Source organism: Saccopteryx bilineata, chromosome 2 (assembly GCF_036850765.1).
Source record: "Saccopteryx bilineata isolate mSacBil1 chromosome 2, mSacBil1_pri_phased_curated, whole genome shotgun sequence".
Taxonomy (NCBI): domain Eukaryota; kingdom Metazoa; phylum Chordata; class Mammalia; order Chiroptera; family Emballonuridae; genus Saccopteryx; species Saccopteryx bilineata.
The window spans coordinates 366255824-366398500 of NC_089491.1; the positions used below are offsets into that span (position 1 = coordinate 366255824).

At 45.5% G+C, this 142677-nt stretch overlaps 3 protein-coding genes across 12 annotated transcripts; 2 read left to right on the plus strand and 1 right to left on the minus strand.

Annotated features, from left to right (window-relative positions):
* The first annotated feature begins 233 nt into the window (after positions 1 to 233).
* RHBDL3 (rhomboid like 3) lies at positions 234 to 60740 on the plus strand. 6 transcript variants are annotated; one of them, XM_066263323.1, is made up of 9 exons: positions 234 to 664; positions 2249 to 2272; positions 21767 to 21925; positions 28716 to 28940; positions 32924 to 33072; positions 35876 to 35988; positions 41933 to 42033; positions 51883 to 51943; positions 55862 to 60740. In XM_066263323.1, exons 1-9 carry the CDS (start codon positions 554 to 556, stop codon positions 56131 to 56133), a joined length of 1215 nt encoding a protein of 404 aa, XP_066119420.1. In that variant the 5' UTR covers positions 234 to 553; the 3' UTR covers positions 56134 to 60740. The 6 variants fall into 6 exon arrangements, with proteins under 6 accessions (XP_066119420.1, XP_066119421.1, XP_066119423.1 ...); XM_066263324.1 differs by lacking the exon at positions 2249 to 2272; XM_066263326.1 differs by lacking the exon at positions 41933 to 42033 and having other exon boundaries at positions 55862 to 56137.
* A 2638-nt stretch (positions 60741 to 63378) lies between these two features.
* Positions 63379 to 77055, minus strand: C2H17orf75 (chromosome 2 C17orf75 homolog). The gene is made up of 10 exons (XM_066263313.1): positions 76574 to 77055; positions 75844 to 75924; positions 73326 to 73451; positions 72317 to 72460; positions 72006 to 72063; positions 70829 to 70948; positions 69356 to 69420; positions 69074 to 69210; positions 66937 to 67040; positions 63379 to 65472 (listed from the first exon to the last, which is right to left on the minus strand). The coding sequence occupies exons 1-10, from the start codon at positions 76711 to 76713 to the stop codon at positions 65257 to 65259; spliced, it is 1191 nt and encodes a 396-aa protein (XP_066119410.1). The 5' UTR covers positions 76714 to 77055; the 3' UTR covers positions 63379 to 65256.
* Positions 77056 to 90805: 13750 nt separating this feature from the next.
* Positions 90806 to 124218, plus strand: ZNF207 (zinc finger protein 207). 5 transcript variants are annotated; one of them, XR_010729523.1, is made up of 13 exons: positions 90806 to 90987; positions 92284 to 92410; positions 101928 to 102066; positions 102775 to 102942; positions 103069 to 103144; positions 103638 to 103685; positions 104638 to 104708; positions 108842 to 108999; positions 110097 to 110189; positions 111165 to 111407; positions 112861 to 113020; positions 113164 to 116418; positions 120717 to 124218. XR_010729523.1 is itself a non-coding variant. In XM_066263314.1 (12 exons), exons 1-12 carry the CDS (start codon positions 90947 to 90949, stop codon positions 113322 to 113324), a joined length of 1485 nt encoding a protein of 494 aa, XP_066119411.1. In that variant the 5' UTR covers positions 90806 to 90946; the 3' UTR covers positions 113325 to 124218. The 5 variants fall into 5 exon arrangements, 3 of the variants coding, with proteins under 3 accessions (XP_066119411.1, XP_066119412.1, XP_066119413.1); XR_010729524.1 differs by having other exon boundaries at positions 120720 to 124218; XM_066263314.1 differs by having other exon boundaries at positions 113164 to 124218.
* The last annotated feature ends 18459 nt before the right edge of the window (positions 124219 to 142677 follow it).

Sequence of the window (142677 nt, forward strand, 5' to 3'; positions counted from 1 at the left end):
ACAGCGCAGCCCCATCCTCGCCTCGGGAGGTGCAGTCACTTGCTTGCCAACCCCGCCGCAGCCCTCCGCCCTCCCCGGGCCGCGGCGCTCTGACCGATTTGGCCCGGGTGGCGGCGGCCGAGGGTGGGGGGCGGGGGCGGAGGACCGCGGTGCCCCTGAGCAGCCCCGCCCCCGCCTGCGCACCGCCCGCGAGGAGTCCGTGGGGAGGAGGAGACTCGGGCGCAGAGCGGGGGCCGCGGGAAGCGGGAAGGGAGCGTGGGGAGGCGCTGGGCTGGTGCCGGCCCAAGGGCGCCCTTGCTTCGGAGCCGAGGGTGGGGGCCGAGACGGAGGTCGGCTGGCCGCAAGCACGGAGAAGTTTGGCGGCCGGGAGGCGGGCGTCCCGGGGTCGCGAGGCGGCGGCGCGGGGGCCGAGGCCATGGGGGCGGGGGCGGGCGCGGAGGCGGCGCGGCGCGCACTGAGTCTCCCGAGCGGCACGGCCGCCGCGGCGCAAAGTTAGCCTGGCGCCCCGGGACGAACCCCGCAGCCGCTGGCCGCCCCTGGATCCCACTTCGGCATGGGCGAGCACCCCAGCCCGGGCCCCGCAGTGGCCGCCTGCGCCGAGGCGGAGCGCATCGAGGAGCTGGAACCCGAGGCCGACGAGCAGCAGCCAGTGGCGTCGGAGGACGTGAGTGCCCCTCCCCCGCCCGGGCAAACTTTCTGGGGGGTACTAGGAGGAGCGCTGCCCCAGACTTGCCTCTGTGGGGCAACTTGGAGGTTTCAAGGTGACGCGGGAGCGCCCGGGATTGGCCGGGTCCCCGCGGGCGGGAGGGGCGGAAGGACCGGTCTCCCCGAAACGCGTGAGCGCCACCCCCTCTCGGGCTCCCGCGGCTTCCCGGCGGGACTTAGCCCCCGCCGCTGTGCTGGGGACCCATCGGCCGCCGGAGCCCCTTCCCCTCCGCTGGTGCAGTGCCCGGGACACGGCGTTTTCCCGCAGAGGCGCCCGCGTCACAGCAGTGACTCCCCTCCCCTCCTGTTGGCGACCTGCGGGTTCTCCGAGCCCCGAGAAGGGGCGGGCGCCGCCGAGTCCCCGGAACCCGCACCGCTGACGGGTCTGACGACCTTTTTCTTCGCTCTCGGATTAGCTCCTGCCAGGCACCTGCCCTGTCGCGACAGTGATTGAAATTCAAGCTGTCCCTTGTTCCAGAACCAGGCGGGAGGAGGGAGAGGAGTGCTGGGAGCGGTTTTGTTCTCAGAAAGGGGCTCCGGAGTCCCAGACCGCGTCGGTGCCAGCGACGGCCCCCTGGCGATGATGAGGAGGGGCTGCCCCAGAAGGCTTCCCTGCCATCTGCTGCTCAGTCTCCCCCCACCCCCCACCCCGCCCGTTGGGTCCTGGAAGTCATCTGCGTAGCCGGCACTGAGGAGTCCTGGGAACTGGAGTTTCTTAAGCTTCTTGCTCCCGAGGTTAACCTGCACGTAGAGGTGGAAAACTGGACTGACTCTCCCCCCTGCCCCTTAGCTCTCTCATGTTGGGGATACAGAAGTGAAGTCAGCGCCTCCCCCTTCAACCTGCCAGACCTAACAAACCTAAGCCGAAAGCCTGAATGTGCCTTGGGGGGAGCGTAACATCTCCCCTCCCTTTGGCCCTCATAGTTAAACCTCTTACTTTGCTTCTGGCCCCAAAAAACCGTGGTAGAACCTCATGTCCTCACCACTTAAACTCCGCCTTGGAAGAGACTGGGTGGGTATCAGCACTTTGCAGGGGGGGCCCCCTTCTTCCCAAACTGCATGCAAAATGTTAGTGCTTGTGCAGGGGTGAGTTTTCCTGCACAAGGGGTCTCTGGCCCCCAGCAGGTTGAGACCTCTGCAGCGAGACTGATGGAATGGCATCTGGGTGTGCATTCCCTGGCCTGGGAGTAGAAGTGGGTGGATATACGCTTTAGTCATTAGCAGTTATTAGAGGCCCTTGGACAGAGTTGGATGCCTTTATTTAGTCATTGTTGAGAATCACCCTTGTTCTGCTCATCCCTCTGCCTGCCTGTCTTGAAAAGAGGGAGACTTCCCCCACCTGAGTTCCCTCCCTTTGGTCAGTACTTACTCATCTAGGGAGCTCTTTTCAGGATTTCCCTGATCTCGTGGTGGGCCCCTGAATGTGGGGGAGCAGTGGGGAGGCTATGTCAGAAATATTAAGGGTGTACAGAAGCCCTGGTGATAAGTGTGTGTTTCTTTCTCTCCTCTTCCTCCTCTCCTGCACGGTCTCCCTCTCTGCCAGCACTGGAAAGTCCTGTTTGATCAGGTATGTGAGCAGTTAAAGCCCCTCCTCTTCCTTCCAGCCCTCCCCCAAATCGGTCTCCCTGCTCTAAACTCCTGAGGTGGTGACGTGGGGATGGGGAGTGTGGCTTAGTGCATCTCTGAGACTGAAGACACTCCTCTACTTTGCTCTCCAGGTTTCGGGACGAGGCAGTGGGCACCCCTGAGACATCCTCCCATCCCTCCTCCTCTAAACTCCGCTTCATCAGAGCAGGGTTTATACTATGTAGAGTCTGAGATGGTCTCTACCTGCCTGGGGTTGCAATTGGGCCTGGAAAGGTGGGGGAAAGGCTTAGGTTAACATCCCCTCTGTTTCTCCACTCCCACCATCACAGATCTGTGGCCGTCAATGAAGTCAAACCTCTGCCATCCTTGGAGGGTGACTCACATATGGTTCTTTTGAAAGCTGACTTTAATTTTCTGGCAGGAATGGAGGGAGGGGTATAGGGAAAATAGTCTGTGATTATTTGTACTGCCTGGAGTCTAGGTGTGGGTAATGGAATGGAGTTGCGGCCGTCGACTTTGGAATCTGGAGATGGACATTTGACTTTCTTTTTTTTTTTTTTTTTTTTTTTTTCATTTTTCTGAAGCTGGAAACAGGGAGAGACAGTCAGACAGACTCCCGCATGCGCCCGACCGGGATCCACCCGGCACGCCCACCAGGGGCGACGCTCTGCCCACCAGGGGGCGATGCTCTGCCCATCCTGGGCGTCGCCATGTTGTGACCAGAGCCACTCTAGCGCTTGAGGCAGAGGCCACAGAGCCATGCCCAGCGCCCCGGGCCATCTTTGCTCCAATGGAGCCTTGGCTGCGGGAGGGGAAGAGAGAGACAGAGAGGAAAGCGTGGCGGAGGAGTGGAGAAGCAAATGGGCGCTTCTCCTGTGTGCCCTGGCCGGGAATCGAACCCGGGTCCTCCGCACGCTAGGCCGACGCTCTACCGCTGAGCCAACCGGCCAGGGCTGGACATTTGACTTTCATCCAGGAACTTGGTTCTCTTTGCTTGGTACTTGTGTTGAGTGCTGTTGTGTATTTCCTTCTGCCTCTTCCACAGTGCAGAAGGAAAAGGGGCAATAGGTGTCCCAGTGTGGGGGAATAGTGAACACTGTGATCCTGGGGTGACCATGATTGTGCCCAGAAGTCTGTACAGTTTTAAGAGACCAGTCTGATTGGGCCAGAGGGACTATGTTTTGTTGGGGAGGGAGATAAAGCTAAAATGTAGGTTGGACTAGATCATATCCTGTTGTAGATAGGTGAAGCCAATGGAACCTTTTTTTTTTTTAACAGGGTGGTTATGGGATACGGGGCATGCTTTGGGAAGATTCTCTCTGATAGTGGGGTGGAGGTGGAATGAACTGCAGCAATGAGAGCCACTAGGTAGAAGCCGCTGCAGAATATGGACACAGGCATCTTGGAAGATGACAGTAAGAATGGAAAGGAAGAGGAACGTGGCAATGGGAGGATTAGGACATCCTACTAGACTGAATAGAGGAGGTGAACCACATATATAACTTTGAGATTCTGATTCTAGGAGGGAAAGGAAAAGTCAGGGTTGGGGTGGAGTGGGGTTTGGCAAAAATGACAACTTTGGTTTTGGACCACAGGGGGTCCTCGGGTTATGACACAGTTTATTCCTACAGCAGTGACGTAAACCCAAATTTTGGTGTAAATCAAAACATACCCTAACCTAAGTCATTTACCTATCCTAACACAGTTGTAAAATCATAATCTAGATAGAACATAAAAATGCAACTAAGCCACAGATAAAGGAAAAGGACATAAATATACTGTACTGTACACTGTACAGTAGTGACAGAAAAAATGACAAAAGATGAGTGTGAAAAAATTTTTTCTTACCTTTATTTCTTTGGTTGGCTTGCACACTGGAAGGGGCATTGTAAGGTGGGAGAGAGTGACCTACTGGGAGAAGGAAGCTGGGGAGGCAGGAGAACCTGCAGAAGGTGCTGGAGATACGGGGTCAGGTGAATCAGGATTGCCTAAGGAACATGCAGGAGACGCTGGAGATGATTCTACCTGTACTACAGGTGTTTCATCTCAAGAAGCAGCTGATGTAGAGGGCACAGGATCTATTGCAGGCCTCTCTACTTTCTTAAAGAATTGTTCCAGGCTAGTCTGGAAGGTTCATGACTTCTTTCCCAAAATCTGCCTATAGCATTGCAAGGCATTCATAACAGCTCTGCAGACCTTACTGAATCTGTCATCCCTGGGGTCCTCAGCCTGAAATTTTGCCAGCCCTTCCTCTACCATAGGAAAACCTTCTGCCAAACCCTTGGTAGTAAATCTCTTGGGTTCTGGGGTTTCTATCTCTTCCTCTTTAGTCAGCTGCTTCTCCAGCTGAATGAGGTCCTCAGCAGACAGCTCCTCTCCATGTGATGCCAGTAGCTCTGTGACATCATCGTGATGGCCTTCCTCTTTGAAGCACTTCCATCTGAAGACTCTCATTTAGGAGCCATGATAAGGGCCAAAAAGTTGCCAAACAAAGCAACACAAACAGAACGATTGTGCTTTTCATAGTCTAAAATGTTGTCGGTAAGCGTACTGGAGGACTCCAACTCCCTCATATGCCATGTAACTGCGTAGTCTTCCGCAGCGCAACCAAACTAGTTTGCTCACATAGTCCGTAAGTACGACACTAATGGCGTAAGCCAAAACATGTCTCAATTTTTTTAAGCTTTTATGGGAGTGAGCATCGTAAACTCAATACATCATATGTTGAGACTGTTGTAACCCAAGGACCCCTGGTATTTCAATTTAAGGAGCTGGCTAAATGCAGGTGACCAAGTGGGACCAAAGACATGGAATTGCAGCTTGAAACACGTGGCAGGCCTGTGCTGGGGATGTGGGGTGTTGTCCATGCTAACATGAGGCCTGGCTGTGGTCTGGGAGCATCCAGTAGCTCCTGTTCCCAGGGGGGTAGCACATCTCTCCCTCTGATCCTAAGTGCCACTCACTGTCCCTACAGCTCCTAAGAGTACAGCAGCTGCTGGCCGGATGCCCTGCGACAGGAGGGAGCCACTTGCTGCCACTGATACCGGACCAGCAAGCTGCCAGCCCTCACACGTCTTGTCAGATTTAGAATCAGAACCTAGAACACAGTGTATCTTTCTGTTTTTCTCTGTCTGTGTCTTTTTCATTTGATTAATTTCCTTTGCTAGTTAGTCCCCGGGGGTGTGTTTACATTTTAAAACAAACTATTTGGGTGAATGGAGGAGAACTCGGTAGGAAGGATTTGGAACTGGAGGGAGCAGAGAGAATGTGTAGTACCTAATACCAGTGGGTGGTCTATGCAGTTCAGTTTCTGCCCCTGGAGGGAGGTCCTGGGTGTCACAGAGACCATCCCCCTGCTTCTGGGAAGGCCCACCCAGAAACCGTGCTGGATGGGCAAAATTAATTCTAGGACAGAAACTCCTACTCTGGGTGAACAATTTCTTTTCTAATAAGTTCTGCCTGTCTGCTCCCCATCCCTCGTGGCATTAGAAGCCCGTTTGTGTCCTCCTCTTTCCTGTCCACACTTTATGTTGAAGGGGCAGGGCTTGACCTCTGGCAGATAGCCAGTCCCTCTGTGTTCGTCTCCTTGCTTTGTGGGGCCAGCCCCGGACCATTTCCCTGATAGGGCTAAATGAAGAGTAGGTATGAAACTTCACAAATGGGCAGACTTCAGAAGGATTCCAAGTTATCCAAAGAGCTGGTGTTTCATCCTTTCTGGGCCTGCTTAAAGGTGGTGAACCTGGTGCACTTAGGAAAGGACAGTTGGCTGGGGACTGTGCAGGCAGCCTCCCTACCAGCTTGTAGATAGCCCTGGCGGGTCAAACTGTGGTGAATGGGGTCGGTGCAGCTGCAAGCTGATGGGGCCCTGAAATTCATTTCCCACAGGTCAGTGAGATGGGAGGCTGGCCCATGTCGGTCCTCCATCCCTCCTGGATTAAGGGGATACCAGTGGTCAGCAGGTTTCAAACTGAGATCTACTGGAACTTTCCCCAGGTGTTAGGGATGGAATTGGACCGGTTCCTCCATGCTGTCTAGTTCTTTGGCACATAGAATAGCGTTGACCCAGCATGAAGCTAATTGGACCTCAAAGGCTGGAAGCCATGACTTTGGCCTTTTAGTCTTATGTGGCCACCCCTCAACTAAATGGCCAGGGTGCCTTTTGTGGAAGTTGGAGATGAAGGAAACAGGTGACCACAGTCCTGTTCATCCTACTGGCCCCCCTGGCACTTTGGGCATTTGTCTGACTTGCTCAAGCAGGCATGTAGCATGCCACCCATCCTCAACCTTTCCTTCGTCTTCCCCATAGATCCCAGTAGTTTCAGCAGTCAGGGAACTGGACGATCATCACTGCCCACCCCATGTCCCATGTCTTTGTTTCCTATTTTAACTTCTGTTTGAAGGAATTGTCTTTTCATAACCTTGGGATCTTTTTGAGTGGGGAGGATGGGAGGATTTCAAATGGTTTCTGTTTTATTTTAAAACTTTTTTATCGAGTTTATTGGGGTAACGTTGGTTAATAAAATTATATAGGTTTCAGGTGTACACATTTATAATATCTCATCTGTATGTTGAATTGTGTGTTTACCACCCAAGTCAAGTCTCCTTCTGTCATCATTTATCATTTCTATACCCTCGTCTACCCCCCCCCCTTTCCTCAGGTCATCACCACACTGTTCTCTGTCTGTGACTTACTTTACTTCTTTTTGTTTAATCCCTTCACCTTTTCCACCCAGCCCACAACCCACCTCCCTCTGACGCCTGTCAGTCTGTTTGCTATGAGTCAGTTTCTATTTGTTTGTTAGTTTATTTTGTTCATTAAATTCCACAAATGAGTGAACTCATGTGGTACTTGTCTTTCTCTGACTGGTTTACTTGATGTAGCATATTGCTCTCCAGTTCCATCCATGCTGTCACAAGTGGTGAGATTTCCTTTTTTATAACTGATGAGTATTTCATTGTATAAATGTAGCACAGCCTTTTTATCCACTCATTTACTGATGGACACTTGGACTGCTTCCAAATCTTGGCAATTGTAAATAATGCTGTGATGAACATAGAAGTACATATATTCTTTCAAATTGGTATTTTGGGTTTCTTAGAATATATTCCCAGAGTGGAATTGCTGGATCATAAGGCAGTTCAGTTCCACTTTTAATTTTTTGAGGAATCCCCATACTGTTTTCCACAGTGGCTGCACCAGTCTGCATTCCCACCAGCAGTGCAGGAGGGTTCCCTTCTCTTCACATTCTCACCAACACTTGTTTGTTGATTTATTGATGATAGCCATTCTGGTAGGTATGAGGTGATATCTCACTGTGGTTTTTAAATTTTTTTATTTATTAATTATTCCTAGTGAGCAAGAGAGAGGGACAGACAGAAAGGGAGAGAGATTAGAAGCATCAATTCTTCGTTGCAGCACTTTAGTTGTTCATTGATTGCTTTCTCATATATGCCTTGACCGGGGGGCTCCAACAGACCGAGTGACCCCTTGCTCAAGCCAGCGACCATGGGGTTTTATGTCTGTGATCCCACACGCAAGCCAGTGAGCCTGTGCTCAAACCAGATGAGCCCATGCTCAAGCTAGAAACCTTGGGGTTTTGAACCTGGGTCATCAGCGTCCCAGGCTGATGCTCTATCCACTGCTCCACCGCCTGGTCAGGCTTGTGGTTTTAATTTGCATTTCTCTGATAATTAATGATGTTGAATATCTTTTCATATGTCTGTTGGCCATCTGTATGTCCTCTTTGGAAAAGTGTCTATTTAGGTCTTTGCCTGTTTTTTGTGTTTTTTTTTTTCTTTTTTGAGAAAAAGAGAGAGAGAGAGAGATAGGGACAGACTGGAAGGGAACAGGATGAGAAGCATCCGTTTTTCGTTATGGCACTTTAGTTGTTCATTGATTCCTTTCTCATATGTGCCTTGACTGGGAGGCTACAGCAGAGCAAGTGACCCCTTGCTCAAGCCAGTGACTTTTTGGGCTCAAGCCAGTGACCTTTTGGGCTCAAGCCAGTGACCTTTTGGCTCAAGCCAGTGACCATGGGGTCATGTCTGTGACCCCACACTCAAGCTGACAAACCCACACTGAAACCGGATGAGCCCACATTCAACTGGTGAGGTCTTCACCTATTTTTTAATTGGATTGTTTGGTTGGTTGGTTGGTTGGTTCAGTTTTATAGGTTCTTTATAAATTTTAATATTAACTCCTTGTCAGCTGTATCATTGGCAAATATTTTCTTCTATTCAGTGGGTTGTCTTTTCATTTTGTTGATGATTTCCTTTGCTGTGCCAAAACTTTTAGTTTGCTATAGTTCCATTTGTTTATTTTTTCTTTTGTTTTCCTTATCTTTAGTATATTAACGGTTGTCCTAAATACTAGTTTTTAAAGTTACCATAAATATTAATCTGTTGTTATAACATCAAGGCAAAAAATGTCGTATTTTTCTGTAGTTGAATCTGTTGGGCTTTTCCCTCATGATTCCTTCAGTCGCTTTGGGCCTGAGACAGTTTTCCTCCCTTTTCAGATTTTGTAAATATATTCTTCTGTTTCCTACTACTTTTCCTATGATTTAGGGAAAAATCAAATCATCTAACCCTTTACTCTATCCGAATCATTTTTTATTTTTTTATGTATTGATTTTAGCAAGTGAGGAGAGAAGAGAGAGAAAGAGGGGGAAGTGGGAACAGTGGTCTGTTCTTGTATGTGCCATCCCACGGAATTGAACCAGCAGCCTCTGCACTTCAGGACAATGCTCCCCAACCTTTTCTGGGCCACGGACTGGTTTAATGTCAGAAAATATTTTCACGGACCGGCCTTTAAGGTGGGCCAGATAAAAGTATCACGTGACCGAGACAAGCGTCAAGAGTGAGTCTTAGACGGATGTAACAGGGAATCTGGCCATTTTTAAAAAATAAAACATCGTTCAGACTTAAATATAAATAAAATGGAAAAAATGTAAGTTATTCTTTCTCTGTGGACCGGTACTGGGGGTTGGGGACCACTGCTCTAACCAACGGAGCTATCCAGCCAAGGTCTTTTTTTTTTTTTTTTTTTTTTTTTTTAAATTTTATCTATTGATTTTACAGAGAGAGGAGGGAAGAGAACAAGAAGTAGCAAGTCATAGTTGCTTCACTTTAGTTGTTCATTGATTGCTTGTTGTATGTGCCTTGACCGGGCAAGCCCAGGGTTTTGAACTGGCAACCTCAGCATTCCAAGTCAATGCTTTATCCACTGCACCACCACAGGTCAGGCCCAGCCAAGGTCTTTATCGAAATCTTATTTCTGTCCAGTAACAACAGCATCACTTACTAAGAAACGCATCCTTTATACATTCTTTGAGAAATGTTATCATTTGGTACCTATTTTTGTGTATACTTTAGGTTGCTATTCTGTTCCACTGATATTTATACTTCTGTTCAGGTAATGTACCTTTTAGTTATAGCTTTGTATTGGTTTTGTAGCTTTCCTGCAATCTCCTCTTTGCAAGGTTTAGCATGGATAGTCTCACTCTAGTCCCTTCCTGAACTCCAGGGAGGTGCCCTTAAGGATCCAAGGTTAAATAGCTGGTCAGTGGCAGATGTGGGACTGAAGCCCAGTGAACCCGTAAAGGGCTTCTGGGGTTGGAAAATCACTTCCTGGTTCACCCTTAAAAATGCCTTCAAGATCTGCGAATGTTTAATGAACAAAAGGATTTGGAGCAGAGTTCTATTAATTCTCACAGCACAATTACTTTCAAGCTTGAACAAGCAAGAGGGAGAAGGGAGAATTGAAAGTGACTTGCCTGTGTCTCCCTTTTTCCCTTCCCATGGGGAGCATATATTTCCCAGACCCCCAACTTTGCTGGTCTCCCAGAAGGAAAACGAAGAAGTCCTGATTATCCCACTAAAATTATAACTGTGTAATGACCAGAGTGCGGTGCTGCTTAGATGGGCTGCTCAGGACAGGACTCTGGATTTGGAGTCAGGGGGACCTGGGTTCAGGCCTTACTGAATTTGTGATGGGGGGAAGCAGTTAGCTCTCTAAGTCTCAATTTCCTTCTCTTTAAAACGGAGGCGATCATCTTTGACTACAGGGGCAAAGGGGCAACGGTGGGAATTAAAAGGAAGCAGAATAAGTAGTGGTCATGTGACAACTGTCTCTTGACTGGGACTCAGAATTTGCTGGGAAGAAGCACAGGACCGCTTCTGAGATCCAGGTCCTCCCAGGAAAGGTGGTGGCCTCTCTAAACCAGCTCCTTCCCAGTCCAGGCTCCTGGAAAGAGATCCTTTTTTTTTTTTTGGTGACAAAGACAGAGAGACAGGGGCCAACAGGCAGGAAGGGAGAGAGATGAGAAGCATCAGTTCTTTGTAGGAACACCTTAGTTGTTCATTGATTGCTTTCTCATATGTGCCTTGACTGGGGGGGGGGGTTGGTTACAGCAGAGTGAGGGACCCCTTGCTCAAGCCAGTGAAGTCTGGCTTCAAGCCAGTGACCTTGGGCTCAAGCCAGCGACCATAGGGTCATGTCTTTGATTCTATGCACAAGCCAGCGATCCTGCGCTTAAGCTGGTGAGCCTGTGCTCAAGCTGGTGACCTCGGGATTTCGAACTTGGGTCCTCTGCACTCCAGTCCAATGCTCTGTCCACTGCGCCCATCACCTGGTCAGGCAAGAGAGCAACTTCTGAGCCCAGAGGATTTTCCTGCTTGCTTTCCCCAGTGTCCCCCCTGCCAAACCCCTTTTCCTCCAGCCTGGGGTCTCCCCTTGGCCTAACCCTGAAGCCCACCTCATTTGCTGCCCTTCTGCAGCTGGGGATTCTGTTTGCTGAAAGGTTCATGTGAGATTGCTGAATGGATTAGTGAGGAGCCACAGAAAACGCCGGTCCCAGAGACAGGGACATTGGCGGCAGTCCCCTTGAACACACAGTTAACTTGTAGAGAGGGGTTCACAGAGAGGGGTTGACTGGAGCCCTCACTTGGACTTTGTACCCCCAACCCCTTATCAGGGCCCTTAGGCTTTGGACTTTTCTCCCCCACAAAGCCAGCTTCCCTGCCCCTGCCCCCTGGACCCTGTCACTCATGCTAAATTAACGCTTTTATTCCTGACCGCTCACAGAATGCATTTGATAGCGGTTGAGCAGTGGGGCTAAGGGATCTGAGATCTTAAGCTGCCTGGCTGCCTGCCCGCCCGGCTGCCCGCCCGCCCGTCCGACACAGCCCAGGGACACGGATGTTCAAACAAACAGGTCACGCCACAGCCCCTCACGAGTTGTCTTGGGTTCAGATCTCTGTGTCAGGAGCAGACCCTGGCCATCGGGCTGCCTCGCTCATGACGGCCCCTCTAGGGCTGCTGCCGCCTTGTTACCAAGGATCATTAGAAGGTGGGCAGAAGCATCTTGTCTAGTTCGCTCATGGGTGCTCTCTGGCCTGTGTTCCCCCACCAGACCTTGTAGACTTCCCTGCATTTACTTGGCACTGAGTGACTAAGGCAGTGGAGAGGACACCTATCTGGCTCAAGTCCCAGCTTACCTCTGAGCTGCATAACAATGGGCAAGCCCAGTAACCTCTTCAAAACTCAGTTTCAGTTTTCTCATCTGTAAGTGCTTAGAGTAGTGCACTTCCGCCAGGGTTGCTTTGAGGCCTAAGGAGGTAGTACGGGTGTCACACTTGGCAAAGTAGGTAGTGAGTACGTGGTAAGTATGGTTGTTATCATGTTACTGAAATTTAAAATTAATTGATTTCGAAATAACCTCTGACATGTAATAGTTCTAGGTCTCAAATTAGTGTCCAGATCCCCAGTCTGGGGATCTTTCCACCTTATCGAGTGGACTTCTTCAGGACAAGAGCTGATAACCATATGCCCCTGAACCTTCCAGAGAGAAGGGAGAAGCTTTAGGACAAAGGCTACTCGGGGGATTGTTGATGCCCAAGTGTTTCCTCACCGCTCGCTACTCACCACTCACCGGCTTGTCCACCTGCAGGCAGAGTGAAGGGTCAGAAGGCCAGACTCGGGGCAGCTGCTGCAACATGGAGATGTGTCAGCGTGCATCTTGAGTTGTGAGCCCCTGGTAGAACCCCCCCCCCTTTACATGCCTCCCCACCAGCTTCTTTTGAAGCCAGGTCAAGTTTGCCTCTGAAAATATTTCTTTGCGAGCACAAACACTGACTGTCCGCGAAGGTCCTGGTATCTCTCTATAGCCCTGTAGGCGAGTGCTGCTCTCCCCTTCACAGAGGAGGAAATTGAGGTCCGTGGGACCGGGCTTGCCCAGAGACACGAAGCAAATGAGGACCTTTTGGGGGGTGTTTGTGCACAGGGCCTCTGGGTGAGGCCTGAAACAGGGCAGTGCCACAGGAGCAGGAGAAGTTTGGTGACCCTTTGTTCTGCCCACTCTGCTCCTGATCAGAGGTCTACTCCCACCTCCTCGCGGGATTCTCTCAGCGCTCTCTCTTTTCTGGGGGACCTGAGGGGCCTGTTGGTGGCAGAAGGAGGAAGTGGGTTTGGGCTAAAGGAGAAGGAATGGGGGAGATGTAAGATCTCTCTTGCTGCTCAGACCAACTCGCAGCTCTTCCTGCCTGCTGCTCCCCTGGGACTCCAGCATTATGGGTATGACTCGGCTTTAGTCCTCAGGCAGCTGTGACATGTGTCAGCTGGCCCTGGATGAGTCAGAATAGGCATTATTATGTCTGCTCTTAGGGACCCAAGGGGCCTGGCTTTGAGTCACAGCCCCCAGCTGCCGTCTCAGAGTCTGTGAGAAGGCCTTCAAGGCCTTCTGGGGGGGCGGTTACTCTAGAAGAGAAGTGGGGTCTTCCAGGGGGCTCTCTCTCCGGGTGGCGAGGGTCTGTCCTCTCCCATCCAGCTTCCCGTGCTCCAGGGGAAGTCTGAGAGTTCTTCTTTCTGTCACAGCCCAGGTGTTGAGAGAGCTGCGTGGTTTTCTGGATACATGCTGATTGTCCAGTAGCTCAGCCTGAATTCAGGTCAGGATGCTTGATTCTGTGCTGAAAGGAGGCTTCTGGGAGAAGCCCCTTGAGAGGGATGAGCTGCCTCCCTGCAGACCCCTGATGTGGCAGCTGAGACAACAGAAATAATATAACTGGGAATCCTAGAATCACCTAAGCTTCACCAGCTGGCAGAGGCCCAGCCTGGCCAAGTCCCAGGGTAGCACAAGGGCCCCACGTGCTCCGTGTGGGGAGACCCAAGGCCAGGAGGGGTCAGAGCCTGGTTTTTAGAAAGTGGTCTGTCTTCCTAGGGAGGCTTGAGGTCTTTGAACATCCACTCTCAGCCCCAGCTTGGAGCAGGCCAGATGGTGCCCCGTTCTGCTCACTGGGGGTACTTTTGGACAAGTTGTTTATCTCTGTGCACCTCAGTTTCTGTGTCTTTTAAATGGGACTAATCACACTTACTGTAGGGTTGGTGTGCATATAGAAGTAATAAAATATTTGTGCAAATTAGTACTTCAGAATTGGGAGAAGTCAGGGAATGGAGGGAAGTGGTTTTCTGTGAGGTGAACTACCATCCTCATTGGCGAGAAACAACTAGAAGAGAAAGCTGCTTCTCCCATCACCTCACCTCCTGACCTCGGCAGCTGCAGGCCTGGACCTAATTTATGGGGCTATAAATATCCATGAATGGGCCAGAGTTCCCTGGTGGGCTCCGGCTGTTAGGTGGGACAGCTCTGCTGAGCTATAAACCCCTGGGTAGCCTCCTTAATTCTGCTCTGCTCAGAATCTGGGTAATGATGCAAGGAACCAGCAGATGAGCCATGGTGACCCCCCAGGAGGGGAGGGGCAGCTGCCCGTCCTCCCCCCATCTCAGCACACAGCCCCGTGGTCATTCCCTAGGGCTCTTTCTATCCTGGTGTGTAGAGAAGTGACAGTGTGGCTGGGGGGTAGAAGCCTTCCTTAGATTCTGGGTCCCAGGCATGCAGACGTGAGAGTCATTCACCATGATGGCACCACAAGTTCTGCCTCTGGAAGCTCCTTGAGAGTGCTCGCATCCCTCATTGAGATCTAGGGCCTCTCTAGATCAAGGACAGGGAGAGAGAAGGTCCTGGGAGAGAGAAGGGAATTCAGGTGCTGGGAGCTGGGACCAGACATGTTGTTGTCCTGGAAATGCAATGTGTGCAACTCACACACGGGATAGATGTGAGATAGACGTGTTCCTTTCTCTCTCTTCGGCCTCTCTGCTGCCGGGTGAATGCTGAAGCCCTGGCCGGGCTCCCTGGCCCGCGGCCCTCGGGCAGAAGTGGTGCCGCTGTCCTGCGTGCTGAGCGGGCAGGTCCGCGCTCAGGCAAGGTTGTTCCCTGAGAGCTCAGCTTGGCGGCCATTTAGGCCAGTCACTGATTGCTCAACCTCTGCTGGCATCTCCCTCAACCCTCTGGCCTGGCAGACTCCTCACTTTGCTGGAGGACTCCAGAGTGTCAGCTGCCTTGAGGGCTTGTCACACTCACAAGATCCAGGCAGAAGGCTGGTTTGGAGCCACCAGCAAAGGGACCAGGTGTCACAAAAGGGAAAAATGCCTCTACTATGAGTGCATGCATTTTTCCCCCAGTGTTCCATGGAGTGTTGCTGTGAAAAAGTGCTATAATCCAATAAGTTTGGGAAATGCTGGGCTGAGCAAAATCAGACAGGTTTTTCCACTGTAAAACCTTACCGAGCCCTTAATTTGGTGTCTGCATCTTGCCCTTCCAAGAGAGTTTCCCAAACTTACAGATACACAGAACCCTTATTTCATGCACCGTCTTGGGCATGGTGTTCCACAAAACACACACCGGGAAACCCTGAGCCAGTTGTATTTCATATCATCGAACAGGATAGAGAAAAACAAGGAAGACCAAGGCTGGACCAGCCCACGCCCAGGAAGGAACCCTGAACTGTCCTCATTTTGACCACTAACTCGCTTTGTGATCTTGAGCTAGTTCCTTTTGCTCTCTGCACTGGTTTCCTATCCTTAGAGTAAGCGTGATGCCTGGCACACGGTCAGTTCTTAGTAACTGTCTGTTAAATGAGCGGATGAGAGAAACTGGGGTCTCCTGAACTCTTGAGCTGCAGCACCCTACTGATGGCAGAGCCTAGCCTCTGGGCCCCGGAACCGGATGTCAGTCCATCTGCACCGATTACCAGCTGTTCAGACTTGGGCAACTCAGTTCCCCATGTCCCACTTTTCTCCCCTGAAAAATGGAGCCCGTAATAGTACCTACCTCAGTGTTTTCAACCACCAGCCCGTGGACTGGCATCTACAACCCTCATACATCAGGGTGATTAACTCTTTTGTGGACCAGCACTGGTTTGTGGACCAGCGGTTGGAAAACACCGATCTACCTCTTAGGGTTGTTGTGAGGTTTAAGTGTGTGTGTGTGTGGGGGGGCAATATAATTTATCATCCAAATTGGGGCCATTTTGGGAGTGAAAGAGGCACTGTTAATAATCATGCTCACACAGTTGGCATAAACCAGAACTGTCCCAGGCAAACCAGGGACGTAGGGTGACGCGAGGGCTCAGCGAGGCAGCGCCTGTTATTGAGCAGGCGTTCCGCATGCACAGCTCCTACAGTGCTGTTCAGTGAGGTAGAGTGCAGAGGACAATGCATGCAACAACTCACGGTGGGGCTGCGGCTGCTGAGCCCACCCCTGGGACTCCCCTCTCTACTCCTCTGTGCCTCAGACGCAGTCCCTGGAACTCTGCAGAGTAGCTTGAAAACCTCTCTAGATCAAGGACAGGGAGAGGGTCCTGGTAGAGAGAGAAAGGAATTCAAGTGCTGGGAGCTGGGACCAGATATGTTGTCATCCTAGAAATGCACTTTGTGTCGCTCACACTCAGAATTGTTTCTTACAGCTCACCTGGACCAAGGGTTATGATTCCGTGACCTGCTGCCCCTCTCCCCAGTGTCACCAGGTGACAGCACAGACCTCCCCCTTTCCTGCTTCCCTCCCCCCAGTCACGTAGAGCTGCCTCGCCCTGGCTCCGAATTTCACATCACCCTTTGAGCAAAGATGTAGACTAGATCAGCTGCCCCCCTGGCTCTGTGAGTTGGGATTTCCCTTTCCCCATCCCCTATTTGCATATGCTGTGCTGATGTGCTCAGGGGTAAGATGGGCCCCCTTACATCTCCTGGAGAAAGGAGAGTTCCTACCATGTGATTGATGGAAAAACAGAGGCCGCATGCTTAGTGATCTGCCCAAGATGGGACATCGGTTGGAGGAGGGGTTCTGGCTCTTCCCCCAACTCCTTGTCCCAGATAGGGGGAAAGGGCCCCAAGTGGCAACAATACGGAGAGAATTAGGTGGGTCCTTGTCCCAGCTTAAGTCACAAGTGCACTAGGAGGAGGTGCAGGCTGGGAGATGGAATGTATGACAAAGTGTGTGGGGCCCCAGGCTGGGGGTCACTGGCGACTTAGAGGATTAAGGGGCCAGAGGGCTGGGTGCTGGTGGGATTATAGTCCCTCAGAGTCTATCCCCACAGAGCTTCTCACAGCTCTTTTCAAGGCTGAGGCAGGTGGGCGGGAGCTGTGGGAGGGGCAGCCCCTCACTTTGTGTCCTTCTCCCTCTGCTGCCAGCATCCTTCAGGCAGGCTGAATGTGGACTTGGCCTTCCCCTCCCTCCGCAGCGCTGGGCCCTATTCAGCAGGCAGCTGCTGGGATGCTTCCGACTCCCGACTCCCCACTGGGCCCCTGCCTGCAGCCCCCTTCACAGTCTGGCTGGCCTGCCACCCCCAGACCAGCCGTAGTCAGACTGCCTCCAACCACCCAGCCCAGACCTCCTCCTGTCCCGAGAGAGCCCCACTGCTGAGTGCGAATCCAGGGTGTGAGGCTCTGGGGACAGCTTTGGGGCCTTTAGTGCGTTTTTGTTTTTTGGTTTTTTTTTAATTTTTTTAGTGAGAGAGAGAGAGGAACAGTCAGGGACAAACACAGACTGGAAAGGAGAGAGATGAGAAGCATCAACTCATAATTGTGGCACCTTTGTTATTCATTGATTGCTTTCTCATACATGCCTGGGGGGGTGGGCTCCAGCTAAGCCAGAGACTCCTTGCTCAAGCCAGTGACCTTGGGCTCAAGCCAGTGACCATGACGTCATGTCTGTGATCCCACGCTCAAGCCAGTGACCCTACGCTCAAGCTGGTAACTCTGTGTTCAAGCCAGATGAACCCATGCTCAAGCTGATGACCTCGGGGTTTTGAACCTGGGTCCTTAGTGTCCCAGGCTGACGCTCTATCCACTGTGTCACCGCCTGGTCGGGCTAGTGCATTATTAACAAGAAAATTAACAAGGAAATTTCATTGGTGTTTGGATCCCCAAAAACTCCAAGCCACTCGTATGATCTCATCGCCCGTAGCTGGCGTTGAAGGAAGTGTGCCCGCAGGGCAAACCGGGCCCCCGCACAGGGGTGTTCCCTGCTTTGCTGTGAATGAGGAGCTGGACATTGAGTCTGGATGATCCTGGGCCCAGGAGAGCACTACCCTGTGTTTGCCTCAACCCTCCCCCCTACCCATGACCCAAGGGGGCTCTACCCTGCTTGACAGATGAGGTAATTATGGCTCCAGATGGTTCCCCTGAATCACACAGAAGGGTTTTGTGGCAGAGACAGGATTGGGATTTTGCCTAGCTCCTCACAGCCCCTTTAGAAGCTCTCAGCTTCCTTCCTGGGTGACGGGACATGCCTTCCTCCTGTACACATCCTCTCTCGGGCTCTCTTTCTCCGTAGCCTCTCCCTTTGTCTCCCTCTCTGCCTCCCACCTGCCCCGTGCTCCATGCCCACTGCCGGCCTCTGCTCCTGTCCTCATCTTCCCAGGTGTTGGGGGTGGGGGGTTGGAAGGTATCCTGTGTCTGTTTGTGGAGCCCAAACAGCCGGCCCCATCCCCACCTCTCCCTCCCCGTTAGTCACCCTCTTTTATCCCTGAGGCCTCATTATTAGGGTAGCAATGACCCCCATTGTCTGGCCTGTTTGGCCATAGCACTGAAAGGTAGGGTTTTGGCAGAAGAGGGAATCTCGGCTCGATTCCAGCTCCTTCTCTGTAGTCTGCAGCCTGTAATGTGCTTGGGGCAGGACCGGCAGGCCGCAGTGGGGGGTGGGGGCTAGGGGAGCCCTAGGGCAGCCCCTGTCTCTAAGACAACAGAGGGAGCCCTGGAGGGGGGGAGAGGAGCAGGTGGTTCTTTGTCTGGAGCTGGACTGAAGGAGAGGGGCACTTGCCTGGTTTCAGCCTCTCCACCCCACTGCCCCCCAAGCCTTGAGGCAGCCCCTGGGATGGGATTGGTGTCTCTGTTCCCATGAAATGCAAAGCCATTGGGCTTCGTCACCCTGGGCTCAGGCAGGAGAGTCATGCTGTATGGCAGACCACTGCCTCCCTGCAGTGCACGTGGGGTGGGGGTGGAAGGTGGGGTTTCCCAGGACTCTGAGCCTCTTCCTCACTCCCACCCTCATCCCCCATCAGCCCACCCAGCTCGAGGGCCATGTGGAACCAAGCCAGTGAGTCCCCCATGGGAGGGCGGGAGGGGCAAAAGCACCAGAGAAGGAGGCCCTCCCTGGCTGACACTCCAGGCTTCGCTTTCATGTCTGAGCAATTAGGAGGTCAGATGATTACTTTCGGAGGATCCTTCCTGCTTTAAAAATCTCTGTTTAAGGCCTTGGCTGGTTAGCTCAGTGGTAGAGCATCAGCCTAGCTTGTGGATGTTCTGGGTTCAATTCCCAGCCGGGGCACACAGGAGAAGCGACCATCTGCTTCTCCACCCCTTCTTCTCTCCCTTCTCTCTCTCTCTCTTTCGCTCTCTCTCTCTTTTTGTTTCTTTCTCTTCCCCTCCCGCAGCCATGGCTCATTCGAGCACATTGACCTGGGTGCTGAGGATGGTTCCATGGAGTCTCCACCTCAGGCGCTGAAAATATCTCAGTTGTGAGCATGGCCCAGATGGGTAGAGCATCGGCCCCAGATGGGCTTGCCGGGTGGATCCCAGTTGGGGCACACGTGCGAGTCTGTCTCTCTATCTTCCCTCCTCTCACTTGGAAAATTTAAAAAAAAATCTGTTTAGAGTGGGCCTGTGAGAATTCTGGAGCCCCCTCCTCTCCTAGATCAGCACTCAGCTCTTTAATTCTTAGATTTTGCTTCTGAGCAGCAGGGCAGCCTCGTGGCCAAAGGTGTGTGGCAGGCAGTGGTGAACAGAGGCAGTGCTGAGCGGCCTGGGAGTGGGGCCCCGGCTCTGCCGACTGCTGCTGCGGTGCTCATTGTCCCGCGCCTGTTTCCTCATCCCTAACGAGGGGGTAATAATAGGACCTACTTCATACTGTTGTTGTAGGACATCAAAGAAATGATATACATTATGTGCTTAGACCAGTGTTTGGCTCCATGAAAACACTCAACAAATATTAGGTGGGTTTTTTTTTTAATTTATTCATTTTAGAGAGGAGAGGGAGACAGAGAGAGAGAGAGAGAGAGAGAGAGAGGAGAGAAAGAGGAGGGGGAAGGAGCTGGAAGCATCAACTCCAATATGTGCCTTGACCAGGCAAGCCCAGGGTTTCGAACTGGCAACCTCAGCATTTCCAGGTCGACGCTTTATCCACTGCGCCACCACAGGTCAGGCCAAATATTAGGTATTTTTATTCTTAAAGGTCTTTGTGGAACAGGAGTAGCTGAGTTTTCTAAAATGCTCTATCCTGGGAACCACATAGGTGTTATTCCTGAAACCTGGTGTTTGGGGTTGAGGGTGGGGACCCACCCAGATTTTTAAGTGGGCCTCCTTAGAGAGGGCCTCTCTCGTTGAGTCCTGGGGAGAACTGAAATAGCCGTGACTGATGCCTCTCGGCCAGTTCTCCCTGGTTGCCGTAGAAGTGTTGCATACAGAGCAGCCTTCCCAGAATAGTCTTCACTGACCTTATCTAGAAGGGGGAACTGTGGGTTTGGCCTTCTGGGCTCCCTTGTCATGCACATGTGGACATGGTGGTGTCTGATTGCCTTTTAAACTCTCAGCAACCTGTGAGAAAGCAATCAATGAGCAACTATGTGTCGCAATGCCCAACGAAAAACTAATGATTGATGCTTCTCATCTCTCCATTCCTGTCTGTCTGTCCCTGTCTATCCCTCTCTCTGTCTCTGTTTAAAAAATAAATAAAGTGAGAGGAAAGTATGTCAGTTCTATTTTGCTAATTAGAGTTGGTTCTAGTAGGGCAGGAAGGTTTCTTGGTGTCTTGGTCTCTAATGTTAAAGATAGTGGGTTAGGCCTGACCTGGGGTGGTGCAGTGGGTAAATGGGAAGCTGAGGTTGCCGGTTTGAACCCCAGGCTTCCCAAGTCAAAGCACATATGGGAGTTGATGCTTTCTGCTCCTCTCTCTGTCTCTCTGTACCCTCTCTAAAATGAATAAATAAAATCTTAAAAAAAATAAATTTTAAACTCTCAACAACCAATGAAATAAATAAACTACAATCTCAGCATCCCACTGCAGTGTCTCCAGGCTGCAGAGAACTTGCGTGGGGAAGCGCTTGTGCCCAGGAAAGCTCTCAACATCCACAGGAGATGGTTAGCGTCATTTCCTAGCAGGGTGGGTGCTGTGGGGGGACCCTGGGTGGGTTCTTCGAGGAAAGGGGGGCTGTGGAAGAGAAGCAGAAAGGTGATGGGTTTCTCTGGGAGAGACGAATAAAAAATCTTTTTCTAAATGAAAACTGATGAGACGTCCTTGGAAAATTAGCACCCTTCTACTCATCCGAACCTGCACTGTTTATTCGCCCAACAAATCTTGATCGAGTGCTGATTTTTCCGGGCTCCATGCTCGGTACCAGGGGTGTGTTGTGACGCCGCCTTCGAGGAACTGGCCATCCAGTGAGGGGTCAAAAGTAGACAAGTGGAGAACATTGTGGGGTCGGGGCTGAAGGTCTGTCCAAGGTGCAGCGTGTGTCTGAGGGGAGCCTTCCTGGAGCCCAGGGCATCCGAGGAGCTGGGAAGGGTGAGTCAGAGTCTCTGGGGAAACAAGGGAGGAAGGCATCCTAGGCAGAGGGAGCCGTGTGTGCAGAGGTGCCAAGGGCAAAAGGGCGATGCCAACAAACAAAACACTGAGCACTGCCTTTGGAGAGCCCTGTCCTGCCATGCCCTGCGTATGGGTACAGGCACAGGAGGGCAGCAGCCGGATGCCCAACTGGAGACCAGGCTGTGCTCCCTGCTCCTGGACCTCAAGCATTCCCCGCCAGAGCCTCATCTTCCTCTGCTCCTCGCCTTCCCATTCCCGCTTTCCTCTCGGCTGGGGAGCAAGTGTGGACAGGAGGGGATTTAACTTCTCTGAGCCTTAGGTTCCTTATCCACCCGCCAGACGTTGGATTCAGTGATCTTGAAGGTCTCCAGGGCCTTCTAGGATTTTAAGTGGTTGTCCAAGCCCCTGGAGGTCTCGGGAATATCCCAGACTGCCTGGGCCTCTGTTGGCAGAGGGCCGGGGACAGAAGCCAGTGAGTGGTGATGGAGATGGGGAACCTGTGGCAGTGCTGAGAGGGGGGTGGACGCCCTCTGACGCCCTGCTTGTCTGTGCTTCTCCCTCAGTGTGACCCTGGGAACACGGGCTACATCAGCACAGGCAAGTTCCGCAGTCTCCTGGAGAGCCACAGCTCCAAGCTGGACCCGCACAAAAGGGAGGTGCTCCTGGCTCTGGCCGACAGCCATGCGGATGGGCAGATCAGCTACCAGGATTTTGTCAACCTGGTGAGCGCTCTGGGGCCCTTGCCGCTGGGAGGGGCCTTCCTGGGGGTTGTAGCTTCCCTTTTGTTTTTTATTATTTTATTTTTTTCATTTTTCCGAAGCTGGAAACGGAGAGGCAGTCAGACAGACTCCTGCATGTGCCAGACTGGGATCTACCTGGCATGCCCACCAGGGGGCGATGCTCAACCCTTCTGGGGCATCGCTCTGTTGCATCCAGAGCCATCCTCAGCGCCCGGGCCATCTTTGCTCCAATGGAGCCTCGGCTGCGGGAGGGGAAGAGAGAGACAGAGAGGAAGGAGAGGGGGAGGGGTGGAGAAGCAGATGGGCGCTTCTCTTGTGTGCCCTGGCCGGGAATCGAATCTGGGACTCCCGTATACCAGGCCGACGCTCCACCGCTGAGCCAACCGGCCAGGGCCTGTGGCTTCCCTTTTGGACGATTAAAGCCCACAGTCTTGAAAAAGTCTAGGCTTCAGCAGGGTATCACCAGGGACCCAGTTTCTCTAACTCTCAGTTCTGCATTCTATCAGCCCATACTTGGGGAAGCCTCTGGCGATTCCAAACCCTCCTATTGTGGCAACGAAGTGGCTGCAGCTGTTCCAGCCCTCACACCCTCAGGCCTTGCCATTCAAGAGAGACAGGGACTCTTTTCTTTTCTTTTCTTCTGATGAACATGTCTTTCTACTTACTTAGAGCTTTGATTTCTTTCACTGGATTTTTTTTTAAATTAAGTGAGAGGCAGAGAGGCAGATAGACAGACTGACTCCCGCCTGCAGCCGGACCGGACCTGGTATCCACCTGGCAAGCCCCTACAGGTTGATACTCCACCCTTCTGAGGCTTCTGCTCTGCTGCTCTTTTCAGTGCTGAGGGGAGGCCATAGAGCCGTCCCCAGCACCTGCGGCCAGCTTTGCTCCAATGATTCGAGCCATGGCTTGTGGGAGAAGGAGAGAGAGAAAAAAAGAAGAGGGAGGGGTGGAGAAGCAGATGGGCGCTTCTCCTGTGTGCACTGACCGGGAATCGAACCCGGGACTTCCACACGCCAGGTCAATGCTCTACTGCTGAGCCAACTGGCCAGGGCCTCATTGGCATTTTGTGGTTTCAACATAACATACTTTGTTGTTAGGTTTATACCTAAGTATTTTAGTTTTGAAGTTTTAAAAAAAGGTTATTGTTTTTAAATTTTTTCATTTCCACGGGTATATTTCTAGTACATGGAAATCTAATGGGCTTCTTATTGTGTGTGTGTGTGTGTGTGCGCGCGCGCGCACGCGCGCATGTGCCTGTGCTCTCTACTTGGAACTTCCTTCTCTATGTTATCATTTATTTTTATTAATTGGATTTATTGGGATGACATTGGTTTGCAAAACCATTCAGGTTTTAAGTGTACCATGCAGTACATTGCCGTCTGCGCCCTGCACTGTGCACCCTTTGCCCCAAACAAGGTCTCTTTCCGTCCCCACTGTCTGCCCCACTCTGCCCGCCTCCACCTTGCCCCTACCCCCTTTCCCTCTGGCTGCGGCCACCCTGAGGTCTGTGTCTGTATGTTATGTATCTATGTTTTTTTAGCTCATCCCTTCACAATCTTCCGTCCAGTCTCCTAGCCCCCGCCTCCCCAGAGGGACTCTTGTTGTGGTTAGTCCCACACGAGGGATTTCCTCCCTTCTGTTGGCCCAGGTTGGGTCATTTGGGATGTGTAGATTGACTCAAACCAATCAGTTGCCCACCTCTGGAGCTGGAAGTGGGGACAGTTCCACCGAAACAAAGGGCTAGGAGTGGAAGGTGGGAGGTTATCACTGGCAGGAGAGGAGCTGGGAGTAGATGTTGGGAGGATCGGGCCAGACCTCTCCAGCAATAGTGTGGTACACGAGCTCATCAGACCTACTGGCAGATGTCTTGCATTGTTGGAGGGACTGGAGACAGGAAGCCCATGAATCGTGCCGACGGGTCTGGTGTGTTAGAGTAGGGACTTCCCCCTCACTGGAGGTACTGCTGTGTTATTACGAGGGTGACATTGGGCCGGGGTGGATGGGATTAAGCGGGAAGCCTTTTACCTGCCATGGGATGGCTGGGATGTCCCTGGAACCTGCGTGAACTAACAGGATGTTTGCAAGGCTGGAGTCTGCTCTTGGATTCCCTGTTGAAGTGGAAACAGAGGCCTCTCCTCTGTCACCATGGAAGGGATGAGAGTGAAATGACTGGTGTGAAGTTCCCTGGTGTGGGTGATGGGGGAGCCAGTACCACTCGTACCTGTCACTGGGCCAGGTGAGCGCTCTGATGTGGATGCCCAGACTTTGGACTTGTATTAATTGCCTCTTGGCTGAGGACCTGCCTTTGCCCAGAGGTTAACATGAGTGCAGGGAGCAGTGGTAGGGCTTTAGGATTCTCCTGCTCAGAGTGGGCCCAGGGGGCAGACCTTCCAGAGGGCAGGGCCCGAGCTGAGCTCTGAGGGGTGGGGCATAGGCACTGGAGGTGAGCCCTATGACTTAGAGAGCCCAGCGGTGCCACCGGAGACCAGGCCCTGGGTTTGAGCCTGCACAGGCTCCTTCACAGCCCCAGCGCAGGCACGTTTGCCGTGTACCCCACTCAGTCCCAGGGCAGAGTGAGGGCATGGTGAGGCCCATGACATGCTTCTCTCCAGCAAGTGGTCCGTGGGGTCCTCTGCATGAACTCACAACGGCAGGTTGCTTATCCCTGTTGGGATATCTACAAGTTCTGAGCTGGGGTGGCCAGCTATAGCCTGGATTCATGTGAGCAGGGCTTCCCTGGAGACCATGACTGAGAAAGGGTAACGAAGGGGGAAGCTCTGAGTAGGACAGGGAGCTCAGGGCCTGGAGCCAGGCAGACCTGGGTCCCACCCCTGGCTCCGCCTTTGCCGCTCACTGGGAAAGCTCCTCTGAGCCTGGGCCTTCCCATTTGTAAAAATAAGCCAAAAGATGCCTTCTTTGGGGTTGTTGCAAGGATTAAACAAGATGAAGTATTTGAAAGACTTTGTTGTCTATAGTAATGTTCTTCTAGCAGGTGAACTCTGCATCTTTTGGGATGCGGATCTTTCTCACCCCCACCGAGGCAGGATGAACCAACCTTACTCAGAGCCCCACAGTGCTTTGCAAGGCCTCGCTTATAGCACAGACCACATTATACAGTGTGTCCGTAAAGTCATGGTGCACTTTTGACCGGTCACAGGAAAGCAACAAAAGACGATAGAAATGTGAAATCTGCACCAAATAAAAGGAAAACCCTCCCAGTTTCTGTAGGATGATGTGGCAGCATGTGCGCATGCGCAGATGATAATGTAACACTGTATACAGCGGAGCAGCCCATGGCCATGCCAGTCGAGATGTGGACGGTACAGAGGAAAGTTCAGTGTGTTCTGTGGCTCGCTAAATTCAAATTCGTGACCAAAGTGCAACGTGAATATCGGCGCGTTTATAATGAAGCACCACCACATAGGAATAACATTACTCGGTGGGATAAGCAGTTGAAGGAAACTGGCAGTTTGGTGGAGAAACCCCGTTCTGGTAGGCCATCAGTCAGTGACGAGTCGGTAGAGGCTATACGGGATAGCTACCTAAGGAGCCCTAAAAAATCTGTGCGTGAGCCCACATCAAACTGCACTGAATAGGTATGAAACTGGGAGAGTTTTCCTTTTATTTGGTGCAGATTTCACATTTCTATCATCTTTTGTTGCTTTCCTGTGACTGGTCAAAAGTGCACCATGACTTTACGGACACACTGTATTACAGCTGAGTGGCCAGGGTTGTCACGTATGGGCATGCAGGATGCCTGGCTGAGGGATGAATAGGGACTGAAGCCTGGCCTGGGCTTTGTTCACCAAGGCCTGGGATGGCTGCATCCGTCTGGAAGAAGAGGACCCCTTATCTCATTGGCATAAAAGTAAAACTTGCATGGATTCCACAGTCAGGCAGGTCTGGATTTGAATTCTGACTCTGTGATTTACTAACTAGGGGTCCTCGAGATACTGTTCTCTCCAAGCTCTGGTCCCCATCTTTATAAGTGGGGATAATACCATGCACCAGAGAACTAAGATGACACCCTCTTTTTATTTATCTAGTTTTAAAATTCATTTTAGAGAGGAGAGAGAGAGAGAGAAAGGAGGGAGGAGGAGCAGGAAGCATCAACTCCCATATGTGCCTTGACCAGACGAGTGCAGGGTTTTGAACCAGCAACCTCAGTGTTCCAGGTTGATGCTTTTATTCACTGGGCCGCCACAGGTCAAGCTGAGACCCTCCTTTACTGCTGTTACACCTCTGTCTCTCCTTACAAGCTCTGTGAGGCCCAAGACCGTGGCTTCTGCTGCACCCGGCCCAGTTGTAGGTACACCCAGGGTGCAGGTGCATGGTGAGCATGTGTGTGCTCTCTGTGTTTCTCCTGTACTCACGCTGAGCCCATCCCACCACGGATACTCAGGGCACAGCCGTGGGTGTATCTGAGTGTATGAGTAGGGCACGCCTGTGTACATATGCATACTTGGAGATCAAGAGAGAGGATGGGAAGAGTGGCTACAAGATACTTCCCAGTGTGATTCTGCCTTGGGCTTGAGTGAACAGGGAGCCCCAAGCCCTACTGCACTGACAAGTTCCATGCTGCTAGGTAGAACCAGACCCAAGCTTTGTAGGCATGGAAGAGATGAGAATAGGGAATCTTTAGAAGGGGTTCATCTGGGAAGGCCTGCTGGGGCTTTCTTTAGCTAGGTTTTTTTTTTTTTCAATTTGAAGTGTGGGTCATGCAGACAGGAAGGGATAGAGATGAGAAGCATCAACTCATAGTTGTGTCACTTTAGTTGTTCATTGATAGTTTTCTCATACATGCCTTGACCAGGGGGCTCTAGCCAAGCCAGTGACCGCTTGCTCAAGCCAGCGACCTTGGGCTCAAGCCATTGACCTTGGGCTCAAGCCAACGACCTTGGGCTCAAGCCAGCTACCTTAGGCTTAAGCCAACAACCAACCTTGGGCTTCAAGCCAGTGACCATGGGATCATGTCTATGGTCCCATGCTCAAGCCAGTGACCCCGCACTCCAGCTGGTGAGCCCACCCTCAAGCTGGTGACCTTGGGGTTTCAAACCTGGGTCCTCAGCGTCCCAGGCTGATGCTCTGTCCACTGCGCCACCACCTGGTCAGGCTTTAAGCTGGATTTGAATGGTGAGAGACAGCAGAACCCAGAGGGGTAAAGGGCACAGCAGAAGGAGGCTCATTCCACTGGCCTGGTCTGAATGTAGATCCTCCCCAGCTACTTTCCCTCTAACAGGACCTCAAACTGGCCTGGTTCAGCTGGCCAACCCTCTCTGGACTCCAACCTCCAGGTTTAGCCTAATAGCCACTGCTGGGCCCGCAGTCCCAGGAGTATGTTGATGATCTCCACCCCAGCTACTGTGTAACAGTCATGCAGGCAGTACTGTGGACTCCGGGGTTGAGAAGACTATGTCTCTAGGACATCTCCCCATAATCAAGGTCTAGAATGTGGTTGTAGAGGAAGCATGGGAGGTGACAGAGGCCTCAGGAGGCTGGAAGTCAGCAATGCTGCCTTCGATGAGTGGAACCAGGCTGCTGTTTGATGAGGCAGCCAGGGCTCTGCTGTGTCAAGCAGCTTTGGGCTGCCGAGGGTAGGGTTAGACCTTAGGCGGGGCTCTGCGACCAGTTCCTGGGCTCACCAAGAGTTGCAGTTACCTTGGAGGCACTCAGAAGTGGTGACCTTCCCCAGGCACAGTTTTGGGTTCTGATTCTGGAGAAGTCAGCAAGGGTTGCCCCCTCTTCCCAAGCTAGTGTTTGTGAGAATGCTAAGTCCTGCTCATCCTTCAGTTCTCACTCAGATACCACCTCCTCCAGGAAGCGCTCCCTGACTACCTTGAGATTAGGTTGGGCTCCCTGTTGTGTGCCCCTGTGGCAGCCTTGACTCTGAATCAGGATTGCTGACTACTTATCTGTCTCGAGCACAACTGTATCACCTGTGTCTGGCAATGTGCTTGACATTTAGCGGTTGCTCAGGAAATTGTGATGGATGGGTGAAGGATGTGTGGATGGAAAGAGGTATAGTGAATATATGAATACCAGCTCAGGAGCTTTACTTAGTTGGAACTTGATGGATTCTTTATTTTTATTTTTATTATTTTTTAAATATTTTTCTGAAGTTGGAAACGGGGAGGCAGTCAGACAGACTCCCGCATGTGCCCGACCAGGATCCACCCGGCATGCCCACCAGGGGGCGATGCTCTGCCCATCTGGGGCGTCGCTCTATTGCAACCAGAGCCATTCCAGCACCTGAGGCAGAGGCCAAGGAGCCATCCTCAGCGCCCGAGCCAACTTTGCTCCAATGGAGTCTTGTCTGCAGGAGGGGAAGAGAGAAACAGAGAGAAAGGAGAGGGGGAGGGGTGGAGAAGCAGATGGGTGCTTCTCCTGTGTGCCCTGGCCAGTAATCGAACCTGGGACTCCTGCACGCCAGGCCAACGCTCTACCACTGAGCCAACCGGCCAGGGCTAAGAACTTGATGGATTCTTAAAACTCTCTGTGCTTTAGTTCCCACATCCAATAGAATGAGGGTATTCATAGTCTTTATATAACAGGTAGACTCGTTGTATCGTGAACCAACATGTGAAGTGCTTAGAACAACCCCTGACACATGAGAGCTCAGTGAATATTGTTTCCTCTGCACTATTGTAGAAGAATGAGAAAGGTGGGATTAGGCCTGGTTAGTCTAAGGATGATGCTGGGTAGGCAGTGGGTCGAGGCTTCCCCAGAGACCCTGGTTCTGATTCTGATCCCAACCCTGTTTCCTCTGCAGATGAGCAACAAGCGGTCCAACAGCTTCCGTCAGGCCATCCTGCAAGGGAACCGCAGGCTGTGCAGCAAGGCCCTGCTGGAGGAGAAAGGGCTGAACCTCTCCCAGCGGCTGATCCGCCACGTGGCCTACGAGACCCTGCCCCGGGAGATTGACCGGAAGTGGTACTACGACAGTTACACCTGTTGCCCCCCACCCTGGTTCATGATCACGATCACATTGCTGGAGGCAAGGACAAGGGTGGGGAAGGGGCTGCTCAGCCTCGGCAGAGCGGGGGCCAGGAGGATATCTGAGATCAGGAGGGGCAGGCTGAGGAGCCGAGAGCAGCTGTCAGCAAGTCAGGCCCCATTACAGAGCTTGCAGTGTTGTTATACTTCCTGGACCTCACAGGTATTCCAAAGATGATTACTTCAAGCAATATTCACTACAGCAGAATCCCCGTATGACCACCCCGCCAAAATAATAGCAACACAAACAATATAATGAGTTCACTGACTTGGGGCATTCAGTGAGGCTAACTCATTAAAACCAAGTTATTTCAGTTCCTCCAGGAGTGAGTAATATGGACAAGTCATTTGCTCTCCTGGGACTCCACCGTCCACCTGTGAGACAGGAATAAACAGGCCTCCTCTTGAGCCAGAGAATGGAGTATTTAAGCATCACACAGATCTATAGGGGAGAGAGTGCTTAGGAACAGGTAAATGTGGGCTTAACATATTTTGAAAGAACATTCTCCCCTTTGGGAATCATCCAGACCTATTGTGATTCTGAAAGTTTGCCTATGTATGCAGCAGAATCCAGAGGTGCCCCACGTGTAAGGAACTCGAAATTATTTGGGCTGTTCAACCTAAGAACCCGTGGGCCCCCCCAACCCCAGCTCTCCGGTGGATGCTTGGCTTCCCTTCAGCATTTTATAATCTCCACCATTTCTCTTCCAGAGCCACGGGCCTAATTACCACCCCTGCATATGTTCTTGTAAAAAGTTCCTAATCCCTAATCAAATGACAGGATCGTTAAACTTCATGGCTTTCTTCTTCTTTTTCTACGAAATCAGAATAGCTGGTCTGTTGACCAGAACCCCTCTGCAGTTAAGGCTTCATCCCTGGACATGTTGAAGTTGCGATTTTTCTGAGATATTCTTGGCCTCCTTCTCCAAATGCTTACTGTGTTGGTCTATTTATTAACTTCTATTTGAGGACCAATAATAACGAGCTGCCTTGGAAGCCGTATTTGTTGCCAGGCCACCCGCATCCTGTAAGGTGGACAGAACGGCTCCCCGGAGAGCCCAGGAGAGTCCAGCTGCTGGGGGGCCTGCGCCATTCCAGGTTCAGCCCAGGAAGTCTTAACTCGACACTAATTACAGCTGCCTTCACAGATCACATGCCTGGCACCTGGTGGGTCTTAGTTTATTTTATCTTTCCAACCTCATGACCACCCTGGAAGTATGGGCATTCATATCCCTGTTTCCAGACCAGGCAATCGAGAACCAGAGAATTCAGATAATTTGTCCAAGGTTATCCAGAGAAGCCAGATTTTATGTGTAGATTGGTTTCAAATATCCATAAATCTCAGCTATGTAATTTTAAGCCACCAATCTAGAAGAAAATGTTGCAATAACTCTTTCAAAGTCCTTGTACAAAAAAAGTCCAAGGCGTTTTGTTTTGTATACAGTTCTAGAAACCTGGTTTTCTGATTCCATAACAGAGAGTAGAAGGGACCCACTACCTGAGAGCAAGAAGAAGTGAGAATCTGGCTGTGGAACCTGGTCAGCAACCTGCTGTCAACTGGCATTCTGGGAGACAACAAAACATTTAAAAGTAGACCTGAGTCTTAAAGAAATACAAGGATTTGGGTCTATTTAGTGTAGAAGGGAAACTTCATCAAATTTTTTTTTTCTTTTTTAAGTACAATCTTGACACATAGACACCACCATTTTTTTTTTCAGGGACAGAGAGAGAGTCAGAGAGAGGGATAGATAGGGACAGACAGGAATGGAGAGAGATGAGAAGCATCAATCATCAGTTTTTCATTGCGACACCTTAGTTGTTCATTGATTGCTTTCTCACATCTGCCTTGACCGGGGGCCTTCAGCAGACCGAGCAACTCCTTGCTGGAGCCAGCAACCTTGGGTGAGCTTTTTGCTCAAGCCAGATGAGCCCGCGCTCAAGCTGGCGACCTCGGGGTCTCGAACCTGGGTCCTTCCGCATCCCAGTCAACGGCTCCATCCACTGCGCCACCGCCTGGTCAGGCGGAAACTTCATCAATTAATGGAGAAAACATCACTCCTATAGCCCAGATCAGAACCTGACGCATCCTTGCCCTGGCCAGTTTGCTCAGTGGTAGAGCATCAGCCTAGCCTAGTGTATGGATGTCCTGGGTTCAGTTTCTGGTCAGGGCACACAGGAGAAGTGACCATCTGCTCCTCCACCCTCCCCTCCCCTTTCTCTTTCTCTCCTTCTCTCTCTCCCCCTCCTGTAGCCATGGCAGATTGGTTCAAGTGCATTGGCCCCGGGCACCGAGGATTGCTCCGTGGAGCCTCTGCCTCAGGTGCTAAAAATAGCTTAATTGTGAGCATGTCCCCAGATGGGCAGAGCATCAGCCCCAAATGGGGGTTGACAGGTGGATCCCGGTCAGGGCACATGCAGGAGTCTGTCTCTCTATCTCCCTCCCCTCCTCTCAACTTGGAAAAGATAAAAAGACAAAGAAGAACCTGAGGCATCCTTAAAAGATTATGCATGTACCCTGATTAAGAACACAGGGACATGCCTGACCAGGCGGTGGCGCAGTGGATGGAGCGTCGGACTGGGATGCGGAAGGACCCAGGTTCGAGACCCCGAGGTCGCCAGCTTGAGTGCGGGCTCATCTGGTTTGAGGAAAAGCCCACCAGCTTGAATCCAAGGTCGCTGGCTCCAGCAAGGGGTTACTCAGTCTGCTGAAGGTCCGCGGTCAAGGCACATATGAGAAAGCAATCAATGGACAACTAAGGTGTTGCAACACGCAATGAAAAACTAATGATTGATGCTTCTCATCTCTCTCCGTTCCTGTCTGTCTGTCCCTGTCTATCCCTCTCTCTGACTCACTCTCTGTCTCTGTAAAAAATAAATAAATAAATAAAAATTTAAAAAAAACAAAAAAAAAACAGAACACAGGGACATGAGTGATGCACTTTAGAAAGAGTTCCAGAAAAAAAATTCCCTTTTAGGGCTTAAATAAATATGTTTCAGTCATTTGCAAAGTCTACTTATGTGGCTTGTTGGATGCAGAGAAATCGGGACCCTCGAGTACCGTTGGAGGGAGTATAACATGGTGTGTGGCCTGTGGAGGGAATAGTGTGGCGGATACTCAGAAAATTAAACAGATTTGACACATGAGCCAGCAATTCCACTTTTGTGTATATACCTAAAGTAATGGAAAGCAGGGACTCAAGGAGATATTTGTGCCCCCTGTTTGTAACAGCATTATTCACGGTAGTTAAAATGTAGAAGCAACCCAAGCGTTCATCAACAGATGAATGATAAGCAAAATGTGGTTTGTACATACAGTGGAATATTATTTATTCATCCTTTAAACGGGAAGGAAATTATGACCTAATCTACAGCATGGATGAACCTTGACATGATGCTTAAGTGAAATAGGCCAGTCGAGGTCCCTAAAATAGGCAGATTCATAGAGACCTGAAGTAGAATAGTGGGTGCGGGGGGGGGGGACTGGGTAGAGGAGAATGGGAAGCTGATGTTTAATGGGTGCAGGTTTGCAGCATGAAAAGACTTCTGTGGGTGGGTGGTGGTGACGGTTGCCTAACAATTTAAGTGTAATTAGTGTCACTGAGTTGTACACCTAAGACTGATTTAGATGGTAAGTTTATGTTATATGTATTTTACCACATTTTTTTTTTAATCAACTTATGTGGAATTGCCTTATCCCCCAAATGAGTATGTGAATTGTCACTGGAATTAAAGTTTAAAATCCTCCAAACCCTCTGGCTTAGCACCAAGGAGGTGTGGGAAGAGATCATGTGACCTTTTGTGAACATCTCACACAAGATAGTCGGACACAAGTGGAGTAAGAGACAGTTGGAGGCGTGGCTGAGTGCTGGTCAGAGACGGAGAGATGACAACTTCCAGTAAGGGTGCCGAATGTTAGCACAGGAGGGGCTGCTGGGAAGTTCTGCACTTAGTAATGGGCCCCCTCTGTCCTGTGCTTCCCTCCAGGTTGCCTTTTTCCTCTACAATGGAGTGTCGCTGGATCAGTTTGTGCTTCAGGTGACCCATCCACGATACTTGAAGAACTCCCTGGTTTACCACCCACAGCTCCGGGCCCAGGCTTGGCGCTACTTGACGTACATCCTCATGCATGCGGGGTGAGTACTTGTCGTCTTCCACTGTATCAAGAGTCCCTGTGGAAAAATAAGTGACCCAGATAGCCTGGGCTGAAGTATACTTTTTAGTTTATCTCACTGGACACAGGATGTGAGGTGGCTTCGTGAAACTCATCTAATACCAAGATATATGAGTTATTGAGAGTATATGGGAAAGGGAAAACAGAGGGACAAAAATGCTCAAAGCCCACAGTGAAATCAACACAAGCATCCATAGTATGTGAGTCTATGTACTTGTTAGAGGTGGGTTATAATTTCTTAGCTTCCTAGTGGCCAAAGCAAAGAGGGAAATGTGGTCAGCTCTGTGTGTGTGTGTGTGTGTGTGTGTGTGTGTGTGTGCGCGCGCGCGCGCGCGCGCCTCCATCAGTGAAATAAAGGGACAGGTATATTGAAACTGCCTTCCTCCCAGTGTGCTCTCCACACATGGTGAGTCTTCTTGAGGAATTTTGGCAATATTTACGGGTCTGTTTACAGAGCCTTGTGGCCCCTTTCGGGTTCAATGCAGTCAGTTCTCACTGGTTTCTCTTACCCTATGATAAGGCCATGTGACTACCCAGGTCCATTTCCCTTGAAGGGCACTATCTTGGCTGCAGACCATTTGTACGTATAGAAGTGCTGCATCGGCAAAGCAGAGGCCTCGGAAGCCAGACCTCTGTGGTGTCTCTCATAGCCTCTCCCGGGAGAGGAGCAGAGGAGCTCACTCTTAGTCTGGGAAAGACCTGGGGGACGCCTGTCCTGGGGTTGGAAATGGCAAAAGGATCACTCTGGCCTCCAAGGCTCCGTCATTCTCTCCTTGGCAGAAAGACCTAAGGTGGCCAAGAGAGCCCTACCGTGAGCCTCGTTTCTTGCTGAGCCTCTAACGGCACAAACGCCAACCCCTAATTAGCTGTACCTGCTTGGGGGGATCGGAGTGAGGAGACATTTTGATGGTTGCCAATGGATGTCTTCACTCTGAGGCAGAGGGAACCGTTGGCACGGGCTGTTTGCCTTGCCTGCTGTGTCCCAAGCTTTGATCTCACAGGGCTAAGGAGCAGAGTGAGGGGGGCATGTGACATATCTGTCTTCTTGTAAGTCAAGATCTGGGGACAACAGGAACCAGGGACTTCCCTGCCTGGGCTGGCTAAGCCTGTGGCTGCACGTGGGACCACCTGCCCTCCGGCCTTCCCTGGTCCCTTGGGGCAAGGAAGGAGGATGGACAATGTCTCCCAGGTCTCCTTATCCATTCGTTGCCTTTGAGAGCTGAAAACCCATAGTGGCCAGGGCCCAGCTGAGGCCACAGGGGTGGCTTCAGGCCTTTCTCTGGCCCTTGCTCCTGCTGGGGGCAGCCCTGGGAGGAGTCTCCAGGCCTGTGACTGTGAGGGAGGGTCTCATGGCTGGTGCTGCAGGAGACAGGAGATAGGGAAGCTAGCCGGCATCTAGGGAAAGCCCAGCAAGGTGGCGCATGATTCAGGGACACAGTGTGGGCTGGTGAATTCAGAAGTCCCTGTGGTAGAGAAGAAAGAGGTCGGATTGGGAGGCAGGAGCTCTGGGCTCCCCTCACCTGGCCTCATCTTGTCTCCAGTTCTAGGCTGTAAACCAAGGAGACACAACCAGACTGGGCCTGGGACTCTGCGGCTACCACCCAGCTCCTTTTCAGTAAACCTTCCTGACGTTTCTAATCTAGAAGCCTTGGGAATTCGGGACAGAGCCTGCTCTGGGACATGAGCCCTCCTGGCAAGCAGGTGCCCATGTGCATGTAGCAGAGCAGTTGGTCTGCAGGCTAACAGACCAGGCTGGTGTCCAGACCCTTATTACATGCTCTGTTACCTCTAACTTAAACATCCCCAAGGAGCTGTCCAGCTGCTGTTGGCTCAGTTTATACGAGATACTATCAATAGATGTTAAAGAGCTTTGTAAACTTGAAAGCACACATCAATGTAATAATGGTAATGTTAAGATATTATCTAGTAACGTGTACTGGGCTAGACACCATTTAGTAACAAGCTCTGATCATACGATAGTGTAAAAAGGAAGGTATTCTCAGGGTAAGAAAACCCATCCCTGAGAGTTTAGGGGTAGGGAGGGAGAGAGAAGCCTCCCCTGTGAGATTTTAAGTAATAACTGAATCAGTAAGCTCTAAGAGATCTCTCTAATGCTGGTACTTGTTTTGAAAATATCTTTCTTGGGAAGGCATTCGGGGGAGGAGCATGGGGGGGAACCAAGGGGGAATAAAGGGGTGGGGAGATATATTCGGTGGGACACTTGAATCTGTGTAAACACAAAATCATAAACAAACAACAACAAAAAAGAAAATATCTTTCTCTTTAGCTGTCATTAGCTCTTACAATAGCAAGCCAGAGTGCCCTCGTGGCCTGGGGAACGGAGCAAGTTCCGCACATCAGAGCTCTGGGCTGTGGCACCAGCCTGGCCACTGACCAGCTGTGTGACTCTAAGCTAGGCAGTGTCCCCCTTTGAGCCTTGGCTTTTCGTGTTTCAGCCAATGGAGTTGCTGGACCTTGGCCACGGTCAGCCTCTCTCACTGCGGCAAGTGCAGACGCTGCTAGGTACCTCACAGGCCTTTTACGGGTTCTTGTCTCAGGTAGTGGGGAAGGTATAAACGGAACACTCTTTGAAGACGATGTCTCTTTTGTAATTCCTTGCCCACCTCCGTCCTAGACCATGAGCTCCTCAAAGGCAGGTTCAGGGTCTTGTTCACTGCGGGATCCCAGCATCTTGGCATACAGCGTTTGTTGAACGGATGAATGGATGAGTAGATGAATGAATGGAGTGTGGTCTCTCTCTACAGGATAGAACACCTGGGACTCAACGTGGTGCTGCAGCTCCTGGTGGGGGTGCCCTTGGAGATGGTGCATGGAGCAACCCGTATTGGGCTTGTCTACGTGGCCGGTGTTGTGGCGGGTAGGCGGATGGGCCCTGTGTCTATAGGAGAAACCTTCCCAGGGTGGCTGGGAATCCCCATGGGGTCAGGCAAGCCCCAGGCACCAAAGCTGTTGACTCCTAGGGCTGTTCTCCCCATCTCCCTGGGGAGGCTGGAAAGGGGACTGCCGCCCGGAGAGGGAGGCATGTGATGGCAGAGGAGAGGAGAGCACAGGATTTGGAACAGGCAGGCTGACCAGACTTTCGGTCTTTCTATACCGTGTCGTAGCTGTGTGAGCTTGGGCACATTCCTGAACCTCTTTTGGCCCCATTAAGCATTAAGAGGGAGCTAATAAGATCTGCCTGCAGGGTGTTAGGATGGTGGGGTGAGGTGACAAATGGAGTAACAGTGTTATATAAACTGTGCAAGGGCACAGTGAGATCCTTGTAGGGACATCCAAGGTGGGGGTGAAACCAGGTGCCTCCCTGGCCAGGCTAGTACCTGTGCCCAAAGGGAGATCTTACCTCAGCCCAGCTGGCCACTGTCCCCTTGATTGACTCACTGCTGACGGGAGAGAGTCTGACCTAAAAGGTACTAAGCATTTGTGCCAGCCGGAGGAGTCTGGGGCCCTGCTGACTCAGCTCACATGGCAGGTGATCATGGCCGGAGCACAGGGGCAGCGTGACTGCCCCCTCCCCTCCCCAGTGGGGGGTGAGCTGGGGAGAGCAGAGCGGATCTGTGCAGCAAGTCTGCACCAGCCAGGCTTCCGAACAGAGGACTCTCTCGTGATGTTTCCAACTTTATTGCTGGATTTTTTTTTTTTTTGAACAAGGTTTGCCGCCTCAGCTCTTCACCTTGACAGCTGTGCCCAAGGGAGCTTTGTGTGTATGTTTAAGTAAGATCTTAATCCTTTCTGAGCAGCATTGAAGTTGTCAGCAGGAGAGTGGGGTACCGTCAGCCCTGTAAACATCAGGCAGGCAGGGGCCCTGGGAATAACTGAAGTGGCTTCAGGAATCAAAAAGGGGGAAGGGTCCCACCCCCGCAGTGCAAGGCTGGTCTGCTAGTTTGTGAACCCTCAGCCTGGGTGTTGGCCATTGTCACCTCCATCCCTCTTTGTGCTGAGGTTAAAAACTTGGCCGCCTTGGACAGCACCCACACCAGCTTGTCCCAGGATCTGGCATGTTCTGTGGCCTTTAATATCGGCCTAATGAGCATCGCTATGTGCCAGACTTACTCAGCCACCCCCACACCCCCGGGTCTTGACATCTGGGGATGTAAAGCCACCTTTTCCATACCTAGATTCCCAGAGACCCCAATGGTTAATAGTGAGGAACAGGAAAGGCACTCACAACATTTGCAATTAATTAGTAGTCAATTAAGTGGGAGTGCCAATAACCCAGAAGACAGATGTAAGACTCAAAATGACTGCGGGCCCACCCAAACCGGATGACACACGGCAGGGAGGCCATGCAGGTATCACTTCCAGGGGTCGCAGTGTGGCGTGGGGTGGTACACAGACAGAGGGCAGCTTGTCAACCAAGTATGAGGGTGCGGGGCTGTATCACAAAGCCCGTGATGTGCACCATCCTGCGGGGTCATTGCTCAGACTCCGGGGCTCTCCTGTTGCAGCATACCATGCTGTTTCTCAGATTGAGCTGACTGGTCTGCCTGCACCCCTTCCTCCCTCTCTGCTCAGAAAGGGGAGCCAGTCACAGGCAGCAAGACCTTACCGCATAGCCGGTAGGCAAACGCCTGCCCGGTGCAGGCCACGTGTTATTTCATCCTCACCAAAAACTCCATGAGGCTGGTAGTTATTTCTCACCTGTTACAGATACAGAAAGCGAGGCTTAGAGAGCCCAAATGACTTGGCCAAGAAGACACAGTCAGAAGTGATGGAGCTGGGCTCGAAACCCCGGTTGCCTGACCTCAAAGGCTATGCTCTTAAACGACTACTGTGTTATGAGAACCAAAAGGCAAGCATTTTCCTCTGTGCAGATACTTTACTTGTCAGAAACCAAGGGACTGCTCTTTAATTCCTGCCCAATGAAAATATTCCGGATCCACGGCCATCGTATCTGCTGAGCACGTCCAGGACCCCAGGCAGGCATGCAGTAAAGTGTTCACATGGGTGCTCTGCTCTATTCATTACACCTGTCCAAACAGAGGGTGCTGTCTGTCACCCCGTTTTACAGGCACTTCAGAATTGTGACATGACTTGTTCAATTTCTCAGCTAAGAACTACTAGACCTGGGGTGGACACTTCCTCTGCCCCGTGCTTCTGACTTGTGCTTGAGCCCCATGTGTATTTCACTCCTGGTTAACAATTAATTATATGGCTAACCATTTAAATATTTTATTTTATATTAAAATTTTTTAAATTATTTATTTTTACAGGGACAGAGAAAGAGTCAGAGAGAGGGATAGATAGGGACAGACAGGAATGGAGACAGATGAGAAGCATCAATCATCAGTTTTTCGTTGTGACACCTTAGTTCATTGATTGCTTCTCATATGTTCCTTGACCGTAGGCCTTCAGCAGACCGAGTAACCCCTTGCTCGAGCCAGCAACCTTGGGTCCAAGCTGATGAGCTTTTTGCTCAAGCCAGATGAGTTCGTGCTCAAGCTGGCAACCTCGGGGTCTCGAACCTGAGTCCTTCTGCATCCCGGTCTGACGCTCTATTCACTGCGCCACCACCTGGTCAGGCAACCATTTAAATATTTTAAAAACCAGTGTCTTAAATGCTTCACCACACTTTTTTTTTTAATTTTATTTATTCATTTTAGAGAGGAGAGAGAAAGGGAGAGAGAGAGACAGTGAGGGAGAGAGAGAGGAGAGAGAGACAGAGAAAGAGAAGGTGGGGAGGAGCTGAAAGCATCAACTCCCATATGTGCCTTGACCAGGCAAGCCCAGGGTTTTGAACTGGCAACCTCAGCATTTCCAGGTCGATGCTTTATCCACTGTGCCACCACAGGTCAGACCACCACACTTTTATTATAAATTATACAGATGATAAATTGTGCATATCCCCAGAGCCCAACGCAGGGTTTGGCACGTGTTACGCAACAGATATCTGTGGAATAAATTAAGGAGCATGTAAATAAATAAAGTTACGTTGCTTAAAGGGAGATGTGCTGCCAGTTTTTATTTGGATTTCTTTTAATGGCCAACAGAGATGTTGGAGAACACCTACTTTAAGTTTTTCAGGCTAAAATGATCACAACTGCACATTATGGCAAAGTCACCAATTTTATCTTTGTGCTGCCATGGACTCAGAATTTGGGGGTGGGGGATTCATAGCCCTGACTAGAATTTGGTCTGCTGCTGTACAGAGGTGTGGTGTGTCACTCCAGGGGGCCACTCTCTCCAACCTGTGCCCCTGTGGAATGAATGACCTCCGTGGAATTAATACTGGCCTTATTGAACTAATACCTGAAGGCGGAATCCTGCCTAGCCCGGGTTTCCTGCCCTAGGATGGCCTCTGTTACTGTAGAGACTGCACCTACGTACCTGGGTTTTCACATGGTCTAGTCCAGGGCTAAGCTGCAGTCACTTGAGGGAAGTCTGTGCCTTGCAGGGAGGGGGAAGGGTAGGTGGGTTTAGATTGTTACCTTCAAGATGCTAGAACAAGGGTCAGAGCCTCAGACCTAGATATGAGGTCAAGACTCAGATTCCTGGCCTGACCTATGGTGGCACAGTGGATAAAGCATCTACCTGAAAATGCTGAGGTTGCCGGTTCGAAACCCTGGGCTTGCCTGGTCAAGGCACATATGGGAGTTGATGCTTCCAGCTCCTCCCTCCTTCTCTCTCTCTCTGTCTCTCTCTTCTCTCTCTCTCTCCTCTTTAAAATTAATAAATAAAATAAAATAAAAATTTTTAAAAAAAGACTCAGATTCCTGAATTTCTAATCTGAAAGGAATCTTTGAGGTCCCCTCCAGTGGGTGGCAAACTTTGCCACCCCTTTTACCCAGAGCTGCTATCTGTACTCTGCTCCATGGGGTAGGATCTGAGTAAGGTTTCCTTTAAAAGGGTTTCACTGCTCAAAAGTTGGAAAGCCTTATACCTCCTCATTTCACAGAGGTGAAAACTGAAGCCCAAAGAATTCAGGGGCTCCACCCACAGTCCCACAACTAGCCAGCCACGCCCCCATTGCATACTTCTTCTACAATCCCAAACTGACCCCTGGCCCTGAGGTCAGGACTCTGAGCCATGGGTAGGGAAGGGTCAGTGTGCGGAGGCTGGACCCTGGCGGCTCCGCTGATGCCTCTGCCCCTGGTGGACCACACTGGGGAACCCCAGGGGACAAAATCTGGGCCAGTTTGTAGGGACTTGTGCTGGGGAAAGAGACCAGCCCAGGGAAGCTTTCTCTGTGGACCGGTAATTAATGAGGAGGGAGCAGCTTAGGCAGTCAGCTCCTGCTGCCGGCAGGGCAGCCCGTCCAGGAGAGCGTGGGAATCCTTTGTCATGCAGATCCCGCTGCCTGCCTGTCTGCCACCCTGGGATCCCCCCCCCCCCAGCACACTCTATAGGGCTGACCCCAATGGCTAGGCAGTGTAAAAAAAAAAAAAGTTATCTGACAATAGATCAATACCTAATTAAAGCCTGAGGGAAAGCATGAAAGGAGAGAAGGAAGATTTATAGCTGCTCTGGGAGGGCAGAAGGACTTGGGAGTTCTCCACTGGTAGTTTTGTGGGGTTTTTTCCCTGGGAAATTACATCCCCCTTGAGACCAGGAATCTGTTGTGGGGATCTCTTCTTTGAAGGACCTCAGTGAGCCAAGTCGCCTTGGGAGCGGCGAGGCAGGGCAGGGACGTGGGGAAAGGCAGGTAGTGTTACCGGCGCTCTCCGTGCTCAGGTGTCAGGTGCTCTGGTTCCTGGGCTGGGCTCAGACCTCCTAAGTCGTGGACCCTCCACCCCTGTGGAACCGGCTGAGTTCCGCCTCCTGCCTGTCCCTCCTCTCTGCACCCGGGCAGCAGCTAATTGGCTCATGAGCCTGCGGGCATTTTCCAATGGTGATTTCTGCGTACTTCCCTGGGCCAGCCACCTCTCATCCTAGAGTCCTGGGCTCTACCTCCCAGTTATTTTTAGTCTCCCATGTCCTTCCCTGGAAGCCAAAGCATTGATCAGACTTAAATGAGACCAGAACAATACATTTCCCATCTCTTCTCTGCCCAGCTTTCCTCTCCTGACAAAAGTTTGTCATCCCCTCCCCCACCCCCGGCCGCCACCCCACCCCCGCCACCAAGAGTCTGCACCCTTCTTTCCCCAGAGGGTATAACATCATCACTCTCTTCCTTGGTACTCTTCAAGGGCATTTTGTTTTTCCTGCAGAAAAGCCCCAATTGCTCTGAAAATGCTTTTGGCCCTTTGATATCACTCAGCTGAAGAAAGGTTGGAGGTTTCTAGATGCTGTTGAGAAGGGAGAGTGATGGTAGAGGGTGGAGGCTGACTTCTGTACCCGTGTGGGGAGTGGCTGCTGTCAAGGCGAGGAGCACAGGCTTTGTGACAAGCAGACCTGGACTCAAGTCAGGTTCTTCCTACCAGGTGATGGGCTCAGTCTCTTCATCTCTGCCATGAGGCCCCTAGCACCTTTCTCAGAGGGCTGTCATGGGCAGAGTGTGTGTAAGATGCTTGGCCAGCGTCTCACACACAGTGCCCTGTGAGTGCTGCCTGTTTCTGCAATAACTATTCCAGTCATTTTTGTTGTTGCTCCAGAACCGAGATGGCGCATGGGAAGGCAGGGGTTGGATTGAGAGGCAGATGTTCACTTTGCTCTATTGAGTCTTTGTTTCCCATCTATAAAAAAAGTTTGAATCAAATGCTTCTTTCAACTATACATTAATCCTCTATTCAAGGCAACATGGGATCAAGGGAGGAAGAAAAGGGAGCCTTTTGCTCTGGGCTCTTACCCTCAAGGCTGCAGCATCTGAGGAGAGGGTGGGGAGCAACCTCCAATCCTCTTGAATTCTTGCTCTTTCTCTGCTCCAGGATCCTTGGCGGTGTCTGTGGCTGACATGACCGCTCCGGTGGTAGGATCCTCTGGAGGGGTGTATGCGCTTGTCTCTGCCCATCTGGCCAACATCGTGATGGTGAGCACCTCTTGCCCCAGCATGCCTGGGTGGCCTCCCCTCAGCTGTCGCCAAACCCAGGCATTAATCGCCTGGAGCTGGGTTTTAGATATTCATCCATGCTCCAGCCCAGGCCCAGCAAGTACCGGGCAGACCTGGCTGGTAGCAGAGTTTACAGACAGACACTCCTCGCCCTTTGTAGCTCAATTGCAAATGAGACCCCTCTATATACGATTCATATTTTTCCCAGTCGTGGCTCTCTCTATGAATTGGCCAGTCTCCCTAGTCCACCTCTTTTCCACTTGGTGACTTTAAAAAGTGTTAAATTCTTGACTACTAGCATGTGTCATAATTGTAATTCATTGTCATAAATTGTTAAAAGTAAAGGGACCTTAGCCAGACCAGGTGGTGTTGCAGTGGATAGAGCATTGACCTGAGACGCTGACGACCAAGATTCAAAACCCTGAGGTCGCTGTCTTGAGCACGGGCTCACCAGCTTGAGCATGGAGTCACCAGCTTGAGCATGGGATCATAGACATGACCCCATGGTCGCTGGCTTGAGCCCAAAGGTCGCTGGCTTGAAGCCCAAGGTTGTTGGCTTGAGCCCAAGGTCACTGGCTCAGCTCGAGCCCCTTAGTCAAGGCAGATATGAGAAGCAATCAATAAACAAGTAAAGTGAAGCAACTACGAGTTGATGCTTCTCATCTCTCTCCCTTCATATCTCTGTCTCTCACTAAAAAAATAAAAAAGGAAAAAGAAAGAAAAAGAAGGCTCTGAGACGTTAAGTGGTTTGTTCAAAGTCACAGTCAGCTTTGTGGTAAAATCGAGACTTGAAACCACATCTCCTGAAAACCATTCAAGTGTTGTTCTCCTACATCAGCCTGCCACAGTGGTGGGGCACTGCCATTCCATTTGTCATGCTCTTCTTTTTCTTTTCCTGAAAGGCCGTGTAGTTTAACAATTAAGAGCGTGGGCTGTGGACCCAGTCAGCCTAGATCTGAATCCAGCCACTCACTTCCTAAGAGTGACCTTGGGCAGATGACTTAACTGCTTTGTGTCTCAGTTTCTATATCTGTGAAATGAGATGGTATGTGATAAATGAGATGAAGTAAAAATAACCTCTCAGTGTAAGTACTAACTTAATTCCCTGATCCTCGCATAAGGGACCAGGGTAGACTCTGAATAGAGACAGGGTCTTCAAGATAAGGAATTTTAATCAGTCTGATAGTTTTAAGGAGACCAAGAAAGACTGCTTTTTTTGTCTTGGAAGCAGTATGAAGCTAGGAGGCCACAAAAGGAGTCACTGGCAATGCTTGGCAAACCACAGCTAATGCCCCTGCTGGCCTGGGAGCCTCCAGGCAGGTCCCAGGTCTTACTCTTCTGCTTTCCCAGTGCCTGGATGGGGCTGGACCCATGGTAGATACTACCACTAATTTTGGTGAATGAGGAAGGAATGAGTGAATGAACAATGTCCAGGAAAGGCATAGCTTCTCTTTGGGGTCGTCCTGTAGTTGACTCCCTCCTCCATCACAGATGTTACAACAGTTTTTGCAGTCCCCAAATTCTCCCATTTAATTTTTGTTATTGCCACTCTCACCTGCCCCACTGCTCAACACCATTTCTTTTTCTTCCACCAAAGTCCCCATTGCACATAGAGAGAGAGAGAGAGAGAGAGAGAGAGAGAGAGGGAGAAAGGAAAGAAAGGAAGAGAGGGGAAGAGAGGGACACACAGATGGACACTGACTGTACTTGCTACTTGTCTGAGTTTTGACAATTGCTGGTGAGCGCTTGGAGAACTACAGCAGGCTTGGGCAAGCCTGTGTGAGTGTGTGAGTCTGAGTGTGCATTTGTGCATGTGTGTTTACACACACACACTCACATAGACACACACAGACACACACTGGGAGAACCTGGGAGCGCAGTGCTGCCTCTTAAATGGGTCATTCTGTATCAGTGCCACCACTTTCCCCAGACACAGCTTTTCCGCTGAATTCCGCCTCCTCCACTCCCCCCTCCCCCTGCCCCAATTCCTTCTGAAGGGGAAGCAATACTAACCTAACCACCTCCCTCCTTTTCCCCCCAAGATGTGTCCGTGTGTAAGGGGATGAACAAGCACAGCTAAGAGCACATGGGAAAGAAGAAACAAACAAGAGTTCATAACGCTGCGGGGTTCCCACCCCCTTCCTCACTGCCGGGGAAACAGCCCCGGTGCCCCCGCAGTTCCCATGGTGAGGGCAGACCTCCACGAGCACCGAAGGGTGTGCCTGGGGTCGAGGAGGGAGGTGTGAAAACAGTTTTGTTCCAGTCTGTGCTTCTTTCTGGCAAGGAGCCCACGCCTGTGGCGGCGGCGCTGAGCAGCCCGTCCAAGAGCCCGTCGCCCTTCCAGAAGGACATGGCTTTCCCTGGCCAACTGGGAGCGTTGCCGTCCCCAGAGCATGACATACGGTATAGCCTTTCCCTAGAAAGTTGTGTGGTGCTTATTTGACAGTGAAAAAAAAAATTTCATTTAAAAAGGTTGGTTTCCTTTTGTCAAGAGGCCACCTCTACCCAAATTAGCTCAGTGCCCAGCAATTCAGGGATGCATTAGTCTCACCATATGAAATTGCTGTTTCTGTGGGTTGGGAGCACTTAAACATTGGCAATTTCATGTGGTTCCACCGAATAAATGTACTATTGATTTTAATTCCGAAATGAAGATTGGTCTGTGTGTGCGCGCGCACACAGTAGAACACCTTGTCAGAACAGAAGGGAGGAGAAGCGTGGAATTGACTGACAGAAAATCTGGTTTTGAGGATGAGAGTCACCATTTTAATAACTGTGAGTTTCTTAACTTCTTCGGGCCTCAATTCTATCGTCTGCCCCTTCTCCACAGGTAGTTGTGATGAAGACATGAAAAAATGGGTAAGAAAGTGCTTTCCATATAGGAAATCCCCACATAGCAGGGAAATCCTGTATGTGCATACATATGTGTGTGTTTATATATATATATTTGTATACGTATAGTTTTTATAGATTCTGCCTGATAATCTGTGCAGAGGAAAACCAGAAAATGTGTCCTTTCTGCTCTAGATACAAAACAGAAAAATGTTTGGCACTTGTGTTCTTAGGACTACCGGTTTAAACGAGAGATTCTGCCTTAAATCAAAGTATGTCTTATTTTGCATAAAAATGCTTTGAATTTCAAGAAAAGCTTACAGTTTGCATCCAGGATTGAACTCAGAAACTATTTCAACAAAAGATCTGGATGGCATAAAAGACCTACAATCAAGACTTCTTATTTTAAACACTAGAAGTGTAAAGATATACATAATTGGATAATTTATTAATCACCTTTTACTAAAGCCCCTAGGCCAGATTTCCATTTTTTTTTTTTTTTAATTTTACTTATTGATTTGTAGAGAGAGAGAGAGAGAGGCTAGGGCGAGGTGGGGAGGAGTGGGAAGTGTCAACTCGTAGTTGCTTCTCTTATGTGCCCTGACTGGACAAGCCAGGGGTTTTAAACCAGTGACCTCAGTGGTCCAGGTAGACACCTTATCCACTGTGCCACCACAGGTCAGGCAGATATCCATTTTTAAATATGCAAGATATTTACTCACATGTTGTTCCATAAGATAGGTTGTTTCTTTAAATGTTTGAGATCTGAATTTTCACAAATTGAACCATATTGTCAAAACACAAAGAGAAGGTTGTTTAAATGACATGAGAAATTTGTTGTAAGTTTCACTTAATCAACCAAAAATTTTTTAAATTTTTTATTATTCAGTGAGAGGCAGGGAGGCAGAGAGATAGACTCCCATATGCACCCTGACCGGGATCCACCCAGCAAGCCCACTAGGGGGCGATGTTCTGCCCATCTGGGATGTTGCTCTGTTGCTCAGCAACCAAGCTCTTCTTAGTGGCTGAAGCAGAGGCCATGGAGCCATCCTCAGTGCCCAGGGCAAACCACTCTAATCAAGCCATGGCTGCAGGAGGATAGAGAGAGAGAAACGAGAGGGGGAGGGGTGCTTCTGTGTGCCCTGAACTCGGGACATCCACATGCCTGGCCAGTGCTCTACCACTGAGCAAACCAGCCAGGACCCCAAAAATTCTTTTGTAGAACAAATACTCTAATTTATCTGTGTCGTGCTTTCCCCTTTCTTGTGTTGGGTTTTCTTGAAGTCATTAAACAAGAAACTGTTTCTAGCTGGGATTTGAAGAGCTGTGTTGGAACGGAAACTCCCTGCCTGGGTTTTAGGCTCTTAGCTATTAACTGGTTGGGTGAGCAGGATGCTTAGGGGACTGGTTATTGCCTTGTTTGCCCTGGCTGGGCCACCATCTCACCCTAACAGGCTCTGGGAGAGAGTGAAATTAAAGGGCTTGCAAAAGGTTTATTCCCCCAGGGGCCTGTGTGCTTTTTCAACATTTATAGCAGCAGGAGTGCTGGCTGTATGTGTGACTTTTTCCCTTCTCTCCTGTTGTTTAACAGCACTCATTTTATTAGAAGGAATAATGGGTCAGAAAAATGAGGCAGCTAGCAGGAAGGGGTGACTTTCTAGCTTAACCCCTCAGCTGCTGGGAGACTGGTCATTTATGGACATATGCTTTGGGGACAGCCAACAGGGACAGACAGCATACCCAGAACATGACCCTGTCCCAGAGATGTGGGCAGACAGAGCCCTGGACTGGGAATCCTTTCAATCTGGCCATTAATTCACTGTGTATGACCTTGAACTAGCCCTCCTGGACCCTCTGTTTCTTCTTAAAGTGCGGGACAGAGGGTATGACTAGATCAGCTTGGCAAACTCCAGTGCCTTCAGGGGGCCAGGCAGAACCTGGCTTGGGGAACACTGTGGCAAAACCAGAGAGAGCTCCCGGCTCTATCCAAGGCCATTGAAGTTCAGAAGTTTGAAAGCTGTTGTGCAGGACAAGCACCATCTTTGCCTCAGATCTAGATCCTTGTATCAGACATTTAGATGGTGTTTACCAAGTGCCAGGCAGTGTTCTTCGTGCTTTATATGTGTTAACTAACTTCACCTTCACAACCCAGTGAGGTAGATAATCAAAATAGACACTATTGGCCCTGGCCGATTGGCTCAGTGGTAAAGCGTTGGCCCAGCTTGCAGGAGTCCCGGGTTCGATTCCCAGCCGGGGCACACAGGAGAAGCGCTCATCTGCTTCTCCACCCCTTCCCCTCTCCTTCCTCTCTGTCTCTTCCCCTCCAACAGCCAAGGCTCCATCGGAGCAAAGTTGGCCCGGGCGCTGAGGATGGCTCCATAGCCTCTGCCTCAGGTGTTAGAATGGCTCTGGTCGCAACAGAGCAACGCCCCAGATGGGCAGAGCATCGCCCCCTGGTGGGTATGCCAGGTGGATCCCGGTCGGGCACATGCAGGAGTCTGTCTGACTGCCTCCCCATTTCCAACTTAAGAAAAATACAAAAAAAAAAAAGACACTATTGTTATTTCGAATTTACAAATGACACTAGAGAAAAAGGGGTTCTGAGCCACCCGCCCCACAGGCAATGGTTTTTCCAGACCAAAAATGTGGATGGTGCTGTCTAAGACATATCCCAGATAGGGTGAGCTGGACATGGACCTCAGCTGACAGAGGGAGCAACCAACATATTCTAGACTTATATTGCTTGATATCCCTCAGAACTCAGCGAAAGAGACATGGGTTTAGGTAAGATATCAGAGGGGTTTTTTGGGTTTTTGGGTTTTTTTTCAGAGACAGAGTCAGAGAGAGGGATAGATAGGGACAGACAGACAGGAACAGAGAGAGATGAGAAACATCAATCATCAGTTTTTCGTTGGGACTCCTTAGTTGTTCATTGATTGCTTTCTCATATGTGCCTTGACCGCGGGCCTTCAGCAGACAGAGCAACCCCCTGCTCAAGCCAGCGACCTTGGGTCCAAGCTGGTGAGTTTTTCTTTTGGCTCAAGCCAGATGAGCCCACGCTCAAGCTGGCAACCTCAGGGTCTCGAATCTGGGTTCTTCTGCATCCCAGTCCGACGCTCTATTCACTGCGCCACCACCTGGTCAGGCAGGCTTAACTCTTTTTAAGTATACGTTCACTGGTACTAATTACATTCACATCATTGTGTAATCCTCACCACTGTCCATCCACAGACCTCTTCATCTTGCAAAACTGAAACTCTAGAATCATGAAACACTCGTTCCTCATTCCTCCGTCCTCCCAGCCTATGGCAACCATCATTCTGCTCTCTGTTTCTATGAATGTGAATACTCTAGATACCTCATATAAATGAGTTCATACAGTACTTATCCTTTTTGTTATTGGCTTCTTTTACTTCAGTGTTCATTGAAATTCATAGTATGTATCAGAATTTTCTTCCTTTTTAAGGCTGAATAGTATTTCATTTGTATGGATATAACACATTTTGTTTCTGCATTTATCCATTGACGGACACTTTGTTGTTTTGAATAATACTACTGTGAACATGGGTGCCACTTTTAATTTTTTTTTTAATTTTATTCATTTTTAGAGAGGAGAGAGAGAGACAGAGAGAGAGAAGGGGGGAGGAGCTGGAAGCATCAACTCCCATATGTGCCTTGACCAGGCAAGCCCAGGGTTTCGAACCGGCAACCTCAGCATTTCCAGGTCGACGCTTTATCCACTGCGCCACCACAGGTCAGGCTAGGGTGCCACTTTTAAGGGAGAACTAAGACCCCTGAGTGGATATTACAGAGAAGCACAGCCTAGCCAGACAATAACAGGAAGAACTTTTCAGTGATTAGAGACCCTTCACAGGGCTGTCCCAGGAGGTAGTGAGCTCCCTGTCGCAGGGACTGGAGGACCATTTTGTTGGTGGCTTGGCAATGGGTGTTCCTTTTAGGACAAGATGGTCTATTAGGGGACTCCTGAGGACCTAGCCATCCTAACGTTTCAGCCTGGAGAGGACCTGAGCGGCTGCCTACCATCAGCTAATTCAGCCAGCTCAGAATGGATCAGTGGAGGGCACCAACTTCCGTTTTGTTTTCCGTCTCTGTGGGCGGACACCAGGAGGAGACAGCGTTGTCCTGCCATCTGCTTCTTAGTGCAGAACATGTCAGCGAGCAAAGGTTAGATGTCCCAGCCTAAAAAGCGGCCGTGCGTTGTTCATGTTGCCTTTTGTGAAGAAGGACTCGCCGGTCAGTGTGGCATAATGGGCAGGAAGGAGGTGATGGGCAGGAAGCCCAGTGCCACGGGATTTCTCCCTCTTTTTGGCAGCTTCCCTGCCCTCCATTAAAGCTTCCATAGACATTATTGTATGTGCCAGCGTTCAGGGCCTCTGTAAAGGTTAGCACGTGTCCCCCAACGTCAGAGGAGCGCGAGACGTGCTCCCCAGCTGGGCAAGGGCCAGGCAGCAAAGGTAGAGTGGGTGGGGAGGGAACAGAAGCCCCTGGCGGTACCCAGTTGCCTCCTTCCCGAGGTCTGATTGTTCCAGAAAGATTCCAGGCTCATTTCTGTGTGTGTGTGTGCACGTCACGCATTGGTGTAAATGGCGTAGAGCTTTGAATGCACTGCAGGAGTGCCCCTCAAAGGAACCCTGTGGCGAAGTCTTTTGTAAAGTGAAAAATTCTTTTGTAAGGTGAATAATTGTATTCTGTTCATCTGCTTTGGAGGTTCAGCTGTTCAGAGATTCTCAGGGGAAAGAGGGATTTGTTTGAAGGCCATCTGGCCCACCCCCTTTCCAATGCCCTATTCTAGAGCAGCCCCTTCCGGTGGGGCTACATGAAGCCCCATTTGAACCCTTCAGGGAAACTTACCGTCCCCCAAGATGGCTCATTCCATCCTTGGGCAGCACTGTTTATTAGAAATGGAAACTTATCCTGAGCTAGAAAAAAAATTTTTTTTCTCTGAATCTGTCAGACTATAACTGCTTGCCTTTGTTCAATCTGAAGATAATTTGATACAGCCATCTAGAAATCTTTTGACTGCCTGCCTTCAGAACTCAGAAACTGAGATTATAGCCTGCTCCAATCATTAACCTTTTTGTTGTTGTGGTTGTTTCCATATAGAGATGCCTCTTGTTAATTACCTGATTGCTTGCACCATAGACCTAACTTTGGGAGCCCATCTGCAATGAAACACAACTGTTGAACTGAGCTGAACTTTTCTCAAAGACTGAAACTGATTTAGTTAGATATAGAGCAGTCTACTGACCCAACTTCTGGAATGTGAAACTTCCAGAGAAATTTCAGAGGAGGTAACTATGGGAATTCAGAACGAGTCACCCCAAGATGTGTGCCTCTGTAGTGTGCAGACTGTTTGTTTTTGTTTTTGTTTTTTTATAGAGACAGAGAGTGAGTCAGAGAGAGGGATAGACAGGGACAGACAGGAACGGAGAGATGAATCATTAGTTTTTCATTGCACATTGCAACACCTTAGTTCACTGATTGCTTTCTCATATGTGCCTTGACTGCGGGCCTTCAGCAGACCGAGTAACCCCTTGCTGGAGCCAGCGACCTTGGGTTCAAGCTGGTGGAATTTTGCTCAAAACCAGATGAGCCCACGCTCAAACTGGCAACCTCCGGGTCTCGGACCTGGGTCCTCTGCATCCCAGTCCGACGCTCTATCCACTGCGCCACCGCCTGGTCAAGCAAAACTGTTTTGATCTAAAGGCAACTTTAGCTGTGGGCTCAAGAGAGACTTCTGCGCCTCCTTTAACTACCTAGAGGAACTTGAATTGGGGGCCTTGCTCATAATAAGAGACAATCAGGAATCATCTCTTTTGTCCTAGCTATAGGGCAGGGCAAACTTCTACTTGCTAAGCATCTGCTCTTCCTAATCATTCTGCAATGACCCTTTGAAACCCCCAAGCCAGCTTATCTTATCCTAGCTCAGGATGTCTTCTATACCCGTGTTCCCTTTCTATCTCAGCCTCTCGTGCATGTGGGATCTCTGACTCTCTCGTGTATACTGGGTTCCCATACATATGTATGGGAAGTTTGTATGTGTCAAGTTTGGTTATTTTTCCTTGCTGAGAAAAAAACCTCTGAAGTTTTCATCCATTGAGTCTTCTACTTGCACATTACACTGAATGTGGCCTTTCCTTGTGTTGACTTACTTGTGTTGACTTGACAACAGCAAGCTTGACCTTGAGTCTTTTCCATGTTTGTTCCTCACATGCAGGGTTTTGAGTTCTTTAGTCATCCTGATGGTTCTGCTTTGACTTTGCTTAGTTCCCTTTGCAAGCTTGGACAGTTAATGCAACTCTCGGGTGTTGTCTGTGCAGGTAGAAGAGACAGGCTCTCATCTCCCTATGTCTAGAGTCTCTCCCTCTGTTAGTGCAACTCAAGAGCTTTCTGACACTAATAATTTTTTAAAAGATTTTATTTATTTTAAAGAGGGTAGAGAAAGAGAGAAAGAGAAGGAGGGAGGAACAGGAAGCATCAACTCCCATATATGCCTTGACCAGGCAAGCCTAGGTTCTTGAACCAGCAACCTCAGCATTCCAAGTTGACGTTCTATCCGCTGTATCACCACAGGTCAGGCAACAATAATAAACTCATCATTGCCTAAAATCTCGAAGCCATGCTGGTATGATCTGTGACTAAGCCACAACCCCTCACTCAGGACTTAATGGAGATTACTTTTTTAAATGTTGGGTTTTTTTTAAAAATATTTTTAATTTATTGATTAGGGAGAGAGGACAGAGAGAGAGACAAAGGAGGGACGGAGCAGAAAGCATCAACTTATAGTAGTTGCTGCTTATGTGTGCCTTGACCAGGCAAGCCTGGCGTGTCAAACCCGCAGCCTCAGCGTTCCAGGTCGACACTCTGTCCACTGCGCCACCGCAGGCCAGACAATGTCAGGTTTTCTTAAGCAAGATGCTTCTGCAGAGGAGTGGTCTGATCTGGAACTAATGAACTCTCTCCTTTTTTTCCTAGAACTGGTCAGGCATGAAGTGCCAATTCAAGCTGCTGCGGATGGCTGTGGCCTTGATCTGTAGTAAGTACCGACAGCCGACAGGGCAGGCTGCGGGGAAGGGAGCCCTGCACTGGGCCTAGGGGATATACAGGTCCATAGTTCCTGCCCTTCAGGCCCGTGGTCAAGAAAGTAAAAGGGGGAGCATGTCAATAATGTGCAACAAAGTGGACGAGAGTAGTCTGGCCCACTCTGCCCGTTCTTAACCTTTCATAAACTTTTTATTGACATATAATATGCAAATAGGAAAGTAGACATAGGTTAAGTGTCCAGCACAGTGACCAGCACCCAGATTAAGAAAAATAACATCTTAACCCTTTGAGTAATGAGGTTTTTTTTGTTTTTTTTATTTTATTTTCTTTCTTTTTTTTTCTTTTTTTTTTTTTTTAGGGGACGTTTTTTTTTAAATTTTTATTTATTCATTTTAGAGGAGAAGGAGAGGCGGGGGAGGAGCAGGAAGCATCAACTCCCATATGTGCCTTGACCAGGCAGGCTCAGGGTTTTGAACCGGCGACCTCAGCATTCCAGGTCGACGCTTTATCCACTGCGCCACCACAGGTCAGGCCGAGTAATGAGTTTTTTGTTAGCCCTTTGAGTAAGGACGTACATGAACATTTATACTACTCAAAGGGTTAATAACTTTTTGGGTCATGGAGTCGGGTTTTTTTGGATCTTCTGTTGGAAGCTACAGATCCCTCGTGGGATCCGTGGACATCCGTGTGCACTACATTGTCCTTTTAGCAGGGTTACAAACTAATCCTTGAACCTGTACAAACAGGGTGCGTTGGGGGAAACCTAGTAGTCAGGAGAAGTCAGTTCTACCTGCACATGTCATGCTGAGTGTTCAGGACAGGCAGGTAGACCCACTATAAGAGAGCATTTGGGGCAAAAGTGCAGCATGCCCTGACCAGGTGGTGGTGCAGTAGATAGAGTGTTGAACTGGGATGCAGAGGACCCAGGTTCGAAACCCAAGGTCGCCAACTTGAGTGCGGGGTCACTGGCTTGAGTGTGGGATCATAGACATGACCCTATGGTCACTGGCTTGAGCCCAAAGGTCGCTGGCTTGAAGCCCAAGTTGCTGGCTTGAGCCCAAGGTCACTGGCTTGAGCAAGGGGTCACTTGGTCTTCTGTAGCCCCCCTAGTCAAGGCACATATGAGAAAGCAATCAATGAACAACTAAGGTGCCACAGTGAGGAATTGATGCTTCTCATCTCTCCCCCTTCCTATCTGTCCCTATCTCTCCCTCTCTCTGTCTCTGTAGCCAAAAAAAAAAAAAAAAGCGCAGCATGAACAGACACAGGTGGGTGCAGGGCCATGGCCTGCAAATCAGTTGCAAATCCAACCTATGAGGTTTGAGACTGTGTGATTGTGACGAAAGATGATAAGAGTCAGATCATGAAAGGCTTTAAATGCAAAGAGAAAGATTGAACTTCATCCTGAATACACTGGGAGACCCCTGGAGGGTTTTTTAACAGAGTTACTGACTGAGTTGAGTTTTAGGAGACCAATCAAGCTTCAGCGTGGAGAACTTGAGTGTGGGTGGATGACACCGGAGGCCAAGAGGCTTATTGTGGGACAGAAAGAGATAATAGACTGAGCGGAAGTGAAGCAGGTAGGAAGAGAGAACGAGGAACACGCGGGCTCTCATCAGTCATCTGAACACAGCTGTGGAGAGGGCATTCCTGTCAGGCTTCATTTTCAGGTAGGCGCTCGAAGCTCAGAGAGGTAAGTTCCTTGCCCTGGGTCGCCCAGCTAGAGCTGATAGAGCTCAATTCAGTGGCAGCCTGTGCCATTTCTTATGCCGCACACTTGAGCCAGGCTGGGCAGGAGCACCTTGACTGTCTGCCTGGGTCAGCGACCAGCGATGGGGGGAAGAGGAAGACTGATCCAGAAAAAATCATGGGATGGAGGGGGCCTGTGTGGGCTCCGCTTTAATTCACTTTGACATCCCCTGATTCATACCCGTGGCTTTCAGAACTCTCTGGGCTCAGCTTCTGGTTGGAGGATCTCTCTGCTTCTAGAGAGGAACTTCCCGTCTTGAAGCCAACAGACTCTTTGAGCCAGAGTAATGAGGGAACAGTGGGGGACAATATGATGAAGGAGTGCGAGAAATGAGGGGTGAGCATACCTGCCCTGTCTGCTCAGACTCTGAGTTTGTCTGTTTGCAAAGAAGGGAAAAAAAGCATGAGTCTTGATGTTGAAGAAAATCAACTCTTAAGCATCATAAAAACTAAAATTCTAGGCCCTGGCTGGTTGGCTCAGTGGTAGAGCGTCAGCCTGGCGTGCAGGAGTCCCGGGTTCGATTCCCAGCCAGGGCACACAGGAGAGGCACCCATCTGCTTCTCCACCCCTCCCCCTCTCCTTCCTCTCTGTCTCTCTTCCCCTCCTGCAGCCAAGGCTCCATTGGAGCAAAGTTGGCCCGGGTGCTGAGGATGGCTCTGTGGCCTCTGCCTCAGGCGCTAAAATGGCTCTGGTTACAACAGAGCAACGCCCAGATGGGCAGAACATCGCCCCCTGGAGGGTATGCTGGGTGGATCCCAGTCGGGTGCATGTGGGAGTCTGACTGCCTCCCTGTTTCCAACTTAAGAAAAATACAAAAAAAAAAAAAAACACAAAAAAAAACCCTAAAATGCTGTTCGGGAGTGGGGGACAATGTTTCTCAAGCCTCCCTTGTGGAACCCCGGGCCTCTATGCAAAGGCAGGAAGATGCACCAGGGCCTGGGGAGTAGTGGGGGAGGACTCAGTGTCCAGCCCTGGCTGCTCCTTCCCTGCCATCTGTTGGCCATCCTTGGAGTTGCAGGGCCCTTGCCAGAAGGTTAGGCAATCCCCTGGAGATGCTGGCACCCCTGGAGTGGTGAGGAGGAGAGAGGTTAATTAAATGGTAATTGAACAAGGACAAAATTCCTATCACAGGCCTTTCTTTCAGTCTTCCCAATTTGCCTTGGTTTCCCTCATCTGTAAAATGGGAGTAAGGGTACCTGCCCTCCATGATACGTAATGAAATGGCAGTTTCCTGGCACCTTTCAAGAGAGTACATCCCCGTTGGGTTGGTCAATCCAAGAAGTTCATGCAAGAAACACGATGGGAGAGTGGGTGGGGGCATTTTAGAATTTGTTCAATTCCAGCACTTTGTTGGAACGAACTGGTTATTTCCATTCCTTCTTTGCTCCTCTCCCCCTCCATCCCCTCCTTCCAACCACAGGAGCACTGCTTCTGAGAGTTTCCTAAGGGTTTTGAAATAAGACATGGGAACAGTTTATAAACTGTGAAGTGCTAGCACATAGGGAGTTGTTGTGAATGTTCCTGCAGTGTAGGCTGACCCACGGAGGCTGAGACTGTGTCCGGATGGGGAGACTCACCCTCTAGCTCACACAACCGCGGGGATATGAGAGCCCTTGGGCTTCTGCACGAGCTGCCCCCTCTGCCTAAAATACTGTTCTTAGGGCATGTTACTTATTGATTTTACAGAGAGAGAAGGGGGTGTCGAGAACTGTCAACTCACACTTGCTTCACTTTTGTTGTTCATTGATTGCTTGTCGTATGTGCCTTGACCAGGCAAGCCCAGGACTTTGAATCTGTGACATCAGCATCCCAGGTTGACACTCTATCCACTGCGCCACCACAGGCCAGGCCTAGCATTGACTTTAACCCTCTATTTTTGTTTCACATGGAATTCCTCTTATTGAAAAGATCTTGTGTATATAATTGTATGCTGGTTGATGGCCAGATCCTATACGCTCTTGGAGAACAGAGGCTTGTCTGTCTACTTGACTGCTGCGTGTCCAGTGCATAGAACGAACTGTGCTTGGTCTGTAGTGAATGGATCAATGGGTGCGTGGCAGAGCAGGCCGCTGGGTGGATGAGTAGATACAGTGTCAGGCCTCTCCCTCAGCCCTGCCCAGTGGCCCTCCTGTGACTCCTCTGTGCTTCCTCCCCTTGCAGTGAGCATGGAGTTCGGGCGGGCCGTGTGGCTCCGCTTCCACCCATCGGCCTATCCACCGTGCCCTCACCCGAGCTTCGTGGCACACTTGGGAGGCGTGGCTGTGGGCATCACCCTGGGCGTGGTGGTCCTGAGGAACTATGAGCAGCGGCTGCAGGACCAGTCGCTGTGGTGGATTTTTGTGGCGATGTACACTGTCTTCGTGCTGTTCGCTGTCTTCTGGAACATCTTTGCCTACACCCTGCTGGACCTAAAGCTGCCACCGCCCCCCTAACGGGCTGGGGGACTCAGGTCTGGGAGGGGAGGCAGAAGCAGCATCAGAAAGGAGCACCAGTATTCTTTTGTCTCATCACCAGCTCGGTGAGGCCAGAGAGGAGAGGACAAGAGACGCTGGGCCGCTGTCATGGTTGTGTTCAGATTTGGACAGACAGTGGAAGCTCTTTTCTGAAAGGCACATACTGGAGGAGTTGGATGTGGTTACCGTTGTTTTTCTAGGTTCTTCTGAAGACACCAGGCCAGCAAAGGGTTGGGGGCGGTGAGAGTGGCTGTGCCCTTGGGCTGGGCTTGATCCATGTGTTCAGTGGCCCCTACCTTGTCATAGATCGGGCAGCAGCCTTATCTTCTACACCCTTAGAGACCATAAGAGTGTAAGGAAGGCCTGAGGGGGTAGTAGCCGGGCAGGCTCTAGTCCAGTGCAGGAATAATTGCAGGCCAAGAGGTGTTTCCTCTGCAGCTGTTGGGTCTGGAGCTCTGGAGTGGAGGAGGACCTGGTGGTGGGTATGCTGACTTTGGCCTGGGGAGCCCCACATGCCTGCCTGTCGGTGAGCACTGGGGCGGGGCCTCTGGTGCCTGGGTGGGCAGAGGAGGGAGATTCCATGACTTCAGGTCCTACCCTTGAGGGAATTCATCCTAAGTTCCACCTTGGGGAAGGCCCCACTTTGGACTTCTCCCTCCCTCCCTCCCTCCCAGAATGACACTCCACACCAGTGCCCTGGCATCCCATGCCCTGCCTTGTTTCCAGAGCCCCTTCCTTCCCTTCCGTGGCCCCGACCCCACATTGTGCCTCTCCTCTGGCGTGGAGACAGTGTTCTGATGCACATGCACATGGTTCGGGGGGAGGAGATGCCTGTGTGGTGGGAAACACGATGTGAGGCATGGGGGGTGGGCAGAGGAAGGCGTGAGGCAGTGGGCACAGGCGGAAGCTGTCTACAGGAGAGGGAGGGGCTGAGAGGGGGGAGGGCGTGGTTCCCGAGGATCCTTGCTTTTAGCAAAACTCGCCCCTTCTTTTCCACTTCCTGTCCCTCCCAGCCTCTCCCTGAGAAGCGCTGACCTGTGGGAGAACTGTCCATGGTGGAGGGAGGCTTCCTGCCCTTCCAGGGCCCCTTGGGATGCTGAGGTGTTTCTCACCTTTATCAAGTTCTGCTCTGGTTCTCTCCGGAGTGGCCTTCATATCTGTGAAGGTTCTGTTCTGTCTCCCTTTAGAGGGAAGGTGCTTTGGGGGGTATAAGAGAGGCTGGGGCAGGAATGTTGAGGTCCTGTGTCCTTTTGAGCTCGCGGGCACAGGAGAGCAGCAAAAGGAATCCCAGTATAGGTGGAAAACTGCTGCTAGAGAAGAATTGTTGGGTTCTGGGATGAGCGTCAGAGGTGAGTAGCCCAGAGCCTTGGATTCTCAGAGCTTAGAGATTATCAAGTTCATCCCCAGCCCAATTTTATTTTATTTTTACTTATTTATTTTTGGGGGGTGAGATGAGGGGAGATAGTGAGGCAGACTCCCACATGCACCCCAACCGGTATCCACCGGCAACCCTGTCCAGGGCCAATGCTTGAGTACCTAGCTATTTTAGCACCTGAGGCTGTCGTACTCCGAGGGACCTATCCTCAGTGCCTAGGCTAGGGCCACATTCAAACCAATCCAGCCGCTGACTGCAGGAGGGAAGGAGGGAGAGAAGAGGGAGAAGGAGAGGGAGAGAAATAGGTGGTCACTTCTCTTGTGTGCCCTGACCGGGAATTGAACCCGGGACGTCTACATGCTGGGCCAACACTCTGTCCACTAAGCCACCGGCCAGGGCCCACTCCCATTTTACAAGGGCATCGCCTCCTAGCAGGAGCTGGTGCAGGCTCCAAGGAAAGGTGGGCATGATAGCCTTTGACAAAATGCCATTCACTTCATACTGCTCTTGGACCCCAATCACTGACAGCACAGAACAGGGAAGAACCCGAGGCTGAGTTCATACAGGAACGAAGGCAGGCATGTAGGCCTGTCTTCTGCCAGCCACTTGCCCTTGGCATCAGGTGTGCACCCAGGTTCAGCGTCAGCCAGGCCAGGCATTGGTGGTCTGGGGCCACTGTGGCTTCCTGTCCCCAGCGACCACACACAAATGGGTTGGGTCTTTCTCCCTAGGACACCCACACTCAGCCTTAGGGTACACTATACCCTTCCCCGCCTTTGCCCACTGCCAAATAGACTGTCCAGGTCCCCACATATGGCGGATAAGGCCATGCTGCACTTGTGCCAACTCTTTGCTCAGGACTGCCAGGCTGAGATGGCGTGCGCTCAGATCTTTGGCTGAGCCCTGCCGGCCATTCTCTGCCCTCCTGAAAGAAAAGTGTAGCTGGAAGAGTCCGTTTCTTGGAAGAGGAGACTGAGCTGGAACTGGAGACTGAGAAGACTTGGGTGAGGGGGGAGAAGGAGGTCTGGGCCATGGCTGCAGCTGCTGGTGAGCATGAGCGGTGCGGCCGCGCTGGAGGAGCAGAGGCAGACATTGCTCCGCTGGGAAGCAGGGCTGCCCCCAGATCCTGCCCTGGCACCTGCGGGTTGTAGACTGAGGGAGCTTGGAGCCATCCCTCCCCCTGCCTTTGTCTGGTGTGGCCGGCACAGGGGCCTTCCTGTCTCAGGGGTGAAAAGACTTTGAGCTAGAAGATTCTAGAAAGCCCTCAGAGAAGCATCCAGTTCCCTCAGGGCTTAGGATAGAAGTGTGTCTCAAACCTGCCGTCTTTGTATATCGTGAGGATGCTCTAACCAACCAAGGTATCCTGGCAGAGCTCCCAACCATCACTTCTAAGCAGGCCATCCAGTGGTGACGAGTCACTTCACACAACCCAGGTCTCGAACCCTGGGCCAGAGCCGGTTGTCCGGTAAGAAAGGTTTACGTTTTGGTGTAGGGCTTTCTCCTTGGCATGCTCCTTTGTTCCCTCACTGCCAGCACGCTGCCAGCTCCCTGCCAGCAGCATGTCCCCGTCACCCGTCCTTCCTCATCCACTGTTGGCCACCTGGCCTGCGTGCAGAAAAGCTGAGGGCGATGCGAATCTCCAGGCTGTGGGGGGAGGTGTGGCCTTTACCCGCGCAATACAGAAACTGAAATTTGGAGATTCCTGGAACGACAGCCACAGACTCGATTACTGGTCAGATGGAAGAGAAATCACAGAAACCGGGGAAAGGAAAACAAACCTTCAAAGGAGAAATTTCGCTTTAATGGCACCATTAATCATTTGTTTTTTAATTAGGTAAAGCTCCCTAATGAGACGCCTTTGCCAGCTAATAGGACTCTCAATTTCTGTGAGAACTATTCTTGCCTAGAGGATTAGGGGAGTCATTGCTCACCAAGCCCAGATCTTTCCCCAGTGTCCAATTTCATTTGCAAATAATGCTGGTTCCCCGAGCGCAGCGAATGCCCTTTCCTGGCATCATTCATGTTGCTCCTGGGGCTGGCTGGAAAGCATCGATACTCCTCTGCCTTAAAAAACAGTGCCCAACACTGAAGCCCCCCACCCAGCCCCAAGGACTTGCGTTAAGTGGAAAATAAACAGAAAAATACAAGCTGCAATGTTTGTTTCTAAATATTTTTGTATTGTGTACATTCTGTATATTTTTGTTGTAACGTATTATTTGAGCACAGATTCCATTAAAGATTTTTTTTTTAAGCCATCAGTTATTCAGAAAGTGACCTGAAGGGCTTACTTACCCTGTTTCATCTCAGTCTAAGGTCATGGGGTGGGGAGAGGGGGGACAGCAGTGGTGGTGGGTCTGTGATTTATATCAGTGCTCCCAACCTTTTTTGGGCCACGGACCGGTTTAATGTCAGAAAATATTTTCACGAACTGACCTTTAGGGTGTGACGGATAAATGTATCACGGGACCGAGACAGCGTCAAGAGTGAGTCTTAGATGGATGTAACAGAGGGAATCTGGTCATTTTTTAAAAATAAAACATCATTCAGACTTAAATATAAATAAAATGGAAATAATGTAAGTTACTTATTCTTTCTCCGGGGTTGTGGACCACTGATTTATATAATACAGGTCGAGTGTTGTTTCTTGGTGCTGGCTTGGTGGTTCTTAACCTTTTTGAATTACTGAACTCTTTTGAGTGGTTGATGAAAGTTATGATTTTTCTTCCCATAAAAATGCAGATAGACAATTTTGTGTACAATTGGGTGTGGAAAGTCTGGCTGTGAATAAGGAAACTGATCTATGGCTTCAGGTCAAGAACCTCTGTGCCAGCTGTCTGGTGGGTGCCCCGGCTTCTTCTACTCTTACTCTATAGCCCAAGGAGAGATTGATATTTTGACTACTAGTAGAGGAATCGTCTATGAAATTTCTCAGGCACTTACTTCTCTCCCTAGTAGTGCAGGTCTTTTCGTGGACTCTCAACACCTTGATCTTGAGGAAGGGATAGGAATGTCCTCAGGGTAAAAGGGTATGGTCAGTTCACAAAACAGGAAAATAAGAGCGTAAATGTTAAAGTCTGATGCTTGGTAAGTTTAACAATTGAGTGGGCTTTGAATGTATGTAGCCTGAGAAAGTGAATTGTTTTTACCAGTTTTTCTAAGCCATTGGGCGTGTATGTAGTTCTGCCATTCATTGTTAAATTTTGTTGGAGGATTAAACTACCCCATTGAACTCAGTGTGGGAGTTGTTTCCCATAATGTTCTTTCACATTAGTTTCCTGCATATCATTTTAAAGTGTTTCTAAATGCTACAGAAGTCATCCCAGAACAGATTTTACAGTATACAGTTTAGGTTTAAGGTCAAAGAACCCACTTCTGTTGGAGTGTGAACTGGCTTCTCTGTAAGGAAAGTCGGGACCCTGTGTGAGCACCCGTGTTCCTGTGGGTCAGTTCTGGGCTCCTACACCTGATGCATTTAAAAGCAAGCCTGCCTGACCGGGAGGTGGCGCAGTGGATAGAACGTCGGACTGGGATGCGGAGGACCCAGGTTCGAGACCCCGAGGGCGCCTGCTTGAGCGCAGGCTCATCTGGTTTGAGCAAAAGCTCATCAGCTTGGACCCAAGGTCGCTGGCTTGAGCAAGGGGTTACTCAGTCTGCTGAAGGCCCACGGTCAAGGCACATATGAGAAGGCAATCAATGAATAACTAATGTGTTACAACAAAAAACTAATGATTGATGCTTCTCATCTCTCTCCATTCCTGTCTGTCTATCCCTCTCTCTCTCACTCTGTCCCTGTAAAAATAAATAAATAATAAAAATAAATAAATAAAAGCAAGCTCCCTGGACAGACAGAACTTGTTTACTTAGCTTTGCCTTTGGCCTCCTATCACTTTCCTGGTTCCCTGCTTCTACTAGATTCTCATCATTCCAATAGCTTAATTAAGATGTTTACTGATAGCCTGGCCAGGCGGTGGCACAGTGGATAGAGCATCAGACTGGGATGCAGAGGACCCAGGTTCGAGACCCTAAGGTCGCCAGCTTGAGTGAGGGCTCATCTGGTTCAAGCAAGGCTCCCCAGCTTGAGCCCAAGGTCACTGGCTTGAGTAAGGGGTCGAGGGGTCACTCAGTCTCTTGTAGCCCCCCAGTCAAGGCACATATGAGAAATCAATCAATGAACAACTAAGGAACCACAACGAAGAATTGATGTTTCTCATCTCTCTCCCTTTCTATCTGTCTGTCCCTCTCTCTGATTCTCCCTGTCTCTGCCACCAAAAAAAAAAAAAGATGTTTACCGATAATATGAACACCATTCACTGAGTACCGTACTATGTGCTAGGTACTGGATGAAATATTTTGAATATGTTCTTCTCTTTTCGTTGCACAGCTCCTGGGATATACATGTTTCCATATTTACACATGAGTAAGGCTTGGGGAAATTTAGTACCTTGCTGATAGCACAGCATGGATGGATTCATACCCAAAACTGCCTGGTTCCAAAACCAGTCCTCAGGTGTTTGTATAAGACTTTGGGGACGCTAAATGTTGTTAAGCGTCAGGGTGTTTGTTTAAAGATCTAGTCTCACCCTGGCCTTTTGGCTCAGTGGTAGAGCATTGGTCCAGTGTGTGGAAGTCTTGAGTTCAATTTCCAGTTGGGGCACACAGGAGAAACGCCCATCTACTTCACCCCTCCCTCATCCCCTTCTCTCTCTCCTTCTCCCTCTCTCTCTTCTCCCACAGCCATGGCTTAAATGGTTCAAGCAAGTTGGCCTGGGGCATTGAGAATAGCTCCTTGGCTGTGCCTCAAATGCCAGAATAGCTCGGTTGCCAAGCAACAGAGCAGCAGCGGCCCCAGATGGGCAGAGCATGCCTCTCCCTGTAGTTAGGGGACTTGCTGGGTGGATGCCGGTCTGGACACATGCGGGAGTCTCTGCCTCCCTGCCTCTCAATTAATAAATAAATAAAGGTCTAGTCTCACTGTTTTTTGGTGTTTTGGGTTTTTTTTAAATTCATTTTAGAGAGAAGAGAGAGAGAAAGGGGGGAGGAGCAGGAAGCATCAACTCCCATATGTGCCTTGACCAGACAAGTGCAGGTTTCGAACCGGCGACCTCAGCATTCCAGGTCGACGCTTTATCCACTGCGCCACCACAGGTCAGGCATAGTCTCACTGTTTTAAGGCCACCCAGTAACAGTAATGAACCTTGAACATTAGTGTTCATTTAACTTTAACAGAATCTCTGCCCCCTTAGAAGTAGTTTACAAGAAAATCCACAGCTGTCACTCACTCCTGCTCCCTCTCGCCCCCCCAATTTCCAGAACCTAGCATGTATGCCAACTCAGAGAGAGTGAGTCCGAGTCCCATTTAGGAAGTTTAGTAGGGATAGGACTGGAGCTACCTTCTTAGACTCCACATGGAAAGATTTCATAGAAGCCAGCAGGGTAAACGTTACTGAGAAGACCCACAGTTAGGAACGTGTAGTCCTAGTAACTGAATCTTATTTCCAAGAAGCCTGCAGCCTTTTCTGGCATCTGGTGTCAATGATCCTCTAACAGGACAGGCATTCTGTCATGGTTAATAGTGAATGAGAGTAAAAGGAAGTGACCAGGGTTATTGAGTTCTACAGGTTTAACTCTACTGAACAGTGAATAAAATAGTGATAAAAATTGCTCTTACGCCCTGCCTGATGCCTCTTGCAAGATGCAGAAAGATGTATTCCATCAGCTGATTTGATTTTCTTCAATAAATTCCTTAGCATAACAATAATTTCCTTATAAGTTTACTGTGACTTAAAAATGTCAGGTCAGAGAACGGGAGCTCATTGAAATTAGAATGACTGCATTGGTGAGAAGCTAAGTTTTTATTATGATGATTATTACAAATATAATTACAGATAAACCATTTTTGATGCATGACAAACATACATTTCCTTTTTGTGTATATAGCACACAAATGATACATAAACATATTCTACACTGAATAAGTCCTTTCTAAATTTTAAAAATTAATACATTAACTTACTAAGATTTGAATACAGTACAGGTTTCTGGTCATGAGCTCTTTTGAGTTTCTTCTCATGGCCAACACGACATTCAATTCCATGTCACCATTTTCCTTGTCTATAGTAGTGATATATATAGTTTGTCACAGACTTTTAAAGTAAGACTGTATTGCATACAACTGTAGTGTAGTGATCTGACATCATAAAATATAAACTCCATATAAAGAAAAAAGAAAAAAAAAGAGGTACATATAAATAATATATAATTATACGTTGACTATTTTCATAAATCACTTGAAGTAGGTATCACATTTGCTTTTAAATGCCATTTACAACATGGACTCTTAAATAACGTGAATTTGAAAATGAAAATGTTTTCTAGACTCAAGATTGCTGTCCTAATGTTGTTTATTTAAAAAATTTATTTCCAAGTGGGCAACCAAGTAAAAAGTTGGATTTAAGGGAAGTGCCATAAAATTGCTTACTTCCCATAATCATTTTGAATATAATGCTATAAAAATAATGCTACTTGAATTTTTTTCCTGCACTGCCTACAAGTGATTAAAGTTTAAAACCGTATGAAAGCCTTTATGAAGGTCCTGAATTGTATTTCTCATTAAAGGAAAAGAAATGGCTTGCTGAGGCAGGTCCCTCGACTTCCATGGAGACACAGCAGACCACTGTCAGTCATTTTGAGAGTTAAAACTCAGCACTTAAAATGAATTTATATGCGTTTAGGAGAGGATTTTTATGAATTTGTGTTCCTCCAAGCATCCTGAGGGCAGTGAGAACACAAGGCTTCTGATCTTCTGAACAAAAATTATCAAATGGATGTATTAACAGGCTGTGCAGAGCAAACGGCAGTCATGTGGAGCTACAGTGGCTTCCGTGGGAATTATAAATGGCTCTGAGAGCACTTCCAACTGATTCGGAGAAAAACAATATGAGGCTTGTAAACAAAGTGAAAAAACTGAAATCAATGAGTAATGCTGATATGAAGAATTTGTATTCTTTGTTATACTTTGCTTGAAAAATGTATGTAGTTTCTTTTAACACTGCTTAAAAACTCCAGCATTTTCATATAAAAGGAAAAAAAAATACAGGCTCTTGGCTCATACCTGTGAAGAAATGAAAAAAAGTGACGGGGGCCACTTCTCTAGTAGCGTTCCATCAGATATTTTATCTTGAAGGTAGTGCATCTATTTTTAAAGCTCATTTCATTTCTTTCACACTCATGATTTATTTGCATATTGACTTAAAAGCTGGTTTCATCATCCATGCCATTATCAATCAGACAAAAATCCATCAAGCACCCACAGGATGCACAAATCTGTCTTTGCAATGGTATCGTGGTGCTGATCTGTTCTAAGACTAGAGTACATTTCGAGAAAGATTATTATTCTGAGAGCAAAGGTTGCTAAATATTGAGGCAAACGCCCAAGAGAAGCCACAAAATGACCTCTGAAGTTTTTTAAGCAACAACTCCTTGAAGTCTAGAATTTATGGGATCAGCAATGTACCAAAATTCCACTTAACACATTTGTCTAGACTTCATGAATATGTTCCTCAGATTTTCATGTCTAAGTTAAAATTTTAAAATACAAAATGAAAAAATCTAGAAAGCATTTCAAATCATCTTAAATAGCAATCCTATGACAATTTATAACAACTGTAATTTCAAATGCCATTGCTGGAATACACAAGTTCACAATACAGTTATCTCAAAACATACGATCAAGAACTTTGGGCAGGAGCTTCGTTCATAAATTCTTCAAGGACGGCCACTACATTTTTGGCTTCAGGCATTTCTTCATGTTCCACTTTAACAATCTTCAAAAGGATATCTCCACTACCACAGTTCTTTAGGAACATGTAACATTTAAACAAAGCATAATGATTCATTTCTGCCTGTCGGATAAATCTCTTCAAATTATTTGTGTCTTGTATGGCCTAGAAAAAGATTGCCCAGTTAAATGTGTTTAGTGAGATGATAACAAAGCCTGAAAAATATTGCCTATCAGCCCTGGACAGTTGGCTCAGTGGTAGAGCATCAGCTCCGCGTGTGGAAGTCCCAGGTTCGATTCCCATTCAGGACACACAGGAGAAGCACTCATCTGCTTCTCCACCCCTCCCCCTTCTCCTCCTCCTTCTCTTTCTCGCTCTCTTCTCTTCCTGCAGCCATGGCTCAAATGATTCGAGCAAGTTGGCCCTGGGCACTGAGGTTGGCTCCATGGCCTCCACCTCAGGTGCTGAAATGACTCAATTGCCAAGTAAGGAGCAGCAGCCCCTGATGGGCAGAGCATCACTGGGTGGAGGGCTTGCCGGGTGGATCCTGATTGGGGCGCATGTGGGAATCTGTCTCTTTGCCTCTCACCTCTCACTTAATTAAAAAGGGAAAAAAATTCCTATCCAGCTGAAAACTCAACATATTTTACTGAAATGTTTCCTTTTTATTTTTTTTTTAATTCTATTTTTATATAGTTCTTAGCTTTTTTTTTTTTTTTTTAAATATTTTATTTATTGATTTTTTTTAGAGAGAGAGGAGTGAGAGAGAGAGACAGAGAGAGAGAGAGAAGGGGGAGGAGCAGGAAGCATCAACTCCCATATGTGCCTTGACCAGGCAAGCCCAAGGTTTCGAACCGGCGACCTCAGTGTTCCAGGTCGACGCTTTATCCCACTGCGCCACCACAGGTCAGGCCTCCTTTTTATTTTTAATATCTCCATCACTAATATACTTTGCCCCTGGTAGAACAAAATCTCTTACAAGTAAAAATACTTTTAAAATCTCCTAAATAAGGCCCTGGCCGGTTGGCTCAGCGGTAGAGCGTCCGCCTGGCGTGCGGGGGACCCGGGTTCGATTCCCGGCCAGGGCACATAGGAGAAGCGCCCATTTGCTTCTCCACCCTCCCCCCCCCCTTCCTCTCTGTCTCTCTCTTCCCCTCCCGCAGCCAAGGCTCCATTGGAGCAAAGATGGCCCGGGCGCTGGGGATGGCTCCTTGGCCTCTGCCCCAGGCGCTAGAGTGGCTCTGGTCGCGGCAGAGCGACGCCCTGGAGGGGCAGAGCATCGCCCCCTGGTGGGCGTGCTGGGTGGATCCCGGTCGGGCACATGTGGGAGTCTGTCTGACTGTCTCTCCCCGTTTCCAGCTTCAGAAAAATACAAAAAAAAATCACCTAAATAAGGTGACAGCACTCTTCCCCACCATATTTTGAACCCTTAAGCCCTGAGCCACTATTTTTTGTGCTTTCCCACTAAGATGTGTCACAAATTATAAAATTGATATCCCTAATACATGTTTCCAGAACATCCTACTTAATAGAGATCAGCAGCCTTAAAGCAGACTTGTTACTCTGTCATTGGTACTAATTAAAATTCAGACAGAAGTCGTATGTGGCACTAGGCACACAGACAATTACCTTTAGTTTAAAGTTCTCCAATACTTGTCGAAAAAGAAAAGGGTTACCTCCTTCAGTACCATTCAAAAAGGCCTGCATCCAATCCTCACAAAATCGGTTGCTTCCTGTAAAATATTTTGAAGAAAAATTAAATAAAAATGAAATCCTACAAAGCATAGACATCTGTACTTTCTTACTTTCTGTTAGTTTAAACTGAGGTGTAATTGACATCTAACATTGTATTAGTTTCAAATGTACAACATAACATGACTTGATATTTGTATACATTGTTATAGTCTTTATTTTATTTTTTATTTTATGTGAGAGGAGACAATGAGGCAGAAACCCCATGCACCCAATCTGGGGCCATTGCTTGAGTACTGAGCTATTTTTAGAGCCTGAGGCCAATGTGCATCAATGGAGCTACCCTCAGTGCCCAGGACCAGGCTCAAACCAATTGAGCCACTGGCTGTGGGTGGAGAAGGAGAGACAGAGGAGAGAGAGAGGAGGGGAGAAGCAGATGATCACTTTTCCTGTGTGCCTTGACTGGGAATCAAACCCAGGATATCCATATGCCAGGCCAACGCTCTATTCACTGAGCCGCCAGCCAGGGCCTATTCTTTATTTCTTTATAAAAGCACTTACAATGGAGCCCTGGCCGGTTGGCTCAGCGGTAGAGCGTCGGCCTGGTGTGCGGAGGACCCGGGTTTGATTCCCGGCCAGGGCACACAGGAGAAGCACCCATTTGCTTCTCCACCCCTCCGCCACGCCTTCCTCTCTGTCTCTCTCTTCCCCTCCCGCAGCCAAGGCTCCATTGGAGCAAAGATGGCCCAGGTGCCGGGGATGGCTCTGTGGCCTCTGCCTCAGGCACTAGAGTGGCTCTGGTCGCAACATGGCGACACCCAGGATGGGCAGAGTATCGCCCCCCTGATGGGCAGAGCATCGCCCCATGGTGGGCGTACCGGGTGGATCCCGGTCGGGCGCATGCCGGAGTCTGTCTGACTGTCTCTCCCTGTTTCCAGCTTCAGAAAAATGAAAAAATAAATAAATAAAATAAAAAATAAATAAATAAAAGCACTTACAATGAATTGTTTAAAACCTCTATAACAGTCTAAGAAAACAGTATACTCACCACCTGGCTAAAAAATACCAAAATGGTAGAACCCCTAGTGTGCTGCTTCCCACTGTATTCCCCCTCCTTTCCCATCAGAAAGGATTATCATTGTAAGCCCTAAATAGTATTATCTTGAATATGTTAAAACTTTATGTATTTTTCTTTTTTTTTTAATTTATTAATTTTAGAGAAACATTGATCTGCTTATGTATGTGCCCTGACTGGGGATTGAACCTGCAACCTTTGCATAGCAGAACAATGCTCCAACCAGATGAGCTACCACCTGGCGAGGGCTATGTACTTTTCTTTTCCTTTTTTATTTGTGTGTGACAGAGACAGAGAGAGGGACAGATAGGGACAGACAGACAGGATGGGAGAGAGATGAGAAGCATCAATTCTTTGTTGCGGCACCTTCGTTGTTCATTGATTGCTTTCTCATATGTGCCTTGACTGGGGGGCTATGGCAGACCAAGTGACCCCTTGCTCACGCCAGCGACCATGGGCTCAAGTTGGTGAGCTGAGCTCAAACTAGATGAGTCCGTGCTCAAGCCGGTGACCTCGGGGTTTCAAACCTGGGTCTTCTGCTTCCCAGTCTGATGCTCTATCCACTGCGCTACCGCCTGGTCAGGCTATGTATTTTTCTTTAATGGCTGTTTCACTAGTATGTTGGTGAAGCTATACAGAGACATGGAGCTCTAATTCATACATTTTCACTGGTACATAGGATTCTATTGCATGAATATAGCAGTTTATCAGATAATTTTCCTGTTGATAGAAACATTAAGTTGCTTCTAATTTTGCTATTTCAAACAATGCCTTTATGAACGTTTTTGCATTTGTCTCCTTGCATAAATATACAAGAGTTTTTCTATATACTTAAGAGTGGAATTGTTAGGCATGACGTGATTTCCATGTCTCTAGAGTTGCTACTGTTTGCGGTGAGTCTGCACAGGGTTGGAAGGATAAGTTTGTACCATTTGTTCAGAGTACAAAAACAGACACTCACAAGAGCCACAGGATGGCCCCTTGAGAGTTGTAACTCACCTGCATTATAGAACTGAGGCTGCAAGCTACTGCAATCAATGACCACGGACTTATGCTGCTCCTCCGTCATGGCCATGCACAAAGATGTCATGGTACCTTCGTGAATAAGTCCTTGAAGACTGGCCACACTCAGAAACCTGCCACACACACAGTCCTTTTCCACAAACAATATTGCAGGATAGGAAGGAGAGAGCAAATTCATTCTGTACTAGGGGGGTTTTAAAACCATAAATACCAGACTTGCTACATAAAAGGTTCTCTCTTTGCAAAACTATTCTTTACCTGTTGATGTCCCTCTTTGTTTTTTCATCTGATTCTTTAACCTCAACAGGAGTATAACTCAGAGCCTACAAAAGAAAAATAAAGCCTAACTGATACATGTATTCCAGTTTTCCACACTGAGCAATGAGCAGCTACTGGTGGCTAAGGGTCACCTTCCCCAGAATTACCACACGCCTGATGGGTACCGCCCAGCTCTCCAGAGCCCTGTTCAGCTGCTGCTCACTAAAGGTCTGAAACCTGGCTTTCCCACCTGGCCTAATGGAACCATCAGTCTCAGCTGCATCTACCCACCATACACTTAAATGATAAACCTGGCCATTTACTCAAGACTTCACCAGTGTCTGGATGTTTTAATGAATTTTCATTTTTTTACCTGAACATTTTTTATACAGTTAAAAAACACTTTGGGCCCTGGCTGGTTGGCTCAGTGGTAGAGCGTCAGCCTGGCGTGCGGGAGTCACGGGTTCAATTCCCGGCCAGGGCACACAAGAAGCGCCCATCTGCTTCTCCACCCCTCCCCCTCTCCTTCTTCTCTGTCTCTCTCTTCCCCTCCGCAGCCAAGGCTCCATTGGAGCAAAGTTGGCCCAGGCGCTGAGGATGGCTCTGAGGCCTCTGTCTCAGGCACTAGAATGGCTCTGGTTGCAACAGAGTGACACCCCAGGTGGGCAGAGCATCACCCCCTGGTGGGCATGCCGGGTGGATCCCGGTTGGGCGCATGTGGGGGAGTCTGTCTGACTGCCTCCCCGTTTCTAGCTTCGGAAAAGTGCAAAGGAAAAAAAAAACACACTTTAGATTTTTGTTTTCCTTCTCAAATTATTTTGGAAACTACATCCCTCCCAGATCATTTTAAGAAATAATCATTTTTGCCTGACCAGGTGGTTGTACAGTGGTTAAGAGCATCAGCGTGGGACACTGAGGACCCAGGTTTGAAACCTTGAGGTTGCTGGCTTGAGCACAGGCTCATCTGGCTTGAGCTCAGGCTCACAAAATTGAGCACAGGGTTGCTGGCTTGAGTATGGGTTCATAGACATGATTCCATGGTCACTGGCTTGAGCCCAAAGGTGGCTGGCTTGAGCAAGGGGTCATTGGGTCAGCTGGAGCCCCCCATTCACGGCACATATGAGAAAGCAATGCATGAACAACTAAGGAGCTGCACCTATGAGTTGATGCTTCTCATCTCCCTCATGTCTCTCTGTCCCTGTCTGTCTGTCTCTTTCCTTAAAAAAATAAATAAATAAAATAAAATAAGTAATAATTTTAAAATGGTTTATCCTATTAGGAAGACTCAGTATTTGCAATTCCACCTTAGTAATGTGACTTTCTAGATCTGAATAAACAGAGTACAAGCATAGTTTGAATGAATAGTCAGGGGTGAAAATTAATGCTAAAGAAAATGAGTAAGTCTTTAAATAATCCAAACTCTGCCCAAGTGATTCTCAATTAAGGAAATGCTTTTGTTTGGGCAACACTTACAGCATGTAGCAAAAAGGTAAGCTTCTCCTGAAAGAGAAGAACCACCCTCTGGATTGGGCAGACAACATCCTCAAACCAGCTGCTCAGGTAGGACTTGATGTGGTTCTCCAGGCCCCTTTCCTAGGTCAAGAGAGAATGTCATTGCTTTCATATAACCTTCACCTTAGTGGGCTTTACATTTTCTCACATTGTCTTGTAAGTGCATGATATGTAAAAGGAGTTATTACCATATGTAATAGGTAGTAAATTTATGAGTTATGACTTTAAAAACTATAAGCTAAAGTATAGTTTTTAAAAAGGTATATATAAATTAATAGATATGGATATATCTAATCCATAAAAGAGCAATAAATGAAAAATAGAATACTTCTAAAAGTCTTTGATGTAGAGTTCAAGGACAGTCATACCATTGCATAGCATGTCTCTGGTGCTAGAGGCTTCATGGACCATTAGTTCTGACCATAATATAAACCTTATGTGCCTAGCCCTGGCCGGTTGGCTCAGTGGTAGAGCGTCGGCCTGGCGTGTAGAAGTCCCGGGTTCGATTCCCCACCAGGGCACACAGGAGAAGCGCCCATCTGCTTCTCCACCTCTCCCCCTCTCCTTCCTCTCTGTCTCTCTCTTCCCCTCCCGCAGCCGAGGCTCCATTGGAGCCAAGATGGCCCGGGCGCTGGGGATGGCTCCTTGGCCTCTGCCCCAGGCGCTAGAGTGGCTCTGGTCGCGGCAGAGCGACGCCCTGGAGGGGCAGAGCGTCGCCCCCTGGTGGGCGTGCCAGGTGGATCCCGGTCGGGCGCATGCGGGAGTCTGTCTGACTGTCTCTCCCGGTTTCTAGCTTCAGAAAAATACAAAAGAAAAAAAAAAAGAAAAATCTTATATGCCTAGAAATCAGGAGAAGAGCATCCTCTTCCTCACTTGTCATGTTACCATACAACACTAATGATTGAATTAATGATTGAATTTTTCATGGATACACAACATCAGACTCAGTATTGTGAAACTTACAACATTCACAGGACTATGTTCCCTACTTCCCTTAACAAGTATCTTTCAACTAGTCCTCAAAGTAGAACATTTTCAGGATTTAGGTATCATTGTGTCTACCTGTATGATCTGAGTACAGCAGTCATAATGTGTTAATCATCTGAGTTTCAGAAAACTATTAAATCAATCATCTTACCTCACAGCTCATGTTACTTTTCAGACCTTGAATATACTTGTCCAATTCAAGCCTGAAAGTAGATTCTTAAGGAAGTAATAAAGAATGAATCAAGACAGTGTTTTATTTTTCAATAGAAAATATAAAATCTTGCAAATAACGCAAACTGTAAATTAAAACGGGAAGACAAACTGGTCGTATGATGGTATGAAATCCAAAAAAATATTAATACATAAGGGGTAGGAAAGCTTTTGAGAGGTTGGTAGTAATATCCCTCTGCTTGCTTCCCACGATTTCCTTCCTGATAGCTTCAAAAACCAAAGAAAGGATATAGCTCAAGTCCTTTTTCAGACCCTCCTAAAAAACAGACCACATACTCGGAAGGGTTATATTCAGAGTCCATTATTGCTGTGTCAGGAAGTAGTTTTTCTTGTTGGAAAAGGCAGTAGTAACAACCAACCCGGTAACCTGGAATTCTAGAAAAGAAAGAAAAAGGTACAATGTATTCTAATAACTATCTAATTTTGCCGGCTTCCCTGAACCCTGGTGCTCTTGATCTGTCAATACTGTTACATTGCCAACTAGGTCAGAACTTCCCAGACTCCTCCTTGGTTTACTCATAACAGCAGAGGAAAATGAATGTACACCATGATGAGTTTCAGCAGTACCTGACAAACATGGAATTTCTTTGTATTCACCTGTTTTATGTGAAAAAGTCATGCAAATTTCACTCTTGTTCACAGTACTTTCATGTCTGCATAAATATAAGCATGTTCTCTCCTTCCCCCAAAGCTTCACAAATCATTGAAGATTCAGGTAGATATGACCAGTTTATCCTGTAGCCTTATGTTTGACCTGTGGCCTCATATTCCTGAGGGGACTTGATGCCAACATCATGGTCAGAAGTGAACTACAGTCAAGGGGTGTAATGGGAAGATGGCTGGAATTCAATTCAGGACGCCTGTGTTTAAGCCTGAACTCTATGGAAGTGACCAGCCTTGTGACATGAACTTATCTGAGTTTATTTCCTCATCTGAAAATGTGAGATTTATCTGTCCTATCACCCCTTGGTGGGGAGAATGACATCAAAGTTTGGGAAAGTACTTCACTTAGTTTTGTTCATTAACTCTTTTCTTCCAAGTACAAGACTATATAAGTACACTTCAGCGAAGTCTCTGCCATTCAATTAATTCCACTCTAAAAAGGTTTACGTGGAAGGCCCACTGCTTGGGCAGGCAGAGAACAAAGATGAATTTTGCAGGTCTAGTGGGAGCTGATCTTGTAGGAGTTTCTCATCACTTCTCATGTTTAGCTCCGAAATGAAAACTCAGTTACACTTACCTCAGCTCCACAGATGCAACATTCCCCAACCCTTCGAAGACAGCTCCCTTAGAAAGGCGCTTAGCAATGAAACTGCGCAGCTCGGGCTCCACTTCAGACGGCAGATTAGTATCCGCCAAGGAGAGGCTTGACAAATGAAAGACACACAGCCCTTACCAGTAGACTACTGCATTCACACCCCCTAAGTCAGACAGATTATTATTAAAAGCCAGAGTCCTTTTAAGGCAGGGGTCGGGAACCAATGGCTCGCAAACCAGATGTGGCTCTTTTGATGGCTCAAAGACAAATCTTTAATTAAAAAATAATAACGTTAAAAATAGAAAACATTCTCATATATTACAATCCATTCATTTCCTACAGCTCATGTTCATGGTTGTGGGTGGCTGGAGCCAATCACAGCTGTCCTCCGGGATAACACCAAATTTTTATTGGATAATGCATAACGTACACAGGTCGTTGTGTGGCTCTCACAGAATTACATTTTAAAATATGTGGCGTTCTCTCAGCCAAAAAGGTTCCCAACCCCTGCTTTAAGGACTTGAAAAAACATTCTGACTCCTGTTGGTGAAGCTTCTCGGGATGTATGTCACCAAGTATGCGCTACTTCATCAAACTGTTTAAAATGTACTCTCTTTCCAGCTCATTCTGTCTACTATTATGACTCCAGTGGGACCCCCAGTCCACAGGCCTTACCTTTTTTTCATAGTCCCTCAAGTTTTACATCTCACTTCCCTTCTCCTTACCCAGCTTATATTCCATAGACAGTCATTATAATCAGATCCTGCACCCATTCTCACTCAACCCCCTTATTTTCACCTCACTGTGCTTGCTTAGCAAACTTTCAGCCCTGATTAATCCAGCTCCCTACCTACTCTGCCCATGCATCTCTGCAGTCGAATCTGGTTGGACAAAAACTCACATCCACAGTGTCTAGTCTCATTTTAGATTAATGGTCACCAGCCTCAAGTGGGCCCAGTTATAACTACATTTCCTGGTTCACTCACTCACTCTTCTCCTAGGTGACTTCCCCTTTTTCCATCAACCCTTTAATCTACCTCTAATAAATAACACACTCTAGGTTACCAGTCATTTATGAGGTAAAAATAAAGTTTAGTTTGCTCTAGACTAGAATATAAGCAGTCTATAACTTGAATATGCAGGAAGAAAAGGTCTTCTATCACCAAACTTCCCAATAGAGATTATGAACCCAATATTTCTCAAAGACTTTTGCTTTATATAATAGAAAATTTCAAACACATACAAAGCAGTGAGAATAGTAGAATGAACTCACATATACCTACCATCCAGGTTTTTTTTTTTTTCATAATTTTTTTTTTAACAGACAGAGAGTCAGAGAGAGGGACAGACAGGGACAGACAGACAGGAACGGAGAGATGAGAAGCAGTCAATCATCAGTTTTTCGTTGCGCATTGCAACACCTTAGTTCATCAACTGCCTTCCCATATGTGCCTTGACCGCTGGCCTTCAGCAGACTGAGTAACCCCTTGCTCGAGCCAGCGACCTTGGGTCCAAGCTGGTGAGCTTTTGCTCAAACCAGGTGAGTCTGCGCTCAAGCTGGTGACCTCGGGGTCTCGAACCTGGGTCCTCTGCATCCCAGTCCGATGCTCCATCCACTGTGCCACCGCCTGGTCAGGCTACCCACCATCCAATTTTGTGGGTTTTTAAAAAAATTTTTATTTATTCATTTTAAGGGAAAGAGAGAGAGAGAGAGAAGGAGGAGGAGAAGGAGGAGGAGGAGGAAGCATCAACTTCCATATGTGCCTTGACCCGGCAAGCCCAGGGTTTTGAACTGGCAACCTCAGCATTCCAGGTTGACACTTTATCCACTGCGCCACCACAGGTCAGGCCCCACCATCCAGTTTTAACAATCATCAGCTTATGACCAGTCTTGCTTCATCGGCATCCCCATGCTTGTCTGTACACTTTCACCTTCCAGATTTATTTGGAAGCAAGTTCCTGGCATCATGTTATTGCAACGATAAACTTATCACTAGGTATCTCTCTGTTGCATTAAGGGTTAAGTTTCATTCATTCATTTAGTTACTTAGTAAATATGTATTAAATGTCTACCCTACGCCAGATACCACTCCAGATACAAGGTAGGGAGACATCAATGAACCAAAAAAAAACAATCCCTGCTGTCTGGAGTTTATTTTAGTGTACAGAAGAGAAACAATAAAGGAGTATTCTAAGGATAAAAAAAGAAAAAAGGGAGGATTTTAATTTCTTGGTACCCATATAATATTGAATATTTACTGGAGTTCCAATCAAGAAATTCAGAATAATTGTCTCTGGCTAATCACCCTGGGCACTATCAGTATTTGATCTGTGGCAGCCTTGAATGAATGAGGTAATGAGAAAACAAGATGAGGTTCCTAGGAAACAGGTGGATTTGATGGTTCCACTCCGGTCAAAGATGCAGGGCAGATAAAAGCACAGGCATAAAAAATAAAAAAATAAAAAGCACAGGCATGAGTTATGGTCAAGCGGTTTTTACCTGAAATCATCACCAGAGGGAGTTTCTGCACTTGTGCCACTTGGGCTTCCATCATCACTGTCCCCTCGCTGCTGTGCCAATCTGCATGCCGCAAAAGCAACAGAACTATCAATATGGGCTCTAACTCAAACGCTATGGGGGGGGGGGGTCCACGCAAACAGGGTAAGGGTGAGCAATCAAATGCGGCAAGGTAGAAGTGCCTGTCCTCACGACAAGGAAAATCCATGAAAACGTGCTGATAAAGAGCCCCTTCTTCCTCCAGGCCACATAAGGGATGGAGGATAATCAGACTTTCAAGGGCCAAGAGGGCCCAGGAAAGACACCGGGGCAGAGGGAAAGGAGGCAGCGAGGGCAGAGGATGACCAGAGGGCGGAGGGGTGAGGCAGTGCGGGGGGGTGGGGAATGGAAGAAAGTGGGTTGATACTGACAGGAAGGACTGGGGATGGAAAGTGACGTTACAGAACACGCGAGGCACTGCGCTGCACAAAGGGCACCGCCGACCAGAAGGGACTGGGGAAGTGACGGGGCCAGCTGGAGCGCGGAGGCTTGCCAGCACCAGACACAAAAGTCCCGGATGGGGCCCGGAAGAACGGCGTATGGCGAGGACGGCCCTCAGGCCCAAAGCTCTCAGACGGGAGAAAAGATTGGAGTTTGAGAGCCGCCAGACCGCGGGGCCCGGGGTGCAGACGCGGGGCCGGGGCGGAGCCCCGGGGACGGACGGGCGCTGCACCTGCTTCCGCGGTAGCTGTAGAGACAGTAGTGGCTGCTGGGTGGCGGCTCGAGTCTCCGCTCCTCGGTGGAGCCACTCTCCTCGCTGCTCTCTAGCTCCTTTTCATCCCCATCCAACGATTCCTGCAAGGAAGGGAGCATCGCGGCGGCCTCCGAGCGGCCCTGTGTCCCCTAAAAACCGCTCCCCCGCTGCCGTACAGTCCGTGTTGGTCGGGCTCGTCCGGCTCCCGGCTCTCGAGCGCCTGCGTTCCGCCGGTTTCCCTGGGTTTTCAGGCGAGGAAGCGGACCTGGAAGAGCTTTTCTCCCCGCAGGGCTAGCGGTCGGACTAAATTGCTTTTAAGGAAAAATGTTTACCAGTTTTGTTTTAAACTCCCTTTTCCTCTTCCGTTTGGGAGACTTTCTATGTGATAAAGATGGTAGAGCCTGACCAGTCAGTGGCGCAGTGCATAGAGCGTCGGACTGGGATGCCGAAGACCCAGGTTCGAGACCCCGAGGTTGCCAGTTTAAGCGCGGGCTCATCTGGTTTGAGCAAAAGCTCACCAGTTTGGACCCAACAGTTTGGACCCAAGGTCGCTGGCTCAAGCAAGAGGTTCCTCGGTCTGCTGAAGGCCCGTGGTCAGACGGCACATATGAGAAAGCAATCAATGAACAATTAAAGTGTTGCAATGAAAAACTGATGATTGATGCTTCTCATCTCTCTTCATTCCTGTTTGTCCCTATCTATCCCTCACTCTGTCTCTGAAAAAAAAAAGAGAGAGAGAGAGAACTACCGCGCATGGAAAAGACAAAGCTGCCCTCCTACCTCCTGTTTTCAGGCGCGCAAACACCAGTTTGATCAAAGACTTCAAAATTAAAAATTATGCTAACCCCTTTTTTTAAAAAAGGTGAAAGCATGGGATTTTTTTTTGAAGAAGGCCTTTCTAAACATAATGAAACACTTAGAAGTTGTACAGAGAAAAGATGAATAAATCTGACTACATAAAAACTGAGCATTTCTGTATGGCCCAACCAAAGTCAAAAACACAAATGACAGCCTGACCAGGCGGTGGCGCAGTGGATAGAGCATCGGACTGGGATGCTGAGGACTCAGGTTCGAGACCCCGAGGTCGCCAGCTTGAGCGAGGGCTCATCTGGTTTGAGCGAAGATCACCAGAGTGGACCCAGGTTGCTGGCTTGAGCAAGGGGTTACTCAGTCTGCTGTAGCCCCACGGTCAAGGCACATATGAGAAAAGCAATCAATGAACAACTGAGGTGTCGCAATGAAAAACTGATGATTGATGCTTCTCATCTCGCTGTTCCTGTCTGTCTGTCTCTATCTATCCCTCTCTCTGTCTCTGTAAAAAAAAAAAAAAAAAAAAAAAAAACACCCAAAAAAACAAAAAAACCCACAAAGGACAAACTAGGGAAAATATTTGCAACATATGTAACAGATGAAGGGCTGTCGTTGTCAATTATAAAAAAAGAATACATAAACTACTCAACTTCAAGTAAAATTTAAGGTATATTGTACTACATTTCACCTAGCAGATGAACACAGATTTAAAAGTGTGATAATTCCCTGTGTTGGGGTGCGTAAGGAAGCAATCATTCTCATACACAGTTTATAGTAATAAAATTAATGCACATGCTTTGGAAAGAAATTTGAAAATATCAATATTTTAAGTGCACATGCCCTTTGACTATTAATGCAATCCCAGGACGTCATCAAACAGATACATTCACATATGTGAAAATATATGAATTCACATATTCCTTGCAACACGATTTGTAATGACAAGAAACTAAACACAGTTTGAATGCTGGTCAATAGGGAGTGATTAATAAGTTATAGTACGTGCAGTGGTGGGATCCAAATAATTTAAAAACTGGTTCTCTGCCCTAATGACCATTTTAAGTATTAAAAAAGGTATACCAAAAGGTAGTTTATTATTTCATGCATTTAGTACTTAAATAAGAACAATAAAAGAGGTACACAAAACTAGATTGTTAAAAGTTTTAAAATATTAATTAAAAATATTAATATCTGACAAAATAATAAAACTATTATTTAAGATATTTCGTTAATGCTTCTTTTTTTATGACAGAAATTGAGAGAGTCAGAGAGAGGGACAGACAGACAGGAAGGGAGATGAGAAGCATCAATTCTTCATTGCAGCACCTTAGTTGTTCATTGATTGCTTTCTCATATGTGCCTTGACCAGGGGGCTACTGAAGAATGAGTGACCCTTGCTCGAGCCAGCGACCTTAGGCTCAAGCTGGTGAGCCTTGCTCAAACCTGATGAGCCCGCGCTCAAGTTGGCGACCTTGGGGTCTTGAACTTGGGTCCTTTGGCATCCCAGTCTAATGCTCTATCCACTGTGCCCCTGCCTGCTCAGGCCCATATTGCTTCTTTTTTTTTTTTTTTTTTTTTGTATTTTTCTGAAGTTGGAAATGGGGAAGCAGTCAGACAGACTCCCTCATGCGCCTGACTGGGATCCACCCGGTATGCCCACCAGGGGGCGATGCTCCGCCCATCTGGGTCGTTGCTCTGTTGCAACCAGAGCCATTCTAGCGCCTGAGGCAGAGGCCATAGAGTCATCCTCAGCGCCCGGGTCAACTTTGCTCCAATGGAACCTTGGCTGTGGGAGGGGAAGAGAGAGACAGAGAGGAAGGAGAGGGGGAGGGGTGAAGAAGTAGATGGGCGCTTCTCCTGTGTGCCCTGGCCGGGAATCAAACCTGTGACTCCTGCACTCCAGGCCAACGCTCTACCACTGAGCCAACCAACCAGGGCCTCCATATTGCTTCTTGATTGACATCCTTACTTGCAATTTTTTTCACCTATGGATGGAATGAACATCAGTACGGGTGCTTAGAATATTCTGTTGTGCAGATGAACCTTAAAAACAAAGAGTAAGGAATGTAAATTTGTGATTTCCATGTTGGGCAGCTGCCCAGGCACCCACCTTAGAGAGAACCATGATTACAAGTGCCATTTGAACAACTGGTTCACTGAACTCAACAAAACCTTAAGTATTGGTTCTAGTGTACCAGTGTGAACTGGCTGAATCCCATCACTGAGTACATGCAATGGTAGGCAGAATAATAACCCCTCTAAAGATGTCCAGACCTGATCTTTGAGACCTGAGTATGAGTTACCTCATGTAGCAAAGAAACTTTGAAGCTATGGTTCAATTAAAGATCTTGAAATGGGAAGACTATCTTGGATTATCCAGGTGTGCACAATGGAAACACAAGAGTCTTTTTTTTTCCCCCTTTTTTTATTGATTTTAGAGAGAGAAGAAGGGAGAGAAAGAGAGACAGGAACATCGATCTGTTCCTGTATGTGCCCTGACCAGGGATTGAACTGGAAACCGCTATGCTTCAGGATGACACTCTAACCAACTGAGCCATCTGGCCAGGGCCCATAGAATCTTTATAAGAAGGAGACAGGGGACCACAGAGGAAAAGGCAATTATGATACCTAAAGTGGAGATTGGAGTGATTTGGCACCACAGGCCAAGGAATTCACGCATCCTCTAGAACAGGGGTCCCCAAACTATGGCCTGCGGACCTTATGCGGCCCCCTGAGGCCATTTATCCACCACCGCCGCACTTCCGGAAGGGGCACCTCTTTCATTGGTGGTCAGTGAAGGGAGCACGGGATGCGGAAACATCCACATCCCATGCTCCTGGAGTATGTGTGTGGCGGTGCTGCAAAGCTCAGCATTGCTCACGTACAGTACTACTTCTGGTGACGCCAGATGCACGCATCACAGCTCTGGAAGCGCGTCATATCACTTGTTATGGCTAGCAGTGCCAAATATGGAACCGGACATTGACCATCTCATTAGCTATTAGCAGGCCCATAGTTCCCATTGAAATACTGGTCAGTTCGTTGATTTAAATTTACTTGTTCTTTATTTTAAATATTGTATTTGTTCCTGTTTTGGGTTTTTTTTGTTTTGTTTTGTTTTTTAATTTTTTATTTATTCATTTTTAGAGAGGAGAGAGAGAGACAGAGAGAAAGAAGGGGGGAGGAGCAGGAAGCATCAACTCCCATATGTGCCTTGACCAGGCAAGCCCAGGGTTTCGAACCGGAGACCTCAGCATTTCCAGGTCGATGCTTTATCCACTGCGCCACCACAGGTCAGGCCTGTTTTGTATTTTTACTTTAAAATAAGATATGTGCAGTGTGCATAGGGATTTGTTCATAGTTTTTTTTATAGTCCGGCCCTCCAACGGTCTGAGGGACAGTGAACTGGCCCCCTATGTAAAAGTTTGGGGACCCCTGCTCTAGAAACTAGAAAAGGGAACGAGTGGATCTTCTGATCCTGCAGAAGAAACACAGTCCTGCCCATCCATTTCAAACGTCTGACCTCCATAATTGTAACATAATAACTTCATATTGTTTTAAGCTACTAAGTTTGTGGTAATTTGCTACAGCAGCAATAAGAAACTATAATACACATGTGTATCAGAAGACTAGATAGCTATTAAAAAGAATGAATTAGAATATGCGTACATACAGAATGACAATCAGTATTTAAGTTTTGTCTTAAAGGAGCTGGCAACACACTGAAGTGACAGACATGCACATGGGGAAGGGAAGAATGTGATTATTGCTAAAAAATAATGTGGACACATGAATCTTTATAGCAGCTCTTTTCATAATTATTAAAAACTGGAAAGAGCCCAGCTGTCCGTTAGCGGATGAGTGGATAAAGTGTGCTACATCCATGTGATGGATACTGTTCTGCAATTAAAAGGGATAAACTGTTGGTGCAGGCTACAAGTTGGATGAATCTGAAAGGTATAATGCTGAGTGAAAGAAGCCAGTCTCAAAGGTTATGTACTCAAAGACCTAGAGTAGAATGGTGGGGGGGGGCAGGAGGGGGAGTCAGTTTTTTTGTATTTTCAGAGACAGAGAGAGAGAGAGAGGGATAGACAGGGACAGACAGGAACGGAGAGATGAGAAGCATCAATCATTAGTTTTTCTTTGAGCATTGCGACACCTTAGTTGTTCATTGATTGCTTTCTCATATGTGCCTTGACCGTGGGCCTTCAGCAGACCGAGTAACCCCTTGCTCGAGCCAGCGACCTTGGGTCCAAGCTGGTGAGCTTTTGCTCAAACCAGATGAGCCTGCGCTCAAGCTGGTGACCTCCGAATCTTGAACCTGGGTCCTCCGCATCCCAGTCTGATGCCCTATCCACTGCTCCACCGCCTCTGTTTAATGGATATAGAATTTCAGTTTGGGTTGATGGAAAGAGTTATGGGGATGGATGGTGGTGATGGTTGCACAACATGTGAATGTATTTAATACCACAGAACTGTACACTTAAGATGGTAAATTTTATGTTATGTGTGTTTTATCCCAATAAAAAGAAAAAAGAAAGGTTATGCACCGCATAATTCATTTATAACATTCTTGTAAAGACGATGTAGTGGTAGAGCAATGGTCGGTAGTGGCCAGAGGTCAGGAGAGTGCATGGCTACAAAGGGGCAAAGCCAAGCTGTGTTTGGGATGATGGGGCTGTTCTGTATCTTGAGCGAACTGTAGTTACACAAATCTCTACTCATGTTAAAATTCATAGACCTGTGTCCCCAAAACAGTCCATTTTATTATATGTAAGTTTATGAATAAAAGTAAATTCCTCACCCTACAGAAGTTGCACCAGGGTGCAAAGTACAGACCTGAAGTGCTAGAATAAATGCAGCGTTAAAGCAATTAAAATGAAAAAGAGAGAAAGCCAAAAAGTCACTCCTTGTCAATTTGTAAATAAACAGAAGATGAAATTTGCCACAGAAGCTTAACCACAGGCTTTTTACATGTCTGATTGCAAAAGCCTGTTGAAGTGGTTTTCACATCGTTTTTCAAAGATTTATTGCTAACTTGTAAAGAGGTTGTGCACAGTGCTTTTGTTTATTTAATATTTCAATAAAGCTTTCAATCTAAATTTTTTCTCCTTTCAATTGAAAAAAAAAATAATGTGGACAGTTAGGGTGATCTTGGGAATCTTACTACTGGGCTCTTTATCTTTACCGTCTATGAATATTATCTGAGGACAACAGGCTTTGCAAGTTGGTCAACTAACTACCAACAACAATAATATCAATACAGCATTTATTGTTTAACAATTGCTACTTACTTAGCAGTAACCATGGGTCAGAATATTTACCCTATTTTATTTGAGGGGGATATTTGACAATTTTATTTCACTTATTCTTGTATTAACTCTGTAACAGAGGAGTTTATCTTCATTTTATAAATGACAAAACTGAGGCTCACTCAATATAAGTGATCAAACTATGTTTATCTGATACCCAAATCCACACTTTTTAAAAAAATATTTTATTTATTGATTTTTTAGAGAGAGAGGAGTGTGAGAGAGAGACAGAGAGAGAGAGAGAGAAGGGGGAGGAGCAGGAAGCATCAACTCCCATATGTGCCTTGACCAGGCAAGCCCAAGGTTTCGAACCAGCGACCTCAGTGTTCCAGGTCGACGCTTTATCCCACTGCGCCACCACAGGTCAGGCCAAAATCCACACTCTTAACTGTTATTTTTTATATTGTGTTCACCTGCTTGGGTTTTAGAACTAACCCTGAGAATAGGGGTCTAATAGTGTGGCATGCAGAAGCCTTCATTATCTAGCTTCTACCTCCCTCTCTGACTTGATTTTCTAACACTATTCTCCTTGCTCTCCTGGCTTGGTCACATTCCTTGGTGTTTCTCAAACACTCCAGTTTTTTTTTTTCCAGTTTAACAGTCTCTGACTGTCCTATGCAAAACATATCCTACACACACCTCTACTTTTTTTTTTTTTTTTTTTTAAGATTTTATTTATTCATTATAGAGAGGGGAGGGGGGAGGAGCCAGAAGCATCAACTCCCATATGTGCCTTGACCAGGCAAGCCCAGGGTTTTGAACCGGCAACCTCAGCATTTCCAGGTTGACGCTTTATCCACTGCGCCACCACAGGTCAGGCCACACACCTCTACTTTTATCCCATAGGTTTCTATCCTATGTTCATCACAATTATCACACCAGACAGTAATTGTATATTGTCTGTCTCCTCTACTAGAATGTCACCTTCTTCACTGCTATATCCTCTATTCTAGCATATGGTCTGTGGTGCTCAAGAACTGTTTGCTGAATTAAAGACTTTGCAACCCCCTCAGCATAATTTTCTTGCATATTTCACCTTACACTATATTAAAGATATTAAAGTACAGTCTAACCAGGCAGTGGTGCAATGGATAGAGCATTGGCCTAGGAAGCTGAGGACCCAGGTTTGAAACCCCAAGCTTGCCAGCTTGAGCTTGGATACACCTGGCTTGAGTGAGGGCTCACCAGCTTGAGCAAGGGGTTGCCAGTTTGAGTGTGGGATCATAGATATAAGTCCATAGTCTCTGGCTTGAGCCCAAAAGTTGCTGGCTTGAAGCCCAAGGTTGCTGGCTTGAGCAAGGAGTTGACAGTTAAGCTGGAGCCCACCCCATCAAGGCACATATGGGAAGGCAATTAATGAACAATTAAGGTGATGCAACTATGAGTTGATGCTTCTCATCTCTCTCCCTGTCTGCCTGTTTCTGTCTCTATCTCGCTCACTAAAAGAAAATAAAAATGATATATATTGGCCTGACCTTTGGTGGCGCAGTGGATAAAGCGTCGACCTGGAACACTGAGGTCGCCGGTTCGAAACCCTGGGCTTGCCTGGTCAAGGCACATATGGGAGTTGATGCTTCCTGCTCCTCCCCCTCTTCTCTCTCTCTGTCTCTCCTCTCTGTCTCTCTCTCTCTCTCTCTGTCTGTCTCTCCCTCTCCTCTCGAAAATGAATAAATAAATTTAAAAAAATGATATATATTTAAGAATTTATTTATTTTTTTTATTTATTCATTTTTAGAGAGGGGGGGGGAGCTGGAAGCACCAACTTCCATATGTGCCTTGACCAGGCAAGCCCAGAGTTTCGAACCGGCGACCTCAGCATTTCCAGGTTGACGCTTTATCCACTGCGCCACCACAGGTCAGGCCTAAGACTTTATTCATTTTAGAGAGGGGAGGGAGAGAGAGAGAGAGAGAGAGAGAGAGAGAGAAGGGAGGAGTAGAAAGCATCAATTTCATATGTGCCAGGGTTTTGAACCAGAGACCTCAGCATTCCAGGTCGATGCTTTTATCCACTGCGCCAGCACAAGTCAGGTAATAAAAAAGATATTAAAGTACATCTATATGCCATGTTAACTTGACATTGAAAAATAATGGCTAACATTTATTGAGCATTTACTATGTGTGAGGACTCATTTAAGTGCTTTACAAATACTCATTTATATTTTATTTATTGGTTTTAGAGAGAGGAGAGAGAGAGGCAGTGGGGAAGAGCGGGCGGCATGAACTCATCGCTGCTTCTTGTATGTGCCCTGACCAGGCAAGCCCAGAGTTTTGAACTGGAGACCTCAGCATTCCAGGTCAATGCTTTATCCACTGTGCCACCACAGGTCTGGCTACAAATATTCATTTAATTCTCACAACTCCTTGAGGTAGATGTTATTATCCCACTTTACAGATGAGTAAGCTAAGGTCAGTTACTTTTGTCCATGATAAAATAGCTAACAAATGGCAAAGAGGCATTCAAACCCACTCAGGCTCTAGAACTCTTAGTACCACAAACTTGAGTTGAGGATGACTTGTTGACCTAAAATTATATTTTGTAGGCCCTGTCCAGTTGGCTCAGTGGTAGAGCGTCGGCCTGGTGTGCAGGAGTCCCGGGTTTGATTCCCAGCCAGGGCACACAGGAGAAGTGCCCATCTGCTTCTCGACCCCTCCCCCTCTCCTTCCTCTCTGTCTCTCTCTTCCCCTCCCGCAGCCAAGGCTCCATTGGAGCAAAGTTGGCCTGGGCGTTGAGGACGGCTCTGTGGCCTCTGCCTCAGGTGCAAGAATGGCTCTGGTTGCAACAGAGCGATACCCCAGATGGGCAGAGCATCGCCCCCTATTGGGCGTGCTGGGTGGATCCCAGTCAGGCGCATGTGGGAGTCTGTCTGACTGCCTCCCCATTTCCAAATTCAGAAAAATCCAAAAAAAAAAAAAAGTTTTGTAGCCATTTAATTGAACAGTTGTTAATTTTAGGGTTGTTTTTGTTTTACTTATTTAGATATTTAATTTCTTTCTTTTTGTAATATGTACAATATATAAAAATCATGTTATACACCAAAACTAATGTTATATAATGACAATGCTATATTTCTTACAACAATATCTGGTTTTGAACTTTTGTTAAATTTATACCTGTTTTATTCTTTTTGATGGTATTATAAATGGAAATGGGTTTATTTTTTCAGGTTTTATTTCTTGATTTTACAGAGAGAGGAGGCAGGGAGGAAGAAGTATAAACTCATAGTTGCTTCACTTTAGTTATTCATTGGTTGCTTGTAGTTTGTGCCTTGACCAGGCAAGCCCAGGGATTCGAACTGGTGACCTCAGTGCTCCAGATCAATGATCTATCCACTGCACCACCAAGGCCAGGCTGGAAAGGTTTTAATTTTATTTTCAGATTGTTTGCTCTGGGTTTTTTTTAGGGCTTTGTTCCTAAAAGAAATACATCGGCCCTAGGTGGATAGCTTGGTTGTAGAGCACAGCCCCTTATACACCAGCTAGATCCCCAGTCAGGGAAACAGACCAATGTTCTGTCTCTCTCCTTTCCTCTCTCTAAAAATATATATATTTATATATATATAAATATAAAAAATATTTATATATATATAAATATATAAAAATATATATATATTTAAAGTGATTCCATTTATTCATTTTTTAAAAGTTTTTATTTATTCATTTTAGAGAGGAGAGAGAGAGAGAGAGAGAGAGAAGAGGGAGGAGCAGGAAGCATTAACTCCCATATGTGCCTTGACCAGGCAAGCCCAGGGTTTCCAACCGGCAACCTCAGCGTTCCAGGTCGACACTATCCACTGTGCCACCACAGGTCAGGCCATTTATTCATTTTTTAGAGAGAGAAGTGGGGAGGAGCAGGAAGCATCAACTTGTAGTTGCTTCCCATGTGTTCCTTGACCGGGCAAGTCCAGGGTTTCAAAAGGGCAACCTCAGCGTTCCAGGCAAGTCACCTTGGCTAGACAACCAGTACAATGTTAAACAGAAGAGGTTAGAGTGGACATCCTTATTTTGTTCCATCACTTTTCATTTTTGGTTTTGGTAGAGCACTGGGCACTATTTAAAATTACCTTGCTTGCCTGACCTGTGGTGGCGCAGTGGATAAAGCGTCGACCTGGAAATGCTGAGGTCGCCGGTTTGAAACCCTGGGCTTGCCTGGTCAAGGCACATATGGGAGTTGATGCTTCCAGCTCCTCCCCCCCTTCTCTCTCTGTGTCTCTCCTCTGTCTCTCCCTCTCCTCTCTAAAAAGAAATAAAATTACCTTGCTTGAGCCCTGGTGGGGTAGCTCAGTTGCTTAGAACATCATCTCAATAAACCAAGGTTATTTGATTCCCCCCTCCCCAATCAGGGCACATACAAGAATCAATCAATGAATGCATAACTAAGTGAAATAACAAATCAATGTATCCCTCTTTCCCACTTCCTCTCTCTAAAAAAAGTAAGTTAAAAATTAAAAAAAAAATTTTCTTAGCTTGCTTACTTTAGGAAGAATGAATGAATGACTTCCTCCTACCACTACTCTATTTGAGATGTTTCTTCTCACCCAGATTACTGTCTCATTCTCTATGATTGGCCTTTCTCTTAATCTCCACCAATCTACTATTCAAAATGTGGCCAAATTGTTTTTCTAAAACTTAAATTTCATTCAGCTCCATACTTCCTAATTCTAAGACCTTGAATAAATTACTTCAACTTTTTTTTCTCTTCTTTTTCTTTTTCCAAGTGAGAGGAGGGGAGATAGAGAGACAGACTCCCACACGTACCCAGACCAGGATCCACCTGGCAACCCTTCTGGAGCCGATGCTATGCCCATCTGGAACCACCCTGGCAACTGAGCTATTTTTAGCATCTGAGGTGCAGGCTCCACTAAACCATCCTCAGCACTGGGGCCAGTGAGCTGGAACCAATAGAGCCATGGCTGTGGGAGAAGAGAGAGAGAGAGAGAGAGAGAGAGAGAGAGAGAGAAAGGGTGAGGGTGAGGGGTGGAGAAGCAGATGGCCACTTCTCCTGTGTGTCCAGACTGGGAATTGAACCTGGGACATCCACATGCCAGCCAATGCTCTATCACTGAGCCAACTGGCTAGGGCCTATTTAAGGTGACCAACTTTTTTACAATGAAAAGGAAGACAAAAATAAATTGAAGAAAACAATATCAGAAATAAAAGAAACATTTTATTAATTGCAACAATAACACAGTATAGTATAAATGCATAATAAAAACATTTGTAATATTTTATATTGTAATTATGCTTACATGCCTATTAATTTTTAATAATAATTGTAAGAAAAAAGTACTAATTTATGTGGAGCCACTGTGACACTTCACTCGCAGGTGTTGTAAAGTACCAAAAGCTACAGAATTAATATTAATATTTTGGGAGTCTTGAAGAACATTTTATTAATTTGGGTTAAGGTGTGCAGAGAAATTGTGAAAAATAGTCTCTGTACTGTGTGATTGGCATGACCAGGATGGCCCTTGGCATTGTATTGTAAAGGCAAAGGGGACGAAGACATGGATTCCCAGACATTCCACCACTCCTGTGGGGAAAGGGGTGAATGGCTAGCCAGGTACAGGGAGAGAAAAGCCAAAATAAACCTTTTCTCATAGCAATGAGCCATTTGCGGGCATTTGTCCCCACAGAAACTACCTCTCCTATGTAAATGCGTGTGGTTAACACGTGTTACTCTAGACAGAGAGATAGCAGATGAACACTAGAAAATATAGGAATGCCTTTTAATATGTAAAGAGACATCTTTCTACCATTGTGTTGATTTGTAAATTTTGTTTTCTCCAAAATGATGTATGGCTTGCAAATTGAACATGGTCCTATCATGTTAAAGGACATATGACTATAACCAATAGTGGTAAAGGGCTCCTAATTACAATTTTTGCTTCTGTACTTTCCACTTACAAAACTATAAAAACTAGGTAAAACAAAGGGCCAGTGCGCTCTCCCTCAGATGGAGTTGCCGCTGCTTGGTCAAGCTAAACCAGGGGTCTCAAATTCGCGGCCCGCCGAACAATTTTGTGTAGCCCACAGACTAATCCATGAAGTTCAAAATATTTTGGATAAAATTAAGTAAGCCTAGGGGCCTACTTGTATTTTTCATTTCTCTAGCATCCTAGCTAGATATTAGCTTAGTTAACAGCAGTTGTGATGCGAACTACAGTATCTGGTCGTTTTGTGACACTGAGTAAACTGCATGTACGATTGTGCTTGTTGTACTGATTTTTTTTTGTTTTCAACTGCAGTGAGAAAAGTGTTGCGTAACAGTTGCCTTTTGTAGACCTAGTGCGGCCAGCCGAACGGCTGTGATCTTGCTCTGCGGCCCACATGCTGAGTGGAGTTTGAGACCCCTGAGCTAGACAATAAAACTTTGATGTGTAATCCACGGACTTTGTTCATGTCTTCAATGTTTCAGGTCCCTCTGGATTAGGATTAACAATTTAATTTAATTTTTTTTGTGCGTGTATTTTTCTGAAGTTGGAAACAGGGAGACAGTCAGACAGACTCCCACATGTGCATGACTGGGATCCACCCGGCATGCCCACCAGGGGGCGATGCTCTGCCCATCCCGGGCCTCGCTCTGTTGCAACCAGAGCCATTCTAGTGCCTGAGGCAGAGGCCACAGAGCCATCCCCAGCACCCGGGCCAACTTTGCTCCAATGGAGCCTTGGCTGCGGGAGGGGAAGAGAGAAACAGAGAGGAAGGAGAGGGGGAGGGGTGGAGAAGCAGATGGGCGCTTCTCCTGTGTGCCCTGGCCGGGAATTGAACCTGGGACTCCTGCACGCCAGGCCAATGCTCTACCGCTGAGCCAACTGGCCAGGGCCAGAATTAACAATTTAGATACAAATACGTCAGTCACATCACACGCAATGGGTCGACTCTGCATTAATCGAATACAGACATTTACAGATTAGTCTTCCAATATCAAAAAGGAAGATATGTAGGAGGATACTTTTCAAGGGAAGACAGAACTTATAAAAGGACTGTCCTCCCTAAAGGAAGACAATTAGTCACCTTGGCCTACTTCAACTTTTTTAAGCCTCTTTTTCATCTATATTAACAGGGTGATAACAATGACACCTTCATCACAGACATGTTGACACAAGTCACCTAAAACCTACCACAAAGTCTGACACACAGTGTTTTTTGGATGTTTGCTATTATTTTTTTTTTAGTAGTAATATAAATTTTCATTAATAGTTATTTCTATGTGCCAACTTTGTTCTAATTGCAGCTGAGGTTTATGTGGCTCACCCAAAGCCATGCAATACAGGTAAGCAGTGGCAACTTGTGGAAAATGGAGCCAAGCCCTGGACTCTTAAACACCTAAACTCTCTCCTAAATTTGCATTATTCTCTAATTGTCCTCTTAAAACTCTTGTTGCTTCGCGAAGACTTCTGCACAAAGCCACACTCCTCAAACTGCTTCTGGGCTCTCCAGAAGTCGCCTTTGCAACCAGCCCCCTATTATGAGCTCCAGCCCCACAACTTTTTTTCCGAGTGCTCAGAATCAAAAGCTTGCACGTTGCTCCGTTAATGAGATACTCTCTTTGCCTCGCTTGTTCCCACTGACCCTTCCGGAAGCCTCTCATGACACCCAGGGACAGCCACGTGTGAGGGTTTTCTTCTGGGGTTCCCCAGCACCTGCGCTTACCGCACGGCACGGCGTTGCTTAGGCATCTGTCGTCAATCTATGCATGCTACTTATGTGATTCAGCATTTAAGTATGCAGATGCCCAACTCTTACTACAGAAAAGATTAATCCGACAATGAAAAAAAGTTGAAAATTAGACGCTGCCTCAATCATCCTTTATTTGTAGCCCGCCCTTAAGTAGGCTGGTACTGTTTTCAGTACCTCCCGACCCCCTTCATTTCGCGCGTTTCTCAGCGTACACACAGAGCCGGCTCCTTTACCAAAGAAACCCTACAGGATCCACAACCACTCCCAGCGAGAGCCGGGACCCGTTTAAACAGACAAGATGGCGGCCGCCTCACAGCGACTGCAAGTCCCCGCCCACTCAGGGCGGAGGCCTGAGTCATGTGAACCTCCTGGCAGCGCCTGCCGCAGTGCCTGATGGGAAACAGAGCGGCGAACGAGGGCGTCGGCCATTTTGTGCCTGTTTCCTGTGGGACGCGGTGGTGGCAGTTGGGTCCGGAAAGTGAGCGGTTTTAATCTCGTTTTCCCCGCATATTTTCTCCTCCCTTTTTACTTTTATCAGCAGAGCGCGGTTATGGGTCGCAAGAAGAAGAAGCAGCTGAAGCCGTGGTGCTGGTATCCTTTGTCAGTTTGAAATCCCGGCCGAGCTGGAGCTCCGGTTGCTGGTGACTGGGACCGGGAGGCCTCGCTTGGGCCTAGGGCGGAGAGTGTCTTGAGGTCTAGTCCCAGGGGCGGGTGGCTTGGTGGCTGGAGTACGATTGGCGAAATAACCGGAAAGTGGGGTGTCTCGGGCCAGAGGCTCTGGCAGCAGTGGGACTCCGTGACTCAGGAGATTCTCGGCTTGGAGCGAGCGTCGGCCGGCTGGGAGGCGGCTGGGACCCCTCCATCGAGGACTGTGTCCCCCGCAGGACTGTCCTGCTGTACCCGGTCGTCTCGGTGACGAGTCAACAAAGGGACCTTCTTCGAGGAAAATACTCTGATTTGACTCTACGGAGGATTAGGGTAGAGCTCTTGGAGTCAGTCACCCCCCCTTTTTTATTGTAAAATCGGTGGTTTAGTAAAGCTCAACGTGAGTCAACCCGGATTTCAAACCCTTTTCCTCTTCCTCTCTTTCTCCCTCTCTCTTTTTTTTTGCGCGGGCAGGGGCAGGACTAAGCTGCTGCTCCCTCGCCAAGTGGCGCCTTGATCTTGTGGAAGCGTTCTCTTGCGGGATGGAGGTTCTTGTCTTCCTCACGTGGCTTTGTAGGGCTACAAAAAAAATGCCTCTTGCACCGAAAAACAGTTTGCTACGGAACTGCCTTTATTTATGTGGTAGTTTAACGGTTCCGAATTTGCAACGTTCTTTTAGGAAAGTCTCCCTAGTGAGGCAGCTATCGTTTCAGAACACCTTCCCTGGCAACACACGTCCGTGCGGAATTGTGTCGTTCTTACTCGCTGTGAACTTGTTCTTAGATTCTAAAATTAAATTCTAAACATTAGGTGAATCTTAATGTTTCCAGTTGTTTTTAATCTATCTAATGAGTGAATTCTATTTCGAAATTATGTCTGTTCATAAAAATGGGGATTTTTTTTTTAACGTTGAACCCTTCTAAGTCCACAATATGCATTTGTAAGTGCTGAAATTGTGAACAAAAGAATAGTGAATTTCACATAAATCTCTGTTAAACACAGAAATCTTGCAAAACTATATTGAAATGTGTTTAGGGGTGGTGAAGAGAGATTGTGGGGTTCCAGGAAATATGCTAAAATTACAATGCAAGTTAATCTAATTATTTAATATCAAAAGCAAGATTCCTTTTTGGTTTTAGCTGTTCTCATATTTTAGTGTTACTTCTATTCTTTTATCCCATGACAGATTTTTTCTTATAGGCTGTGCGTGGTGTAAATTTTTTTACCTTAACTATTGATCAGGTATTGTAATAGAGATTTTGATGATGAGAAGATCCTTATACAGCACCAAAAAGCAAAACATTTTAAATGCCATATATGTCATAAGAAATTGTACACAGGACCTGGCTTGGCTATACATTGCATGCAGGTAAGGATTTTTCTTTGGTATTTAATTTTTACTCCCTTGTATGGAAACAACATGGGGAAAAGCATGACTATTTCTTTGGAAATTGTAGCGTTTTTTGGTTGTTTATTGCAAAAGATTAAATAAGATGGCCAGTCAGCTTTAAAAAAACAAAGAAAAAGCAACCCTGTTATTTAGCCATCAAGAAGATAAAACAATTTATTATGTTTAAGGAGAGATTATATTGGTATTTTAATTATTGTATTTCATTCTAGGTTAGGTTGGTGACAATTAGATTGAGATCACAAAATATATCTTCCTCAGTTTTTGAGTTGAGAGCAAGGATCAATTTTACATTTGTGGGCAGTCTGACCAGTTCTAATTCCGTAAGAATTAGCTGCCATTAATCATTCACTGTCATTTAAGGGTAATTCTAATCTTGTTTCCTGGGGTCACCTTTATTGCAACTATTTATTCTAAAACCTCTTGGAGGGGCAACATTGTTTCAAATAATTGATTTCTTGGGTCCTTTTACTACCAGGTAGGGAGAGCTTTGTGATTTTTAAAGATGTAACGAGTGCCTTTATGTCCTATTCAACATTATTCTATTTTTGCCAGTTTTAGAGTTTCCTGCATTTTTGCCTGATTGGAGCTTAGGTTTGAGAAAAGCAAATCTCTGTTTATTGGAAACTCCTATTGGTAGGAAGAAGAGGGGGTAAATTGAAACAAGATGTTTAAAAATAAGTTTATATAGATCTTCTCAGTCTAGTTATGCCACTACAACAATTTAATGTCTATTCAAAAATATTTGAAAGCATATTACATGCTTAGACAGTCACTGAGTTACAGGTGGTTATTTAAAATAAAATTAAAAATTCAATTCCTCAATCTCATAACCACATGTCCAGTGCTTAGTAGCCACATGTGGCTGGTGAATACCTGTTGTATTCGATGGTAGAAGTACAGAACATTACCATTTATCACAGAAAGTTCACCTGTGAGATAACACTAGATATACAGAAGTGAATAAAATAGTCACCATTGTAGAAGACAGTAACCTGTAAATATTTCGTTGTTTGCCTTTATGGTGATAATTAATAAGGAAAATTAGAACCAGGTAGGGGTAATAAGAAAGGCCACAAGACAGTCCTGAATGAGAAGCTGACATCTGAAAGGATGTGAGGGAGAGCTTCTAATGAACTGCAAATGAAAGGCCCTCACTCAACATCAGGAGCATTCTTCTACATTGAAGGAAATGGAAAAGGCAGGGCAGCACTGTGCTACTTTATATTGGAGGCCTTGCAGGCTATATTGTATGCTATTTTCATTGTGAGTGAAATGGAAGGTTTGAATAGAAATGTAACGAGCTCTGGTACACTTTTTTAAAGGATTGTCTGGCTGCAGCCTTGAGAATAAACTGCAGAGTGTAGTGAGACAAGGTGAGAGACAAGTGTTCCATCCAGGCTAAAGATGATGGTGGCAGAGCCAGAATTTGCTGATGGATTAGATGTGCAATATGAGAGAATATGAGAAGTTAAGGACGATCAGAAGGTTTTTGACTTGAGCAATGTGAAAAATGAAGCTTCCATATTCTAAATATGTGGAAAGCTGCAGGGAGAATAGGCTATGGGATGAAGATACCAAGATTAAGGTCTATTGAATATCCAGGTGGAGCCTGACCTGGCGGTGGTGCAGTGCATAGAGCGTCAGCCTGGGATGCTGAGGACCCAGGTTTGAAACCCCGAGGTTGCCAGCTTGAGCAAGGAGTCCCTGGCTCAGTTGAAGTGCCACTCCTTCCCCGATCAAGGCACATATGAGAAAGCAATCAGTGAACAACTAATGTGCTGCAACTATGACTTGATGCTTCTCATCTATCTCCCTTCCTGTCTGTCTGTCCCTGTCTATCCCCCCCCCCCAAAAAAAAACCCCAAAACATATCCAGGTAGAGATGTTAAACAAGCATTTGGATTTACAATCTGGGGTTCAGAAGAATTGGAGGAGGAGATAGAGATTTGGAAGGATACAGTATAAGGATGGCTATTTGAAGCTGTGTCTTTTCTTCTTAGAAATAGGAAAGGGGTACAAGGACTCCCATGTTGGTCACTCCCAGCATTTAGAGGTTAGAAATTTAAAAGAAGCCAAGGAGATTGAAAGGGTAGGAACACCAAGAGAGTAGTACCCTGGAAGCCAAATGAAGTGTGTGTATTGTGGGTTGTGTGGTTTTTTTATTATTTTTATTTTAATTTTAATTGATTTGAGAGAGAAGCATCAATTTTTCGTTCTACCTAGTTGTTTCATTTAGTTATGCATTCATTGATTGCTTCTTGTACTACAGCCCTGGCTGGGGATTCAACCAGTGACCTTGATTCTCTGGAATGACACTTTATGCACTGAGCAACCTGGCCAAGGCCCCAAATGAAATGTTTTAAAGAGTGAGTTATTTAACTGAGTCAAATGCTGATGGTGGGTCAACTAAAACAGGACTAAGATCAGATTAAAGTAGGTGTCGTTGGTCACTTTCCCAGAGTGGTTTCCTAGAATGATGAGAATGAAAGCTTGATTGGAGTGCTTTCAAGAGAAAATGAGCCTGACCAGGTGGTGGTGCAGTGAATAGAACGTCAGGTTGGGATGTAGAGGATCCAGATTCGAGACCTTGAGGTCGGCATTTTGAGCGCGGGCTCATCTGGTTGGAGCAAAAGCTCACCAGCTTGGACCCAAGGTCTCTGGCTTAAGCAAGGGGTTACTTGGTCTGCTGTAACCCCAGGGTCAAGGCACATATGAGAAAGCAATCAATGAACAACTAAGGTGTTGCAATGAAAAACTGATGATTGATGCTTCTCATCTCTCTCTGTTCCTGTCTGTCCCTATCTATCCCGCTCTCTGACTCTCTCTCTGTCTCTGCTCAAAAAAGGGAGAGAGAGGCCCTGGCCGGTTGGCGCAGTGGTAGAGCATCAGCCTGGCGTGCAGGAGTCCTGGGTTCGATTCCCGGCCAGGGCACACAGGAGAAGCGCCCATCTGCTTCTCCACCCCTCCCCCTCTCTTTCCTCTCTCTCTCTTCCCCTCCCGCAGCTGAGGCTCCATTGGAGCAAAGATGGCCCGGGCGCTGAGGATGGCTCTGTGACCTATGCCTCAGGCACTAGAATGGCTCTGGAGGCCAACGCTCTACCACTGAGCCAACGGGCCAGGGCCGAATAGTGGTCCATTTTAACAGTCTTAAAATTCAGGCATCTCTGGTGCAAACCCTTTTAACCATTACAGGCCATGCCGAGAGAAATGCTATCCAGAATCTTAAACGAGTGTGATGCAGACATTCTGACTAGTTTAAGAAGACTGGCTGAAACTGCCCAAACAATTTGTGGGTGGGAAAGCACCACTTGCTATCAGAGGGAATGAATATGAAGTTCCAGGTTTTGTGGAGAATTTTGATCAGCCTTCCAACAATGAAGCATATTGAATTGAGTCAACTTCAGAAGATAAAACTTGCAGTTACTGGGAGCTATTTTATATTATGACCGCTTTTTCATATTTTCTTCATAGATCTGGTAAAATAGAGATCACTAATATTCTTAAGCCCAATTACCTTGGACACTACAGCTATTTCCAGTTTTTGCTTATATACAAATTGTTCTTTAGTTTAAAAGGGGGTGGTGGAATGAGAAAGGAGAGGCATTCTTTTTTTTTTCTTCATTTTCTGAAGCTGGAAACAGGGAGAGACAGTCAGACAGACTCCTGCATGCTCCCGACCGACCGGGATCCACCCGGCACGCCCACAATGGGGCGATGCTCTGCCCATCCTGGGCGTCGCCATGTTGCGACCAGAGCCACTGTAGCGCCTGAGGCAGAGGCCACAGAGCCATCCCCAGCACCCGGGCCATCTTTGCTCCAATGGAGCCTCGGCTGCGGGAGGGGAAGAGAGAGACAGAGAGGAAAGCGCGGCGGAGGGGTGGAGAAGCAGATGGGCGCCTCTCCTGTGTGCCCTGGCCGGGAATCGAACCCGGGTCCTCCGCACGCTAGGCTGACGCTCTACCGCTGAGCCAACCGGCCAGGGCCTTTTTTTTTTTTTTTTTTTTAAATTATTTATTTATTCATTTTAGAGAGGAGAGGGAGAGACAGAGAGAGAGAGGAGAGACACACAGAGAGAAGGGAGAGGAGCAGGAAGCATCAACTCCCATATGTGCCTTGACCAGGCAAACCCAGGGTTTTGAACCAGCGACCTCAGCATTTCCAGGTCGACACTTTATCCACTGCGCCACCACAGGTCAGGCAGGAGAGGCATTCTTTTAAGAAGTGCTGTAGAGCAGTGGTCCCCAACCTTCTTCGGGCTACGGACTGGTTTTTTTTTTTGGTTTTTTTTTACAGAGGCAGAGATAGACAGGGACAGACAGACAGGAACGGAGAGAGATGAGAAGCATCAACCATCAGCTTCTCGTTGCGAGTTGCAGCTTCTTAGTTGTTCATTGATTGCTTTCTCACATGTGCCTTGACCGTGGGCCTTCAGCAAACCAAGTAACCCCCTGCTGGAGCCAGTGACCTTGGGTCCAAGCTGGTGAGCTCTTTGCTCAAGCCAGATGAGTCCGCGCTCAAGCTGGCGACCTCGGGGTCTCGAACCTGGGTCCTTCTGCATCCCAGTCCGACGCTCTATCCACTGCGCCACCACCTGATCAGGCCGGACTGGTTTAATGTCAGAAAATATTTTCACTGACTGGCTTTTAGGGTGGGATGAATAAATGTGTCACGTGACCGAGACAAGCGTCAAGAGTGAGTCTTGTATGTAACCGAGGGAATCTGGTCTTTTTTTTTTATTATTATTATTATTTTTTTTTATTTTTCTAAAGTCAGACAGGCTCCTGTATGCGCCCAACCGGTATCCACCCAGCATGCCCATCAGGGGGCTATGCTCTGCCCCTCTGGGGCCTCGCTCTGTTGCAACCAGAGCCATTCCAGAGCCATTCCAGCGCTTGAGGCAGAGGCCACAGAGCCATCCTCAGTGCCCGGGCCAACTTTGCTCCAATGGAGCCTTGACTGTGAGAGAGGAAGGAGAGGGGGAGGGGTGGAGAAGCAGATGGGCACCTCTCCTGTGTGCCCTGGCCAGGAATCGAACCTGGGACTCCTGCACGCCAGGCTGATGCTCTACCACTGAGCCAACCAGCCAGGGCCGGGAATCTGGTCATTTTTAAAAAATATAACATTGTTCAGACTTAAATGTAAGTAAAACTGAAATAATGTAAGTTATTCTTTCTCTGCGGACTGGTACCAAATGGCCCACAGACCGGTACTGGTCTGCGGCCCAGGGGTTGGGGACCACTGTTGTAGAGGAGAGCAGATGAATGGAAGCTGAAAGGGGAGAAGTTAGAAACTATTAGTAATATCTTTAATTGACTAAGTGCTTCTGTTTTTATATAGTCTTACTATAATTTCACAGCACTGTTAAATGGGCATGTTAATTCAGACACATTCTCCAGTTATAATGATAAACTTAGGACATTAGTATTTTAGATGGCTCACATCACACTTGCTCCTATCTTTTCAACCGAGAGCATCCTAACTCATACTAGGCAAGAAAGATTCTAAGTAAATCATGTTATTTTTCTCTTTCCAACTTAAATTTTTTTTCATTGATTTTAGAGAAGTAAGGAGGGAAAGAGAAAGAAACATCAATTTGTTGTTTCACTTATTTATGCATTCATTGGTTGATTGTATGTGCCCTGGATGGGGATTGAACCCACAACCTTGGCATGTTGGAACGACACTAACCAACTGAGCTACTTGACCAGGACCCCAACACCTTTTAATGAGTATATTCTTGCCCTTATCACTTAGAAATGTAGTGAGGACTGGTTACTGTGTATGTGAATGTAATTTTATTTCTTTGAAGAACATGAGTTACTGCCCTGACCAGGTGTCTCCACTGGTTAGAGTTGTGATGGTGAACCATTTTATAAAAACCTACCACTTTTGCAGGGCTAGTCAACCTGGTCCCTCCTGCCCACCAGTGGGCCTTCAAGCTTTCCTGGTGGGCGCTAGCTGAGGAACCAAATGGCATCGCGATTGGCCCACCATGAAAACTGGAATGCCTACTAGTGGGCAGGAGGGACCAGGTTGACCAGCACTGCAAAAGTGGGCAGTTTTTATAAAAAGGTTCACCATCACAGGGCTAGAGCATTGCCCAATATGCCTGAGTTGTGAGTTTGATCTCCATTTGGAGCACATATAGGAATTAACCAGTGAATGCCTGAATGAGTGGAACAGCAAATTGTTTATCTTTCTCTCTTTCTGAAACCAATAAAAAAAAACACAGTAATACATTCCAGAATACCTAAGAAGTGGTGGTTAAGTCCCTTGTTACATAGCTTTATTCATGTACTATTCATAATAATGAACAGCTATTTAAGATTAATCATAAATTAAGATAATTTCTGAATTTTATTTACATGCCACTAATTGAAACCTTTGAGATTCGTCTTTTAAGAAGAAAATACGTAGCTTTTTTTTTTTTTCCTTTTTGTATTTTTCTGAAGCTGGAAACTCGGAGGCAGTCAGACAGACTCCCGCATGCGCCTGACCGGGATCCACCCGGCACGCCCACCAGGGGGTGATGCTCTGCCCATCCGGGGCGTTGCTCTGTTGCAACCAGAGCCACTCTAGCGCCTGAGGCAGAGGCAATGGAGCCATCCCCAGCACCCGGGCCATCTTTGCTCCAGTGGAGCCGTGCCTGCGGGAGGGGAAGAGAGAGGAAGGAGAGGGGGAGGGGTGGAGAAGCAGATGGGCGCTTCTCCTGTGTGCCTTGGCCGGGAATCTAACCCGGGACTTCCGCACGCCAGGCCGACGCTCTACCACTGAGCCAACCGGCCAGGGCCAGCTTTTTTTTTTTTTTTTTCCCAAGATTTTTATTGATTTTACAGATAGGAGAGTGGGAGGAACAAGAAGTATCAACTCATAGTTGTTTCACTTTAGTTCTAATTGTTCATTGGTGGTTGTATGTGCCTTAACCGGGCAAGCCCAGGGTTTTGAACTGAGGACCTCAGCACTCCAGGTGTATGATCTATTCACTGCCCCACCACAGGCCAGGCTACTTAGCTTTCTTTAATTACTTTTCTGGTCTTACATGAAAGTTTCTTGGGGGAGGGGGGAGAAAAAAATGAGTATTCTTTAAACTATATTCAAATCATTAGCTTAAATCGGTGGTTCTCAAGCTTGAGCATGCATCAGTATCAGTTGGAGGGCCTGTTAAAACACAGTTTGCTGGCCTCACCTAAGAGTTTGATTCAGTAGGGCTCAAGTGAGGCCTGAGAATTTACTTTTCTGTTAAGCTTCCAGGTGATGCTGATAGGCTAAGCAAAATATTTTGACATCCTTTAGAGCAGAGATCTCAAACTCATTGCCATGTGGCCCGCCCACCAATTTTGTGCAACCCGCAGACTAATCAAACTTCATGGATTAATCTGCGGGCCGCACAAAATTGGTGGGCGGGCGAGTTTGAGACCTCTGCTTTAGAGCTAAATTAATGCCTTTTGCTGAAGAAGCCAGGATTGGCAGGGATTTTATTGTATTGGCAAAGTTACCCATGTTTGAGGGTCAGGAAAATTTTTTTTTAACATATATTTATTGATTTTAGTGAGAGAGGGAATAGAGAGAGAGAGACAGAAGCATCGCTGTTTCAGCATGTGCCCTTACTGGACGTTGAACTGGCAACCTCTGGCCCTCAGGACAACGCTCCAACCAACCAAACTATCTGGCCCAGGGCAAGGGTTAGAAACTTGATTTAGCAAAAACCATACAGTGAAAAAAAAATTCTAGATTTCCAGTGTTTTACAATAAAAGCTTCTTTTCCTCTTTTTGACCTGCCAAATAAAATCACATACTGACCAGCTCACTAGTGTGTCAGTGTTAAGTGTCACAGGTGGCTCATTATTAGTTACTGGTGATGCTAATTGTGAATGTCACTTGTGTTGTTTGTAACTACAGGCTTATCTCAAGACCCATTCTTGGCAATTTTACTTAGTCTAGTTATCAATAAAATGAGGCTGTTCCATAAGCTGTACTTAAATTTACTTGAAATTTCTCTGATTTGGGTAGTTTTATCAAGCAAGTAAAATTACACAGTAAATTGAAAATAATGTTTATTGAGCCCTTAGTGTGTGACATCCTACTGAGTGCCTTTTTTTTTTCCCCCCCTGAAGCTGGAAACGGGGAGAGACAGACAGACTCCCTCATGCGCTCGACCGGGATCCACCCGGCACACCTACCAGGGGCGAAGCTCTGCCCACCAGGATGCAATGCTCTGCCCCTCCGGGGTGTCGCTCTGTTGCGACCAGAGCCACTCTAGCGCCTAGGGCAGAGGCCAAGGAGCCATCCCCAGCGCCCGGGCCATCTTTGCTCCAATGGAGCCTCGGCTGCAGGAGGGGAAGAGAGAGACAGAGAGGAAGGAGAGGGGGGAAGGGTGGAGAAGCAGATAGGCGCTTCTCCTGTGTGCCCTGGCCGGGAATCGAACTCGGGACCTCTGCACGCCAGGCCGACGCTCTACCACTGAGCCAATCGGCCAGGGCTGAGTGCTTTTTATATACATTGTAGTTAATCTTAAAAATGACTCTAGAGATTAGGTACTGTATAGGTGGAGTAAACTGAAGTTTAGAGAGGTCAAATGATTTATCCAATCTCACATAGCTGGTAAGCCGCAAAACTGGAGTTTGAATCCACATAGTCTCACTATAGAGCCACTTTTTTCTTTCCCTAGATCCAGTCCCTCTTTTTTTTTTTTTTTTTTTTTAACACAGAAACAGAGTCAGAGAGAAGGATAGAGAGGGACAGACAGACAGGAACGGAGAGAGACGAGAAGCATCAATCATTAATTTTTCGTTGTGCGTTGCAACACCTTAATTGTTCATTGATTGCTTTCTTATACGTGCCGTGACCACGGGCCTTTAGCAGACCGAGTAACCTCTTGCTTGAGCCAGCGACCTTGGGCTCAAGCTGGTGAGCTTTTTGCTCAAACCAGATGAGCCCTCGCTCAAGCTGGCGACCTTGGGGTCTCGAACCTGGGTCTTCCATATCCCAGTCCGACACTCTATTCACTTCGCCACCGCCTGGTCAGGCCAGTCCCTCTTAACTATCATAGTAAGTGGTCTCAGAGTAATTTGAAATTACTCTTTTTCTTTTTTTTCTTTTAACTGGAGGAGGGGAGGCAGAGAGACAGATTCTTGAGTGTGCCCCAGCTGGGATCCACCTGGCAAGCCTTTGAGGGGTGATGTTCTGCCCATCTGGGACAGAGGCCACGGAGCCATCCTCAGCGCCCACGGTCAACTCATTCCAGTAGAGCCGTGTTTGCAGGAAGGGAGAAGAGACAGAAAAGTGAGAGGGGGAGGAGTGGAGAAGCAGATGGGCACTCCTACTGTGTGCCCTGACTGGGAATTGAACCTGGGACATCTACACTCCCGACCAACACTACCACTGGGTCAACTGCCAGGACCTGAAATTACTCCTTAACAAACTTTTATTTGGCTTTTTTGCCTATTTGATAGAAGTTGTTTTATTTAACTGTTAGGTGCATAAAGAGACAATAGACGCTGTACCAAATGCAATACCTGGGAGAACAGACATAGAGTTGGAAATATATGGTATGGAAGGTATTCCAGAAAAAGACATGGACGAGAGAAGGCGACTTCTTGAACAGAAAACACAGGGTAAATATTAAGATACATGCTTTTTCTTTTTTGTATACTTTTTCTTAATAAAGCTTCACTAGTGAGAGTATTATTACTACTACTTTGAAGTATAAATTTAATGGTAGATCAGAATTCCAATTTTGAGTTCTATTTTTTTCTTTGTCTTTTGAAGTTGTGTGTTGATTTGTATATATATAATACTATTTGGATCATGGCAAATGTTTTACTATAATATTTTTATTCATAACTGAATTCCAAGTGGAATAAGTGTTGAGGCCTTTGAAAATGAAGGTAGCTTGTTTTGATTTATGTAGCCACTAATTGCATATATATTCTTAAAATTTCTCTTAGAATTTGCAACCATGTATGATCCAGTTAGGAGCTGTTATTAATCACCCAGGAAAATTTTTGTTTTGAAAAGTGTTACAGAGAGGTCAGACCTTTTTGTCCTTCCACCTTTTGGGATGGAATAGAAAGCTGTTTTTTTTAATAAAACAGATTTTGGAGAATTATTTTTACCTGTCATAGACTATATGATTGCTTAATATATGTTGAAAATAACATTTGAAGAATAAAGAACAATATTAACTGAAAAGTTTTTGGAAGAAAAATTTCATGAGCTAAGTGCATTGAAATAACTTTTTAAAATGTTGAATGTCTTAAACTTGCTTAGGTTTTTTTTCTTTCCCCCCCTCTCTCACTTTATGGGAAAATCAATTGAAACAGAGAGTCAAAAAAAGAAACAACAAGATGATTCTGATGAATATGATGATGATGACTCCGCAGCTTCTACTTCATTTCAGCCACAGCCTGTTCAACCTCAGCAAGGTTATATCCCCCCAATGGCACAGCCAGGTTTACCACCAGTTCCGGGAGCACCAGGAATGCCTCCAGGTAGCTTATAGGGTTTCTTACAATTTAACATTCTTAGGACTTTATTGATACAGTGTGGAAGTATTAAATTCTTTCTCTTAACTCTTTAATGTTAATTTTTTATTTTTTTGTTGAAATTGTTTATAGGGATACCGCCATTAATGCCAGGTGTTCCTCCTCTGATGCCAGGAATGCCACCAGTTATGCCAGGCATGCCACCTGGGTAAGAAAACTATTTTAAATAGTTTGTGCCTAGTAATAATTTTTCAACTAGGGTGTTAAATGAATTAAATATGACTTTCCATTTTTTTGCTTCTAAAAGATATGGGCTCTGTAAATATTAAAATTATCTAATAAAGGGGTCTATCAGTTAGTTTAAGGAATATATGAATTTGTCTCTGTGGAGAATAGATTTGTGGGTTTTAGGATGTATGCAGGCAACCATCAGCTTCAATTGCAGCTGATATAATTAAAGTAGTAGGTTGTAGATTTGAGTTTCTGAGGTTCAGGGCTGTCCATGACACTTCCTAGTTGTGACAAGAAGCAAATCCTGTAAATGATTTAAATGTTTATCAAATCATCGAGAACTGAAATAAATATGAGGTGCTTGTGCCCATCACTTAAATGTTGTTGGATGTGACAGGTAAAAAAATACACTTTCCCACTGTATTTTGAAAATCACAGTTAGATTTTGATTTTGTCATACATTTTCACAGATTGCATCATCAGAGAAAATACACCCAGTCATTTTGCGGTGAAAACATGTAAGCATCTCATTCATGATGTAATTCAGGAGGTATAATCATAATGTCATTTTCTTGTGTGTGTAATGGTATCAATTCAGTTGACTTCAGAAATTTTCTAATCTTCCTCACCAGACTTTCTACAACTTGCAAGCTAGTTGACACAGGTCTCTGAAAGGAGGAAAATAAAACATCTTTGAGGCAATAGTAGTAAATCCATATGTAAACAGAGTATTTTCTAAATATGTAGCTATTTTCTCCTAACTGGTAAAAGTAATGGGACTTAGTAAAAAGGGTTGGTATTTAAGGAAGAATTTATAATATGTTGCCAAATTATATGCTTTATTATTATAGGAAGCTTTTGATTCTTTCCTAGTAAAATTTATATATACAAGTTTAATCTTCTAAAAAAGTCCTAAATCAAGAACTCAAAAAGTTGTGATTTTTTAAGTGCACTGGACATTGGTTTTTTATTTTACTTTTGACTATTTTTAATATTGGTTCTCATTTTTCTGTGCCCATCTAAAAAATCTTTACAATGTACATTTAGTATTTTCCTTTTGAAAAATCTGATGACTCTAAAATAGAAATTTCTTTTTCATATATAGACATTCTATGTGGAAATTTTTCAAGTGGAAGAAAAAGCTCCCGGTTGCATACTTTAGATTAAGCCTCTCATCTATATTGAGAGTACAATATTAGCATACAATATTTCTGTCTTTACATGTATTAAAATATTTTGTCAGCAAAAAACTGAAGTTTTCTCTCCCATCTTACTGGTAAACTCAAGAGTGCTGGTTTTTAGAGGGTTTATTTTGATGGGATTGTTTTAGTGTGTTGTTCTTTCAGCTTGATTTCAATATTAGGGTCAAATTCAAGTCTTACCTATTGTTTCAGGATTTAGCCAAAATATTTTACATGGTTTATACTGTTAATTGACTTGAGTTGTTTCTTGACATTTTCTTTTTAACAGAATGATGCCAATGGGTGGAATGATGCCACCTGGACCAGGAATACCACCTCTAATGCCTGGCATGCCACCAGGTATGAAATATTAGATGGTTTCCTTTCTCATATGACTGGCATGCTTTATTAAGTATTTTAGACAATAGATTTGTGGGCACTGGTGCAGTGTTATTTTAAAGTTTCTGTAGGTTGGTGACTTCTTTTTTAAATGACCATAAATGTTATTATGGACCTTCCTTTTCCTCCCTTTTTTTATATTATATATATTTTATTATGAAGTGAGACTGGGAGGCAGAGAGACAGACTTGCACATGTGCCCTGACTGGAGTCTGCCTGCCAAGCCTTCTAAACTAGCAATGCTTGCCCTGCCCATGTGGGGCTGCTTCTCCATTGCTCAGCAACTGAGCTATTTTATATTTTAGCACCTGAGGTGAGGCCCTGAAGCTATCCTCAGTGCCTGGGGCCAACTTTGCTCTAATCGGTCAAGCCATGGTTGCAGGAGGGAGAGAGGGAAAGAGAAGGGAGAGAGAGAAAGAAGGAAATGGTTACTTCTCCTGTGTGCTGTGATTGGTTTAGTTTTAAAATAGTAAAAATCGGCTTCAAGGCAGCCAAAATGAGTCACAGAGTCTGTGCCCTGAAGCTCATGTATTTAAGAGTACTTGTATTTGTTAGGACTATTTTAGATAAACTCTTTTTTAACAAGTAATAGAGAACTCCAAGAGGTCATCTCACTCAAAAAGAAAAAAGTGGTAGATTCAATGGCTTGATGATGTCAAGAACCCATGTTTTAAAAAATTTCTACTTCATTAAAAATATATATTTTTAAAATTTTATTTATTGATTTTACAGAAGGGTAGAGGTGGGGAGAGAAAGAAGTATCAAATCATAGTTGTTTTACTTTAGTTGTTGAGTGCTTGTATGTGCCTTGACTGGTCAGTTTGGGGTTTCTAACTGGCGACCTCAGTGTTCCAGGTCAGTGCTGCGCCACCACAGGCCAGGCAGTAAAATATATACATATACATATATTTTTATATGTATATATATTTTTTTCTTTCATTTTTCTGAAGCTTGGAAACAGGGAGAGACAGTCAGACAGACTCCCGCATGCGCCCGACCGGGATCCACCCGGCACGCCACCAGGGGGCAATGCTCTGCCCATCCTGGGTGTTGCCATGATGCGACCAGAGCCACTCTAGCGCCTGAGGCAGAGGCCACAGAGCCATCCCCAGCGCCCGGGCCATCTTTGCTCCAATGGAGCCTTGGCTGCGGGAGGGGAAGAGAGAGACAGAGAGGAAAGCGCGGTGGAGGGGTGGAGAAGCAAATAGGCGCTTCTCCTGTGTGCCCTGGCCGGGGATCGAACCCGGGTCCTCCGCACGCTAGGCTGACGCTCTACCGTTAAGCCAACCAGCCAGGGCTATATATATATTTTTTTTAATGTTTAAAATGCTCTGGCAGCCTGACCTGTGGTGGCGCAGTGGATAAAGCATTGACCTGGAAATGCTGAGGTCGCTGGTTCTAAACTCTGGGCTTGCCTGGTCAAGGCACATATGGGAGTTGATGCTTCCAGCTCCTCCCCCCTTCTCTCTCTCTCCCCCCCCCCTCTCTCTCCCCCTCTCTTCTCTAAAATGAATAAATAAAAAATTAAAAAAAATAAATAAAATGCTCTGGCCAGATAGCTTGATTGGTTAAAACGTGTGATCCCAAAATGCACAGGTTGCTGGTTCAATCTCTGGTCAGGGCACATACAGGAACAGATCTGTTCCTGTCTGTATCTTTCTCCTCTCTCTTTCCCTCCCCCCCCCCCCCATTTTCCTTCTCTCTCTAAACAAAGGTTTTTTTGCCACTTGAACTTTTCTCCCTCAAGCATGTCACTCAGCAATAACAAGATGACTCAGGCAAGAAAGGGTATCAAAAGCAATGTTCTTTCCTTTTTCTTTTCTTAGAGAGCAAAGTAACTTTCCCAGAAGATCCTTAGCCCCTTACATATCATTGACAAGAAATAGGTTTAGCCTGACCTGTGGTGGCGCAGTGGATAAAGCGTCAACCTGGAAACACTGAGGTTGCCAGTTCAAAACCCTGGGCTTGCCTGGTCAAGGCACATATGGGAGTTGATGCTTCCTGCTCCTTCCCCCCTTCTCTCTCTCTCTCTCTCTCTCTCTCTCTCTCTCTCTCTCTCCTCTCTATAATGAATAAATAAAGTCTTTAAAAAAAAAAAGAAATAGGTTTAATGAACTCTTATAAGGGAGCATGGGAAATGAAGTGTCTTTGGGAAAGGGATTTGGCTAGCCAGCAAGTGTCACAGAGCCCTTCAAAAGGCTCTCAGTCAATTTCCTTGCTTTTTTATATTTAATCCTAGCAAGAGCAAGTTTGGGTTGTAATCCACAGCAGGTTTAGAGGTACTCAAGCGATAGTTGATATTAAAGGAACCAGAGGCCCTGGCTTGTTGGCTCAGTGGTAGGATGTCAGCCCGGCGTGTAGAAGTCCCGGGTTCAATTTCTGGTCAGGGCACACAAGAGAAGCACCCATCTGCTTCTGTACCCCTCCCCCTCACTTCTCTTTTCTCCTACCCTACTGCAGCCATGGCTCGATTAGAGCGAGTTGGGCCTGACCTGTGGTGGCATAGTGGATAAAGCATCAACCTGGAACACTGAGGTCACCAGTTCGAAACCCTCGGCTGGCCTGGTCAAGGCACACATGGGAGTTGATGCTTCCTGTTCCTCCCCCTTTTCTCTTTCTTTTCTGTAAAATAAAAAAAGCAGATTGGGCCCGGGCACTGAATATGACTCCATAGCCTCCACCTCAGGCGGTATAAAATGGCTCCAATTGCAACGGAGCAAGGACCCCAGATGGGCAGAGCATCACTCCCTAATGGGCTTGCCAGGTGGATCCCAGTCGGTACATGCGGAAGTCTGTCTCTGCCTCCCTTCCTCTCACTGAATTAAAAAAAAAAAAAAAAGGCCGGAAAAATCTAGCAGCAGCAAAATTGTAATAATTGCTTCCACAGTCATTAATTTATAGGCAACAGCTCTGCATACATAATACAGTGAGATACAAACAGACCAACATACAAATTTTTTTAGATATGAGCTGCAACTATTCGTATTTTTGTTTGAGATCCAAGCGAAATTCTGAGATAACAAGTTGTGATTTGGGAAGCTGCTGCTAGTTGGCATGTTGGCGCACAGGTCCAGTATCGGCAGTTTGAGATATGAGTTGACTGACTGACAGGCTCGGTTACAGAACGAATTAAATTCGTATCTCAACGTACCACCGTACTCTTAATTTTGGGCTTTTTTTTTTTTTTTAATTATTTTTTATTTTTCTGAAGCTGGAAACGAGGAGCGACAGTCAGACAGACTCCTGCATGTGCCCGACCGGGATTCACCTGGCACGCCCACCAGGGGCGTTAATTTTGGGCTTTTAAAATGATACTGAATAATAACCAGTGTTCATTTGATAATGTGCAGAAAAAAGTTTTAAGTTAAATTGAGGAAGCTTAAAGAATGCACTAGTTCGGTTTGTAATTTGCAGAAGGTTTAGAAGTACTCGAGTGATAGTTGAGCAAGGGATTATTGGCTCGGCTTAAGTGCCACCAGGGACACATATGAGAAGCAATCAATGAACTAAAGTGACACAACTAGGAGTTGACATTTCTCATCGTCTCTGTCTCAAAAAATTAAAGGTTTGCTAAATCATTATCAGTTAAGCTGAACTGCTGCTTTGCCCTCATATAGGGTCTCTGCTGTTATCTTTCACTTCCCAAAATTCTGAGGAGATGCAAAGGAATAGAAAGTTTGAGGAAAGGTTGTGCCAAGACACTAATAACTATGTTTTTTGGTTTTCATTGAGTTCATAAGGCAATTGTTGGTAATATTGTAGTCTGAAAGTTTTTTTTTAAGCAAGAGACAGGAAGGGAGAGAGATGAGAAGGAAAGATTAATTCCTTGTTATGGCACCCTGTTCACTGATTGTTTTGTCATGTGTGCGTTGACCGGGGTGCTTCCGCCAAGCCAGTGACCCCTTGTTCAAGCCAATAACCATGGCGTCATGTCCATGGTCCCATGTTCAAACGGGTGACCCTGTGCTCAATTTTGTGAGCCTGCTCAAGCCAGCGCAGGAGCATTTTTAGTATGGTATATTGTAATAACAAATATTTGGGGGAGTACTTTTTTCTGAATTATGAGTCCCCCTTCTAACATGTCTTCTTTACAGGTATGCCTCCTCCTGTTCCACGACCTGGAATTCCTCCAATGACTCAAGCACAGGCTGTTTCAGCACCAGGTATTCTTACTAGACCACCTGCACCAACAGCGACAGTACCTGCTCCACAGCCTCCAGTAACTAAGCCTCTTTTCCCCAGTGCTGGACAGGTAAGGTGAATTTTCTGAAAAGGAGAATACTTATATTTAAAGGTAAAATGCAGTCATTTATAGAAATCTTTGAAATTGTCATAGGTCAATTTTCTGTTTATTATTTTAGTATAGTTTATTAAGCATGCTAAGAAGGGGCCTATATTCTTTCATGTTTGCATACATTGATTTTCTCTACTCAAAATATTGGAGTCAGAAATAGTGTAGTATGTTATTTTTTCATTGCTATGAACTGGTTATTCTAGTTAGAAATGAAAGTTAAGTTTCTAGGGAATTCAATATGTGATAATGTTTAGTGGTCCTTTTTTACCTATTGAACTATAAGTGGAATGAAAGCAAAGAACATTCTAAGACCGTAGCAAATCATTTGTTGGGCTCTTATAATCTAGAACAGTGACAGAATACAAAGCTGTACATTTGCCGGAAGGGCATCATTTAATTGTCACATTTAATTTTCTACTGATTTTGTCTTCAGAACTCAGAAGCAAAAGTTGCTTCTGTTATACATAATATGTAATAATGTTTGTTACCTTTTTCTTTTTATGTACTCAATTTCAGAATTAAACATGTATTTCAGAATTTAGATGATCAGGATGTATTTTCTTTATTTTTTTCACTTTAAAATTATCCTTTAGATGTTTCTTTTTTCAATTTTTTGTTTGTAGTTGCTAAATTAAGAGCCTTACTTTTTTAGTGCCCTTTATGCACATTAACTTATGCTTTTGAGGTGGGTAGGGATTTTGTTTATTGAAGGATATTAAATTTAGCAAAAATCTTTTGTGTCATTTGATAGAGAATTGGATTAAAGTGTCATTAATCTTTATTCTCAGTTTGAGGTCACTTTTGAAAAAACAGTTTTAGAAAAGAAACTGGTTAACTAGGTTCATTGATGTAGAATTAAATTTTTTGAGGTTCATTCTGTCACTTTGTTTAATGTAAATGCATTATTAACTGCCTTCCTCATTAAACAAATACTTGATCGCATTATATTTTGCATTTACAAATATGCAATCTATACTAAAAAAAGTCTACCACATGGCTTATTTTCACCCATTTGTTTGGAGACTTTTCATTGTTTCCTTTCTTTTATGCTACAGATGGGGACACCTGTAACAAGCTCAAGTACAGCTTCATCCAATTCAGAAAGTCTGTCTGCATCTTCTAAAGCTCTGTTTCCTAGCACAGCACAAGTACGCAGGAAGTTGCAGTTTAAAGTTTTTAAAATGGCTTTATAACTTAACCCTTTAGACCCTACTTTAAAACTAAATCTTTTCCCCCAAAATATACTACTTAATTTTTTAAATGTAAGGTGAATGGTATACAAATCAGTGATATTTTAAAAATTGAACTCAGAAAAAAAATACCTCAAGCTTATGGTTCTAAAGGGTTAAAAGCATGAAAGCAGTAAATGCCTTATAGTAGCCAATGGTTAGCCTGATGCATGATTAAGCTATTTTGATTTATGCTGTTTAATCTAATGCATCACATATAATGTAAGGAAATTAGTATTTTTCATTTGGTTTTATAGTTGTCCTAGTCTACATGTTTCAGATGTTTGATGTTACAAAAAGTAACATTCATTGATAATTTTATACTTAACAGATCCTTTTAAACCCTTTTGACCATGATAATCATCCAGCCATTGTTGATTGGGGGAGGGTATTGTATTACTATATAAATAATATCTCTGAAGGACATTTTTAATGTGTCACCATAGATAATAATTATGATATTCTTAGTAGCTGAAATTTATCCAAACATTTGTACTCTATAATTTCTAACTTTTTTTTGAGCTGCTTCATAGATTAAACAAATAATTTAGAATAGAAAAATAGAAATAAGTTATTATGTTATATAGTTCATCAATCTGGAATAAATACAAAGCTTTCTAAATTAAAGAACTTAGGAGGAGGTAGATCACTTCTGATAAGTTAAAAATATGCATTCTTACTTTATGATTGTTCCAAATGCTGTGTGTTTTGGATATGAATCACCCAGCATCTTTTGATATAATATGTTGTCTTGAATTTTGTGGAGCATTTATCATGTAAACTTTAATTTCATTTATTTAAAGTTTGGTTTTTATTAAATGTTGGTGTCTTATTTTTAAGTTGTTAGTACATACACTCATCTTTGAATTTTATTAATGAAACATTGTTTTACAGGCTCAGGCAGCTGTCCAAGGACCTGTTGGTACTGATTTCAAGCCCTTAAATAGTACCCCTGCAACAACTACAGAACCCCCAAAGCCTACATTCCCTGCTTATACACAGTCTACAGCTTCAACCACTAGTACAACAAATAGCACTGCAGCTAAACCAGCAGCTTCCATAACAAGTAAGCCAGCTACTCTTACGACAACCAGTGCAACCAGTAAGTTGATCCATCCAGATGAGGATATATCGCTGGTAAGTTATTTTACATTTTTTAAATCGCCGAGTTTGATTAAATATTGTAGCAGCTTGTCCGTGTGAAGTGTTAGTAAATATGTATACCAATGATCTTATTGATCTGATTTAGAGCTAACTGGTTTTTACCCTTCTATTGAGAACCACAAAATGAAGTGAACAGTGCATGTTTTGATCTTAGATGCTTTCCCTCCCACCAGACTATTTCTAAAAGAAGACAGTAAGTTGGGCTCTTACTCTTAAAAGTCATTTTAATTTAGACATAAATTTGCAAATTGAAGAAACGGTGAAGTATAAGGGGGAATCTACAGATCCCTTGAAGCCCATTTGTCTTTATTAGACACTTTCTTACTGAAACTGTGTGTATCCTAAAGTGTTTATCTGTGCTTAAGTATACATATAGATGAGATTTAGAGCAGTGATTTTTGATCATTGGTCTGTGAGAAATTTCTGAGATCATGCTGATCTGCCAGAAATTTTGTGCAGGTTCGTGAAAGAGTTAACTGTCCTTCATTGCTGGGTGGCTTAGTCAGCCTCATATACCAAGTCTATTGCCCAGTCAGGGCACATACAGAAACAGTTTGATGCTTCACTCTCTTTCTCTCAAATCAATAAATTTTTTATAAAAATGAACTGACCATTTGATGTTGTATGGTTATAGATCCATGTTTATACATTCTGTGGTCTTCATACATCATTAATCTTTGGCAGGCTGGCAGTTGAAAACCACTGGTATAGGCCCTGGCCGGTTGGCCTAGCGGTAGAGTGTCGGCCTGGCGTGCGGGGGACCCGGGTTCGATTCCCGGCCAGGGCACACAGGAGAAGCGCCCATTTGCTTCTCCACCCCCACCCCCTCCTTCCTCTCTGTCTCTCTCTTCCCCTCCCGCAGCCAAGGCTCCATTGGAGCAAAGATGGCCCGGGCGCTGGGGATGGCTCCTTGGCCTCTGCCCCAGGCACTAGAGTGGCTCTGGTCGCAGCAGAGCGACCTCCCGGAGGGGCAGAGCATCGCCCCCTGGTGGGCAGAGCATCGCCCCTGGTGGGCATGCCGGGTGGATCCCGGTCGGGCGCATGCGGGAGTCTGTCTGTCTATCCCCGTTTCCAGCTTCAGAAAAAAAATACAAAAAAAAAAAAAAGAAAGCCACTGGTTTAGAGAGCCAAGGCAGCTCTGCATAGTCTTTCCTCTGGTGCGGCTTCTCTCCTAAGCCCTTCCTTGTTTCACTGTCCTTAGCTTTAATAAATGTACTCTCAAAATAAAATTTAAAAATAGACATGGTTTTCTTAAGGCATTGCAATTTTAAGTAGTTGAACTTGCACTGTGTGGTAAAAGTAATTTGTTGGAAAGTAAGGATACATTATTTTAAAAATTATTCTGTAAATAAGGTTTTAGATGCTTGCCTTTATACTTGAGTCTCTGCATTTGGGTGTTGAACATTGTGCTTATTTTTATTTCTAGGAAGAGAGAAGGGCACAGTTACCTAAATATCAGCGTAATCTTCCTCGTCCAGGACAGGCTCCCATTGGTAATCCACCAGTTGGACCAATAGGAAGTATGATGCCACCACAGCCAGGCATCCCACAGCAACAAGGAATGAGACCCCCAATGCCGCCTCATGGTATTCCTCTTGATTTGTTTATTGTCTTTAGTGGATCTTTTGAGTATACACATAAAAATAGATTTATCTGCAAAATATATTGCATTTAAAGGTACAATGCATGGACTAACTCAGTCTATATTTTTGTGTTAAATGTTTTTTAGGTCAGTACGGTGGTCATCATCAAGGCATGCCAGGTTACCTTCCTGGTGCCATGCCGCCATATGGGCAGGGACCGCCAATGGTACCGCCTTACCAAGGTGGGCCTCCTCGACCTCCAATGGGAATGAGACCTCCTGTAATGTCGCAAGGTGGCCGTTACTGATCTCACTTCATCCAATCTAATAGGTTTGGAGATTAAACCTTTTCTCAACTTGTGCTGTTTATATAGCCAAGCTTCCGTCAATAAGGCTTCATTGTGACTTTAACAAACATTATCTTCCCACATACCAGGAACTATTGGACATTTATTTTACATGGGAAAAATTATTTGGAATAATAAAGCAGGAACTTTTCCTGAAGTTGCGATTTATACTGTATGGCTTCTTTTTCATGTTTCATCTAGGTTTTAGAAGTGAAGTATAGTAAATTTGGTTCGTTATATTGTGAAGGCGCTGGAATTACATGAACATACCATCTTAATAAAGGCAAGTTCTGTAAGCTTACATTGCTATTTGTAAAGTTATGCCTTCACAGCATTTCAGATGCTGTTGGACTTCATGTCCCCAACCTAGCTTGGTGAGGGCTGTAACTATTTCCAAGTACCTGTACATTAGAAGTCTGAATGTGTAACGATATTTAATGTATTTAGAGTTCCTGATGTTGCAGGGTTTACAAAATCTGACCCACCAAGGTCATGTAACTTTTCTGTACTGTTAAACTTCATTGTAATAAAATGAGAGAAAAATTTATGCCTTTTCATTCATAACCCAGCTGTGGACCACTGCCTGAAAGGTTTGTACAGATGCATGCCACATTAGATGTCCACATAATAAAATTAATAGTTACCAGTGCAGTTTTGATACGTCATTGGATTCTGTCTTTGAATTATAGATTGTTTCTTAGCTGCATGTTTTAAACTAGGCAGTATATATAGAGTTGTATATTAGTGCTTTAGTTAATAGAAAAACTCAGATACATATGAGTCATTTTTATATAATGGGTTTGAAATCTTAGTCACCTTTTACTCCCATGGTGTCAGTACTCGTCTGATGTCATAGATAATTAAAATGTAATTAATGTTCCTTCCTGCTGATTATATTTAGAGCCTAGTGCCAGACCACTGGTTTCCTTTCTGTTTATGAGACTGCAGTACTACATGGACCTCAGAAGCATTTCAGGTGCAAACTTCTAGAACAGCGGTTCTCAACCTGTGGGTCGCGACCCCGGTGGGGGTCGAACGACCAAAACACAGGGGTCACCTAAATCCATTGGAAAATACATATTTATTAGCTTTAGGCGACCCCTGTGTTTTGGTTGTTCGACCCCGCCGGGGTCGTGACCCACACGTTGAGAACAGCTGTGCTAGAAGATTAGGTGCAAGCAGAAATAGCTTTTTGAGCTATTAATTGATTGGTTTCTATTCTAACTGTAATGCTGAGAATCTAAATGTTTCTCATGGTTAAGAGATAGATTTGACATTTTTTATTATATTAGATACTTGGCAGATTGCACTGTATCTTTGATTAGATGGATACCTTCTGTTATTAAGCCTAAATGGCTTTACTGTGTTCCTATGGAGAACTTTTCTGTAAGTGTGACTGCTATTTTATTTTGTGTTGCAAGTCTCATAATAATCCCTGTTGACCTTTTTTGGCATCCATTTTTTAAAAAATCTTTTATAGGGTAGATTTATGCTTATTTAAGTATCAAATAACTTGTACAAAGTGTAATTATTAATATATGGACCAGAAGTAGAATGTTTCCTCAATTCAAAGATAAAACTTCTAAGACAATGGCAACATTTCTTTTTAACTTTTACGATACAAACGTTACACAGATATAAGCATTAAGCTTCTTGGAAAATCTTTTAACCATTATAAAAGGATCTATGTATTTAAAAGACAAGTAAAAGGCATTTGTTTAAACAAAACATTTACAAGTATTACAGAGCTGAGTGATATTTTAAATCTGATATTTTGCTCCAGTGATTTTATATGTGCTGTGGTGCCATTGAGGTTCAAAAAATTCCATAGTTGGAAAAGGCAGCATCCTTGCTTGTATCACAAAGAGATGCATTTCATTCTCCTTCTAGCAGCCAAGCCTTATACCCTCCCCCCATCCTCAAATGCCTGCCTACTAAAATAGTTTTGGACTTTGACAGCACATTTATACTGCCAAAGAAAAACCTGTTGAAAATCTTTGTGGTAAAAATGGCATAAAATTTCAGAAATTATGCAAAGCTTTATCTGTATTTAATGCAAAAAACCCTGATATTTTATGTCACCATTAATTGCATTTTGAGGTCTGAAGGGAGAAAAATACTATTTTTAAGTAATTGTAAACTGTTACTAAAAGACAATTCAAAGTGTTATGCATGGCACTTTAAGAACTTAGCATACCACCTCTTTTGAGTTTTGTAGGTATATGGCTCAGGTGGTGCTCATTTGATATATTCAAAGTGTAATATCTGCATCCATCAGAGCATAATTAAGCTTCTAGAAAATGCCTTTTACCTAACTGCTTCTGGGGTCCATAGTGTGGTTAAATCGCAAGTGGAACAAATAACTTTAAAATAATTAACTCTTACTTTGACACATGCCTCCCTAAATAAGAGTTAAATGAAGTAAACTTCATCTGCCCTCCCAGAAGACTTTGGAGACTTGGTATTTTTAGGTAGGCATTGTGATTGTATAATTTCAGGATGTTGCGAGATTAATGGCGCTGCCAGCTTTGGCTCTGCCTTACGTCTACTCTATTACCTTTTGAAAAGAAATGACTTAAACATTTGTCTGGCACTAGTTTCTATTGTATAGATTTTACTACTGTATGACTGTACAACAAGACCAGCAGGTGAGGAACAACTTTTGAGTGGCTGTTGGAACTATTTTATTTGAGTACTTATTATATTAGTAATATCTCACACATTTACTAGTAGGAATGGGGAAGATACTTAGTGTGCTTCTATTCCACTGATCAAGTTACATTTTGAACTTAAACTCAGCCTAATTAAACAGGTATTTGGGAATAGATCTCAAAAACAATTACGGTCAGACTAGAATTATAGTGGACAATAGTTATTTTTGTTTTTTTTAAAGCTACATTTTTTTCTTTGCTTGCTTGATCATTGGGATTTTTTTATTTGCATGTCTTAAATTAATTTGGGTAATGTTTTTCTAAAATTAAAATTTTTTTCTTCCTATAGCCCTGCCATAGGACAGGCTGAGGCTGAGTCTCAGTGTTGCCCTGTTCAGTCTGAGGCAAGTGGGATTTATTTATTCCTTATAGGGGCTTTCACAGCTTGATGGCTGTTGGATATTTATGTCCCCAAACTTGCAGCAAGTTTGGTGAAGGCCCCTAAATTTAATTAAACGTAGGATTTTTATACTCTTTTGGCAGAGAAGGCTCTATATTAATATTCACGTTTGACTGTGGTGTTAGTAAACATGAATAAGTATTTGATACATGTAATTTGCATTGTTACATAATATTTAACAGCCTCAGTAAAGCTTGTATTGCAGTTTAGTATTGACAAAATTTGTTCTTGATTTGAGGCATGAAATGTTTCAATCAAATTTTCCACTTTTCACTTTCAGGAAAATCTTAACTGGTTATTTCTCTTCAAACTATTAAATTTAACTACAAGGATAAGTTTAATTATTGGAAATGCTACTGGATACTGAGATATATGCATTCTTAATCCCAAAGTTTTGCATTGATCATTAAGGTTGAAAGGTCATCTGGAAATGCTTGTAATTTTTAATGTTTTTCAGACCTCACCACATTAGAGCAAATGTTAATGTAGAGCCCTGTAAAAAGTGGGAAGGTGCTATGTGTGTGGTATGTACGAGTATACACTACACATTTGAGATAATGAGTTTGGGTATTACAGACCTGTCAGTGTGGATAGAGTACTAATTTTCAGGTAGCCAAATGAAAATTATATTATGTTGTCAAGTTAGTATATTGACTTGTGATTTTGAAACGATTATTTTGAGGTTCATTTTCAGCCTTATTGAACAGTATTTAATACAATCTGCATAAACATGAAAAGTATCTGTATTTGTACCCAACTAAAGTTTGCTTTTATTTGGTAAGAAAAGATGTGTTTATATTTGTATATTTTAGGGGGTAAAGAGGGAACTGGAAGACAGGCAAAAACATAAACATGGATTTTATTCCTTCCTGTGTTTGAACCACCATTCAATCCAGATAGCATTTTCCACTAACAGTAACAACTTACAGTACAATGTTGAGCGAACCTGGGATTGTATTTCTATGTGGTTTTAATTCTTAGAAGCATAAAGAAAAAATATGCATTAAATGAACTCCAAATTTTTACCTGTTTAACTTTTCATATGCTTTTCTCTGTAACTGGATCATGGGGAAAAAGGATTTTAATGTTTGAAAAGAATTTTGTCACAAAAATAACCCATTGGAATATTTTATAACCTAAATAATTATACCCTTTAAGACTCGTATTTGGAGTTTTCTTGTTGCACATCATCCCCCCAATATTCTGAAATATTTAAGAGTGAAGCTGCTTGTTCTAATTCTAAGAGTTATAATTGAAATAATTATAATTGAAATAGGTTCTTTACATACCTGTACTTAGGAGTAGAAGGAATTTTTTAACGGTATAATTTGTTGAAGATGATACAGATACATAATTTAAGATGTAATTTCTTTGACGACACTGTTCTGTGACTCAGACAAATTCGATTTTAAGAATTAACATAACTTTCAAGTGTGTCTATTATATCCACTGGTAAAACCTGGTAAATGGAAGGAAATAGTGAAGCCACCTCTTTACTGAGATAAAATATATACTTGTATTGGTTAGGAGACTTTAAAAAATTAAACGTATACACCCAAAATTTTGTATATATCAGGCATGCTTTTTTTTTTTTTTTAATATCAAATGAGAGGCAGGGAGGTGGAGAGACAGACTCCCACATCCGGCCAGACCAGAATCCTACCTAGCAACCCCCATCTGGGGCTGATGCTCTGCCCATCTGGGGCCGCTTCTCCATTGCTCTACAACCAAGTTGTTTAGTGCGTGAGGTGAGGCCATGAAGCCATCTTCAGCGCCTGGGGCCAACGTGCTCATTCTAGCCAGGGCTACGGGAAAGGAAGAGGGTTGAGGGGAGGGGTGGAGAAGCAGATGGTTGCTTCTCCTGTGTGCCCTGACTGGGATTCGAACCTGAGACTTCCACACGCCAGTCCGATGTTCTACTGCTGAGCCAACTGGCCTGGGCCTGGCATCTCTTTTTAAAAAGGTGGTATTTACCTACCTAAATATTCAATGACTTTTGTGTGTTCTAAAATGAAACCAGTTCTCTTGCTGTAATTTACAGAAAAGTTCTAAAATGAGGAAGGGGTTCAGTTCTAAGACTACTGACTATAGGCACATTTTTGTTAAGTAACAGTCCCCTCATTATTTCTGCTTGCTCTCTTATTACTTGAATATTTAGTGAAGGTTACTGCCCCACCCCCCTTTAACCATTAGTATTTTGTCATCTGGATCATTTTAATAAACAACTTTTGTTTTTCTAGCATAGAAACTAAGTTTTCTGTGTGATACTTCCTGGCAAAATAAGCAGTTGCTTTAATGTGTATAATAAGTGTCATGAACCATGGTCATATTCACAATTCTGTAATGTTGAATTTTCAGAACTATCTTGGCTCTTACGTATTTCCCTATTTTGAATCTAATTAATAGTAATGCGTAGCAGATGAGGAAAGCAGGACTTTGAGCCCCCTATATTTTAAGTATCTTCAAAACTTTTCCATGTTGTGTTCTTCCTTGACATTTTTATTGGGACATAATAGGTTTGAAAGTAGTATTTTTAAAACTAGATTCCTGCCTGACATGTGGTGGTGTGGTGGATAAAGCGTCAACCTGAAAAGCTGAGGTGCCAGTTCGCAGCTACTGCGAGTTGATGCTTTCTGCTTGTCTTTCCCCTTCCTCTCTCTAAAATCAACAAAATCTTTTAAAAACCCTGAAAAACCAAAGCTATATTCTTTTAGTAAGGCTTAGAAGAGAATTTTGGTTTTTTTTTCCTCCTGGGTTCTATATATTTTTGCATAATTTGGCTATAAAAGGAAGAGCTTTTCATTTTCCCAACTCTGGAAAAATAATAGCTTGAAACTATATTGGTTTCAAATTTTTGAACCATTTTGTCTTTAAATCTTTTCAATTAATGTATCTGCAGGGGGAAATATCTTGATTTTACTAAGCAAGATGTAGAAGTGTCATATTAAGGCAAATATTGGAGATGCAAAGGAGATCTTCAGTGAAGCTAATTTGAACTATTTCTGTTTGAAATAAATTTAATATAAATCAAGACTAGTTCATGTTAGATTCTTTAGGAGGCATATAATCGGCTATATTGTGAGACTATGTTTTATTTTGATGAAATTAACTACAGAGAAGATACATGTGAGTAAACTTTTGGACCCCACCTATTTAAGTTCTTTAATGATGTGTAAAGTAGTAATATGGCATAACTTTAACAATATGCTATGCATTTGGTCAGGTTTGTTTAATGCTATGTGTATTTAAAAAAAAGTCCTGGAATTCTTCAAGCCCTTTGGCATTCTTACTGTGTCTGGGATTTTTAAAGAATCTGTATCCTTCACCATTGGTTAATTTTGGGTAACCGGCAATGAAATTCATTGATGCCCATCTTTAGTAAAAATGAAAAATGTTATGTTCTCCCCAGCATATATTATATACAGACCAATAGTGATTTTTTTGGGAGAGACCATTGTGTAGTTTTGCTGGACTTAAAAGAACTTTAAATGTAATGAAAGATAACAGCATTCTTGCTATTGGTTTGCATTTGTTGTTAAGATTTCACCAAATCATTTGTTATAATGTAGCTCATTCTCAATATTTTACTTACAAATAGTTTACTCAGTCAGAATGAAAACAAGATTTGCAACATCATTTCCCAGTCTCAACTAATAAAATAAGACTGCTTAGCTACCCAAGCGAACCAATGGAAGAGTTAATAAAGTTTGAGTTAAAAAAATATGGGACATGTAATTATTGAGCAGATCCTCACTTTTAGCTATTTGTTTCTGTATTTCCAGGAGAAGCAATAAAATTTAATTTCCAGCCCATGTTTTTATAATCTAAAGTCTCTGAGAAAGAAATCAATTTTTTTCTGAATTAAATTATAAACTTGAAAATTATTTGCTGCTGGGGTGTGTCTACATATACTTAAATTTTAGAAATTACTACATTGAAGAAATTTTTTTTTCTAGATATGTTCCCCCGTTTTTTAGAGTAAGAAAATTTTCCACATAACATATTGGGATACATAGTTTTATTACATTTCAGCTGTGCCCAAGAGATATACAGTGTTATTAACTCATTCTCTTAAGGTCACTCTAAATTTAATAGCTAATTTAAGCTGATTTTTTGTAAGAAATAGGGAGAGTTTAAAAAAATGTATTAATGTCAGACTCTGAGGAAATTTAATGCACATTGACTTTTTAAAGTATGGATTGAACTCCTCAGTTTAATACAATTTGTGTTTTTGTTAACTAGCAGCAGAATTTCAGCATTTGCTACTTACTGGTAGAGAAGAAAAATCCCACAGCCCTGCCAGTACAGGTTAGTTTAATCTGTAAGTACCTGATGTTCCTATTTTTTTCAAACATATCCATATAACCCACACAAGGAAGAAAGCTGCAGTTGCTTAAATGTGAGTAGTTATAATAGATCCATTGGACACTTTCAGACACTCAGTACTTGGGCGGATTACCTCTAAGTTTGCTAACCTCAGTTATAATAAAGATGTAGTACTGCTTCTTTATTATTTGGTTTTGGTTGAACCTAAGTAGATATATTGTACATAAACGAAAATACAGTAAAATGTCTATTACTGGCTATATGTTCATTTTTGTATGTCATGAGTACAGACAGGGCTTTGAGTCTAGAGTTTTTTACTTAAACTACTTCTATGGTGTTATTCATTTGTCTTTTAACTTTTTACAGTATGAATCAACCTAAAAATCCAGTTTCCTCACCTCTAGCAATGATAAGTGGTTTTCTGTTGGTCATAAGTTGTTTTTAGTAATTTGCTGTAAGTAAGTACTAACTTTGTTCATCTTTTGTAAACTATAACCTATCTTGTGGTGTACCACCACCATGGATTTCTTTTAGTTTGAACCAAGAGTAACCTTTTTAATATTCAAATGAAAGCTGACTACCCATCAATAAACCTAGATAGATTCTTCATGTATATCTTTTGAGGGGCAGCAGGGATGTAATGGATTGTAAAAAATGTTAAAAGTTTTTATTTTCATTTATTTTACCAGAGTTCGTTGTTGTCTTGAACCATCAACGAGAGCTTTCTTTTAGCCGTTATTGTGCTCTTTCTTATGTTGATAAAAAATTTTAAATATCGAGAAGAATAAAGCATATATTTAGTTTATAAAAGACTGAACCATCCATCTAGGTGTAATGCTGTCTAATTTGAACAAGACAGTTCATAAAAGTAACTGATTTGTACCTCTGTTAAACTGACTCGGATGGTGATGAGCCCCAAAAAACATTGATGAAAAAATGTAGTTTATAAGCGATCCACTTGGTATTTAATATAAAATTGCCTAAAGGCTTAAGTTTCATTACCTTTCACAGTTTAATCTACCAAAAATGGCATAGATACAATTGGAAATGGTTTTCCTTAAAACCATCTCTTTAAAGCTGCCTTTCTGGTGAGTACTATGTTACACATTGGTATATCATAGGTTTGTGGGGGGGGGGGGGGTTTCACTTAATGGAAAAGGGGACACTGTCATCAAAAGAGTGAGCAATCTGAATTTCTAACACTCCAGATATTACCTGATTTGGGAATAGTAGGAATAAGGTGGTAATTACTTTACCTCCTGACATTTCTATAGTATGGGTTCACTTTCTTCTGACTTCCACGTAAAAGACTATAACTGCAAAAACTTTTAACAAATTATTTCCTTTTGGTGAGATGGAAAAAAAGGTTTTTACTCAAAACTGCCTAGCATTTATAATTTTAAGGTTAATATCTTTAGTTGACAACCAAAGTATTTTTCTCTTATGTCTTTGGCTCCTATATTACATTGCTTTAAAACTTAAATACTAGAATTCGTGTCTGTTGTTGAAGTTGTTGCAATGATATGTGAGCAGTTAAGCTTGAGGATAAATAGGATAGAAGGAGGGCTGACCTAAAATATGGTGGTGATATAGGCTGATTGATTCTCTTGGAGTGAGTCTAATTGATTCTTTGACTGAGGCTTGAAAAATTCCAGTGCATCCTTAAATAAATAACCTTGCATGAAAAACATGGGTGAGAAATACTGGTTTCAGTGAAAATTAGCCTCTTGAGTATATTTTTAGTTAATTTAAACCCTGTTTAATAACTTCCTCTCTAGTGTTTTGCTACATCCTCGCTAATGTAATATACACTAAGGATGTTTTCACATTGTATCTATCTCCTGATCTTTGTAAACCAATAATGAACAGTCAATTCTAATACTTTTTAGTATGAACAATGATAGCTTTCTAAAATAAATCTGAAAATTGAAATATGAGTATGTGGTAATGGTGATGTATTTTTCTAGATAAGTACTAAACAAAGTATGGACCCTCAATTTATGTCTTTAAGATTTAAAATGAAGTAAATTCCTAAGGAACTCTGTCCTTTCCTTTCCTAGCAAGGATAAGCAGACATTGAAAATTTGGTAAGTATTTAACTTTAAATGCATGATAGTGATGAGAGTAAGTAGCCAAATTTCTGTAGTTTAAGATAATATTTAGATGTGAACAAAAATTCTTGAGTCTCCTTTGCAACCTAATGTCTGCCTGTTTAGCTAGCAGTTTTATAAACTTGTGTGCACATTGATTAAATTGAAATGTATCTTACTCCTTTGTCTGGCTTGTTTTTCTTTTGTATAGTACTTGAAATACTAATTTTATATTTCAAGCTTCTTTCAGGGTAAAAATAAGTGGCTGGTAAAGAAAATACCTTCAAGAAGAATTATTTAAATGTTTCAATTAAAAAACCCAGTGATGACTTTCAGTTTACTTAAGCCTTCTGTTTTCCAGCTCCTGTTGAAACTGACAATAGGCAGCTGCTCGCAAAAATGGGGGAGAGGGTCTTCATGCTTTTTATGGGGAATATTTGTAGGGATCATTGTACTAGAGTAAAATGTTGTTAATCCAGTACTTGATTTTCATGAAAACGGTGCTTTTTAAATTAAGAAAAGGTGATAAGACTTGGGGTCCTTTCCTCCTCCCTGGAACATTTTTAATAATAAGAAGATAGTACATATATTGAAGTTAAAGTGAGAACATGTAATTCCTTCATCAAGGAAAGTGACATAAGGGTACAGTACACAAAAGGGTTATAGGGAGCCCACTCCTCAGTTTATCTCCAGGCTTCACTCCAGCATTGTACTGGCAAGTCATACAAGGGATATGATGGTAAGGAAGACCTGAACAAAACGAGGGAGGATAAATGGCTAGACCATGTTTATGATTAAGTGGTCTGTCGAAACAAAAAATGAATTAGTGGCATGATTTTTTTTTGTTTTTATTATTATTTTTTTGTATTTTTCTGAACTTGGAAATGGGGAGGCAGTCAGACAGACTCCCACATGCGCCCAACTGGGATCCACCCGCACACCCACCAGGGGGCAATGCTTTGCCCATCTGGGGTGTCGCTCTGCTGCAATCAGCCATTCTAGTGCCTGAGGCAGAGGCCACAGAGCCATCCTTAGCGCCCGGGCAAACTTTGCTTCAATGGAGCCTTGTCTGCGGGAGGGGAAGAGAGAGACAGAGAGGAAGGAGAGGGGGAGGGGTGAAGAAGCAGATGGGCGCTTCTCCTGTGTGCCCTGGCTGGGAATCGAACCCGGGACTCCCACATGCCAGGCCAACGCTCTACCACTGAGCTAACCGGCCAGGGCCTGTGGCATGATTTTTAATGTAAGTGAACTTGTAACAAAGTTGTAATTAAGTAGCTTAAAATTAACATTGACTCTAGCAATAACTTCATTTTGTGGGGGGTTGTTTTTTTTTTGTTTGTTTTTTTGTATTTTTCTGAAGCTGGAAACGGGGAGAGACAGTCAGACAGACTCCCGCATGCGCCTGACCGGGATCCACCCGGCACGCCCACCAGGGGCTACGCTCTGCCCACCAGGGGGCGATGCTCTGCCCCTCCAGGGGGTCGCTCTGCCACTACCAGAGCCACTCTAGCGCCTGGGGCAGAGGCCAAGGAGCCATCCCCAGTGCCCGGGCCATCTTTGCTCCAATGGAGCCTTGGCTGCGAGAGGGGAAGAGAGAGACAGAGAGGAAGAGGGGAGGGGTGGAGAAGCAAATGGGCGCTTCTCCTATGTGCCCTGGCCGGGAATCGAACCCGGGTCCCTGTGGGGGGTTTTTTAAATAAGATTTTCTTCACAAGTAATATAGTGCATTTTGTCACTTTGATGTATCACTTGGAAGCTAGTGCAAAAAAATGAATGATCACTCACATTGACAGTGTTTTTCTATGTTGAATTTTCATCTACTGGTAGGGTTTAGAGGGGAGAGCTGTTCCTTAGTGTGTGGCACCGTGTAAAAAACTGAAACTCAAGGCACTGAAGTTTCTCTTTTGAAGTGGTCCAGGCATGTTAGTAGTACTTTGAGAAAGCCAGAACTACCATTTGAAAATAAGCTGTTTTTATTTTCATGGCCTCAACAATTTCAGTTTGTGTGTTTAAAAGTTAAAGGATTGCCTGACCAGTGGTGGTGCAGTGGATAGAGCGTGGACCTGGGATGCTGAGGTCCCAGGTTTGAAATCCCAAGGTCGCCAACTTGAACACACAGGATCATTGACATGGTCTCATAGTTGCTGGCTCAGCTTGAGCACCCCTATCCTCCTCACCAAGGCACGCATGAGAAGCAGTTAGTGAACAACTAAAGTAATGCAACCATGAGTTGATGATTCTCGTCTCCCTGTCTCTTTAAAAGAAAAAAAAGGAAATTGAAGGGTTTTTACTTGTGCATTTTTAAAAGCAAGCATCTTTTTGTTCCAAGATTATGGTTGGACATTAAGAACATTTGAATGCCTGTTTACAAAGATGAATAAAAACTTTCATTATTTATACTTGTCTGAGCTCATTTTATTAAGTTGGATTCTGAACAATTTATATTGAGAGTAAATTCTAATGTTAACATAAACTCCTGAGCAGTTTTTGGTGTGCCTTGGAAAATATAAGGCAGAGTGTTGTTTTTATTAAATAGGGAATGCCTATTGGGAGCAGGTATGGGTAAATGAAGGTGTTTAGATTGCAGATATATTGGGTATGTGTTGAGATTGAAGGTAGATGGAGCCAGAAGTAGTATAGTGGTTTTGACTAAGCATAATCAGAGCCTGCAATCTAAATTCTATTTCAGTGAGAGGAGGGAAGGAGGCAGAGACAGACTCCCACGTGTGCCCCGACTGGGATCCACCCAGCAAGCGATCTACCCATCCAGGGCCCTTGCTCAGTTGCAACTGGAGTCAATTTTTTCTGCACCAGAGGTTGAGGCCATGGAGCCGTCAGTGCCTGGAGCCAACTTAGCTCTAATTGAGTCTTGGCTGCAGGATGGGTGGAGAAGCAGATGGACATCCACAGGTGGGTTGATGCTCTACCACTGAGCAAAGAGCCAGAGTCTAATCTAGATTCTTTTTTTTGTATTTTTCTGAAGCTGGAAACGGGGAGAGACAGTCAGACAGACTCCTGTGTGCGCCCAACCGGGATCCACCGGGCACGCCCTGGTGGGCGATGCTCTGCCACGACCAAAGCCACTCTAGCGCCTGGGGCAGAGGCCAAAGAGCCATCCCCAGCACCCGGGCCATCTTTGCTCCAATGGAGCCTCGGCTGCAGGAGGGGAAGAGAGACAGGAAGGGGGGGGGTGGAGAAGCAAATGGGCGCCTCTCCTATGTGCCCTGGCCAGGAATTGAACCCAGGTCCCCGCACGCCAGGCCGACGCTCTACCGCTGAGCCAACCGGCCACTAATCTAGATTCTTAAATCATTTACTAGTTTTAGGACCTTAATCAAGTAACATCTAAAATGATGGTTATAAATTTTTTAGGCTTGTGAGGAAAAGTATATGTAAAAAGTTAACTTTGTCAAACAGAAATAAGAGTGGGCAGTTACTGAAAACCTAGAGATTTATCCTATGTACAGATAGGAAGTGGTCCCTGGAAAGGGATTTTAGAACTAAGGATTTAAGAAGTCAGTCTTTGGAGAAAGTGTTGGTTGGGTAACAGTATTCCAGTCGGGATAATGGCTGTAAAAACGGCATCTTAGAGGAACAGAAAGATGAAGTGCATGAGTGGTGGATTGGAAGGGTGTGTGTGAGAGGAAAGTGGAATGCTCAGATTGACCAAAGCACACAGGACAATGGTTTGAATTTTATTCAATGGAAGTCATTGAAGGACTTTGTGAGCTGGTGAGTAATACACAGTTTATGATTTTTTAAAGGTTCATTGTAAGTTGTGTGAGGGGTAGTTGGTTGTGGGTGGACTTGTTACAAGGCTAGAAGAACCTGGCTCAAAACAATTGGTGTTAGGAATTACTGTGACTGGAAATGAGATGATGCTAGTACTCAATACAAGAAACCCAAAAGGTGAAAAGATGGAAACCTATTTTACACATGAGTTGTTAGTCCATACCTTTAAGGCTTTAGGAAATGTTTTTTAGTACCTAGTAAGATGAGAGGTTTTTGTGTTTAATTTTTTTTAATTCGTTTTGGGGGGGGGGCAGGAAGCATCAACTCCCATATGTGCCTTAACCAGGCAAGTGCAGGTTTCGAACCGGCAACCTCAGCATGCTAGGTTGACGTTTTATCCACTGCGCCACTACAGGTCAGGCTGTGTTTTTTTTTAAATACACATCTTCCTCATAAGTCTAAGAAAGAAATGCTAACAAGAAAATGCCCTGTGGCTTGGCTGGTTGGCTCAGTGGTAGAGCATTGACCTGGCAGGTGGTGTCCTGGATTCTGTTTCTGGTCAGGACACATGAGAAATACCATTCTGCTTCTCTATCCCTCTCCCTGTTGCATCTCTTTGTCTCTCCCTCTCCTACAGCCATGGCTCAATTGGAGCAAGTTAGTCCTGGGGGCTGAATATGGCTCCATGGCCTTCATTTCAGGTGCTAAGAAGAATTTGGTTGCTGAGCAATGAGGTAACACCTCAAATGGGCAGAGCATCATCTCGTACTGTCCCAGTGCGGAAGATTCTTGTCAGGGCACATTTGGGGGGTCTCTGCCGCCTCTCTCACTGAATAAAAGAAAAGAAAATGCTCCTAACGGAAGTCAAGTTTAGAGAAAAGTAACCTTAATTGTTGGTGAGAAAGGTGGCAAATGAACAGTGATGAATTGTTAGGTTTGGGACACAGTGAAATTGTTGGGAGATAAGACTGGTAAACAACAGTATAGAGGTATATGAATAAAAGTTATTAGAAAGTGAGATAAGATGAGATCATTTGAGCTAACATTGTAAAAGTCCTTGAACTCCACATAGGGATAAAAATTTTCTCTAGGAGTGCCTTTGATTTTTAGCATAAAATAACTGACTAGAGATAAGGTTTTGAACTCTGTATCTCTGGAACCATCCAAAATGTATTCGCATTACCAGAGGCTGTCATTGGTTCGTTTTGTTTATAATTTTTTTTAGATTTTATTTATTCATTTTTTTAGAGAGAGAAAGGGTCAGAGGACCAGGAAGCATCAACTCCCATACATGCCTTGACCAGGCAAGCCCAGGGATTTGAACCGGCAACTCAGCATTCCAGGTCAACACTTTATCCACTGCGCCACCACAGGTCAGGTGGTTTTGTTTTTAAATGAGAGACACATGCACCTCAACCGGGATCCACCAAGTCACCCCCTTACTCCCACCCTTTCTCTGGCCAATGCTTGAATCAGTCTAGCTATTTTTAGCACCTGAGGCTGATCCTTGGACTAACCAAGCCATCCTCAGCATCCAGGATGATACTTGGACCAATTGAGCCATTGGCTGCAGGAGAGGAAGAGGGAGATAAGGGGGAGATAAGCAGATGGTCACTTCTCTTGTGTGCTCTGACTAGATCCAACCTGGGATGTTCATATGCTGGACCAATGCTCTATCCACTGAGCAAACTGGCCAGGGGTATTGTTTTCATCACTACTGGCCTGGTGATGTGGAGTAGTAGGTTTCAAGACCTAAACCTAATTGGTCCTGATTGTTAGTGACTTGGTCAGGTTATAATATTTCCTGGGCTCGACCTGTGGTGGTTTAAGTGGATCAAGCATCGACCTGGAATGCTGAGGTCGCCATTTCGATGTGCTGGGCTTGCCAGGTCAAGGCACTAGTAGTTGCTTCCCACGTCTCCCTCCTTCTCTCTCTCCCTAAAAATCAAAATATTTTTAAAAATCAATAAAATGAATTTGCTTTTCACCATGGCTACCTGAAAATGTTTTGGAAACCCTCTATATCTTAGACCTATATTTTCCTTGGTCACCTTTGTATAAATAACTTGATTTTTCTTCCATTTTCTCCTAACTGTAACATTACTCTCTTCAATTGGTAATGCTCACGTGAGTGCAGTTTCATATAACAATCCCCCTTTAGTAGTATTTGTCAAAGAACCTTACTAATAACTAGTTCTTCACGAAGTTGCAGTTTTGTTTTGTTTTTCCAGTAAGAGGAAGGGAGGCAGAGCCAAACTCCTGCATGCTCCCCTACTGGGATCCACCCGGCAAGCCCACTAGGGGACGATGCTCTGCCCACAAGGATAGTAGCTCCACAGCTCCAACCGAGCTCTTCTTAGCACCTGAAGAGGAGGCCATGGAGCCATTCTCAGCACCTGGGGCCAACTTGCTCCAATCGAGCCATGGCTGCAGGAGGGGGAAAGAGAGAGAAAGGGGAGGGGTGGAGAAGCAGTTGGGCGCTTCTGTGTTCCCTGACCAGGAATTGAACCCAGGACATCCACACGCCAGGCCAACGCTCTGCCATTGAGCCAACTGGCCTGGTATGAAGTGAATGTGCTATTAATTCTTTCAGATTTTTTGTACCTGGACTTTGAAAAGTCTGGTGAGCCTCTTATTACCAAAAACAAGCCCTTAATTATAAATATATTTACAATAGTACCTTGAGATACAGACAGACCAACATGCAATTTTTTTAAGATACAAGCTGCGACTCGGGTTATATTTTTTTTAAGATTTGAGCGAATTTCCAAGATATGAGTTGATTCTGGGAGCTGCCCCTAGTTGGCGCCTTGGTGCAAGGATCCAGTGCCGGCAGTTTGATATATGAGTTGAGTGACGAGCTTGGTTACAGAACAAGTTAAATTCGTATCTCAAGGTGCCACTGTACTCTCTTTGGTCTTGGCATCTTTCACCCCTCAGCTTTAATCTGCTGACTCCTGGAAGTTCATTGAAGTCTTCAGTGCATTACTTATGTAACAGGTGCTAAATAAATGTTTTTGTTTTTGTTTTTTTTTTTCATTTTTCTGAAGCTGGAAACAGGGAGAGACAGTCAGACAGACTCCTGCATGCGCCCGACCGGGATCCACCCGGCACGCCCACCATGGGGCGACGCTCTGCCCACCAGGGGGCAATGCTCTGCCATCCTGGGTGTCGCCATGTTGCAACCAGAGCCACTCTAGCGCCTGAGGCAGAGGCCACAGAGCCATCCCCAGCGCCCGGGCCATCTTTGCTCCAATGGAGCCTTGGCTGCGGGAGGGGAAGAGAGAGACAGAGAGGAAAACACGGCGGAGGGGTGGAGAAGCAAATGGGCGCTTCCCCTGTGTGCCCTGGCCGGGAATCGAACCCGGGTCCTCCGCACGCTAGGCCGACGCTCTGTCGCTGAGCCAACCGGCCAGGGCAAATAAATGTTTTAAATCAGTGTTTTTTCTCTTTGAAGAACATTGCCTATAGTCCCATACTACTGAAGTCAATCATATAACCTTGCAAATTGGCGTCTCTAACAATGGATAATCATACATTGTAGAACATATATTAACCATACATTTCAACCTTTGCTGGGTTCATGATGGTGCAATGGAATTCTTTATAACAGTAGTTACCTTTTCCACTCATTTGTACCACATCTCTCCAAATCTTTGTTCACTTGCATCACTTTACCACCACACGTGCACTTATCTAATGACTTTGCTTTCTTTTTTCTTTTTAATGAGCGAGAGAAAGGAAGGGAGAGACATGAGAAGTATCCACTCATTGCAACACTTTAGTTCATTGATTGCTTTCTTATACATGCCTTGATTGGGGGGGGGGGGCTTCAGCTGAGCCAGTGACCCCTTGTTCAAGCCAACGATCTTGGTCTTCAAACTAGCAACCTTTGAGCTTAAGCCTGTGACCTTGGGATTTCGAACGTGGGACTTCAGCATCCCAGGCTAATACTTTCTCCACTGCACCACCATCTGGTCAGGCCTGATGACTTTGCTTTCTAATTCATGAACATAGTAAAAGCCCAAAGTGTTTAACTTTTACATAATACAGCTATAAACCTGTATTTATACTCTTAGTGCTTTGCTAGGTATCCATTCTTTATGACTAATAACCCCTTTTACTCTGTCCTGAAATCTCACCAACTCCTGCCGGCTCAACACTCAACTGCTGAGCCAACTGGCCAGGGCCATCATTTCTTGTAACTGTGGTTATGTGTTAAAGCAATTGGGCCACTTCTAGGCTATATCCTTAAAAAGACAAGATGAACCCTTCCCTTCTTGTTGGTCGGTTTCTGAATATGATAATGTAACTGGAGTAGATATCATGAAACCAGAAAATAAAGTACCTTTTAAAGTTGACAGATCAAGAAATTGAAAGGAATCTATGTCACGAACACTTTGGCCTTATGCTGGTACTGCTAAGAAAGAAAACTTCCACCTTATTAACCACAGTTGGGTTTTTGTTGTAACTGCAAGAACATGTACCCAAATACAATCCCATTGGCAGTATATAAGAGTGTATGGCCCTGGCCGGTTGTCTCAGTGGTAGAGCGTCGGCCTGGTGTACAGGAGTCCCGGGTTCGATTCCTGGCCAGGGCACACAGGAGAAGCGTCCATCTGCTCCACCGTTCCCCCTCTCCTTCCTCTGTCTCTCTCTTCCCCTCCCGCAGCCAAGGCTCCATTGGAGCAAAGATGGCCTGGGCGCTGAGGATGGCTCTGTGGCCTCTACCTCAGGTGCTAGGATGTCTGGATGCAACAGAGCAACGCCCTAGAGGGGCAGAGCATCGCCCCCTGGTGGGCATCCTGGGTGGATACCTGTCAGGCGCATGCGGGAGTCTTTCTGACTGCCTCCCCGTTTCCAGCTTCGAAAAAACACACACACACAAAAGACTGTATGTTGTTCCAATATCTTTGCCAACATGTTCTCATCATCAGACTTTAATTTCTGTCCAATTGATAGGCTTTTTTGATGGTTTTCCATTGTTTTAACCTGCATCTTCATGCAACTGAAGTTGAGTCATATTTTCATATTGGCCATTTTATTATTCTCCTTTGTGAACTGTCAGATGATATCTTTTTCCCATTTTTCCATTGGGTAGTATTCTTTATTTATTGATTGATTTTAGAGAGAGAAAGGGAAGAATAGGGAGGGGGAGTAGAATGGGGACTCAGAGGCGGGAGAGAGAGACACACACGCACACATCGATTTGTTGTTCTACTTATTTATGCATTTCTTGGTTGATTCTTATAAATACCCTGACGGGATCAAAACTGCAAACTTGGTCTTATTGGTAAGATACTTTCTCACACTGTTACTAACCTTTCCCATACTCACAAACATTTCTTATGCTCTTAAACATTTTTTTTAAATTAATTTATTTATTCATTTTAGAAAGGAGAGAGAGGAGAGAGACAGAGAGAGAAGGGAGGGAGGAGCAGGAAGCATCAACTCCCATATGTGCCTTGACCAGGCAAGCCCAGGGTTTCGAACCGGCGACCTCAGTATTTCCAGGTCAACGCTTTATCCACTGTGCCACCACAGGTCAGGCTCTTAAACACTTTGTACACTCTTTTTTTGGGTGTGTGAGACAGATGGAGGGAGGGACAGACAGAAGGGAAGAGAGATGAGAAGCATCAATACTTTGTTGTGGCACTTTAGTTGTTCATTGATTGCTTTCTCATATGTACCTTGACCGGGGGGCTACAACAGACCAAGTGATCCCTTGCTCAAATCAGATGAGCTGTGCTTAAGCTGGCGACCTTAGGGTTTTGAATCTTGGTCCTCCGTGTCCCAGTTCGATTCTCTATCCACTGCACCACCACTTGGTCAAGCACTTTTTACACTCTTAATCCTACATAATTTTAACAACATATAAAATTCTATATGGGTACTCACCAGTGAAAATACTGCAACTTGAATGATGAAGTTTAAAATTTTTTTTTGTATTTTTCTGAAGTGAGAAGCAAGGAGGCAGGGAGACAGACTCCTGCATGCTCCTGACTGGGATCCACCCGGCACGTCCACTAGGGGGCGAGGGTCTTCCCATCTGGGGCGTTGTTGCTCCGTTACAACCAGAGCTGTTTTAGCACCTCAGGCAGAGGCCATGAAGCCATCCTCAGCACCCTGGACAACTTTGCTCCAGTGGAGCCTTGACTGCGAGAGAGGAAGAGAGATAGAAAAGAGAGGGGTAGGGGTGAAGAAGTAGATGGGTGCTTCTCCTGTGTGCCCTGGCTGGGAATTGAACCCAGGAGTTCCACGCACCAGGCCGATGCTCTACCACTGAGCCAACTGGCCAGGGTCTAATAAATAGTTTTTATATTGTTTTCAACTTTTTAGGTTAAAAATGTTTATTTAAAAAAAATGTTTATTTTACCAAAAAAATAATTAAAATAATATATAAAAATGCCTATATACTGCAAAATTCCACGATAACAAAAAATCTGTGATACAAAATTAGACATAAAATTTAAAAATCTGCAATACAATGAGACCACAAAAAGTGAACCACAATATGGCGAGGGATGACTGTATTGAAAATTTTTTTTTATAAAATCTGTATTTCAGCCTGACCAGGCGGTGGTACAGTGGGTAAAGCGTCGGACTGGGATGCAGAAGACCCAGGTTCGAGACCCCGAGGTCGCCAGTTTGAGCACGGGTTCATCTGGTTTGAGCAAAAAGCTCACCAGCTTAAGCCCAAGGTCGCTGGCTCAAGCAAGGCATTACTCGGTCTGCTGAAGGCCCGCGGTCAAGGCACATATGAGAAAGCAATCAATGAACAACTAAGGTGTTGCAACGCGCAATGAAAAACTAATGATTGGTGCTTCTTATCTCTTTGTTCCTGTCTGTCTGTCCCTGTCTATCCCTCTCTCTGACTCTCTCTCTCTCTGTGTAAAAGGGAAAAAAAAAATCTGTATTTCAGGGATATAGACAGAACTCTTGATTTTCATTCAAAAATATTTAAGAGTCCCTTTGCACAGTTCAAAAGTAAATTTGAGGTGTTTCATTATCACTTAAAGAAACTTCAAGCCTGACCTGTAGTGGTGCAGTGAATAAAGTATTGACCTGGAATGCTGAGGTCCCTGGTTCAATACCCTGGGCTTGTCCAGTCAAGACACAAATGGGAAACAACTACTATGGCTTGATGCTTCCTGCTTCCCCCCAACTCCTCTATATAAAAATCAATTTTTTTTTTTCATTTTTCTGAAGCTGAAAACAGGGAGAGACAGTCAGACAGACTCCCGCATGCGCCCGACCGGGATCCACCCAGCATGCCCACCATGGGGTGACGCTCTGCCCACCAGGGGGCGATGCTCTGCCCATCCTGGGCGTCGCCATGTTGCGACCAGAGCCACTCTAGCGCCTGAGGCAGAGGCCACAGAGCCATCCCCAGCGCCCGGACCATCTTTGCTCCAATGGAGCCTTGGCTGCGGAAGGGGAAGAGAGAGACAGAGAGGAAAGCGCGGCAGAGGGGTGGAGAAGCAAATGGGCGCCTCTCCTGTGTGCCCTGGCCGGGAATTGAAGCCGGGTCCTCCGCATGCTAGGCCAACGCTCTACCGCTGAGCCAACCGGCCAGGAAAATCAATTTTTTAAAAAAGGAGCCTGACCAGGTGGTGGCGCAGTGGATAGTGCATTGGACTGGGATGCCAAGGACCCAGGTTCAAGACCCCGAGGTTGCCGGCTTGAGTGTGGGCTCATCTGGTTTGAGCAAAAGCTCACCAGCTTGGACCGAAGGTGGCTGGCTTGAGCAAGGGGTTACTCGGTCTTTTGAAGGCCCTTGGTCAAGGCATATATGAGAAAGCAATCAATGAACAACTAAGGTGTCACAATGCGCAACGAAAAACTAATGATTGATGCTTCTCATTTCTCCGTTCCTGTCTGTTCCTGTCTATCCCTCTCTCTGACTCTCTGTTTCTGTAAAAAAAAAAAAAGAAGAAACTTCAAAACAGTGGGTAGGAAGTAGTTTAAAGGGATAAAAAATAGCCCTGGCCAGTTGGCTCAGTGGTAGAGCATCAGCCTGGCGTGCAGGAGTCCCGGGTTTGATTCCTGGCCAGGGCACACAGGAGAAGCGCCCATTTGCTTCTCCAACCCTCCCCCTCTCCTTCCTCTATCTCTTCCCCTCCTGCAGCCGAGGCTCCATTGGAGCAGAGTTGGCCCTGGCGCTGAGGATGGCTCCATGGCCTCTGCCTCAGGTGCTAGAATGGCTCTGGTTGCAACAGAGCAATGCCCCAGATGGGCAGAGCATCGCCCCCTGGTGGGCATGCCAGATGGATCCTGGTTGGGCGCATGTGGGAGTCTGACTGCCTCCCCATTTCCAAGTTCAGAAAAATACAAAAAATAAATAAATAAACAAATAAACAAACAAACAAATAAATAAAAATATTAGAAGACTTGTTATCTACAAAATGAAATCTTTATTAGGAAATTTACTTGGATATTTATTCATATTGCCTTTATTTTGCTCTTGTCTCTCTGATCTTCACTTTTGCCCTCTTTGGATCGTTCCTCTGACTCAACCTTGGTATTTCTCTCCTGAATGAGGCTCTGATGAGAAGCACTGTCCTCTAGGGGTGGGAAACCCTTAGGCCTGGGGAACCCCAGACACCTGAATTTGTTCTTTACACCTCCCACCAGGAGAGGGAGACACATGGAGCTGGTATTTTAGGTTAACCCTACCAGACTTAAATTTTTTAAACTTGAGATCAGAACTACTGTATCTGGTTTGAAGACTGGAGTTCGTATTATCCTACTTACAACCACTGTCTTTGTAGACTTATAAGATATTAGAACTAGAAGGCACTGTAGAGGTCTAGTTGAATCTCAGTTTATAGGGATTCAGAGGGATGAACAGCTTGAAGCAGATGTAGAAGGCAAATTAGAACCTGTTACTCAAATTAGCAGCAAATGCTTAGTTCTTTATTTTAAAAAAATTTATTTTGAAATCCATACTTATTAGCATTCACTCCTGATTATCGCATCTCACCCCAGACTTAGGCAACCACTAATCTACTTTTTAAATCTGGATTTGCCTAGTCTAGACATTTTATAAAAATGGAATAACAATGTGTGGTCTTCTGTGACTGGCTTCTTCTACTTCATGTTTTTTGTTTTAATCATTTTTTATTTTTCAATTATAGTTGACATACGGATTTTATTAGTTTCAGCTGTACACTACAGTGGTTAGATATTACATAACCTACTAAGTGATCATTCTGATACATCTCATACCCGTCTGACACCATACATAGTTATTAGAATATTATTGACTATATTCTCTATGCTGTACTTCACATCCCCATGACTATTCTGTAACAACCAATTTTTCCACTTTTTAAAAATATGTATTCTTTTTAAATTTTTTTATTAATTTGAGAGAGAGAGAGAGAAACAATCTGTTCCAGTGTGTGCCCTAATTAGGGATTGAACCTACAACCTTAATGTTTCTCTCTCTCTCTCTCTTTTTAAATTGATTGCTTTTAGAGAGACAGAGAGGGAGGGGAGAGAGGGTCGGAGGGTGGGGAGAATTTATTTTGTTGTTCCACTTCGTTGTTCATTCATTGGTTGTTTCCCGTATGTGCACTAACTGGGGATCGAACTCACAACTTGGTGTTTCAGGATGACACTCTAATCACCTGAGCTAACCAGCTAGGGCTGAATGCATCTGGCTCTTAAATTATGGTAGAGAGTTTTTAGGTTGGAAATATGTGGCTTTGAATACTAGCCCTGATCTTTTCTAGCAGTGTGTCTTTTTGTCATATATCTAATTCCATTGAGTTGTTAGGAAGATTAAGTACCTTTCATCATTTGTCCATCTGCAGGCTACAGTCTAATGGTGCAGAATTTCTGTTCTTTTTTCTCTGCTAAGGATACTAAGGAGGTAGTTTGGAAAGGAAAGGAGAAATGTATAGATACTGGATAGAATTGAAAAGCCAGGTGTACAAGGAGTCATATATAGGATCTCCATCTTTCAATCTGACTGATTAAACCAATGAAAAACAAGAGAAACTAGTGTATTTTCTGCTCCATGAGATGCACTTTTCCCCCTCAAAAGTGAAGGGGGAAATGCCCGTGCATCGTACGGAGCGAAAGATACAGTATTTTATTAAATATTTTAACACACCATTTGGTTCTGAATATTTTTTTTTATTTTCCTCCTTAAAACCGTAGCTGGGTCTTATGGTCAGGTGTGTATTATGGAGCAAAAAATACAGTCTGTGATATCAGGAAAAGTTGTCATTCGTTGCTCAGTTTATAGGTACATTTATGATATACATTATATAATGGAAATGCTACCACCATTTGTACTAGAAACAATTTCTACTTAGAAAATTCATTCTGACAATACAAAATTCCTGCTCAAAATTTGGGCTGATATGTGTATTATTAAATTAGGCAAGTGAGAAGAGAAATATTCTAAAAACATAGCTTGGAGTTTTACCTGACTTAATGCAAACTTCTTATTTGTCTCGTAACCATGCAGTTCTATCAAGACTTTAATCATAATTGTCAGAATCATCTATATAAGGTGCAGTGTGGATTAATGCAAAGTGAACCTGGGCTAGCAGTCCTAAGAACTGGACTCAAATTCTGATGTTATCTGAGAACATCCCTCTATTACACGGGTTTTGTTACTGTGGTAAAGACAATGGTAAAATATAAGCTGATCAGAAGCATTGTGCACAACAAAACCTTACAACTCTGTATATCAGTGTGTGTTGGGGTGGGGGGATAAGTTACTAAAAATGGCTAAGACTGACTAAAGCAGTAACATCCAATCTGTAAAGAACAGCAGACTCACTGTAATTCCTTAAAATAAACATGGGTTTGTGTGCCCCCACCCTGAGATATATAATATCCTGACTAGACTTCACAGATCTAACGCTATACTGGTAATTCTATGTTGACATATATTGAAGAAATGTTTATCAGGTCCTGAGAAGCAAAGGCAGGTTAAAAACTCCCTGGAATTTACTAGTTTGCTCCAGACCCTGGGGTAAAGATGGAAAAATTATTTGACTGAGAAGATTCTTCAAAAAAGGACAGTGCAGCCTGACCAGGTGGTGGTGCAGTGGATAGTGCATTGGCCTGGGATGCAGAGGACCCATATTCAAAACCCCGAGGTTGCTGGCTTGAGCATGAGCTCATCCGCCTTGAGTGTGGGCTTACCAGCTTGAGAATGGGGTCTCTGGCTTGAGCATGGGATCATAGACATGACCCCATGCTTGCTGGCTTGAATGTGGGATCATAGATATGACCCCATGGTCACTGGCTTGAGCCCAAAGTTCGCTGGCTTGAAGCCCTAGGTCACTGGCTTGAGCCCAAGGTTGCTGCCTAAAGCCTAAGGTCACTGCCTTGAACAAGGGGTCACTGGCTCAGCTGGAGCTCCACCCCCACCCCACCTCCTCGCAAGTCAAGGCACATATGAGAAAACAATCAATGAATAACTAAGGTATCACGGCTCTGGCCAGTCGGCTCAGTGGTAGAGCGTTGGCCTGGCGTGAGGGAGTCCCGGGTTTGATTCCCAGCCAGGGCAAACAGGAGAAGCGCCCATCTGCTTCTCCACCCCTTCCCCTCTCCTTCCTCTCTGTCTCTCTCTTCCCCTCCCACAGACAAGGCTCCATTGGAGCAAAGTTGGCCCGGGCGCTGAGGATGGCTCCATGGCCTCTGCCTCAGGCGCTAGAATGGCTCTGGTTGCAACAGAGCAATGCTCCAGATGGGTGGAGCATCGCCCCCTGGTGGGCATGCTGGGTGGATCCCGGTCAGGCGCATGTGGGAGTCTGTCTGACTGCCTCCCCGTTTCCAACTTCAGAAAAATACAAAAGAAAAAAACCCAAAAAACAACTAAGGTGTCACAACGAAGAATTGATGCTTCTCATCTCCCTTCCTGTCTGTCCCTCTCTGTGTCCCTCTTGCTTAAAAAATAAAATAAAAAGGACAGTGAAATGCTCTTTTGATGCGTACAGGTAATAAAAAGGCCAGGAAAAAAGGTCTTTGAAAAAAAAAGAATAATCAAGGAGAAATGGTAACTTCCAGAAAAGATAAAGCTACCAAATGCCTGTTTATGGAAATGGCTGGCAAGAACATAGGCATTGAATGGTGATGTCTCAGTGTCTTTGTTTGTTGGAGTTGTCCTCAGGGAGGTAAGTTCATATCTTCTCACTCTTTGATTTTTTATATATAATTCCCTGTTACTTTACAGTGACTCTACAACTTCCTAATTGTGGATTCTTGGCAAGTTCATTAGCTTCTCTAAGATAGCCTGTTTCCCCATCTGTAAAACACAGCTCCACACTACCTGCTATTAAAGGTTGTTTTAAAGATCAAGTGAGGTAATAGATGTGAAAATTTTACTATCAGTTACTTGATAAGCTCCCCATGCTAAGGAGCTCTTGCAACGGTTGGGTGAGTATAATGTTGCTTCACTGCTGGCCTCTAGCAACAATAACACTAGCATTTCGGGTTCTTTCCTTACCTGTGATCTTTATTTTTAATCGTCTGACTTCTACCAAGTGGAGGAAAAACAAATGGAGCAAATTATGGACATCATGAAGCCCTTCATAAATGGTGTGATGCTCATAATGTCATACTTCTTGCACAGGATGAGTTTCCAAAGTAGTCTTCCTAATATAGAGTGTAATTGTAGAAGCCCAAGGAAAAGTCTGGATACTCCTCACAAAGAGGCAGGTGTGTAAGCAACTACTGTAGTTCCTTTTTATTTTTTAGTTCCTTCTTTTTAAACCTCATTATTGAAATATAATTTATATACCATAAAAATCTCTCATTTAATTTGTAAATTCAATGACTTTTAGTATAAATACAGAGTCCAACTATCACCACAATCAGTTTTAGAACATTTTCATTATCAAAATCAACCCCCCCCACCTGATGGCGCTGTGGATAAAGCATTGACCTGGGATACTGAGGACTCAGGTTTAAAACCCGAAGTCACGGACTTGAGTGCGGGCTCACCAGCTTGAGCATGAGGTCACTGGCTTGAGCGTGGGATCATGGACATGACCCCATGGTTGCTGGCTTGAGCCCAGAGGTCGCTGGCTTGAGCCCAACGTCACTGGCTTGAGTAAGGGGTCAGTGGCTCAGCTGGAGCACCCCCCTCCCCCCATCAAGGCACATATGAGAAAGCAATCAGTGAACAACTGAGGTGCCGCAACTATAAGTTGATTCTTTTCATCTTCTCGCTGTCTGTCTGGAGCTTGTTGGCTCTCTTGAGTGCTAAACAACAACAAACAAACAAAATTTGGTTGACCAAGGCTTGCTCTTTAGCTGGCTGAGAAGTAAATATGTATAAGGTCTACCGGAAAGTTTTGTCCGTTTCTATCACAAGTTTCGACACGTAAGCACATGTTTATTTGGTGCATGTGTGCCTCTCTATTTTTATCACTTAATGTATACATACTGACGTAGCAAATTAACTAAAACAACGTTGATTCACGTTAGTCTTATGTGTGAAGCCATAGTGTACCCATGGCTACTGATAAAGTTCATTTACGCCACTGTAATTTTTACGAATTTCAACAAGGAAGAAATGCTACAGAAGCATGTGTGTCGCATATCAAACAAGCACTGGTTCAATTTTTCACATCAACAGATAAAACATTTTTCAAAAATGGGATATATATAGCCTGACCTGTGGTGGCGCAGTGGATAAAGCGTCGACCTGGAAATGCTGAGGTCGCCGGTTCGAAACCCTGGGCTTGCCTGGTCAAGGCACATCTGGGAGTGGATGCTTCCAGCTCCTCCCCCTTCTCTCTCTCTCTGTCTCTCTCTCTCTGTCTCTCTCTCCTCTCTAAAAATGAATAAATAAAATAATTAAAAAAAAAAAGTTTCAGTTTAAAAAAAAAAATGGGATATACAAATTGCCCTCACGCTGGCAAGAAATCATTAAAATAATGGCAATTATTTAATAAAGTTTATTGACGGTAAGAAAAATTTGTATTTTGTTTTATTCCAAAAACAGAACTTTCCAGTAGACCTTATATTTTGTATCTTTGCAATTTTTATATATAAAAGATGGCAAGCCATATTATAACTCCTGTATAAACAAAGTGTTTTTAGGCCCACAGATCGCTTCATTCAACAAGAGACTTAAATCTTTTTGTGTCACTTTTTTCTTATTTAAGACAGAATTATGCTTTCTAGTATAATAAACACTTTCTTCAAAGTGCTGAAAGAAAAAGAAAGTTGACAACTAGAAATTCTATTCTAACCAAATCACTACTCAAATTTGTGGAGGAAATAAATAATTAGAGGCACACATAAGCTTAGAATATTTGCCATTTATACACTCTTACATTTTCTGGGGACAAGAGTCCAGGTTCAGTTTTATTCAGAAGAGAAACATCTGCTTCAACTTAGGAATGCTTCAACCTATTCCATACACCTATGGAATAGAATATACACTTATGGATTTCTTTGATATGTGCTCTACAGGAAGAGAAATGAAAGTAGGAGGAAAAAATGAGGTATAAGAAATAGTGAGCAAATAAATTAGTGGAGCTTATTGTCCAAATATTAATTAGAATAAAATGTTTTAGTGTAGTTCTGAACTATAATTCCAGTCATCTCAACATGGTGGATATATTGGGGCAGGGCAGAAGTCAAAAGAAGTAAAAGCAGCCTGACCAGGCAGTGGCGCAGTGGATAGAGCGTCGAACTGGGATGTGGAGGACTCAGGTTCAAGACCCTGAGGTTGCCAGCTCGAGCGCGGGCTCATCTGGTTTGAGCAAAAGCTCACCAGCTTGGACCCAAGGTAGCTGGCTCGAGCAAGGGGTTACTCGGTCTGCCGAGGGCCCACAGTCAAGGCACATATGAGAAAGCAATCAATGAACAACTAAGGTGTTGCAACGAAAAACTGATGATTGATGCTTCTCATCTCTCTCCATTCCTGTCTGTCCCTATCTATCCATCTCTCTTACTCTATCTCTGTCTCTGTAAAACAAAATAAATAAGAGAGACACATTTAAAACAACACAGAGAACATAAATATTAAATAGGAAAATCTATACTGGGAATATTGTAACCAAAAGATAGCTGAGGTAGCAATTTAATCATTTCAACTTTATTCATCACATCACATCACTTTATATCCTATTTTCCCCAGATTGTCTCTTCAAAGTTAATAAAAGGAATACTGAAACCATTAAATAATTGAACCAGTGTATTTTTAAGCTACATGTCTGCTTAACATCTTATGGAAAGATGAAAAAAAATTTTTTTTATTATTCAGTGAGAGGAGGGGATGGCAGAGACAGACTCCTGCATGTGCCCAGACCGGGATCCACATGGCAAGCCCACTAGGGGGCAATGCTCTGCCCATCTGCAGCATTGCACCGTTGCTCAGCAACCTAGCTCTTCTAAAGGCCAGAGGTGAAGCCCATGGAGCCATCCTCAGCACCTGGGGCCAACTTGCTCCAATCGAGTCATGACTGTAGGAGGGGGAGAGGGGGAGAGAGAAGTGAGAGGGTGAGGAGTGGAGTAGTAGATGGGTGTCTCTCCTGTGTATTCTGATCGGGAATTGAGCCCAGGACATCCACACTGGGCTGGGCTGGGCTGACTCTACCACTGAGCCAACCAACCAGGGCCGAAAATGTTTAACACTTACAAACTTTCCATTTTCTGTCCCTGTCCCATTGTTTCTGTTTTTGGTAGTTCTGTTATTACTGATTGAGGTTTATTACATTTTATGTCCTGTTTAGTCTCAGTCCTATATTTAAATGGAATCGCTGCTCATCACCAGCACTGTTTCCCATTACTGAATCCATTGTTTTGATCCATCATTAAATTAGGTCTTTATCAAGTTTTTTTTCTAGAAAAGCATCTATATTCCCTGCTTTTTTAGGTTGTCCTATATTCCCTTATTTATTTCATGTTGAGAATATCTGTATTTCCCTATTTGAACAATATCTTGACTTGGTGTAATATTCTTAGGCTACATTTTTTTTTTTTCATTTTTCCGAAGCTGGAAATGGGGAGGTAGACAGACTCCTGCATGCGCCCGACCGGGATTCAACTGGCATGCCCACCAGGGGGCGATGCTC

Bases quoted from the DNA above. Each gene is read 5' to 3' on its own strand.
- RHBDL3 (XM_066263323.1), top strand. From the start codon at position 554: ATGGGCGAGCACCCCAGCCCGGGCCCCGCAGTGGCCGCCTGCGCCGAG. The intron at 35,989-41,932 runs GTAGGCGGATGG...TCTCTGCTCCAG, and splicing joins CGTGGCCGGTGTTGTGGCGG to GATCCTTGGCGGTGTCTGTG. The intron at 42,034-51,882 runs GTGAGCACCTCT...TTTTTTTCCTAG, and splicing joins ATCTGGCCAACATCGTGATG to AACTGGTCAGGCATGAAGTG.
- C2H17orf75 (XM_066263313.1), bottom strand. From the start codon at position 76,713: ATGCTCCCTTCCTTGCAGGAATCGTTGGATGGGGATGAAAAGGAGCTA. The intron at 72,461-73,325 runs GTAAGTGTAACT...TTTCTTTTCTAG, and splicing joins GTTGCATCTGTGGAGCTGAG to AATTCCAGGTTACCGGGTTG. The intron at 67,041-69,073 runs GTGAGTTACAAC...AATATTTTACAG, and splicing joins GCCTCAGTTCTATAATGCAG to GAAGCAACCGATTTTGTGAG.
- ZNF207 (XM_066263314.1), top strand. From the start codon at position 90,947: ATGGGTCGCAAGAAGAAGAAGCAGCTGAAGCCGTGGTGCTG. The intron at 103,686-104,637 runs GTAAGCATCTCA...TCTTTTTAACAG, and splicing joins TCATTTTGCGGTGAAAACAT to AATGATGCCAATGGGTGGAA. The intron at 104,709-108,841 runs GTATGAAATATT...TCTTCTTTACAG, and splicing joins AATGCCTGGCATGCCACCAG to GTATGCCTCCTCCTGTTCCA.